We start from the raw sequence: 144179 nt of genomic DNA, 5'->3' as shown, positions 1-144179 counted from the left end.
GTGGCACGTGTAACAGCGAACAGTGGGTCTGGCCAAATTGCATTAACAGTGAGAGGGGCTTAAAGGAACATGGTTAAATAAAACAAAAGCATTCCTGTAACCATAAAATATGCTTAGATTACTGTGCGCAAGTATGAGTCCCACAAACTCAGCACAAAAAATGTTGCATTTCTTCATGCGCAAAAGCTAGACATCCTGCCACACAGGACTGGGCCGGCTGCTGCAAGATGAGCTGCGCATGTACAGGTGGGTGTATTTAATTGCAGAAGAGAAATTGCATGTCCCTTCTGCAATAAAAAGCCTGCCTGCTCACAGTATGTAATGACAGAACTTTAGTTCCACTTTAAGATGCACGAAATTTGGGACAAACTATAATTATAAAAACAAATTGCAGCATACTTTTCTGCACCTCAAAAGCTAATTTGCATTTGTAAGAGAAGGGGAAGGCAGGTCAGCACATGACATTTAAGCTGAAAGTCAGTTTTAATATACAACAAGCTTTTTTGCAAGTAGTGCAAACTCACAAAGCCAGACTGTAGGAACAGACCCTCTCCTACTCCTTCAATGTGCTTCTTACCAAAACTATGTAAAGTGAGGACACACCTAAGCAATATTTAGCATTTATATAAAATATGCAGGCCCTTACACTATACAGTTCTTGGCAGATCTAAAGCGGATTATACAAGAAAATTGTGTAGTGTATGGTCAGCTTAAGTCCTGACCTGTGAGCTTGAAACACTTGCATTACAGTTTGTTGGCCTTTGCAGTGCGTTTGTACCTACATTAAGCCCAGTGACTGTTGTCAGAGTAAAATATGTCATAGGTTTGCCATCAATAACTAAGAAAAAACATCATTGCTGTCACTAAAGTAAGCCCTATTGTTGGTGTCAGATCCTCCTCTCCCTGCAGTCTTCCATTTCCAAGCTGACCACATTGATGGGACTAATGCCGCGTCCAGCGGACCAGAGTCCGCCGCACAATCCGATGGTGTATAGGCTCCCGCTGACTTTTTTTTCCCAAAAGTCCGCTGGACCTAGATTTGAAGCATGTTTCAAATCTTTCCGTCATAAGTCGTAACTCAGTTCCTGATGGAAAGCCCGTTCGTCTGTATGCTGGTGTGATGGACCAGATACGACGCAAGGGCAGGGTACTGCATCTCGCGCTTGCTGCAATAGGAAAAACAAATTTTCCTATTGCGGCGAGCTCGGGGCATACCAGGCCTTTTAGGTCTGGTTTGGATTTTAAGGGGAACCCCCTACTCCGAAAAAAACGGCGTGGGGTCCCCCCTAAAATCCATACCAGACCCCGATCCGAGCATGCAGCCCGGCCGGTCAGGAAAGGGGGTGGGAACGAGCGAGCGCCCCCCTCCTGAACCGTACCAGGCCGCATGCCCTCACCATGGGGGGGTGGGTGCTTTGGGGGAGGGGGCGCCCTTCGGGGCCCCCCCACCACTAAGCACCTTGTCCCTATGTTGATGAGGACATGGGCCTCTTCCCGACAACCCTGGCCATTGGTTGTCGGGGTCTGCGGGCGGGGGGGGTCATCGGAATCCGGGAGCCCCCTATAATAAGAGGGCACCCAGATCCCGGCCCCCCACCCTATGTGAATGAGTATGGGGTACATAGTACCCATACCCATTTACCTAGGGAAAAAGTGTCAATAATAAAACACCCTACACAGGTTTTTAAAGTAATTTATTAGACAGCTCCAGGGGGGTCTTCTTCCGGCTTCGGGGGTCTTCTTCCGACTTCGGGGGTTCCTCCGGTTCCTCTTCTCCCGGCGTAAGTTTGGTTCTTCTCCGCTCTCTCTGGCCTCTTCTCCCGGTGTTCCAGTTCTTCTGCCGTCTCCTCCGCTATCTTCATGCCTCTCTTTTGTTAGTGGGGGCCCAAACTTCTGGCTTCTGGGCTTCTTGGCTTCTTCTCTTTTTCCGATGTTGACACGATGGTCTCTCCAGCTGGAATGCTCTCTGAGCGCTCTGATGTGACTTATATAGGCGGAGACCCCGCCCCTTATGCCGTCACAGTCCCTGGGCATGCTGGGACTGTGACGTTTTAGGGGTTCGTGGTCACAGGGTGATGTTGACCACACCCCCCTAAAACATCACAGTCCCAGCATGCCTAGGGACTGTGACGGCATAAGGGGGCGGGGTCTCCACCTATATAAGTCACATCGGAGCGCTCAGAGCGCATTCCAGCCGGAGAGACTGTCGTGTCAACATTGGAAGAAGAGAAGAAGCCAAGAAGCCAAGAAGCCCAGAAGCCAGAAGTCCGGGCCCCCGTTAACAAAAGAGCGGCATGAAGATAGCGGAGGAGCCGGCAGAAGAACTGGAACACCGGGAGAAGAGGCCAGAGAGAGCGGAGAAGAACCAACCGGGTGCCGGGAGAAGAGGAACCGGAGGGACCCCCGAAGTCGGAAGAAGACCCCCCCGGAGCAGTCTAATAAATTACTTTAAAAACCTGTGTAGTGTGTTTTATTATTGACACTTTTTCCCTAGGTAAATGGGTAGGGGTACCATGTACCCCATACTCATTCGCATAGAGTGGGGGGCCGGGATCTGGGGGACCTCTTATTATAAGGGGCTCCCGGATTCCGATAAGCCCCCCCGCCCGCAGACCCCGACAACCAACGGTCAGGGTTGTCGGGAAGAGGCCCTTGTCCTCATCAACATGGGGACAAGGTGCTTTGTGGTGGGGGGCCCCCCATGTTGAGGGCATGCGGCCTGGTACGGTTCAGGAGGGGGGCGCTCACTTGTCCCCACCCCCTTTCCTGACCGGCCGGGCTGCGTGCTCGGATCGGGGTCTGGTATGGATTTTAGGGGGGACCCCACGCCGTTTTTCGGCGTAGGGGGCTCCCCATAAAATCCATACCAGACCTAAGGGCCTGGTATGCCCCGCGACAGGGCTCGCAAGGTGTCAATCTCGCCGATAAAAGCGGCGAGATTCACTTCCTTTTCTAGTCCCGTCGTACCCAAGTAAAGTTCAAATTGAACGGACTTGTCCGTGTGGGGGCAAGTCCGTTCATTCATGAAAGTCCGGCGAAAGTCCGGCGAAAGTCCGTCGGAAAGACGGGCGGACCTAGCCTGCCGGAAAGTCCGGTCGTGTGTAGGCAAGTCCGTCCGTTCAGAAATTCCGGCGGTAGTCAGCTGTTGGCTAATTTCCAGCTCCTATCTCTCCACAGTTACTCAGTTGTTGATGATATCCTGCTCGTCAGTCCTGCCTACTTAAGCTGTTCAATATACTTAGAAAACTGAACAGGAAGGTGGGACTTTAGATGAGGCGCGAGGTGTGTAGAGCCAAGCGCCTCCATCCCCAATAGTTTGGACAAACAAAAGAAGACAAAAAGTGGGACTTTAAATGAAACATGCACTCCAGGAGACAACACCACAAACATGAACATGGCAGGTACCAGAAAAAATATATAGAGCAGAACCAAAAACGTTAAGTAAAAGCATCACATGACAAAAATTGGCATTAAATGGTTTAATGATATATGATTATTACAAAAGTAGAAATTGTAATATGATCCATATTGGTACTATAGAAGCCCAGATCTATGAAAACCAAATCTTGCATTATACATAAAATGTAACAAGAATACAGTGTAAAGGCAAAATTAGTTTATATTATAAACATTGTAAAAAACAGTTTCATAGACAGCAGGTCACCATAACAATCCATTGTAATCTTAGTTGATAGGTAAAATCCAATTAGATAAAAAAATATGAATAAAAATAAAATCTGATGCAATTATAGACAAAGGGGGGCAAATGTTGGCTCATATTCCCATAGTAGAATAACCTAGTTGGTTCATGCCATACATAATGTAGATAGCCAAATTCACTGTAGTGTGTCTCCATGGTAAATTATTATAGTCATAGTTGATTGGTATAGTCCAATTAGTATATGTAGTAGCAAAATGATAATATTATGGTATAAGCGTGGGGGCATCTATTGGCTCGACGCGTTTCGTGGCGAACGCCACTCTTCAGGAGAAAGTATGAGGTAGGTGTCTATAAATATTAAAAAAACATCTATATTAGAAAACATCTATATTAGGGAAATTGTATATTGAGTCTGTGTGAATGTGGAGGAGGGGAGAAAAGGAGAAAAGGGGGGGTAGAGCCCAATTCTAAAAGCTACTTACAGATGCTCCTATGAGGTTGGACATAGGCATGGAGGGCTGGGGGCCAACCGGCAAAACATCAGCCTGTTGGGAGCTGAGGTGGACTGGCCCAGAGTACACAGGTGGAAGTCCGATAACAGGCAGCAGTCCCCGAAGAGACATCCCCATGAATATAGAATTGGGTGTGATCCACGTGATGGCCATCTGAAAAAAAGGGGGGGGGGAATGTATGGTGAGTATATGTATGTGTGTATATATGTGGGAAAGTGACTAGTGTGAGTAGTGAGCAAGGTTTATTGATGCACGTGTCAGTCAGGAACCAAGAAAAAATGACAAAAAGTGGGAACAGTGTAAGGTCAAGGGAGGATTAATTACCAAAGAGGAAGAAAAGAGAAAAAGAAGGACAAAAAATAAGGGAAGGAGCCAGGAGGATTACCTAGAGAAAGAAGTGTGAGTCATGTTATTCGGGAGTGCTTAACACGCTGGTCATCCCCATGGCCGTTAAGCACTCCCGAATAACATGACTCACACTTCTTTCTCTAGGTAATCCTCCTGGCTTCTTCCCTTATTTTTTGTCCTTCTTTTTCTCTTTTCTTCCTCTTTGGTAATTAATCCTCCCTTGACCTTATACTGTTCCCACTTTTTGTCATTTTTTCTTGGTTCTTGACTGACACCTGCATCAATAAACCTTGCTCACTACTCACACTAGTCACTTTCCCACATATATACACACATACATATACTCACCATACATTCCCCCCCCCCTTTTTTTTCAGATGGCCATCACGTGGATCACACCCAATTCTATATTCATGGGGATGTCTCTTCGGGGACTGCTGCCTGTTATCGGACTTCCACCTGTGTACTCTGGGCCAGTCCACCTCAGCTCCCAACAGGCTGATGTTTTGCCGGTTGGCCCCCAGCCCTCCATGCCTATGTCCAACCTCATAGGAGCATCTGTAAGTAGCTTTTAGAATTGGGCTCTACCCCCCCCTTTTCTCCTTTTCTCCCCTCCTCCACATTCACACAGACTCAATATACAATTTCCCTAATATAGATGTTTTCTAATATAGATGTTTTTTAATATTTATAGACACCTACCTCATACTTGCTCCTGAAGAGTGGCGTTCGCCACGAAACGCGTCGAGCCAATAGATGCCCCCACGCTTATACCATAATATTATCATTTTGCTACTACATATACTAATTGGACTATACCAATCAACTAAAACTATAATAATTTACCATGGAGACACACTACAGTGAATTTGGCTATCTACATTATGTATGGCATGAACCAACTAGGTTATTCTACTATGGGAATATGAGCCAACATTTGCCCCCCTTTGTCTATAATTGCATCAGATTTTATTTTTATTCATATTTTTTTATCTAATTGGATTTTACCTATCAACTAAGATTACAATGGATTGTTATGGTGACCTGCTGTCTATGAAACTGTTTTTTACAATGTTTATAATATAAACTAATTTTGCCTTTACACTGTATTCTTGTTACATTTTATGTATAATGCAAGATTTGGTTTTCATAGATCTGGGCTTCTATAGTACCAATATGGATCATATTACAATTTCTACTTTTGTAATAATCATATATCATTAAACCATTTAATGCCAATTTTTGTCATGTGATGCTTTTACTTAACGTTTTTGGTTCTGCTCTTTATATTTTTTCTGGTACCTGCCATGTTCATGTTTGTGGTGTTGTCTCCTGGAGTGCATGTTTCATTTAAAGTCCCACTTTTTGTCTTCTTTTGTTTTTACTTAAGCTGTTCAGCTCAATGGATCTCTGCCTTCGCCTTGGTCAACAGCACAGAGACATTCTCCTGCGTTCCTGTTTAAAGACTTGCTTTGCTGACATCCCTTCTGGCTCCAGATCCTGCTTGCTGTTCCACTACATTGATCCCTGACTTCTGGCTTGGCTCACTATCCGTTCCGGTTACTTAACTTAGGCTATGTTTTGACTACGTTTGTTCTTTTTACTTTTATTATTACACAAGTGTGATTTAACTGTACTTCTGTCTCGGTCTGATTTCTTGGTTTCTGAAAGTAGGTGAAGGCCATGAATTCAGAAGATACAGTCAATCCACTTGTTGGTAATATTTTTTCCCAGACTGGATGAACTGGATCACTGCATGGATCAGTTTGCCATGGCGTTAAAAACGCTCCTGAGTCACACGGCTCACCTGGAATCTCCCACTGTGGCCGCCCTGGTGCAACCTATATTGCAGGCTGTCCCTGCTGCTGCTCCAGTCTCTGTGCAGGCACCTTCCTCGAGCATTACCTCTATAAGAAGTATGTCTGGTTCTGCTTCCCCAGCGATTCTGGGTGATCCAGTCCAATGCAGAGGGTTTCTCAACCAGGTTGAGATATACTTTGAGATGCTGCCCCAGACGTTTCCCATGGACAGAAGCAAAGTAGGATTTGTGATATTCACAAACTTTCTGAGAGCCTTGGCCTGGGCAAACCCTCTATAGGAATCGCATAAACCTGTTGTCTTGAGCTACCCTGAGTTTGTGGCTTTGTTTAAAAAGGTATTTGATGTTCCCGCACGCTCCGCTTCTACTGCCAAGTGCCTCATGTCCATTGAACAGAGTACGAGAACTGTTGCCGACTACGCCATTTAATTACGTACTCTGGCAGCAAAAGGCCCTCATGGCTGCTTTTTCTCATGGTCTCTCGGATACCATCAAGGATGAGATAGCAGCCCGAGATATACCCACTGAGCTGGAGAAGTTGATTACGTTTGCTATCCTCATTGACTTCAGACTCAGAAAAAGACTCTCTTTAAAGGAGCGCTTGCGAAAGCCTCCTGTACGTTTGTCTCCGAGCTTTGCAGCCTGTAGCCAGGGTCCTGTGCACCTCTTCACTCTCCTCCCTGCCGGAGGAGCACCGCGATTTTAGCGATGTCTTTGACAAAGGTCAAGCTGGTAGTTTGCCTCCACACCGGCCATAAGATTGCGCATTTGACCTTCAACCTGGTGCCATACCCCCTCGTGGCCGGGTTTACCCTTTGTCGGTCTTGGAGGATAAGGCCATGGAGGAGTATGTTGCAGATGCACTTTCTCAAGGTTTCTCAACGTCCTACTTCTGAGAGCGCTATGCATCCTTGTGGCTACTTTTCCAAGAAATTGTCACCTGCGGAATGCAATTACGAGCTTGGTGACAGAGAGTTGTTGGCGACCATTTTAGCCCTGAAAGAATTAAGACATCTCCTCGAAGGTACCACTGTGTCGGTTCTCAGTCTTACTGACCATAAGGATCTCACATTCTTTTCTGAGGCTAAATGCCTCTCTCCCAGAAGGGCACGATGGGCTCTATTCTTGTCAGGTTTCAATTACATTCTCTCATTCTTATGTGGTACGAAGAATGTAAGGGCTGACGCTTTGTCACAACAATTTTCCTCCAGTTCCAAGATGGAGTCGGTTCCGGTTCCGGTCCCTGTGATTCCTCCTGATCATATTCTGGCTACGGTTTGCACCAGTCTAACTTCTCCTTTGGGTGACAAAATTCTTCCTGCTCAGGTCCATGCTCCTCCTGAGAAACCTTGTGACCGTTGCTTTGTTCCAGAGAGTCTCCGTACTGACGTGCTCCAGACTTACTATTCTACCAAGGCTGCTTGCCCTGGGAAGAATCAACTTTTTTGGGCCATTTCTTAATAATTCTGGTGGCCTAGTCTATGTGCTGATGTAACCGCCTTCGTAGCTGCCTGTTCCATGTGTGCTCAGAGTAAGACTCCACGACATCTTCCAGTGGGCCTTCTACAATCCATACCCAATTGAGAGAGGCCCTGGACCCACCTGTCTATGGATCTAATTGTGGAGTTCCCCGACTCCCAGGGCAACACAGTTATCCTTATGGTGATTGATCAGTTCTCAAAAAAGGTCTCATTGTATCCCACTTAAGAAGTTGCCCTCTTCTAAGGAACTGTCTTCCATTTTTGCTCGGGAGATCTTTCGCTTACATGGGCTACCCAAGGTGATTGTGCACAGTTGGGAATTCAGCTTGTCTTTTCCTTTGCGTATCACCCGCAGTCTAATGGGGCCACAGAACGGCCAATCAGTCCTTGTAGCAATTCCTAAGTTGCTATATTTCTGGCCATCATAACAACTGGTCGGACCTATTACCATGGGCAGAGTTTGCTCACAATAGTGCCTTGAATTCTGCTTCCCGAATGTCTTAGTTTATGGCGAACTATGGTTTTCAACCTTCCATGTTGCCTGACTCATTTGTTTCGCAGAGTATTCCTGCATTAGAGAAACATCTCCGTGGTCTTCTTTCCACTTGGGCACAAATCCAGGAGGCTTTGCGACATGATCATGATAGGAACAGACTCCATGCTGACCGCAGATGCCTGCCTGCACCTTCCTACCAGGTTGGGGACAGGGTCTGGCTGTCATCTCGCAACCTCCGACTTCGTGTTCCCTCACTAAAGTTCGCACCTTGGTTTATTGGGCCTTTCCGTATAATTTATTATTATTATTATTATTATACAGGATTTATATAGCGCCAACAGTTTACGAAGCGCTTTACAACTTGAGGGTAGACAGTACAAATACAATACACTTTGATACAGTAGGAATCAGAGGGCCCTGCTCCTTAGAGCTTACAATCTAAGAGGGAAGGTCAAGAGATACAAGAGGTAATAAATGTGGGTGATGTGCTGATTGAGAAGATAAATGTACAGTTGTTAGGTGGGGGCCAGATAGGCTTCTCTGAAGAGATGAGTTTTCGGGGATCGTCTGAAAGTGGATAAAGTAGGAGAAAATCGGACGGATTGGGGTAGAGCATTCCAGAGGATGGGGGAGGCTCTGGAGAAGTCCTGAAGGCGAGCATGGGATGAGGTGACAAGGGAGTTTGAGAGCAGGAGGTCTTGGGAGGAGCGAAGAGAACAATTAGGTTGGTATTTTGAGACTAGGTTAAAGATGTAGCTGGGGGCCAGGTTGTGGATGGCTTTGTAAGTTTTAGTTAGTATCTTGAATTTAATTCGGTGACTGAGTGGCAGCCAATGGAGGGATTGGCAGAGGGGTGTAGCAGACGCTGAGCGGTTTGTGAGGTGGATGAGCCTGGCAGCAGCGTTCATGACGGACTGAAGTGGGGATAGCCTATTTAGAGGTAAACCAATGAGGAGGGAGTTGCAATAGTCGAGGCGGGAGATGACCAGGGAGTGGATTAGAAGCTTTGTGGTGACATTGGTTAGGAAGGGGCGTATCTTAGAGATGTTGCGGAGATTGAGGTGGCAAGTTTTGGATAGTGATAGAATGTGGGGTCGAAAGGTTAGTTTAGAGTCCAGGATTACACCTAGGACCTTGGCATGGGGAGATGGGTTGATAGTTGAGCCATTGATATTGACAAGGAAATCAGGGGAAGTGGCACCTGAGGGAGGAAATATCATGAGCTCGGTTTTGGATAGGTTGAGTTTGAGGAAGTGATGTGACATCCAGGCTGATATGTCTGCTAGTACGTTGGTAATGCGTGAGGAGACAGATGGAGAGAGCTGGGGGGGTGGAGAGATAGATTTGGGTGTCATCAGCGTAGAGATGATATTTAAAGCCGTGGGAGGCAATCAACTGACCCAGGCAGGTGGTGTAGATTGAGAAAAGGAGAGGTCCAAGAACAGAGCCTTGGGGGACCCCAACGGAGAAAGGAAGAGGAGAGGAGGAAGTAGAGTTGTAAGTGACACTGAAGGAGCGGTGGGATAGGTAGGATGAGAACCAGCGAAGAGTACAGTCACGGAGACCAAAGGAGTGGAGCTTTTTGAGGGGGTGGTCCACTGTGTCAAAGGCAGCAGAGAGATCCAGGAGAAGTAGTACAGAATAGTGTCCATTGGCTTTAGCCATTAGTAGGTCATTTGAGAGTTTAAGGAGAGCAGTTTCCGTGGAGTGTTGAGGGCGAAAACCGGACTGAAGGGGATCAAGAAGTTTATTCATGGTCAGATGGTCGCTTAGTCGGTTGTAGACCAGTCTTTCAAGAAGTTTGGAGGAGAAGGAGAGTAAGGAGATGGGAGGTAAGTTGTTGAGATTGGTGGGGTCCAGTGAGGGCTTTTTAAGTATGGGGGTGACTAGCGCATGTTTTAGAGCGTTTGGGAAGATGCCACAAGAGAGGGAGAGGTTGAAAATGTGAGTTAGAGAGTGTAGAATCGAGTCAGAGGGTGAGCGTAGCATTTGCGAGGGAACAGGATCCAGGGGGCAGGTGGTTAGATGAGTGTTAGATAAAAGTTTAGCAACCTCAGTAATAGTAGCAGGGCTGAATGAGGGAAGTAATGATTGTATCTGTGGACATGGGGTGTTGCATGGGGGAGGTTTTTGCGCATTGGTGATCTCCTCCTGAATTGTATCAATCTTAGTTTTGAAGTGATTGGCAATCTCCTGGGCAGTGATTGAGTTGGTGGGTGGAGGCAGTGGAGGACAGAGTAGAATGTTGAAGGTAGAGAAGAGTTGACATGGACTGGATGAGAAGGTGTTAATGAGTGTTATAAAGTAGGTCTGTTTGGCAGTGTGAAGGCAGGAGTAGTATTTTAGGAGGGCAGATTTATATTGTGTGAAGTCTTCCTGGGTCTTAGTCTTATGCCACAGGCGCTCAAGAGCGCGGCTACGTTTTCTGAGACTTCTGGTGTCATCTGTTTGCCAGGGTTGTAGCAGTCGGGGCCTAATTCTGCGTGTAGTGAGGGGGGCAAGCTGTCTAGGGAGGAAGACAGTGAGCTGTTGTAGATGAAAGTAGCTTGTAATTTGCAGGATTAACACAGTGGCAACCGATTTACCACCTCGGTACCATGTCCTCTCTGTACAGGTTGAGAACCATGAGGAGTATGAAGTACAGTCCATTGTTACTCCCGTAGGTTCCATGGGAGCATACAGTACCTGGTGCATTGGAGGGGGTACGGTCCGGAGGAACGCTCTTGTGTCTCATCCTTGGACGTACATGCCCCTGTCCTCCTCCGTGATTTCTGTAGACGTTTTCCCCTTGAGCCTGGTGGTCCTCAGAGTTGGAGGGGTCGTTGAGGAGGGGGTACTGTCAGGGCTGGGCTCCGCTGTCGGCTAATTGCCAGCTCCTATCTCTCCACAGTTACTCAGCTGTTGATGATATCCTGCTCGTCAGTCCTGCCTACTTAAGCCGTTCAGCCCAGTGGATCTCTGCCTTCGCCTTGGTCAACATCACAGAGACATTCTCCTGCGTTCCTGTTTAAAGACTTACTTTACTGACATCCCTTCTGGCTCCAAATCCTGCTTGCTGTTCCACTACATTGATCCCTGACTTCTGGCTTGGCTCACTATCCGTTACTGAACTTAGGCTATGTTTTGACTACGTTTGTTCTTTTTTACTTTTATTATTAAACAAGTGTGATTTAACTGTACTTCTGTCTCGGTCTGATTTCATGGTTTCTGAAAGCAGCTCCACAGGCTCCAGCAATCACTTGCCATTTACGGGCTGCCGCTGGGACGGGGAGAGGAAGCGCCGCCCCTGGTCCATGTAGAATAACGTGTCTGGGTAAGTTGAAATCCGGACAGATTATTGAACTCCAGACTGTCCGGGTGAATACCGGACAGGTGGCAACCCTAACTGGGACTTGTAGTTTTATTCACGTGGAGAAATGTGTTGCACAGTTATCGGTGCTGCTGTATACGTCTTTGTAGAGCATGTCTGACCTTGTCTTTTATGTGTAATTATTCTATCTTGTTTTCTGTCTATTAAACCTCACATAACAGACAATGAAATTGATTTGTCTCTCTTCTGCATTTGTAGTCTCATCATTCCCACCAAAATACATTCTCTAATACTCTCTAATACTACAAGTTCCAGTATGTCCCACTGGTCTCTACCCTCTCAGTAGAACTAAAAGCTCTAGCAACTACTCGCTGCCCTTTCTCCTATGTAAAACTAGAATTCCGAAATAATTGTCAGTTCAGAGAGTGTGTTATTAGACACGGGGAAATCTAGATTTACATGAAGGCAAACAACCAACAGTGCAGACAAAAATTAACATTATATAAAACAATTAACACAAACTACTATTGAAACTTCATAGAGGTAAAAGAATACAGCTGTTACGGCAATACTCACCTCCTCTCAGCGCTGTCCCCCAAAGACTTAATGCTCTTCAATCTAACACTGGTCCTCTTCTTGGTTGAATAATGCCCAGGTCATGCAACCATCTTCCTGTAAACGTACATCATCATGCCAGCCTGTGCTCACAGTACAGGTTCACAGATCTGTGCTCGCACATTGTTACATAAGTGCTGCTCTGTGCAGGAGTAAGGAATGCTGGGGAAGAAGAGGAGGGACCCCTAGGTTTTGATTTACTAATACTGGAGAGTGCAAAATCCGATGCAGCTGTGTATGGTAGCCAATCAGCTTCTAACTTCACCTTACTCAATTAAGCTTTGACAGTAAAACCTGGAAGCTTATTGGTTTCTATGCAGAGCTGCACCATATTTTGCACTCTCCAATTTCAGTAAACCAACCCCATAATGTCAGATGACCCTACAAAAGACTGCAGGGTTTACGTTAAAATCTGTAGTTGGGTTTTACATTTTTTTTAAGTCTCAACCTCAGAAACTACCAGCTCTAGAATCAAAGGAATCTTTCCCAGCTAGGGTTCTGTGGAACCACAGGGTTCGTCCAGAAATTCCTAGGGGTTGCTTGAGCAATAAGCAAATTCAACCTTTCAGATAAGCAACCTCTGACACAATGGGGTTGATTTACTAAAGCCAAATCCACTTTGCGCTACAAGTGCGTTGAAAGTGCACTTGGAAGTGCAGTCGCTGTAGATCGCTGTAGATCTGAGGAAAAGCTATGAAATGAGGTGAAGCTCTGCTGATTTTATCATCCAATCATGTGCTAGCTAAAATGCGTTTTTTATTTCCCTTGAATGTCCCCCTCGGATCTACAGCAACTTTACTTCCAAGTGCACTTGCAGTGTACTTGTAGTGCAAAGTGGATTTGCCTTTAGTAAATAACCCCCAATTATATTTTTAGCTATCTGTAAAGATGCACTCTTTTAACTGACCACCAATGTACCTGATTGGAGACTGAAATGACAAGGTTGGCCTCTCTTGTATCTCCAGCCAGAGTCCTGCTGAGGAGGAAACAGAGGGTACAGAGGGACAGGAGGAACAGGAGTGCCAGCAAGTGTTGATAGGAGTGCTTGCAGCAGGCGATGCAGTCCCAGGCAGGCTGTCAAAACATTAGGGCAGGAACAGGAGTGTTTAGAGATCCAGCTGAAGTTAAAGGAGCACTCCATCTGGGCTGCAGGGTCTGGATGCGAGGCTTATCAGAGCTCCCAGCAGACTTGAGAGAGGAACTCACTGTGCTGAGCAGAGCTGGTACAGATGACAGCCAGGTAAGCACTCGACCAGGATGTGGGAACCGAGCCAGCAACAGAAGCGTGGTCATGGTGGTGGAATATCCAAGGTCAGCAGTGAGCGGGCAGCGAGCTACAGAATCATAAGGCAGAAATGCAATCAGGAACAGAGTCGGGGTCAGGAACTGGCAACAAGGCAGAATCAGGATCCAAGTTCAGGTCAGAGGCAACCCGGGTAAGCAACAAGGGAACCAGTAGAGTAGTAGCGGGATGCAGGAAATAGCCAAAATAACAGTCAGCACTTAAGCATGAGCAGAAGCATCTTTAAATAGTGCATCTGGTGCCAACATGCACTTAGTAAGCACCCATGTGCACTCCTGCATGCATGCCTACCTGGCCACTCTATTGCTAAGAATGTTGTGCATTTCTGTGAGCCAAATGTCTTATTGGCATTCTCTGACAGTCCTTCTCTACTGACTACCAAAGTAAAGGGCTTTCTTCACTGACCACTAATGTATAGGGGTTACTACATTTACCATCAATATTAGAAGGCACTGTACCAACCACAAATATGAGGGGGCACATCACTACTGACCACCAATGTGCCAAAACACTCCTATATAGCAGCCCTAGGTGTCAAATACTAAATACTAAGAATGCCACATTCCTTATTCTTTCATTTGTTCTTATATCTCAGGTTACTGTTCATGCTAATGTACAGTAAACTGAAGATAGAGTAATTACTAGCAGGGGTTCCCTAAAATCTGAAAGTTATTTCAAGGGTTCCTTCGTGTTAAAAATGTTGAGAAAAGCTGCTCTAGGCAACAAGTTGAAATTTATAGAGGAAAAGGGCATTCTATTGCAACCTGATTCCTGTGCCTGTTCTACATCTAGTATAATGAGTCAAATGGAAACAAATTAAATACATATTAAACTGATTGCTGACTGCAGCACTATTGTGCATTAATGCTTTAGTCCTTATTCATTTCATACCAAACCATGGGCTCCCTCCTCCTCAGATTAGCACTAGAGTGCAGAAGTTTTTATTTTCCAACTGCTGGATACTCATTAGCATCTCGCGTAATGCAATGAGTCTGCCTTTCAAACGTTTATTATATACATTTTTATATGCAATTTTAAATTTTGATGGATTGTATTTCACTTTTTGATTTTATTAGAAAGCCACGTAAATTGGCTGTGTTTGCAAAGCAAGAGCTTCAAAACCTTCCTTGATGTTCACTGAGAGATCACACTTTTCACCGTCAACAAACACTGCTGCCTGGCAACATGGAGTGTGCTGGCAGACTTTTAACTCCAGGCTAAATCCTCCTACTGGCCTAGATGTCTAATTAACTGGCCCCTTTCTCTGTAGTTGTGAATGTCTGCATATACACTAAACGCTTCAGAATACATGCAACATTGGTTCACTTTACTGTTAAAGCCTTACCCCAGCCATTGTTTTATTTCTTTAGTAATGCAGAAAGCAAAGAAGAGTTAGTGCCTATTTAATTCATATTGGTGATCTTACTTTCTATTCCATTGACATCAAGTTACACAGTTTGTTGTCAGAGTAGGATAGGATTGCCACCTTTTCTTCAAGTCAAACCCGAATACTTTAGCAGCGCACAGCGATTCTTTTAATAGTATAAACTATACATATATTTTGCAATTAAATAACATTTAAAATCATTGAAGTTATTATTTGACGTTAATCACAAGAGTTTTTTTACATCAGAGTCCACAGAGTTCCCCTTTTACATCTGAATCCTCAGAGTTTCCCTTTACATCACAATCCGCAGAGTTACCCTTTTACATCAGAATCCGCAGAGTTCCCTTTTACATCCGAATCCACAGAGTTTCCCTTTACATCAGAGTCCACAGAGTTCCCCTTTTAAATCAGAATCCGCAGAGTTTCCCTTTTACATGAGAATCCACAGAGTTCCCTTTACATCAGAATCTACAGAGTTCCCCTTTACATCAGAATCCACAGAGTTCCCCTTTTACATCTGAATCTGCAGAGTTCCCTTTTACACCTGAATCTGCAGAGTCCCCCTTTTGCATCTGAACTGGCAGAGTTCCCTTACACTGTAAAGGGGGACTCTGAAGACTCTGATGTAAGGGAGAACTCTGGGGACTCTGACATAAGGGATGCTCTGGGAACCCTGATTTAAGGGGGATACTAAGAACTCTGATGCAAGGAGAGGACTCTGATGTAAGGGGGAACACTGCGACCTCTGGTGTAAGGGGAAACTCTGATGTAAGGGTGTCCCTGGTAACCATAGTCCCAATTACATCAGAGTTTCCTGCATTCCCCTTTAATAAGGGTTCCTAGAGCCCCCTTTACATCAGAGTGCACAGAGTCCCCCTTTACATCTAAACTCGCAGAGTTTCCTCTTACATCTTAACTGGCAGAGTTCTCTTACACTGTAATTGGGGACTCTGCAGACTCTGATGTAAGGGAGAACTCTGACATAAGGGATGCTCTGGGAACCCTGATTTAGGGGGGAACACTGAGAACTCTGATGCATGGAGAGGACTCTGATGTAAGAGTGTCCCTGGTAACCAGAGTCCCAATTACATCAGAGTTCCCTGCATTCCCCTTTAATAAGGGTTCCTAGAGCCCCATTTACATCAGAGTCCAAAGTCCCCCTTTACATCTGAACTTGCAGAGTTCCCCCTTTTACATCTGAACTTGCTGTAAGGGGAGACTCTGCAGACTCTGATGTAAGGGAGAACTCTGAGGACTCTTACATAAAGCATGCTCTGGGAACACTGAGAACTCTGGTGTACGGAGATAACTCTGATGTAAGGGGGAACACTGCGGCCTCTGGTATAAAGGGGCACTCAGATGTAAGGGATGCTCTGAGAACCCTGATTTACCTTAGTGTACTCACCCTGACCTGCTGGGAAATCATAGTCCGGTCTGAATAATGTGTCCGGGTTTCAGACAGTCTGAAAGCCGGACACATGATTCAAAACCTGAACTGTCCGGGTGAATCCCGGACAGGTGGCAACCCTAGGGTAGGAAGACATGGGAATCACCAGCAAGGACATGGATAGCAATAAAGACCTGCTGAGGGGCTAACCATTCTCCATGCTACTTAAAGGGGTTGTAAAGGTTCACGTTTTTTCACCTTAATGCATCCTATGCATTAAGGTGAAAAAACATCTGATAATACCGGCCCCCCAGCCCCCCCATTTTACTTACCTGAGCCCGTTAACCTGCTGCGCTCGCCCCCGATTTCCTATTTGCCACTCAGCCTGGCCGTTGATTGGCTATAGTGGATGGATTGAAAGCAGCGCAGCCATTGGCTTGCGCTGCTGTCAATCACATCCAATGACGTGGCGCGCTGGGGGGCGGGGCCGAGTGATACGGTCAGCGGCTATAGCCGCCGGCTGTATCATGGGAGCGCGACCGCAAGAACTAAACACCATGTGAGATAGGAGCTGAGACAGCCGCCGAGGAACCCCAGAAGACCAGGTTCGGGGCCACTCTGTGCAAAACGAGCTGCACAGTGGAGGTAAGTATAACATGTTTGTTATTTAAAAAACAAAAAAAAATTATCTTTACAACCCCTTTAAAGTAGAGTTCCAGTGTATATATATATATATATTTTATATATACTTTTTGGTATGTTTTCTTTGGGACTTCTGTCCCATGTCGCCGTGGCAAAGTAAGTCCCTTCCGCGTTTTTTTTTTGTCCCCTTCTCTTTCCCCTCCGTTGCCTTCTGGGACCTGTGTGTGTCCCAAAAGACGGTGGGACCATTCAGAAAGTGTCGTGTGACTCATGCATGCACAGTAGGAAACAGGCTGGGAACCTGCAAGGCTTCACTTCCTGTTTCCCTTAGTAAGGATGCCGGCACCTGCATCTGGAGCTGATGGATGGGTTGGCTTCAGGTGCCGACATCGCAGGCTCCCAGGTAAGTGTCTATATATTAAAAGTCAGCAGCTACAGTATTTTTTTTTTTTTTCAACCAGGCTGGAACTCCACTTTAAAAAAAGTTAGAGTCCTTGTAAATCTCAGACATGAGTTAGAACAAAGCATAAGCTTCTTTAGTGTGCACTTGTCTCAATTCAGAGCACTAAGTTTCATTTCTGTCAGCTGCTTGTCTTCTCAGCTGACACCAAGAGAAAAAGGGTGACAGGTAAGGGAGCTCCAGCACACAGCCTGTGATGAACAGCCTAAGCTCTGTTCTGTGTGCTGTGTGAAGGGGGGTGTGTCTATTCCCTCCAATCAGCTGTCAGCGCTTTCCTCACTCAGCTCTGCAGAGTGTAACTTCAGCTCTCCGCCCCATTTTCTGAATGCTCAGACGAGCTTTATAAATTCTGAACTTTGAACGGATGTAGGGAAGAGAGTATTGCAGATAAACAGCTACAACTTTTGTAGGAGGATTTGTTTAACTGCATGCTGGCCAGTCGCAGTTATACAGCAGCAACATGGCTCAGCTGTGCGAATTGCCATCATGGCACGTCGGTACCATTGACAACCACTAGGGGGCGCGTGCGCGCGCCCCCCACTCACCCTCCGAGCCGATGCGAGTGCCTGGCGTTCTCGATCACCGCTGGGCTCCCGCGATCGCTCAGGGCACACGGAGAACCCTGAACTGTGTGTGTAAACACACAGTTTCCGGTTCTCTGAGGGGAGAAGAGACAGATCCTCTGTTCATACAGAGTATGAACAGAGGATCTGTAAGTTTCCCTGCACTGTCCACATCCCCCTTCAGTTAGAACACTTCCTAGGACACACATTAACCCCTTCACTGCCCCCTAGTGTTAACACCTTCACCTACAGTGACATTTTTACAGTAATCAATGCAATTTTAATCTCACTGATCGCTGCATTAATACCAATGGTCCCAAAAATGTGTCAAAATTGTCCGACGTGTCCACCATAATGTCGCAGTCATGATAAAAATCACTGATCGCCGCCATTACTAGTAAAAAAAAAAATTAATAAAAATGCCATAAAACTATCCCCTATTTTGTAGACGCTATAACTTTTGCGCAAACCAATCAATATACGCTTATTGCTATTTTTTTACCAAAAATATGTAGAAGAATACGTATCACTTAAACTGAGGAAAAAAAAGTTTTTCTATATATTTTTGGGGGATATTTATTATAGCAAAAAGTAAAAAATGATGCATTTTTTTCAAAATTCTCTCTATTTTTTGTTTATAGGGCAAAAAATAAAAACCACAGAGGTGATCAAATACCACCAAAAGAAAGCTCTATTTGTGGGGAAAAAAGGATGTCGATTTTGTTTGGGAGCCACATCGCATGACCGCGCAATCGTCAGTTTAAAGCAACGCAGTGCCGAATCGCAAAAAGTGCTCTGGTCTTTGGCCATCCAAATGGTCCGGGGCTGAAGTGGTTAATTTCTGAGTACCATATGTGAGGGTTTACAACCACTTTAATATTTTTTGGGCCTCTGCTAGACATGTTTGCTCTCATTTACTAACTACCCGGAAATTGACTGGAGTAATGGCAATGCAGGAACAGTTAAAGAGGAAAAATGTATAAACCTATTATAAAAACATATTATAAACCTGTTATAAAACAATTTTATGGTGCAATTAATTGAGGTACCAACTAGGAATGATGCTCTGCTGGACCTGGTAATCTCAAACCATGTTTATTACCAATCTTCATATAAAAGAACTAACTGTTCTGGTCTAACTGGTAACTGGTCTAAGGATTAACTGTGGGTATAGGATTGTGTATATAGGATTGTACATTTTTTTTTTTTTTTTTATTTATTGATTGAACTATATGGACTTGTGTATTCTATCAACCAAACTAACTATGTTACTATGTACTGCCCTGGTGTTGGGGGACACACACAAGGGGAAATATACCTAATGGAAACAAAGCAAGATTGAGCTTCTAACCATCCCTAGTTAAAGCCCGTCCACACTCTAAGAAAATCAGGCGAACATTTTCGTCCAAAGGATTTTCGTACGATTTTTGTATAGTGTGAACACAACTTTCGAACAGCCAATTTGGAATTTGCATACGAAAATTCCCGAAGGAACAAACTCCAAATTTTTTCTCGTACGGTAACAGAACGAATGATTTTCATTTAATGTGTACCGTTTTTGTATGATTTTCGTACAAGAGAAATCAGAACAGAAAGACTGGGCATGATCAGAAACAAACAACAAAAAAAGCCTCTGTCTTATGAGAATATTCGTAAGAATTTTCGTAAGATTTTCTTTCATCTGTTCTGATTTGCTGTGAAACATCGAGAAAATCGGATGAACTTTTGCCCGATTTTCTTATAGTGTGCACCCAACTTTAGGCTATTATTTGTACTATAATCTGTACAAAGTAAAATATCAGGCAGCCAATAGACTCCAACCTTTGTTTTAGAATGGCAGGAGTAAGGGCTCACGCACACAGGACATTTTAAAAATGCCAGCGCAACAGCAGTGTTAAAATGCCTGTTTAGCTGCATTTTTACATTAGCATCATTGTGCGTTTCCCCGCGTTTTCACGCATTTATTGGTATTAGCGGTTTTGGGCATTTTTCCATTAGGGGTGTTTTTCATTTTTACAGCTCATTTTTACTGCTCCTGAAAGCACAGGCTGTCGTTTTCTTTCTACTGCCCCTAACTGCTTAAGCCTCCAAACGCCTCTGAAAGTTTGTGTGCAAGGAGACATTGGTTAACATGGAGGAGCGTTTAGAGGCAAAAAAATGTCAGACGCCCCTAACAGTAGCTGTAAAAATGTCCTGTGAGCATGAGCCCTAAGTCCAAAAAAATGAAGGGCTCTAATGTAAATCAGTACAACATGTGAGCTTTGAAGCTCTGCTTTTTGACTTGGAAACAATCGTCAATACTAAGAACTGTGATAGCCTACTATGATCCAGGAAAATGATGAGGAAGAACTCTACCCTCTTGGTTGTTGGATGCCACTCCAAGACACCTTGACAGGGGGTCCTGCTTCTTCTTCCTGATCCAGACATCCCTGAATGTTTTCTCAGCGTTAAGCCCCATAGCTGGCCATGGCAAGTGGGTTCCTGCTTCCTTCCAGAGGCCTGTTCTCAGGCCACACAGAGTTGCTGTTCATTCCTGAAGGACAGCGATCACAGAGCATGCCCAGGGGCGCACAGGGGGCGGGGTTCTGGGAGGATGTCAATAGGCGCGCTCCCACAACTGAACAGCCACGCTGTAGCCATCTTTCGGCTATAGAGTGGTTAAACCCTATTTTTGACGACAAACGTGCCGCAACTGCTTACATTGCATGTATTTGCGAAGCGTTTACAGTTTTGCAGTGCTTCTCCATTTACCTAAATGTGTCGCTGCAAGTCGAGTGAACTTTGTCACAGGCACGAAGTGCAGCAGCGATCCCATGACATGAAAACACCCCTATCCACTGCCTATTGCAGCTGGGGGGGGTGGGGGGGGGGTGGCAGGTGTCAAAAACACTGAACTGCACATTTTTGCCCCCCAACCACAAGTCTAAACAAGGCCCTAAATTCAAACATATTCCACATCAGTGATATATTTAGTCACTCCTTCAATAACAGTATATAACTTGTTTTTACAAATCAGAGTTTTCACTTGTAAAACAAATTGGCAATTGTATTACAAAAATAAAGAGTGGGGTATGAAAAAAAAGGTTGCAATTGTTTACAAAATGCTCAAACATTCAGCATGCAACAATGAAAAACTGTAACTAAAAATGGACATACTAAAGTCCGAAAGCTGTAATACTTGTTTGATGTCTTTACATGTTTTGTATGATACATTCAGTTGCACTAAATATGTTTTTGTTTTTTTTCAGTATTCTTGGCTAATCCTTCTTTTCTTGGCTGACCAAGTAGATTATCTGCTAAGGCTTCTGCAACCTACTTTTTTTCCACAACGCAATACTAAATTATTTATTACCATAAAGAAAAATCAAACTGCAGAATTATGTAACCATTAAATAAGAGTAAAACAAATATGTTTAACAAGTTTTAAAGGGTAATTCAAAGATAATCCAAAAGTTTCAGAACTGCAAATTACAGTTTACCCAAATTATTCAAATATATTTTGGAAGAATGAGGGTTCTTATGGAGAATCCAATGCATTTTGTCCCTTCATTGGGGCTTAAAGGGTGAGTTCATTTTTACCAAACAACTTGCCTACGCAGGTAAGGGGTGCCTGTAAACAAAAAACAGTACAGTAATAATGAACAGAAAGTTCATGTGACTAGTACAAGGCTGTCTCCCAGGGGCCATACATCATTGTCTAAATATTAAAATTTTGCTACACATTGTGGACAATCTCTCAGTCTTATATTTGGACTATTTTTCTGGTGGGTGTCCTCATTGCTTGGTGGGCTTTGAAGCCCATAGCTGGCTCCCCTCCCTCTTTGGTACTGAGTCCACTCTTTCTGCATTATTTTGCCCCTGTCCCTGGAACCATCTGGCTCTTCTCTTACTAGCAGATTAGGCTGGCCTGACCTATCTGTGCATAGATCCTGATGGTGGTGTAGTAGAACCTGCTTCCAGTGGCATGGTACCCTCTGAACCAGTTTCTGGATACTTATAATTGAGACTTATCTCTCTGCAAGACAGTGAAGTCCGCTCTCTTTATTTGCTATGTGTAGAACCTTGACTGTATCCTGAAAAAGCCTAATGGTGAAACGCGTAGATACACAAGGGCTCACTGCACATTATGTATCAGTTTACGTAATTTTAAATTTTTCTGTACTGTTCTATTCATGTTGTGTATTTTTCAATAAATAGTGTTTATTCTCATACCTCTTCGTTGTTTCCTATGCCTTTAAAGTCCGACCTAGGTTTACTGTTATAGTACACCTTTTTTTCCTTTCTTGTTCATTTCCTCTAAAAAACAGTACAGCTTGACTAAAGATGAATAATGCCCATGCTATAAGTGTAGGGCATCCACATACCCCCCAAAGCCTGCTAAAAAAAAAAGTTCCCCCATCCTGTTGCTAGGATGTTGGTCTTGCATTGATGCCCTCTGCCATAGCAAGAGCGGACGAGTTCAAATTCAAATTCTGCACATTCTCTCCCCTGTTGTCATGAAGCGGAGCTCAGCGCTGTGGCACCTGGTTAGATGGTGCACTGTGCATGTGTGGCGTGAATCCTAGTATGTTCTTGTGATGGTGGAGGCAAGCATCAATGGCTGGAGCACCAAAGCAATGTCCTAGCAACAGGATTAGAAAATGCCGGCTATGGGCGTTTTTCAGGGAGGCTTTTATAGCCATCACAAGAGCGCAGCTGCAGCTCCAAAAACCTGCCTGAACCCCCCCTCCTCCCTACAGCTGGCGTTCCCTAATTCTATGATTTATTTATTTAATACACTTGAACTTCTCTCTCTGGGCAGGGGTCTGGAGATGTTTGAATGGGGAACTGTTCTCTCAGATGGAGGGGCGCCAAACTGAGTTTGCCCCATGTAAAAGAATGTCTAGCTTCACCACTTACTACCACGGTTGCAAAGTTTGCACTTTCACCTGGGCCCTGGTGTTCCGCCACTGTGGGGGGGCCCACTGACCGAAGAGAAGAACTAGTTTTGCTTGGGTCAGGACTCAGGAGATAGTACACCCTCATCTTAGTAACTGCACAGGAGACTGCCACCAAGGGGCATGCCATCTGGGAGCAGCAAGGAGCCAGATGACCCTGGTCGGTACAATGAAGAGGGAGAGTTGAAGGAGGTCTCCATTGTGTGAGGAGACCCATCTTGGAGAGTGAGGGAGACACGTGGAGGGAGCCGAGAGCTGGGAACCGAATGGAAACTGACTGACAGGTGACAGCAGATGAGTGTCACTGACCCCATCCTCACCCAGGACTGCCATTGATTCCATTCCCTGACAAGCACCGCCACTGAGCCAAACCCCCCACCAGCACTGCCACTCCTCCCATCCACCCCAAGCACTACCACTGATCCCATCTCCCCACCACCTTTGCCACTCCTCCCATCCACCTCAAGCACTGCCACTCAAACCATCCCCTCACCAGCACTAACACTCATCCCGTCCCCCCTAGCACTGCCACACATCCCACCCCCCCCTAGCACTGCAAATGGTCACCCCCCCAGCCCCAGAAACCAATGGGTGAGTGGTAATGATGTGCAGTCTAATGCTGCGTACACACGGTCTGACTTTTCAGCTACAAAAGTCCGACAGCCCGTCCGACAGACTTTTGACAGACTTTCAACGGACTTTTGGCGGACTTTCAACAGACTTTCTAACGACCGGACTTGCCTACACATGATCACACCAAAGTCCGACGGATTCGTACGTGATGACATACGCCGGACTAAAATAAGGAAGATGATAGCCAGTAGCCAATAGCTGCCCTAGCGTGGGTTTTTGTCTGTCGGACTAGCATACAGACGAGCGGAATTCTGGGTCCAGCGGAGTTACGACGTAAAGATTTGAAGCATTTTCCAAATCTAAAGTCCGTCAGATTTGCGACTGGAAAAGTCCGCTGAAGCGCACACACGATCGGATTGTCCGCCGGATTCGGTCCGTTGGACAAGTCTGGTCGAAAAGTCTGACCGTTTGTACGCGGCATAAAAACCAATCAGTGAGCAGTAATGTGTGTTGTAACCTCTAGCAACCAATTGCAATCATTGCCTGATCTGCTGTAGTAAAGAGATTTTGAGTCTACCTGATATTTATTGTATGTCATAGAGCAGGTGGAGAGCGAAATTGGGCGGGGGGGGGCAAGGAAATGTTTGCCCATGTGCAATCAATATTAAAGACGGCCTTGACACTGGCCCTGGCTACATGTAATGTACAGTATGTTGGGAGAACAAGCAAGGGGTTGTGTGACGGCCTAAGGGACCATATATATGATATTGTCAAACATTATGATACAAGTGTGGAATGTCAATAAACACTATATGGGGGGGACACAATGGCTATTCATGTCCAGGCTGTAGAAAAGGTGGTCACTCCCAGACATGGTAGTGATAGGTTCAGGTCTCTCTGTAAACACGGTTTATTGGATCTTTCATTTGCACACTAGAGTTCCAGAAAGGTTAAATTATGAGTGGCACCTTACATATTTTTATGAATAGACAGGGGGGCTGTTAGTGCCGTCTGGTGGAGGTGTTGGATTGTATCCTTGTATGGTGGTTTGATACATACAAGATCACAGTAGCTTTTCAGTTTGAATAATTTTGTCAACAGCAAATTTTGGTTCTGATGTTCGTTTATATCATACCACACCTGAATTAGTAAGTAGGTTTCTTATTACATCTGATTTTTGTACATACAAGCATTGCTTCTTCTTTATCCAACTGTAATTGTTGTACAGGGCTCCCAGGGGTCAGTTTTTGTTGGATCTTTTATCCTTATTTTGCTTTTATATTTTTTTGCTTGTCTTTGAATTTTTGGGTATTTTTTTTTTTTAAATAACAAACATGTTATACTTACCTGCTCTGTGCAAGGGTTTTGCACAGAGCAGTCCCAATCCTATTTTTCTGGGGTGCCCCGGTGGCGCTCCTGGCTCCTCCTTTTCATTGGGTGCCCCCATGGACAGACAGCAGGACTTGGCCCCACCCCCCGCTCCTGTGTCACTGGATTTGATTGACAGCAGTGGGAGCCAATGGCTCCTGCTGCTATCAATCTATTAAATGAGGACAGAGACAGTGGCTGGAGTCGCTGGGTATCATGCATATTGATGGAACGGACGGGCTCAGGTAAAAAAAAAGAGGGGGCCCTGGGGGCAGCTGCAGCATAGGTTTTTCACCTTAATACATAGAATGCATTAAGGTGAAGAACCTGGAGACTTTACAACCCCTTTAAGTTGTTATAGATCATCATTGATCGTTTGGAACACTGTGGATGGCTTGTCAGCTACATAGTCTGTCAGAGGAGGAAACGGCATAATGTGTATCATTGATATTTTGACATTATGTGCACTTAGGCCCCTTTCACAGACTTCATAATGTGCATCCATCTGCTCAGCAGCAGATCTCTCCGCTGAACAGGCAGATGACAGTTCCGTGTCTGCTCCACTATGCAGAGTGGACACGGACACAGCCCCGCACTTCTCTATGAGGCGGTTGGATGGAAATAGAATGCCTGTTATTCAAGCTGATCCGCCGGATAGATGGGGAATGGATCACCCATCTGTCTGTTTTTGTCGGAAAGGATCAGATGGCGGCGGGTGTCAGCGGAAACGTGTCCACTGACATAGGCCGCTCCATAGAGAACAGTGGTTGGTTTGAACAGGCCCGCCTGAAAAACTGATAGGGGGACCTGATCGGACCACCCATGTGAAACCAGCCTTAGATTGTGTGGGTGTCCTGCTATAGTTTGTCGACTGTCTCCTTTCCCGTGCTCTCCTGCACGGTTATCCAGCAATTGCTGCTGGATCTGTGTTGGCTGGCGACGGGTTGGAGATTTGTGTTGTTTGTTTTGTTTATGATCAAGAGATTTTTTGTTTTTTGATTCATGTGCTATATGAGATGTTAGCATTAGAAGGCAAAGAGTGTAGGCTTTCATTAGTGTAGTGGGAGTGCATTTCTAAATAATGTATTTGTTATTACTATTTTTATTATTATTATACAGGGTTTATATAGTGCCAACAGTTTACAAAGCGCTTTACAACTTGAGGGTAGACAGTACAAATACAAATACACATTAATACAGTAGGAATCAGAGGGCCGTGCTCCTTAGAGCTTACAATCTAAGAGGGAAGGTCAAGAGATACAAGAGGTAAAAACTGTGGGTAATGTGCTGATTGAGAAGATCAATGTACAGTTGTTAGGTAGGGGCCAGATAGGATTCTCTGAAGAGATGAGTTTTTTAGGGATCGTCTGAAAGTGGATAAAGAAGGAGAAAATCGGACGGCTTGGGGTAGAGCATTCCAGAGGATGGGAGAGGCTCTGGAGAAGTCCTGAAGGTGAGCATGGGATGAGGTGACAAGGGAGTTTAAGAGCAGGAGGTCTTGGGAGGAGCAAGGGGAACGATTAGGTTGGTATTCTGAGACTAGGTTAGAGATGTAGCTGGGGTCCAGGTTGTGGATGGCTTTGTAAGTTATAGTTAGTATCTTGAATTTGTTAACTGTTTAATTGTTCAGAACATACAGTGAGGGAAAAAAGTATTTGATCCCCTGCTGATGTACATTTGCCCACTGACAAAGAAACGATCAGTCTATAATTTTAATGGTAGGTTTATTTTAGCAGTGAGAGACAGAATAACAACAAGAATATCCAGAAAAACACATTTAAAAAAAGTTATATATTGATTTGCATTTTAATGAGTGAAATAAGTATTTCACCCCTTCACAAAACTTGACTTAGTACTAGGTGGCAAAACCCTTGTTGGCAATCACAGAGGTCAGACGTTTCTTGCAGTTGGCCACCAGGTTTGCACACATCTCAGGAGGGATTTTGTCCCACTTCTCTTTGCAGATCCTCTCCAAGTCATTAGGATTTCAAGGCTGACATTTGGTAACCGGAACCTTCAGCTCTCTCCACATATTTTCTAAGGGACTAAGGTCTGAAAGACTGGCTAGGCCACACCAGGACCTTAAAGGAGAAGTCCAGCCTGAGCTCATGCAGCTGGGCTTCTCCTATGGGTCACAGGAGTGCAATTCGTTTTGCACTCCTGTGACCCGTTTTCAGCAAACTGCGATCTGAAGTCCGCTCTCTGCTGACGTCACCAAGATCAGTCCAGGCACCGCGTCATCATCTGGAAGTCTGGATCTGCCAGGTACCTGGACTGATGGAAGTCACAGCGAGCCGCTGAGACGGCCGCTCCCCGCCCCTCCACAGCTCAGCACTCCAGTGAGCGTGGAGGAGCAGAGCAGGAGAGCTGCTGATTGACAGTCAGCAGCTCTCTGCTTGGGGAACAGTGAGAACCAAGCCATCGGCGGTGTTTGGTGGCTCGGTTCTCAGTGAAGAGACGCCGGTGGACACCTAGGTAAGTATTAATCTGCAAAGAACAGGATTCCCATACTTCTCCTTTAATGTGCTTCTTCTTGAGCCACTCCTTTGTTGACTTGGCCGTGTGTTTTGGATCATTGTCATGCTGGATTCCCCATCCACGACCCATTTTTAATGCCCTGGCTGAGGAAAGGAGGTTCTCACCCAAGATTTGACGGCACACAGCCCTGTCTATCGTCCCTTTGATGCGGTGAAATTGTCCTGTCCCCTTAGCAGAAAAACACTCCCAAAGCATTATGTTTCCACCTCCATGTTTAATGGTGAGGATGGTGTTCTTGGGGTCAAAAGCAGCATTCCTCCTCCTCCAAACACGGCGAGTTGAGTTGATGCCAAAGAGCTTGATTTTGATCCCATCTAACCACAACACTTTCACCCAGTTCTCCTCTGAATCATTCCGATGTTCATCTCACTTGTTTAATAATAATAAAAAAAGGTAAACCAAGTAAAAGTAGTCAAAACATAGCTAGAGTTCAGGAACCGGAATGGATAGTCAGACTAGCCAAAACATCAGGGAGCCAGAGATGAGCGTAGTAGAACAGCAGGATCTGGAGCCAGAAGAAATGTCAGCCAAGCAAGTCTTTAACAGAAACACAGGAGATGTCTCTAGAGATGTGACCAAGGCGAAGGCAGAGATCATCTGGGTTGGACGGCTTAAGTAGGCAGGATTGACGAGCAGGAAATCATCAACAGGTGAGTCACTGTGGAGAGATAGGAGCTGGCAATTAGCCGACAGCTGAGCGGCCAGCTCAGAGAAGGAAGGGCTAAGCCCAGCCCTGATAATGTGCTTTCTTGAACAGGGGGACCTTGCGGGTGCTGCAGGATTTCAGTCCTTCACGGCGTAGTGTATTACCAATTGTTTTCTTGGTGACTATGGTCCCAGCTGCCTTGAGATCATTGACAAGATTTTCCCGTGTAGTTCTGGGCTGATTCCTCACTGTTCCCATGATCATTGTAAGTCCACGAGGTGAGATCTTGCACGGAGCCCCAGACCGAGGGAGATTGACAGTTACTTTGTTTCTTCAATTTGCAAATAATGCATCAACTGTTGTCACCCTCTCACCAAGCTGCTCGGCGATGGTCTTGTAGCCCATTCCAGCCTTGTGTAGGTCTACAATCTTGTCACTGACATCCTTGGACAGCTCTTTGGTCTTGGCCATGGTGGAGAGATTGGCATCTGACTGATTACTTCTGTGGAAAAATTGCCGGAAAAAAAAAAAATCGCGGAAAAAAACGGCTTGGGTTCCCCCCGAGGTGTAGTATGGATTCAAATGAACCCCCCATGCCAAATTAAAAAAAAAAATGCCGTGGGGTCCCCCACAAAATCCATACCAGACCCTTATCCAAGCATGCAGCCTGGCAGGTAAGGAAAGGGAGGGGACAAGCGCGTGCCCTGCCTCCCCCCTCTTGAACCATACCAGGCCACATGCCCTCAACATGGGGGGATGGGTGCTTTGGGGGGTGCCCTGGGCTGTGGTTGTCGGGGTCTGCAGGCAGGGGGCTTATCATGTGACGTCACAAGGGGCGGGCTCTCCCTGGGTGATGTCATTGGGTGGCCACACCCCATGGCTATATAACATATATATATAACAGAGGAAGACAGCCTTAGAAGAAGAGTGGCCTTTTTTTGTTTTTAGCGGGTAACCAGGGGCGAGGAAGAAGACAGCTCGGGGGGAAAACAGCTCAGAGAGAAGACAGCACAAGAAGACAGCTCCAGGAGAAGGCACATTCAGTGCCATCTTAATAGCATCATGGGCCCCTGGGCAAAGTAATGCTATGGGGCCCCTACAAGCTTGCCCCAATTTACGCACCTACTCTCATGAATGAAAGTACAATATTTCTACTTTTACAGCGTGTCATTTACCACCTGTCCCCTGTCACCAGATTAAGAGTGTCACTTGCCACCGGTTCCTTGTCAGTCAGGCCATGCTGGCAGTTGTAGTCCCCTGTCACTCAGGCCATGCTGGCAGTTGTAGTCCCCTATCAGTCAGGGCATGCTGGCAGTTGTAGTCCCCTATCAGTCAGGGCATGCTGGCAGTTGTAGTCCCCTATCAGTCAGGTCATGCTGGCAGTTGTAGTCCCCTATCAGTCAGGTCATGCTGGCAGTTGTAGTCCCCTATCAGTCAGGTCATGCTGGCAGTTGTAGTCCCCTATCAGTCAGGCCATGCTGGCAGTTGTAGTCCCCTGTCACTCAGGGCATGCTGGCAGTTGTAGTCCCCTGTCAGTCAGGCCATGCTGGCAGTTGTAGTCCCCTGTCACTCAGGCCATGCTGGCAGTTGTAGTCCCCTATCAGTCAGGCCATGCTGGCAGTTGTAGTCCCCTATCAGTCAGGCCATGCTGGCAGTTGTAGTCCCCTGTCACTCAGGCCATGCTGGCAGTTGCAGTCCCCTGTCACTCAGGCCATGATGCTGGCAGTTTTAGCTACCCACCTCTGCAGCTCTCTATCGTTCTCCCAAGTCTTGGTGACGATGGGCTTCCTCACAGCGTTCCCTAATGCCCGCACCTGGAGTTCATGGTCTGCAGGGTGAGGATCCGGCTCGGCACCGCGGGGGTCACCACACTACTCTTGGCCCTCCTTGGGACCCCCAAATCCACCCTCCTCAGTCCACCGCGGAGCACCAATCTCCCCTGACCCCTCATGTCACTACAATACTGCCGCTCTCTCATGGCCGGAGTCAGGAGGAGGGGCCGGGTGCTGCTCTGTGGTGGGCGGAGTCAGGAGGAGAGACAGGGTGTCGCTCTCTAGTGGCTGGATTTAGGAGGAGGGACCGGGTGCCGCTCTGTGGTGGGTGGAGTCATGAGGAGGAGCAGGGTGTCACCCCCTGGTGGCCTGAAGTCAGGTGGAGGAGCAGGGTTGTGCTTTGTGGTGGGCGGAGTCAGGAGGAAAGATAGGTTGACACTCTCTATTGGCCGGAGTCAGGAGGAGGGGCCGGGTGCCGCTCTGTGGTGGGCAGAGTCAGGAGGAGGGGCAGGGTGCCAGTCTCTAGTGGCTGGAGTCAGGTGGAGGAGCTGGTGTGGTAGGCGGTGTCAGGGAGGGGCAGGGTGGCGCTCTGTTTGTGGGACAGAGTAAGGAGGCTGAAAGCGAATATTGCCCCGCCCATCCCCAACATCAGAGAGTGAATCTGACATCTGCACTTATTAGTCCGGCTCTGATGGGGCCCCACGGCCCATACCTAGGGGTGCCCGCTCAGTAAGATGGCCCTTCCTGGCTGGGGTCGCTGGGCAGGTGGGGCCCCCCAGGCGAGTGGGGCCCCCGGGCAACTGCCCAGCGAGCCCATGTGAAAACACGGCCCTGGGCACATTCGGGAGAAGACATCAGGAGAAGACAGCAACGGGAGAAGACAGCACAAGGAGAAGACAGCACAAGGAGAAGACAGCACCGTGAGAAAACAGCACTGGGAAAAGACAGCTCCGGGAGAAGACAGCTCGGGGCTTCCTTTTTAATAAAGGACTTGTCAAAAACCGGCTCTTGTTTTTTTTAATATTTCACTGCTTTTTGGGGTGAATGTGCAGGGGTACGTTGTACCCGATACTCATTCACATAGGAGGAGGGGCCGGGATCTGGGGGCTTCCAGATTCTGAAAAGCCTCATGCCTGCAGACCCTGACAACCACAGCCCAGGGTTGCCGGCAAGAGGCCCTTGTTCCCATCAACATAGAGGCAAGGTACTTTGGGGGGGCTCTGCCACCTATCCCCCCATTTTGAGAGCATGCAGCCTGGTATGGTTCAGGAGGGGGGGGGGGACGCTCGCTTGTCCCCTCCCTTTCCTGCATGCTCGGATAAGAGTCTGGTATGGATATTGGGGGGGACCCCACACCATTTTTTTTTTAATGTTGGCGTGGGGGGGGGTCCCCTCTGAATCCATACTAGACCCGAAGGGCCTGGTGTGGACCTCACACTGTTTTTTTGTTTTTGCCGGCAATTTTTTTTTTTTTTTTTTTACATTCAGCTGTCAGCGGGGAAAACCCGCTGACAGCTGATGACTCATCGGTTGTTAAAGAGGAACTGCAGTCTGCTCACATAATTTGTAATAAAAACTACTTTGCCATTCTGAAGCTTCCCTCCAACCACTTTGCATATTATTTTATATATACTGTGATTCTGTAATTGCCAAATATTCTGGAGAAATCTCCCTCCACTAAGCCTGGCTTCAATAATTTTAACTGTGGGCAGCTGAAGCTGCTGCCTGTTCACTTTCTGGATTTACACAGATACACAGAGGCACACCTCCAGCTCTGCAGCTCTCACTGGTCCTCTTATGACTCATCCCCCCTCCTTTCCTAACAAACTCTCACAAGAGTGAGAAAAAGAGCTGTTCATGATTTCATAAGCCTAGGCTTTTTTCCAGACCAGAAACAGGAAGTGGGCTTTATAAGGTATTTACTGGCAGAAAAAAATGTTTTACTATCCAAAGTTAAAACAAGGGCAGAAGATAGATGGAAAGATGAAAAAATGACTGAAGTTCCACTTTAAGGATGCGGCGGCTGGCTTCCTGGCCCCCTCCTTAGCAACCAGCTATATACAGTGTTTTAAACAAAAAAATAAAAACCGCAAAACACCCCCACCGCACAGGTCCGTGTTAATGGACTCCTATCGACTGCCTTCTCCATGTCAAACGGGACACGTCAGGGATGCCCGCTTTCCCCGTTAATATTCATCCTTACCTTAGAACCACTCCTTCAACGCCTCCGATCTAATCCGGACATTAAAGGTGTCTCCATATCAGGGACTACACACAAGCTATCTGCTTTTGCAGACAACATTCTCTTGTTTCTGACTGAACCCCACATTACACTACCCAACTTACTTAAGGACCTTAATATGTTCAACCTCCTGAACAACCTACAAATAAACTTCACAAAATCCGAAGCTCTGAACGTTTCCTTACAGAAAGAGACACTAGAAGCATGTCAATCTAACTTCCCCTTCAAGTGGACTCGTGATGCGATTACCTACCTAGGGATCCGCATACCAACCCACCTTTCTGACCTTTATCTCAAAAACTACATACCGATTCTCCAACAAATTCAAAAAGACCTTAAGTCCTGGTCAACGGGACTCTTTTCCTGGTTTGGGAGAACATCAATAATTAAAATGAACATTCTCCCAAGAATACTATATGTTTTGCAAGCAGTCCCCATAAGATTACCGCAAGCCTTCTTTGCATCATACCGCAGGGCATGCAGCGAATTTATATGGGGGAAAAACCATCCTAGGCTTAGTTTTGAAAGACTTTCTCTGCCCAAATTAAAAGGAGGAATAGCTCTCCCAGACATTGCAAAATACCACCAGGCATGCCAACTGTCCAGAATAGTTGACTGGACTGTCCACTCACACACTAAAGTCTGGACGCAAATTGAAAATGAATTCTCAACGATCCCTGTTAAATTACTACCTTGGACGCCCACAAGACAGATTCCTCCGGCATGCTCACAACATCCATTGATCTCCTCCACACTTCACTCATTCAAGTCAATGTGCCAAAAACACCACATTTCCTCCATCCCAAGCCCCTTAACACCAATCCGAAACAATGCAGACTTCCCACCGGGTTTATCCATTACATTCCTTAAGGGATACTGGCCCCAGGACGATATACGCGCAAAACACTTCTTTTCAGGAAAAACCTTCCAAGCCATTACAAATTTGCCCACACACATGTCTGGAAAACCTTTTCCGCCTTGGATATGTAATCAAATACGACACTTTCTTGACCATCCCCCCAAAAATACAGACTACTCCAGGCAACTTACCCCTTTTGAAGTTCTGTGCTCCAAGACAGAACCGCAGAGACATGTGATCTCAGAAATATATACTCTCCTTTTCTCGGAACACACCCCCAAATCCAACATAGCCACTCGCGCTTGGGAAAGAGACTTAGATTTAGATCTATCAGACCAAGAATGGGAAAACATATACTCCTATATACACAAAGGTACGATTAACGTGTCAGCACAGGAAAACGGATTTAAGATCTTTTCTAAGTGGTACAAAACCCCTCTGAAACTCCACAAAATGTCCCCCTCTATACCTACCACCTGCTGGAGATGTTCAGAGGCAGAGGGTTCCATGGTCCATTTATGGTGGTCGTGCCCACTTATTCAACCCTTTTGGAAAGAAGTCCAACGCATTACCACTAATATTACCACCTATCAGATTGAATTCACCCCTGCCCAAATGTTGTTACACCACTCCTCTATACCAAAAAAAGACTACCACCGCTCTCTCGCACTACATATGATAAATGCAGCAAAAATGTGCATCCCGACTCTCTGGAAATCTTCTAAACCTCCGACTATAGCAGATTGGCTCAAACGTATATATAGAATAGCCGAAATGGAGGAACTGATCCACCAAGCCAAAGATACATCCTCCAAATTCAGAACTACTTGGTCTTGCTGGCAACATTTCCAAACGACAGCCGAATATAAGGATCTCTTGTCCTAAGATCTTATACTAGTATCTGGGACCCTGTCGGAGGAGGACCCACTATACTCATACTCAATATACTCACGATACTCTTTTTCTTTTCTTACCCTTCTTACACCTATACTCTTCCCCCCCTCTTATGTTCCTCCCTACTTTTTGACTCCCCTTTACATACTTAAGACTCTTCTTACAAACAACTAAGTCATAATAAGTACCCCAAACTCGCTCGAATCCTTCCTCGCCTACCTAATACTTCTAACCTCCCAATCACCCCATCCCCTCACGATAGGAATTTCCAACCTCCCTACCCAACTAACAATAGGATTGCTTGTGGTCCGGTGACCGCAATCCTATCACACGTTAACACGCCCAGAGGCAACTTACACTAAAAAGTAGCACTTCACACGAAGATACCCCCAGGACCCCACTCTAATAATTGACAATTGAACGCAAGACGGAGCGGACCTATAAATATCTTCGCTCACACCTGACGGCCATGCACCTTTATCCGCGTCCTTCATTGGGTTCCAACCTGAGATAATCGAAAACTTACAATCCCCCCGATGGATTTTATTACACAATGCTCGGGGCCAACACACGAATCATATAATGACCTTTCAAGGTACCCAAAATAACACATATTCACTGAATAGCCTCTAGGCACAGACCCTCCTGTTCCAACGTTTACGACTGGAGTATAGTTATTCAAGGTTATATCATACTTTATACTTTTTGTTTCTGATAGCACAGTTGAACTTGCTGTATAGTATTGAATGAGATGTTCATTGTATCACATTTTATACAACAATACAATCGTATGTACCTTTATTATGTTATGCTTCTGTATAACTTGACTTTTACGGACAATAAACATGATTCTGTTATAAAAAAAAAAAAACAAAAACAAAAAAAACCCCGCAAAACACATAAAAAAAATTGCATCACAAACACAACACTTGCGATTCTATTGAAGTCTAATACACGCAAAACGTGGAAAAAAGGTCCCTGACCATTTCCAAAAACGCCCCGGCCGCAAAACGCATAGATGTGAACGTGTACCATAGGAAACCATGTTAAATGGACTGTAGTGGGTTTCTGCAAACGTCAAAATGCACTAAAAATCACATAGGTGTGAACCTAGGCTAAGAGAGTGCTCCTAATCTCAGCTTGTTACCTGTATAGAAGACACCTGGGGGCCAGAAATCTTGCTGATTGATAGGGGATCAAGGTGGGTGTGGGTGGCACAGTGGTGTAGTGGGTAGCACTCTCACCTAGCAGTAAAAAGGGTCACTGGTTCGTATCCCAACCACAACACTACCTGCCTGGAGTTTGCATGTTCTCCCTGTGCCTGCGTGGGTTTCCTCCGGTTACTCCCACACTCCAAAGACATTCTGGTAAGTTAATTGGCTTCTGTCCAAAACTGGCCCTAGTATATGAATGGGGACCTTGGATTGGGGGGAGGGACTGATGTGATTGTGCGATGTACAAGCTTAGGGACAATTGTAGACATGCACCCACACTCACTCAGGTTGAACTGGATGGACTGGTGTCTTTATTCAACCTTACTAACTATGTGTAACTTATTTCACTCATGAACCACTTGCCGTACCAACCGCCGCATTTTTACTGCGGCAGAATGGCGCGGCTTGGCAAAACGACGTTATGTAACGTCGCTTCACCCTGTGGCCACTAGGGGCGTGCACGTGTCTCCTGCTTGCCCCCGGGGCCGATGCGAGTGCCTGGTGGTCGCGATCACCGCCGGGCTCCCGCGATCGCTGGTGACACACTGAGAACCGGGAGCTGTGTGTGTAAACACACAGCTTCCGGTCCTCTTAGGGAGAAGAGACTGACTGTCTGTTCATACAAAGTATGAACAGCGATCTGTCATCTCCCCTAGACAGTCCCCTCCCCCTTCAGTTAGAACACAGTGAGGGAACACAGTTAGTCCCTTGATCGCCCCCTAGTGGTTAACCCCTTCCCTGCCAGTGACATTTTTACAGTAATCAGTGCATTTTTATAGCACTGATCGCTGTATAAATGCCAATGGTCCCAAAAATGTGTCAAAAGTGTCCGGTGTGTCTGCCATAATGTTGCAGTCCCGATAAAAACCGCAGATCGCCGTCATTACTAGTACTGTAAAAAAAAAAAAATAAAAAATAAAAATGCCATAAAACTATCCCCTATTTTGTAGACGCTATAACTGCAATATACGTTTATTGCAATTTTTTTTACCAAAAATACGTAGAATAATACATATTGGCCTAAACTGAGGAAAAAAATATTATTTTTGGGGGATATGTATTATAGCAAAAAGTAAAAAATATTGCGTTTTTTTTTCAAAATTGTCGCTCTTATTTTGTTTATAGCGCAAAAAAAAAAAAAAAACGCAGAGGTGATCAAATACCACCAAAAGAAAGCTCTATTTGTGGGGAAAAAAGGACATCAATTTTGTTTGGGTGTAACGTCGCAAGACCATGCAATTGTCAGTTGAAGCGACGCAGTGCTGAATCGCAAAAAGTGCTCTGGTCAGGAAGGGGGTAAAATCTTCCAGGGCTGAAACCAATTTATAACTTTTTTGAAATGCGTATTTCTGGATATTTTTGTTGGTCTTCTGTCTCTCACTGTTAAAATAAACCTACCGTTAAAATTCGAGACTGATCATTTCTTTGTCAGTGGGCAATTGTACAAAATCATCAGGGGATCACATACTTTTCCCCCTCACTGTATGTACATCACATAAGAGGTGGAGGAGGGGGGTCTCCACTAGTACCATGCTATGTCCTGCATGTCACACATGAGCACCCCAGGCCTGTCATTCAGAAACAGGTCACCAGGCAGCTCTTCAGAGAGCAGAGCTCTGGGGAGTGAGGCATCATGGGAGATCTGTAGCCCAGGAACACAGGGAGCCTCCCTCCATTATAGGGTGAGCTGACAAGCCTGCCATTCATGACAGACCTTTGACTGAGGTGAGCAGAGTAATCAGTGTGAGTTTCCTGCTCTCCCCGGGGCCGCGCTCAATGAGCCCAGAGGGAAGGCAGCGAACACGCACCGTGGGCTCATTGACAACACTGTCAACCTGTCCAACCACCATTTACAGCGTGACGTCACCCGCGTCCCCAGCCAGCCCCCGCCCCATCCCCCCTCTCCGCTTTCCTCCTCAGTACATCCGGGAACCTTCGCGTGCTGTAGAGGAGAACTGGGCGGGAAGGAGAGAAGCTTGATGACGCAGCTGCGGCGCGCGCGCCCGGCACACAAGCTCGTGCACGGAGCGCGCTCAGGATCCTCTGAGGTCCCTGGCTGACACTTACCGGCCGCCCCCCCCCCCACTCTGACACCACCTCCTCCCCCTCCCGGAGAGTCGAGTCTAACCGTCACACCCGGGCCCGTTCTGCTCCCACCGAGTCCCCCGCGGGGGTGGGGGAAGGGGAATGAAGACGAGCCCGTCTTGCCAGGGCCGAGAGACGCTTCTCGTCGCCTGAATGGTGTGAGGCGGCGGCGGCGGCTTCTTCTCCTCGACAGACAGCACAGCGGCGGCTTCTTCTCCCGGCAGGTGAGCTGGATATCCAAGTGCGCAACGCGGGGAGGAGGGAAGGCCGTGTGTGTATGGTGGGAGGTGAAGGCCTGCTCTCCTCCCCGGGTACACAGGGCCTCAGCCTGGGCAGCGGTGGGCGGATAGCGAGCCGCGACAAATCCCACTGCGCAACCAGAGGCCTGCCTAATCCTTACCGCCTGAGCGCCCGGGACCAGGCTCTGCACCGGGGCATGCTGGGAGTTGTAGTACCACAGCATCAGCAAGGCCCAGGCTCACCTCAGGCTGTCATCCAGTGGGCGTGCACCTAGCACAGGAGGCCAATACACACATTACAGGGACACCCCATTACAGGGACACCACTCTGCATGCTGGACATTGCCCAGTTCTGCATGTTTATCCGCTGGATGTATGTCTTCCCTCTGTGCCCTGGGGGCACCCTGCTCATCACCCAATGCCTGCGAGCACCCTAAAGTAAACACTTATCATTGCAGCTTACCAATCCTTATATGGGGTGGCTGCGTTTACTTTCTTAGTGTTAATAAACCCACAACAGTAAAATCAGTCTATATATGCAGTAAAACAGTGGTCATCAACCCTGTCCTCAGGGCCCTCTAACAGGCCAGGTTTTATGTATTACCTTTGGGGAGATGCAGACTAGAATACTGCAATTACTGAGCAGCAAGTTATATCACCTGTGATGTATTTCAGTTATCTTGCAAACCTGACCTGTTAGACCCCTTTCACACTGGGGCGTTAAAAAAAGCGCCGGAAAGAAGCCTCATCTGCAATCCCAATGTGAAAGCCCGAGTGCTTTCACACTGGGGTGCTGCGCTGGCAGGACATCAAAAAAAGTGGCACAGTGGTGTAGTGGGTAGCACTTGCGTAGCAGTAAAAAGGGTCACTGGTTCGAATCCCAACCATGACACCATCTGCCTGGAGTTTGCATGTTCTCCCTGTGCCTGCGTGGGTTTCCTCCGGGTACTCTGGTTTCCTCCCACACTCCAAAGACATGCTGGTAGGTTAATTGGCTTCTGTCCAAAATTGGCCCTAGTATATGAATGTGAGTTGGCAACCTTGGATTGTGGGCTCCTTGAGGGTCGGGACCAATGTGAGTGTGCGATGTATGTGTGGAGGGCTACGTAAATTGACAGCACTTATGGGTACCTTAAATAAAAATAGGGATCATTGTAGACACGCACCCACACTCAGGTTGAACTGGATGGACTGGTGTCTTTATTCAACCTTACTATGTATGTAACTAGCTTCTTTGCCGCGCTTTCGTGTTTTTGCCACCGGGCTGGTTTCACACTGACAGCCGCCGAAAAACGCCCCAGTGTGAAAAGGGTCTTAAGCGGCGCTTTACCAGCGTTTTTTGGGCGCTGTCAGTGTGAAAGGGCTCGGACTTTCACATTGGGATTGCAGATGAGGCTTCTTTCAGGCGCTTTACAGGCGCTTTTTTTTAACGCTAAAGCGCCTGAAAAACTCCTGAAAAACGCCCCAGTGTGAAAGGGGTCTTAGTGGGCCCTAAGGACAGGGTTGATGACCACTGCAGTAAATCATGCTTGTTATACTCACTGTGGAACCCTAAGGGGTTAATCCTCCCCATTGTATAAAAAGGCTGTTTGATCCTGTCTTCTCTGATCCTCCCCTTCTTCCACTGTCCCCAATGCATCTCCTGCATCAGAGCCTTGGATGCACTCTACACATGCTCGGTTTGGTGTGTATTGCTAGAGTGTTTTTTTTTTTCTTGGGAGAGTGGATGTGATCAGCACAGGGCCAATCAGCACTGTCCAGACAGAGGGTCAGGGGTTCTGCATCCTCCTAGGACAATCGGGGTAGAATGAAAACTCCTCCAAGCTTTAAAGCGGTATTAAACCCCTGAAAAAAATCGCATACTAGCACATTATGAAATTCTTGCATTAGAACGAAGCGCCTGGTCACCACTGAGGGGGTTGACATGTTCCCTCTGCGTTTCTTCCGGGTTCACGGGCTCCGACGCTATGAATGGCCGGAGCCCTGATGACGTCGCTCATGTGTATGAGCCCTCTGTTCTGGCAACGAGCTCTGGCATGATATGCCGGACCTTCAGAGCGCATGTGCTACTGATGGTGCCTGCATGCAGGGTGAATATCTTCTAAACTGTTTAGGAGATATTCATTTTACCTACAGGTAAGCCTTGTTATAGGCTTACCTATAGGTAAAAATCACTAAGCGGGCAATACATCCACTTTAACCAGACACTGATAGAAGTCACAAGACTGGTATATATTGCTGCAGAAAAAAAATATATTTAGCAGTTTATATTTAGTCTGCATTCACATCTCTGCGTTTTTAAATGGGGGGTGCAGATTTGTTGTGTCTCTGCCTGCAATTTCAAATCGCCGACATGTGAATGACAAATTGCAGAAAGCAGATTTGAGCTGCCATTCAGTTGAACGCACGGTGCGGTTCTGCCACGCTGCAATTGCGGTAACATGCATTGCGTGCTTGTCACCCCCAAAAAAAATCAGGAGCTACTTTTGGGTGACTTGCGTCATGCTATGTGGGTTGCTGCGATTGCAGCACGATTTATCGTGGCAGAACTGCACCATGATTTTAGGTGACATTCGAATGAAATGTGCTTTCTGCGATTTGTCATTCACACCTCGGTGCAGTCCTTATGGAAAACCAGAGTTCAGTCAGCACTTGCAGCCAATGGCTGCAGAGCTGAGCTGTGTATTCTGATTTGCTGTCAATACAGTGGGCAGTGGGGGGAGATGCCTACATCAACATCACTTGTGTTGATGCCGGGATGCGTCAGTTTTTCTTCGTTCAACCTACTGGTTGAAAGAAAAAAATCTGTGTTTGCCCTGCTTAACACTCACCTCCCCCCAGATTACCATTTAACGCCAAATCGCATGACTGTCATTTGGCTTTAAGTGGTTGTACCGGTATGATGCCTGCATCATCCCAGTATCGTTTTTTTAAAGCCAGCGGCTAGCTTTTTTTGTCTAATTAGCCACTGGGTTGCTTTTACAGGTGGGGGAGGGGTCGCCCTCGCCTGCCGGTGCTTCTCCAGGATCTCCCATCCAGGCGTCAAGCCGGTTTACCACAGATTGTGGAGGACCAGAAGGTCCTTGATGATCTCTGTTGTATAGGAAACAAGAAGCAACATCCCTTCTAATTTCCCAGGCGTAAACGGCACCAGTTAGCACCTGAACTCACCGATATTGTGATCAGATGCTTTTAGTTAAGAGGAGGCATCTGAGGTCTAATAGACCCCAGATCTCTCCATAAAGAGTACCTGTCACTGCCTTTTGCTGTCACAAGGGATGTTTACATTCCTTGTAACTGCAATAAAAGTCATCTAAAAGTTTTTTTTTTTTAAAAGAAACAGTGTAGATTAAAATTTAAAGCACCCCCTGTGCTCACACGTAAAGGTGAACACACGGGTTGGTCCCACAGGCATATGTTAACGGCGATCTCGCTACATATCAGGTATTGCCACGAACATTAGTGTGAGAGCAAATTTGGCACCAGAACGCCTCTGTAACTCTAAACTGGTAACCTGTAAAGGCCTTTAAAGTAGCGCATCTTGTTGCCTTTACACGAGCGTGTGCAATTTTAAAGCATGACATGTTGTTTGGTATCTATTTACTTGGGGTAACATCTTTCAAATTGTTTCCTAAAAATTGGTTGTTCTATGGTGTTTATTAAAATTCATGAAAGTGTATTTTTTCCCAAAAATTTGCGTTTGAAAAAAATGCTGCGCAAATACCATGTGACATAAACAATGCAAAACCCACCATTTTGTTCTCTAGGGCCTTAGCTAAAAATGTGTATGTTTGTGGGTTCTAAGTAATTTTCTAGCAAAAATACAGATTTTTACACTTGTCCTGAAAAAGGCCTGGTTTTCAAGTGGTTAACAATGCTGCTGTTCAGAGGTGTCTTTTTGTTCTTTCATCCAGGAAAACTGGGGCACTCTAATACAGGGGGTGTGTTACTAGCCAGATCACCAGGTGAAAAAATGAGTAAAAAAAACAAATGCAACCACCACATCTAATGATTGGTAGGCTGCAATATATTACATTTTTGGGTTTACCCACTTAAGGACTGAGCCTCTTTCTGAGATTTGGTGTTTACAAGTTGACCACTTATCGGCTCCTGTACATATACGTCGGCACTTTAAAAAAGGATATGTCGGTAACGGCAGCAGCTCCTGCCACAACCGAGGTATCCATCTTTTCAGGAGCTGGTCGTGTTTACGATAATGGTGGTCTCTGCAGCGGATTTGCTGCGAGATTACTGTTATTGGCAGCGGGAGAGGTGCCACCCCCCCTCCCGTGCCCTCCACTGCTTACCAGAGCCGTTGGTCGCGGCGGAGGCAATCGGGACCTGTCATGTCTGTGGTATGGAGACGAGTGAGGGGAAGATGGCCCCCACCCGTCTCCATACCATATGAGGGCGGAAGCGACGTCATAACGTCAGCTCTGCCCATATGTCTTAACCCATTCCCTTGAGCATACGCAGATGTGCGTACTCGGCTTTCCGGGGTTATACCGGGATGATGCCCGCAGCTGCAGGCATCATCCCGGTACCGTTGTTTAGAGCCGGCGATCGGCTATCCGAGTATAACAACCGAAAGCCGCTTGGCTGTTATACCGGAGGAGCGGGAGGGGACACCCCCCCCCCCGCCGCTCTTACCAGGCCTCCCTTGGGAGGCCCGGTGACCAATCGGCTGCCTTCGGCGGCTGGGGGCGGGCTGGAACGAAGCCACGGGCGGCTTTGTTCCAGCCTCCTAATCGTAGACATGGAAGCGACATCATGACGTCACTTCCCGTTTACTTGGCTGCCAATGGCCCCGGTTTAAAAAAAATACACAGTATTCAGAATCGCTGTTTTCGGCGATCTGAATATTTTGAAGTGCAAAGGAGGGATCAGGGGTCTTTTAGACCCCCGTTCGCTCCATAAAGAGTACCTGTCACCACCTATTACTGTCACAAGGGATGTTTATATTCCTTGTGACAGCAATAAAAGTTTAAAAACATTTTTTTTAAACACAATTTAAAAATATAAAAATAAGAAAAAAAAAAAATATATTTTTTAAAGTGCCCCCGTCCCCGCGAGCTCGCGCAGCAAAGAAAACGCATACGGAAGTTGCGCCTGCATATGTAAATGGTGTTCAAATCACACATGTGAGGTATCGCCGCGATCGTCAGAGCGAGAGCAATAATTTTAGCATTAGACCTCCTCTGTAACTCTAACCTGGTAACCGTAAAAAAAAAATTTAAAGCGTCGCCTATGGAAATTCTTAGGTACTGTAGTTTCTAGCCATTCCACGAGTGCGTGCAATTATAAAGCGTGACATGTTTGGTATCTATTTACTCGGGGTAACTTTACTGATTGAATTTTTTAAAATTCATGAAAGTTTCCCTTTTCCCAAAATTTTGCGTTTAAAACACCGCTGCACAAATACCGTGTGATAAAAAATATTGCAACAATCTCCATTTTATTCTCTAGATTCTCTGCTAAAAAATATGTTTGGGGGTTCTAAGTAATTTTCTAGCAAAAAATACGGATTTTAACTTGTAAACACCAAATTTCAAAAATAGGCTTGGTCATGAAAGGGTTAAAGGGCCGTTTTTTTTTTTTTTGTTGTCATTTTTTCAAATGACAATTTTTTTTTTTTTTTTTTTTTACATTTAAGTCCAAATATGAGATCTGAGCACTTTTTGACCCCAGATCTCATATTTAAGAGGACCTGACATGCTTTTTTCTATTACAAGGGATGTCTACATTCCTTGTAATAGGAATAAAAGTGATCCAATTTCTTTTTAAAAAACAGTGAAAAAATAAATTAAAACATTTTTTTTAAAGAATTTTTTTATTCTCTAGGCCAGGGATATGCAATTAGCGGACCTCCAGCTGTTGCAGAACTACAAGTCCCATGAGGCATAGCAAGACTCTGACAGCCAAAAGCATGACACTCAAAGGCATGATGGGACTGGAGGTCCGCTAATTGCATATCCCTGCTCTAGGTTGTTAGAAAAAAAAATATATATTTATATATATTTTTTTTTTCTAACAGCCTAGAGAATAAAATGGCGGTCGTTGCAATACTTTCTGTCACACCGTATTTGCGCAGCGGTCTTACAAGCGCACTCTTTTAGGAAAAAAATACACTATATACTAACAATAACAATATATATTAATACTAACAATATACTAAATTAAAAAATAAGACAACAGTAAAGTTAGCCCAACTTTTTTTTTTTTTTTTATATTGTGAAAGATAATGTTAGGCCAAGTAAATTGATACCCAACATGTCACGCTTTAAAATTGCGCCTGCTCGTGGAATGGCAACAAACATTTACCCTTAATCTCCATAGGCGACATTTAAAAAAATTCTACAGGTTGCATGTTTTGAGTTGGAGGTCTAGGGCTACAATTATTGCTCTAACGATCGCGGCGATACCTCACATGTGTGGTTTGAACACAGTTTTCATATGCGGGCGCTGCTCACGTATGTGTTCGTGAGGTCGACGGGGCGTGTTTAAAATGATAATTTTTGTTTTCTTATTTAACTTTATTTTTCCCTTGTTCTTTTAAAAAAAAAAATTGTCACTTTTATTCTTATTACAAGGAATGTAAACATCCCTTGAAATAGATAAAAAGCATTACAGGACCTCTTAATGAGATCTGGGGTCAAAAAGACCTCAGATCTCATATTTACACTAAAATGCAATACAAAAATAATTGTCATTTGAAAAAAATAAAAATGTCTCTTCAAGAGCTATGGGCGGAAATTACATTTTGACATCGCTTCCGCCCTGCATTGGTATGGAGACGGTTGGGGGCCATCTTCCCCTCAGTTGTTTCCATACCTAACAGGACCCGATCGCCTCCGCCGCTTCCGACGGCTTCGGTAAGCAGTGGAGGGCATCGGGGCGCGGCAGGAGGGGGAGGGGCCCTCTCACTGCTGATAAAAGTGGTCTTGCGGCAAATCTGCCGCAGAGACCACTTTTATCTGAAAGCGAACCGCCCGCTGAAGTAGAGGATACTGGGGTTATGGCAGCTAGCTGCTGCCATAACGATACACCTCTTCAAAGTACCGACGTATAACAACGGCGGGCAGTCCCTAAGTGGTTAATAATGTTTATTTGGAAACTTCAGTGTCCTAACAGCAAGTGCAAAATATTGATCACCAGTGTAATGATTATTTAAAAGTTTGTGTTGCTTTTCTACTTTTTTCCTGGTGGTACTGTGTTCTCATAATGCCATTTCATATTTGTCTCCCCTCTAGTAGTGGATCAGTCAGCATCCTCGCTGGACATGGCTGTGACTAGGAATAGGACATTTTTTCTGGACCAGAGTGGTGTTTATGAAGTTTAGGCTGGACCTATGCAAATAAGACCATCTTCGGGGATTGTTGGTAGTGAATGGCTTCTGGGGTGTTGACATCGCTGTCTGCATCTCTGGCGCAAGTGTGAGGCCTGCTTTTCCTAAAGATGGAATGATGTGGACGTTAGTCTCTTCTGGGTATTCAAGGGGTATGTTTTGCTCCCAAAAGAAATTTGGTGTTCCATAGGTTATTGGAAAATAAACATCCTCTTTAAGGGTCTATTCACACCCAAGTATGGTGGACTGAATTGTCTCCTATGTGCCCAGTTCACACCCGTGCATTGTGCTGGTGTTTGGGCCTTGTGCACTGAAAAAAGCATGGCCGGCTGTATTTTTTTTTGTGTGCAATACGATCCACTGCTTCGCACCCCATGGCAGCCAATAGAACTTAACCCTTTCATGACTAAGCCTATTTTTGAAATTTGGTGTTTACAAGTTAAAATCCGTATTTTTTGCTAGAAAATTACTTAGAACCCCCAAACATTATATATATTTTTTTAGCAGAGAATCTAGAGAATAAAATGGCGATTGTTGCAATATTTTTTATCACACGGTATTTGTGCAGCGGTGTTTTAAACGCAAATTTTTGGAAAAGTGACACTTTCATGAATTAAAAAAAATCCAAACAGTAAAGTTACCCCAATTTTTTTGTATAATGTGAAAGATGATGTTACGCCGAGTAAATAGATACCAAACATGTCACCCTTTATAATTGCACGCACTCGTGGAATGGCGACGAACTACAGTACCTTTGAATTTCCATAGGCGACGCTTTAAAAATTTTTTACGGTTACCAGGTTTGAGCTACAGAGGAGGTCTAGGGCTAGAATTATTGCTCTCGCTCTGACGATCGCGGCGATACCTCACATGTGTGGTTTGAACACCGTTTACATATGCGGGCGCGACTTCCGTATGCGTTTTTTTCGCTGCGCGAGCTCGCGGGGACAGGGGCACTTTAAAAAAATTTTTTTTTTTTTTTAATTTATTTTATTTATTTTTGTAATTTATAAATTGTGTTTAAAATTTTTTTTTTTTTTTTTCTTTTTTTTTTTACTTTTATTGCTGTCACAAGCAATGTAAACATCCCTTGTGACAGTAATATGTGGTGACAGGTATGCTTTATGCAGGGATCGGGGGTCTAAAAGACCCCCATCCCTCCTTTACACTTCAAAGTATTCAGATCGCCGAAAACGGCGATTCTGAATACTGTGTACTTTTTAAATTCGGCGCCATTGGCAGCCGAGTAAACGGGAAGTGACGTCATGACGTCGCTTCCGCGTTTACAACAAGAAGGCTGGAACGAAGCCGCTCGCAGCTTCGTTCCAGCCCGCCCCCAGCCGCCGAAGGCAGCCGAACGGACACCGGGCCTCCCGATCGCACGGGAGGCCCGGTAACAGTGGCGGGAGGGGGGGGGGGATGTCCCCTCCCGCTTCTCCAGTATAACAGCCGAGCGGCTTTTAGCCGCATCGGTTGTTATACACGGGTAGCCGATCGCCCGCTGTAAACAACGGTACCGGGATGATGCCTGCAGCTGCGGGCATCATCCCGGTATAACCCCGGAAAGCCGAGTACGCATATCTGCGTAGGTCGGCGGGAAGGGGTTAATGAAATGGCAAAATGACACTGGGGTTTATTTACTAAAGGCAAATCCACTTTGCACTACAAGTGCACTTGGAAGTGCAGTCACTGTAGATCTGAGGGGGACATGGAAGGAAAATAAAAAACTGCATTTTTGCTTGTACATGATTGGATGATAAAATCAGCAGAGCTTACTCTCATTTCAGATCTTCCCCCTCAGATCTAAAGCAACTGCACTTCCAAGTGCACTTGCATTGCAAAGTGGATTTGCCTTTAGTAAGTCGACCCCAATGTGACATTTTAGTAAAGTTTGTTTTAAAAAAAAGTTAACAGTATTATGCGCCGTGATCGGCACTGCAGTTATCCAGCCATATTGCATCCCATACAGCGCAGCGGATGGTGTGAATGGACCCTTAGGCTAGGTTCACACTGCTGCGATCTGATTTTGATCCAATTGTCAGTGTGTTTATGCTGAGTTGCATTGATGTGAACGGGCACCATTAAAAACAATGTGATTTCCATTGTCATGCTATTCTGTGCAAGTTGAGTTGCATCTGAAATCATACTAGTGCGAACGAAGCCTTAAGCTAGGTTCACACCTATGCAGGTTGCGATTGATGCATTTTGCATTTATTGGCACTTTTTTTTTTATTTAATTTTATTTATTTATTTTTTAATACATTTTGTGTTTTTGGAGGTGTCTGTTATGTGTGAGAAACCTTCAAAAATGCAGCGGAAACGCATAAAATAAAACAGTTCTATGCGCTGCAGTGCAGTTCAGATGCAAATCCCAAGGGAACACGTCTGAAACGCGATGAGCGAGCGCCCCCTTCCTTCTGAACTATACCAGGCCACATGCCCTGAACTGGGGGAGGAGGGGAGAGAGAAGATAAGGGCCTCTTCCCCCACAACCCTGGCCGGTGGATGTGGGGGTCTGCAGGCAGGGGGCTTATGAGAGCAGATGAGTCATTCATTAAGGATGCAGCGCCTGCTCCTCAACCAGTAAATGTAACAGACGCCGGTGGCTGCCGACTCCAAAAATTCACATGTGAACCGCATCTAAATAGCTATACAGCTGCTTATGAAATTTCGCAGTGAAAACTGAGGGGAAATTTACACTGGACGTTTGTGAACCTAGCCTAATACTTTATAAGCAGTTAATGCGAGCACTTTTCCTTCCTTTTGGAATAAATGTTTTTTTTTTTTAACAAGAAGTAAGTTTATTGCAAGCCAAATGTTCACATGTCAATTCACAGCATAATGTATAGGTACATAAAATTAGCACGATTACATACATAGGGCTGCAACTAACGATTATTTTCATGATCGATTAGTTGGCCGATTATTGTTTCGATTAATCGGTTAATAACCTTAAAAAAAAAAAAAAGTGTGGTGTATAATTTAGTTAATATGTAAAGTTTTTAAAAAAGGCAATTTATTCTTAAATATTTCTATGCAGTGGTAAATATAAATAACCAACTATATGGTTAGGGAGCAAAATATCGAATCCACTCTAAGAAAAATAGGAGGAGATATACTGTATATACTATCAAAGGGTGAATCTGGTAAATATCAGACTCGGATCACATTTTTTTTATTTAAAAAAAACAAATGTCTTCCTTCAAAAAAAAAAAAAATTGTAATTTTAAGAATGTTCGTTCAATTTTCTAATCGTTAGTGGGGTAAAATCGACTTTCATTTTCAACCATAGTGACGGGAAAATTTGGAAATAATAGAAAGTTTCTTGGTGAAAGGAATTTTCAGACAGTGTGTGTGGTTTTCGTTCAGAAATTTACATTCGTTTTAAAAACAGAATGTTAAAAAAAGTGAAAATTTCAACATTTAAGAACATTCTTTCATTCAGCGAAGAAAGTTTTTTTTGTCTGAATATTCTCGTCTGAAAATTGATCAGTGTGGCCAGCACAAGGCTCGGTACACACCTATGCAGTTTGCTTTTGATCTGTTTCTGCAGTGCTTTTTGCTGTGCGTTGTGATTTTGCTGCGATTTGCATTTTTTTGGGGGACAATTTGTCGTTGAGCAGATTAAAAAAAACACAAATTGCTGCAAAAACACATTACATGCTCTTCTGCAGCTTCTCCGTTGAAGTATGTTAAACCATAAAAGCACCGTTTTGCGGTAAAGTCCTTGACCCTTTCCAAATACGCAGCGGCTGAAAAAAGCATAGATGTGAACGTGTCCCATAGGAAACCATGTAAATGAACTGTAGTGCATTTCTGCACCAAAAAACACATAGATGTGAACCAGGTCTAAGATGTTTAGTAATATAATGAGGTCAAAAAAACTAAAATGAGCCCTTTATAGTACAAAAAAAAAAGCAGATAATCACTAATGTAAGGGGTTCCTTTTTTTTTTTTTTTTTTTTTTTTTACTGTAGAACTGTGAAAGTAATATTTACAGTAGCGATTTGCTCTTTTTGTACTATAAAGGACTCATTTTAGCTTTTTTTTTTTAACCACATTATGTTACCGGCCGATTATTCGATTATGAAAATAGTAATCGATTAATTTCATAATCGATAAGTTGTCGATTAATCGATTAGTTGTTTCAGCCCTATACATACACGTTATCTACAGGTGACTGTATTGCCAATAACTACCAATCTACAGCGGATTCAGATATTCCATTCAGTAGAACATTACCAGGAGAACTCTCTCACCCGAACCAGTGAGTTCTAAATAGTCATATTGAAAGGGTTGTTCCCAGGGAAAGGGGAAACAGAAGGGAGGCAGGGGAGGGAGGGGATGTGAACCAGTCTAAACTGGGTATAGAGGATATTGGAGGGGGGGGTGGAAGAAAAGGGAAAAGAAGGGATCAACCCTGAACACCGCAGGTCTTTAGCCCACCTAGCCTAGGATCCAAACTAAGGGTCAGCTTCTGGGCTAGGTGGAGAGGTGTCCAACGGCAGGGATCCCCAGGAGTCTATCCATGAGGACCATATTTTCTCGAATATACTCAGACAGTTCCTGTTAATATGTTATCTTATATAATGGTAGTACCGTGTTCAGAGTGGATCTCCATTTGGTGATGGTGGGCGGTGTGCTTGATTTCCATTTCTGCATAATTTCCCTACGGGCATAATAGGTAGAATATGCTATAAACAGTTTCATATATTTCCCAATACCAGGGTCTGCAATCACATTTAATAGCATGGCGGCCCAATGGAACAGAAGTTCCAGCCGCCTGATTAACATCCGCCAGGAATTGTTCCCAAAACTCTTGCAATAGGGGACACGACCATGTCATGTGTATGAGAATAAATGTTTTACATAAACGCTGAACATTGTAAGCATTTTTACATAAACGCTGAACATTGTAAGCATTTTTACATAAACACTGAACATTGTAAGCATTTTTACATAAACACTGAACATTGTAACCATTTAACATTGTAAGTGTTAAATGGTTTTTCTCAGTCCTTAACTACTACATCTGCAGGGCACAACATCTAGGAATTGAGAAGCTGCAATATAATGTGTGCTTTTAGGTTTAATACTGCTTCAGTTATATATTTTTTTTATTATAGAGGGAGATAACAATGAGATCACTTTACAAACAACAATACAAATATATTTTATAAACAAAAACTATAAATTCAAATTACATAGAATAATCTGCAAACAATAATAAACATTAATGAAAATAATAAATTGATCTATCAAATTATTATAATCTTCGGATAACTACAACCATAGATATATGTATGGTTGGGGGTGTAGTGGTTGGACTCTAGGGGGTGCTAGACATCTCTGACGTGATGGGTCCCAGGATATTGTCAGTGCTGTTAGAGATGGGCGGGGTGGCCATGGAGAAGGAGTTGGAAGCCGGTAGGTAGGCTGGCGGAGGTGTTGTAGTATGGCAGGGTGACCCAGCCCTCTACTTCCAGCCACTCCCCAGAAGAACCACCTTTGGGCTGAGCGGCCATGCGGAGAACACCACTCTGACTGGTGGCACTCTCCGCCAGTGGGCAGCGGGGACTGGACGAGGAGAGCGCCTCCGCCAAGCAGGGGGAGATGACATAGGCCTCAGGACAGGCCACGGAAGGAAGGGGGGGAACGTTCCCTCTTGCTGCCTGTAAAAGCGATCCAGTAGTGGCTACTTTGCCACTCTGATAGCTTTTACCAGAGAGCAAACCGTTGGCTCTAAACCCTGCTGCTTGCCTGCAGCAGGGCTAAGTGTAAAAAAAAAAAACACATCTAGCTTGGCGCCCGGAACTGCATGTCCCAGGCGTCGGGCGATAGGAAATGAACATCCCTGTAGTATAATCGCATCTGGGTACAGAGTTTGACAAACTGCACTACTTATCAAACTCCCCTGTTGCTTTCAGTGAGAAAGCTGACAGGCTTGGTGAGGCATACTGACAGTAGAGCCATCGCGGGCCAGACAAGGGCAACCAAAGGGCCGCAATTTGCCCAGGTCTAATTTAGTGTTGTGTTTTTTTTTTTTTTTTGTTTTTGTTTTTTTTACTGAAAATATGAGTTTGATAAACGTTCTAATGTGTGAACTTAAAAATTGCAACTATCGCCATTCTTTTCTCTGGGCTCTCTACTTTCATAAAACTTTTTTAAACCTGTTCAAAGAAAATGTAGAAACAGCTCTGGCAGTGAAAGGGGTGAAGCTTAGGTTAGGCTATTCTTTACATAGTTACATTGATCCAGCTTGGACCAATGTAAGTATGTACAGTGGGTATATAAAAGAATTGCCCTCTTTTAAAATTACATTTTGTTGCTTGCAGCCTGAAATTAAAATTGTTTGTTTTATCCAGCTGTATTTATTCAACTTATAACATGCAAATGAAAGAGAGAACACCAAAAACAGAATCACTAAGTTGGAAAAGGATCACCCCCCTCCTAAACATGACTTGTAAACTAAGGCAGGTGTAGCTACAGGCAGTCCCCGAGTTACGAACGACTCCTACTTACGAACAGACCTCAGTGCTGGTCGCTTGTGCTCCACGCTGGACTTGGATACCTCCAAGCAGCTATCTTGTAGTGCCGGACACATCCCACGCTGCAGTACTACGTGTACTGCATGGCCAGAAGAGCCCCAGATAACATAAATGCATGCCCGGAACATCCCTGCACAGGCTGAAGTTACACTTAAAAATGCACTGTTCCGACTTACACACAAATTCCACTTAAGAACAAACCTACAGTCCCTATTGTGTTTGTAACTCGGGGACTGCCTGTAATCACCTTCTCAACGGCACCAAAAGCATTTGACTTTAAACTGTGGAATTTTGATTAGCTCAGCATGAAAAGAGCTTTCCTGGAGCATTTTAGTCCCTTGTAGTGCAACAGAAGCAAATAACTATGGGTGGCAAGGCACTATCAAAAGATCTCCGGGATAAAGTTGTGGACAGGCACAAGTCAGGAGATGGATGCAGAAAAATTCAAAGGCTTTATCAATGCCCAAAAGCACAGTGCAGTCTATTACGAAGTGGAAGGTATTTGGTACTACATAGACCCTCCCTGGATCAGGACGTCACTCCAAACTGGATGAAAGAGCCAGGAGGACACTGGTCAGAGAGGCTTCCAAGAGGCCTACAGCAACTCTGAAGCAGTTGCATAGTCTGGTTGAAAAAGACACAAGTCTGTCTAGCTCAACCAATAAAAGGGAGGGGAAGAAAAAAATACAATTATATATTCACAATCCTTATACCCACAGTTGATCCAGAGGAAGGCAAAAAAAAACAAAACAAAACTGCAAAGCATGACCCAATTTGCTCCAGCAAGGGAAAAAATTCCTTCCTGATCCCCCGAGAGGTGCAATGGGTCAACTTTACCTATAAATGTTAGTGCCCAGTTATATTATGTACATTTAGGAAAGAATCCAGGCCTTTTGCTTTAAAAAAAAAAAAAAAAAAAAAAAATCTACTGAGCTGGCCAGGACCAGCTCTTGAGGGAGTCTATTGCACATTTTCACAGCTCTTACTGTGAAAAAACCCTTCAATATATGGAGATTAAATCTCTCTTCTTCTAGAGTGCCCCCTTGTCCTCCTGTGATGACCCTAAAGTGAATAACTCGACACCAATTTCACTATATGGACCACTCATGTATTTATACACGTTGATCATATCCCCTCTTATTCTCTTCTCCAGAGAAAATAAATTCAGTTCTCATCTTTCCTCATGGCTGCACTCCTCAATGCCTCTCATCAGTTTGGTTTTCGTCATGTGCACTTTTTCCAGTTCACTGATATCCTTTTTGTGAACTGGTGCCCAAAACTGAACTGCAGGAATTTGACAGAGTGGTCATTGTGTGCATGTGACAACAATATCACAAATTCTCCACAAATAAGGCTTGTATGAAAGGGTTGCAAGAAAAAAGCCACTCCAAGAAAGGCCACATGCAGTCGCAACTGAGCTTTGCCCGAATGCACCTTGAAGATTCCTAGGCCACATGGGAAAAAAGGTGTTATGATCAGATGAAACGAAAATAATTTGGCCTCAACATCAAACGATTGGTGGAAATTCACTACAGCTCACCATCCAAAATACATCCTTCCTACATTAAAGCATGATGGTGGTAATATCCTGCTATGGGGGTGTTTCTCTGCAGCAGGGACTGGAGCACTTGTCAGGATAGAAGGAAAAGTGGATGGGGCAAAATACCGTCAAATTCTTGGGGAAAATCTGCTGCCCTCTGCCAGGAAGTTGTCAATAGGAATAAGGTTTACCTTCCAATGGGACAATGACCCAAAGCACACAGCAAAAATGACCACACAGTGGTTGAAGGAGAAATAGGGGGAATGCCCATGCATGCCCTATTCAGAGCACAGACTTGAACCCCATTAAAATTCTGTAGAATGACTTGAAGACTGCAGTCCACAAACTGTTGCAATTAAATTTAACTAAACTGGAGCAGTTCTGCAAAGAAGAGTGGGCAAATCTTTTTAAGTCTAGATGTGCAAAGTTAGTAGAGACATCCCAACAGACTAAATTCTGTAATTAAAGTAAAAGGTGATTCAATAAAATACTGACACAAGGGGGTGATCCCTTTTCCAACTCAGTGATTCTGTTGAATGTTTTAAAAAAATATTCTTGTACAAAGGTTTTTATTAAGCATAAAAATCGTCAAGAAAAATACAAAAAACAATGGTGAGCACACCAAGTAAACACATCTGCAATAAGATTGCGAATATATAACAAGCATAACAATATTAGACATAACAAATCTTACACGGTCTTGAGGTTCAGGAGCGTTTGCATGAGGTCTGCGGATTTTATGACTATATCAACCTCTTGAATCGTTGCAAGGGGTGCTTAAGATTAGAAAAATACCTATTACAGATTGGATAGACTATGGATGTTTAGTGTCTTAATGAAAAAGACCATATGGCGCTGAGTAACAATTTTTCATGTCTTTAGAACGGTTGCTCATCAGTTGTCCAACCTGACAATGGTTGGTCTGTAAATCAGAGAAATCGCGAGAAAAAATATAAGAAGGGAAATTCAAAAGAGGAAAGGCCAAGGAGAGAGGAAAGAAGATAGTGTAGCAGAGGAGAGAGAAGAAAAAGAGGGTGGAGAGAGAGGGGGGAGGGGGGGGGGGTCCCCGTTAAAAAAAATATTCTGACATGTTAGTTTTTATATCTTTCATTTGGATGTTTTAAGTTTCACTGAGTAAATGCAGCTGGATGAAACAAAAGCTGTGTCTGTCTTCATTTCAGGCTGCAAAGCAACAAAATGTGATTACTTTAAAGGGGGGTGATTCTTTTCTATACCCACTGTATGTGTCAAACCTGTGGGTTACCTGTGGAATCTGGAAATAACTGTAGTAGGCACCACTACTACGGTGCTTGCCACTCGCTTCCCATTCCTATGACGTCACTGCCTCTCTGCCTTGTCCAATCAGAGAATGCTTTGCGTTCAATGAGAGAATGCAGTGTTCTCTTAATGGTGCCCTTACCATGTGAGTTGCCTCCAGTGTTCAAAATGCAGCTGTTCAGCACAGGACTCAGAAACTAGTGGAGATTACAGCAGTAACCCTGCCTACTACAGTGATTTCCCACTTTGTAAAGTCTTGTTTAAAAAAAAAAAAAAAAAAAAAATGTTATACTTACCTCTTCTGTGCAGTTGGTTTTGCACAGAGCAGCCTGGATTCTCCTTTTCTCAGAAGCCTCTTTGCTGCTCCTCTCATTGAGTGCCCCCATAGAGCTTCCTATGGGGGCATCCAAGCCAAGTCACAGCTCTGTGTCCATTCAGATACGGAGCCCTGGCCCCGCCCCCTACCCTGATTGGCTGACTGACTTTGGATGACAACCGCAGGAGCCAGTGGTGTCGCTGCTATGTCTCAGCAAATCAGGAGAGTCCCGGATGGTTTAGACATTTGTGGACATCGCTGGAGAGAGATGGGGCTCAGGTAAGTGTTTAGGGGGTGCTGGGGAGGCTGCTACACACAAGGTTTTTTTTTTTTTTTAATCTTAATGCATAGAATGCATTAAGATAAACCTGCCTTTACAACATTTTTAAACTGGCTGTATCACCAGGAAAAAAAAAAAGAGCCTGACCAAGAAGACTAGTGCAGCCACCACATCTAAGAATTGGTAGTTTGCAATATGATTGTGATGGGGTTTTATACTGTGTTAAGGTGGGAAAAATAGGCTTAACCTCTTGTCTATAAATGTCCTGGTAGGTCAAGGGGTTAAAGCAAGCACACTGCTGTTGCTTTGCTGCAGCCATGATCTCGGTTTTCTTTTTTCAGTTATCCTGTAAAAGTGATCCAGGAGGGTATAAGAGCCGTCCAATCACTTTTACAGTGCATTGAGGAGGAATTTCAAACAAAAGGTACGATTTTCAGGGTAATTGTCATTACTACTTTTTTTTCTATAATCCAGTAGTTTTTCTTTGAGTTCAGTTACACCTTAGTGATTATAAAGCTTCAGGTTTATTTATGAAAAAACACGCTATAGTTACCTGCTCTGTGCAATGGCTTTGAACAGAGCAACCTGGCTCCTTATCTTCTCCATGTGCCACCATAGAAAGCCACTTCCTATGGTGGCACACATGCAGGCTTGATGCCGCTCGTTTATCACTGGATTTTTTTTTTTTTTTGGCAGGAGCCAATGAATGGCTCCCTCGGCTCTTACTGAGTCCAGTGAGGAGGGAGAGAGAACAGGCTGCTGTTGGGCGTAGCATTGGATCAAAATCAGGCTCAGGTAAGTAAGCCGCACGTGAGGTTTTTTTTAGCTTAAACGGGAGTCCGGCGACCAATCTTCTTTTTTTTTTTTTTTTTTTTTTGTCATTGAGACACTTTGCTGACCCCAAAATAATACTCAGTTTGGGTGTAATATTTTCGCCTCTGTCTGGTTTTGTATTGAAGAATAACTTAAAAAATGTGATGCTGGCTGTTTCCATCTTGCTTGTGGGCATGTGAAGCCCACAAGCATTGATTTCCTGGATGTGGTGAATGCTGTTCATTCACAGCTTGTTCACACGTATGATCATTGTTTCCCGCACTGAATCTTGGGAATCCTGACACTAAGCTCCCAGGAGACAGTGCGGCGCCGGGGAAAGGCAATAAACACGCCTACTCCCATGGGAGGAGAGACAGGAAGTGCCACAATAAAGTACAATATAAAGGTAATTACAGTGATAAAAAAATTTTCGTGCGGCATTTGAACATCTATGCAATTAACTGAAGGGGGTAAGAATAAGTTAAAAATTTGAGTGGAACCCCGCTTTAATGCAGAGAATGCATTAAAGGGGTTGTAAAATCTCATGGTTTTTCACCGTAGTGTATTCTATGCATTACGGTAAAAAACCTTCTGTGCTTTCATTGGCTCCCACTGCTGTCAATCAAATCCAGTGACACAATAGCCGTGGGTGGGGCCTGCTGTCTGAGTCAATGGACGCAGCAGCGGGACACGTGAGAGCGCCCGCACTGGTGCCCCATAGAAAGTGGCTCTCCGTGGGGACACCCGATGAGGAGCCAAGAGCGTGCTGCCATGGCATCCCAGAAGAGGAGGATCGGGGCTACTCTGTGCGAAATCCTTGCACAGAGCAGGTAATCGCTTTAAAGTGGATGTAAACCCAATTCATGAAATTTGAGCTGGGCACATATATCTGCAGAGTTTTCTTATCTCTCTTCAAAGCACTGTCCAGTAGCAGTCTCCTGCTTAGTTTGTTTATCAGCATAACTCCTGACAAGTTGTCCGAGATGGGAGCCTAAAGTTTGTGTCGGGGAGGGAGCTATAAATTAGCACAAAGCTGAACTAGTCACAGGCAAGCTCTGCATGTGTGGGGAGGGGGTATGTGAAAATCCTAACAGGACGTGCACTTTCTAAACAGTATATAAAGATGAAGACAGCAGATATACATGTAAAACTTGTGTAGGGAGATTTGTTTAATCTCTGTGTATCATCTGAGGCTGTTCACTTCATTGGGTATATGTGAGGGTTAACATCCACTTTAAGGTAAAAAAAAAAATCTTTAGTCTTTATAACCACTTTAAGAAATTATTGCTTGTATGATAATTAAACAGAAAATTCCAGTTTTACAGATTGATATTAAAGCCAGTGTGTCTCTATAAAAGGTATTTCATAAAATTAAGATATATAAATGAACATTCATTTTGTAGGACTGGTGTCTATATCTAAGCTCTGCATTTGTACTTCTTGGTATTGTTCTGATCCTCTTGATGGAAAAAGCAGGCCCCCCATGATGTAAGCATTGAGGTGCTTCATGGTGGCAAGAACTTGCTACTTCAGCTCAGGGGTTTGGGGGCAAAAGGGTAATGAAAGTGAAGGCTGATTACCTTTTTGAGGTGCATCAACATACAGTAACTCACTTTAACTTGCGTTAAGGCAGCCCATTTGTTAGACTGCGGTTGCACCACAACAGATAAAAACGCATGTGTTTTTAAGCAAAGCAGTGCACTGTGTCCTGGTGCAGTGTGTCAAACGGCTCTGCTATGCATTGTTGGTGATGCCATTCCCAATGATTGGGATACAATGAATGTAATGCTTATATGGCAGATGTGTTGTGGGAATGCGCGTTCCTACAAGTGTGACTGCGCCCTATTCTTTAATCCTTTTACTGCTTATGTTGGCAGCTGCGGGGTATATATACACTAGGCTGCTACAGCTGGCAGTGTGCATATCTTTCACAATCCAACTGCTTTCTGATGAAAGTGATTAGGAGGCTGTACAGACTCTCAATTTCTTTCTCTGACCCCTGAAAGTGGGGCCCCCACCATCCTTCCCTGGCTCTGCTGTCTTACCTGCATAAAACCCCCAAAGTGACATGTAAAATACCACTTCTGGTTTCAGATGTTTCTTTCCATGGATGCTGTCGCCAGGAAAATAGGCTAATGGAGTGTATCTGAAGAACAGATGAGACATCAGACCCCTGATGTCTCATTAAAAATAATCCATCACAAAGACCTTGTCCCCTTCATGATGTATAGTTGTTTTGTGGAAAATGGTTAAAAAAATAAATTACCAGTTGGGACATCAACAGACTAAAATGGTGCTTGTGCTATACATTACATATCGTTGCACCTTCTGAAGTGAGAGCAATAATTCTAGGCCCGTTATTCACTGTTAACGCTAAAGTGATGACCTGTAGGGGCTTTTTGTCGCCTATGGAATATTTAGGGTACCAAAATTCTGTTGTTTTTTTCCGGGTACACGCAATGTTAAAGCTTGACATGTGTAATTGTATCTATTTACCTGGTGCAGCCTCATCTTTTGTATTTTACCAAAATGGGTAATAATTGCACTTGTGTGCCATGAAGGAGTGTATTGTTACTGAACATTTGCGATTTTATTAACCCACTGCGCTAATATTGTGTTGTGTAATAAAAAAAAAAAAAGCTGGAACTACAGCCATTTTATTCTCCAGGGTACCTGCTTTCAGAAAATGTTTGGGTTGGGGGTTAACTAATCTTAAATGGGCTCCTGCTGGATTTTGCTTCTAATCCCCTTGTGGATGGACATGTTATGGTTACACAACCTATCACATTGCTAAAAATCTTTTTATATGGACTATCAACTGAAGGACTTGTGAATAAGATTGTGGAACAAATCATTTGAGTTTCCATTATTTCTTATGGGGAAATTCGTTTTGATATACAAGTGCTTTGGATTACAAGCATGCTTCCGGAACGAATTATGCTCACAATCCAATTTTTTACTGTAGTTTGGACCAGCTTGGTCCAATTAACTATTTTAAAGCTCACTGAAACCCGAAGTTCTGCTTTGAAGTGAAGCATTTGGCAATTTGAAACAAATGTACTGCCTAAGGACTCATTTACACGTACAGTTGTGCTCATAAGTTTACATTGCCTGGCAGAATTTGATTTCTTAGCCATTTTCAGAGAATATGAATAACAAACTTTTCTTTCAGTCATGGTTAGTGTTTGGCTGAAGCCATTTTATTATCAATCAACTGTGCTTACTCGTTTTAAATCATGGCAACAAACTACCCAAATGACCCTGATCAAAAGTTTACATACCCCAGTTCTTAAAACCGTGTATTACCCCTTTAACATTAATGACAGCTTGAAGTCTTTTGTGGATTAGGCTCTTTATCTTCTCAGATGGTAAAGCTGCCCATTCCTCTTGGCAAAAACCCTCCAGTTCCTGTAAATTCTTGGGCTGTCTTGCATGAACTGCATGTTTGAGATCTCCCCAGAGTGGCTCAATGATATAGAGGTCAAGAGACTGAGATGGCCACTCCAGAACCTTCACCTTATTCTGCTGTAGCCAATGACAGGTCGACTTGGCCTTGTGTTTGGGATCATTGTCATGTTGGAATGTCCAAGTATGTCCCATGCGCAGCTTCCTGGCTGATGAATGCAAATGTTCCTCCAGTATTTTTTGATAACATACTACATTCATCTTGCCAACAATTTTGACCAAATTTCCTGTGCCTTTTGTAGCTCACACATCCCCAGAACATCAGCGATCCACCTCCGTACCTTTCATCATAGACCTTGTTAACTCCTCTCCAAATGTAGCGTTTATGGTTGTGGCCAAAAAGCTCAATTTTGGTCTTGTCACTCCAAATGACTGTGCCAGAAGATTTGAGGCTTGTCTCTGTGTTGTTTGGCGTATTGTAAGTGGGATACTTTGTGGCATTTGCGTAGTAATGGCTTTCTTCTGCCGACAAGACCATGCAGCCCATCTTTTTTTTTTTTAAGTGCCTCCTTATTGTGCATCTTGAAAGAGCCACACCGTGTTTTCAGAGTCCTGTATTTCACCTAAAGTTATTTGTGGGTTTTTCTTTGCATCCCGAACAATTTTCCTGGCAGTTGTGGCTGAAATTTTAGTTGGTCTACCTGACCGTGGTATGGTTTCAGCAGAACCCCTCATTTTCCACTTCTGCTGATTGGCATTCTCAATTCCTTGGATATCTTTTTGTATACCTTTCCTGTTTTATACAGTTCAACTACCTTTTTCCCGCAGATCCTTTGACAATTCTTTTGCTTTCCCCGTCAATCAGAATCCAGAAAAGTCAGTGCAAGATGCAAGGGTCTGTCAGGAGTCAAACTCATTGACCTTTTATAGACACGCACACTAATTACAAGCAAACCGATCACAGGTGTGGATGGTTACCTTTTTAATAGCCATTCAAACCCCTTTTTGTCAACTTGCGTGCATGTTATCAGGCCAAAATCACCAGGATATGTAAACGTTTGAGCAGGGTCACTTGGGTAGTTTCTGTTGCCATTATGATTTAAAAAGAGTAAACCCAGTTCTTTGATAATATATGGCTTCAGCCAAACACTAACCATGTGTGAAAAATGTTTGTTTTTCATATCCTCTGAAAAATGGCCAAGAACTCTAAATTCTGCCAGGGTATGTAAACTTATGAGCACAACCTCGTCACAAGTTGAGCCTCTTCCTTCCCCTGCTGTCGGGCCAGTAAGAGCAATTTGCGCATGTGCAGTGGGGACCCGGCTGTGAAGCCGCAAGGCTTCACTTGCAGGGTTCACTTATCGGCAACAGCACCCGACAGCCGATGTGAACATCGGCTGGGGTGCTGACATCGCTGTACTCCAGGACCGGTAAGTGTCCTAATCTTAAAAGTCAGCGGTTACAGTATGTGTAGCTGCTGACTTTGAATTTTTGAAAGGGGAGGCGGAAAACGTCACTTTTAAAACGGTTGTATACCCACACATCAAGAAAAAAACAAAACCCTGCAAGGCAAAGGCATAATGAGCTAGTATGCACCGCATACTAGCTCATTATAAAATACCTTAGATCGAAGCCCTCATATCGCAGCCCGGTCCACGCCGAGGGAGCTGACATCTTGCTCTCTGCGTTTCTAGGTTCGCGGCTCCAGCGCTGTGAGTGGCCGGGCCCGCCATGTAACTCCCGCACATGCGCGCGGAAGTCTTCTTCCTGGCAAGGTCCGGCAGCTTCTGCCGGACCTTCAGCCGGGCATTTAGAGCGCATGCGCCGCTGACATCAGCTGCTTCATGCAAAGGGAATATCTCCTAAACCATACAGGTTTAGGAGAGAATAATTTTTACCTACAGGTAAGCCTTATAGGCTTACCTGTAGGTAAAAATCACAAATTGGGGTATACAACTACTTTAACCACTTGCCATCCAGGCCAATTCTGACATTTATCTCCAACATGTAAAATGCATAATTTTTCTGATACATGCTTTAAAAAAAAAAAAAAAAAAAATGAGTTAGCCCAATTTTTTTGCATAATGTGCAAAAAAAATGTTGACTATATTTTTGGTAGAGAATGCATACGAAAAGCAGTCAGAGTGGGTAAGGCTCATTCAAATGGCGAATAATCCCATCCACCACACAGCCGCTGGCAGATGCGAGTGCATCCACCTCAGAGCTGTGTGCAGACAGCCCACAGAAGTAGATTTACACACAGTGGCTGCATGGACACAGTTGCATTTCAAAGTTTGACTGGCAGGCAGGAGCAGGTGCGTGGATTTGAATGCAGAGATTGTGCGTTCAGACATGTGCTCCTGCCCGCGTGTCAAACTTTGATATGCAATTGTGCATCCATTTCTGTGGGCCGTCTGCATGCCGTTCCAAGGTGGATGCATATGCACGCATCTTCCAGCAGCTCTGCATGATGGACGGGATTGTTCACCTGTCTGAAAGCCCTTAGAAAGGTACACTGTGTTTTACATGATTACATTGATGGGCTGTAGCTCACAGAATACTCATTTGCACATAGATATAGCTATCTATATCTATCGGGTAAAATAAGTATTGAACACGTCACCTTTTTTCTAGGTAAATACATTTTTAAAGGTGCTATTGACTTTAAAATGAACCACTTCCCGCCTGGCCTATAGCAGATTGACGGCCGGAAAGTTTTTCTGTTATCCTGACTGGGTGTCATGATGTACAGCAGGATAACATGCCGGTGCGCACCCACGGCGTGTCAGTCTGACATGCCGCATCTCCGATCATGGTAAGGAGCCTCTGACAGAGGCTTCTTACCATGTGATCAGCTGTGATCATCTCGTGAACCAGGAAGTGCCAGTAAACGGCATTCCTCGGTTCGCTCTCCCTGTCAGAGGGGGGTCTGTGCTGATAATCAGCACAGCCCCCATCGGATGTGCCAGTCAGTAAACGGCATTCCTCGGTTCGCTCTCCCTGTCAGAGGGGGGTCTGTGCTGATAATCAGCACAGCCCCCATCGGATGTGCCAGTCAGTGCCCCCTCAAAGTCTCAGAGCCCACCACAGTGCCAATCAGTACCCAGCAGTAACACCTGTCAATACCTCATCAGTGCCATCTATTTGTGTCCATCGGTGCCGCCTATCGGTGCCGATCAATTCTACATATCGGTGCCCATCGGTGAAGGAGAAAACAAAATTTTATGACAAACCCCAGAGGTGATCAAATACCACCAAAAGAAAGCTCCATATGTGGGAAGAAAATGATAAAAATTCAGTTTGGGTACAGTGTTGTATGACCGCATAATTGTCATTCAAAGTGCGACAGCGCTGAAAATTGTCCGGGGGGGGAGATTGCCTGGTATTGAAGTGGTTAAACCACATGTTGGTAACAACCTATTCAATCCATACATACAAAGAAACCAAAACAAATCGTTTCAGAAATTAAATTATATGTAAAAAAAAAAAAGAATGACAGAAAAAGTATTGAACACATGAAGAAAGGGAGGTGCAAAAAGGCATAGAAAGCCAGGACACTAGCTGAAATCTAGCAGTATTTAGCAATCTGCCCCTTGTCCGTGCAAATTTAATATCAGCTGGTTCAGTCTCAACTGATGGCCTATAAAAAGGTGTCTCGTTACAAAGGTGTCGCATAAGAAACCTCTCATGGTGGGCAAAAGCAAAGAGCTCTCAAGACCTTTGCAACCTTATTGTTGCAAAACATACTGATGGCATTGGTTACAGAAGGATTTTTAAACTTCGGAACGTTCCAGTGAGCACTGTGGGGTCATTATCCGGAAGTGGAAAGAAACATAATTTCAGAAACCGACCACAGCCAGGTACTCCTTGCAAGATTTCTGACAGAGGAGTGAAATTATCAGAAGTTAGTTGTCCAAGAGCCAAGGACCACTTGAGAGCTTCAGAAACCAGACCTGAATTAGCAGGTACAATTGTTTCAAAGAAAATAGGAAATGCACTCAACCACCATGGCTTGTACGCACACCCAAGAAAAAAACATGTTGAAGCTCATTTACAGTTTGCTGCCAAACATTTAGACAAGCCTGTGAAATACTGGGTGAATATAGTCTGGTCAGATGAGACCAAAATTGAACTCTTTGGATGCCAAAATACACCATGTTTGGAGGTCAAATGGCACTGCACATCACCCCAAAAACGCCCCCATACCAACAGTGAAGTTTGGAGGCTGAATGGAAAAATGTACCAAGACATTCTTTATAAAAATCTGCCATCTACCAGGTTGATTAAGATGAAACAAGGGTGTAGATTTCAGCAAGACCATGATCCCAAACAAAGCCTATAAAACTCTCAATTGGTTTCAAAGAGAGAATAAAGCTGCTAGAATTGCCCAGCCAACCACCTGACTTGAATCTAATAGAAAATTTAAGGAAAGAACTAAAGATCAGAGTTCATAGAAGAGGCCCACAGAACCTTCAAGATTTTAAGACTCTGGAGGAATGGGCCAAAATCACACCTGAGCAATGCGTGCGACTAGTTTCTCCATACAGGAAGGCGTCTTGAAGCTGTCATTGCCAACAAAGGCCATTCCATTTTATTACACCTATCTTCATTTCTGGACATATTTATTTTGGTTTCTTTGTATGAATTGCATGGGTTGTTACTAGCGTGGTAAAAATTTCATGTTAATAGCACCTTTTAAGGCCCCTTTCACACAGGCGCCTCTGTTCTGCTGGAGCCGCTTGCTCAGCGGGGGATTGCTCCGCTGAGCAGGTGAATGACAGATCCGTCTCCGCTTACTGAGCGGAGATGGACAGCGTCCCGCTCTCCTCTATGGGGAGATTGGATGAAAATAGACCGCTTGTCCATTTTTTTTTCATTCGATCAGCCAGACAGAAATTGGGACCACCATCCATCTGGTTTTGGTGGAGAGGATCGGATAGCAGCGGGTGTCAGTGGACATGTCACCTCTGACATCTGCCACTTCATAGAGGTAAATGGAGTGTCCGATCAGGTCGGCCTGAAAAACTGACAGGTGGACCTGATCGGGACAGCCCATGTGAAAGGGGCCTTAGAAATATATATTTACCTAGAACAATAGTGACATGTTCAATACTTATTTTGCTTGCTGTGTGTGGATGGATAGAGATGGTCTCAAAAAAATGAACACTTTTTAATCAGAGTATAGCATCAAGTCAATTAATCTCCTGGGATATTGATATGGTCAGCTAAGTAGCAGAGGGGGTTTGGTAATCAGTTTCTGCTTTTGGTGTTTATGAAATGAACAGGCGCACTAGATGGGCAACAATGAGACTACCTCCAAAACTGGAATGGTTTTACAGGTAGAGGCCACTGACTTTTTTTTCTCTACTCATCTTTTCTGACTGTTTTTCACTAGTTTAGCAATTTTAGTCAGTGTCACTACTGGAAGCATTAGGTGATACCTGGACCCTATAGAGCAGTGATGGGAACCTTGGCACCCCAGATGTTTTGGAACTACATTTCCCATGAAGCTCAACTACACTGCAGAGTGCATGAGCATCATGGGAAATGAGAACATCAGAATTGGCAGGTCCACCACTGGTGCCCCTTGTTTTTCAGATGCGAGTAGGGTCACCCTGAGCACATGTGACAGATGTGAAAGGATCTGGCAAAGCCGTGGAGAACGTTATGCTGCCTGTAACATTGTTCAGCATGACTGGTTGGGTGGTGGGTTAGTGATGGTCTGGGGAAGCATATCCATGGAAGGGATGCATAGACCTCTACAGGCTGGACAATGGCTGGTTCAGCGGGTCCTGGGTTCCTCCTGGTGCACCACAATGCCCATGCTCATGTGGCAAGCGTATGCAGCCAGTTCATTGAGGATGACGAAATTGATCCCGTTGAATGGCCCCCACACTCGCCTGACCTAAATCCAATAGAACATCTCTGGGACGTTGTTTCGATCCATCTGACGCCGCCAGTTTGCACCTCAGTCTGTTCAGGAGCTCAGTGATGCCCTGGTCCAGATCTGGGAGAAAATGCTCCAAGACACCATCTGTCATCTCATTAGGAGCATACCCTGATGTTGTCAGGCATGCATACAAGCACGTAGGGGCCATACAAACTGAGTACTGTTTTTGAGTTGCTGCATTGAGATTTTAGCAAAATGGACTAGCCTGCTGCATCATTTTTTCACTTTGATTTTCAGGGTGTCTTTGAATTCAGCCCTCTGTAGGTTGAATTTCATTTCCATCAAACAATGTGTTGTCCTTTTTATACCTAACACATTACCCAGTCCATATCCGTATAGATATCAAGCATATTTTTTTTCCATTTGAGATCTGATGTGTTTTCAAAGTGTTCCTTTATTTTTTTTTGAGCGCTGTGTTTGTATGTGTGTGTAAAAAATATAAATATATATATCTCACACACACACACATACCCCCCCCCATTCTTTCTATGCAGAGAAGCTGAAGCCGACAGCTGTCAAGAAAAACAGGCAGTCTGCCAAGTATCACAACATTCCTCAGCAGTGGAACTAACTACAAACGTTTTGTCCTTTAGATCAAAGGAATGAACTTCTGTGTGTAAATGAGGGAAGTTTAACCACTTAAAGACTAAACCTTTTTCTGACATTTGTTGGTTTCAAATTTGAAATCCTTATTTTTTTGCTAGAAAATTACTTGGTACCCTCAAACATTGCTTTTAATGCCAGTGTGAACAGGTCCGTAAACACGTTTGATGTCTCCCCTGTGCTGTGATGAATCTAGTGCAGATCACAGTGCATTAAGATTGTTTCCCGACCATGCTGGCCGGGGAAAGTGAAAATGTGACCTAGAAGTGATATCCTACATGTCACTTTTGGGTTAGCAATAAGGAGGAGAGAGCAGATGCATGTCAACTCGGCTCCCTCCCTTCTACCCGGTGGGACCCGGTGGTCCTGGGCCCGCAGATGGGTAAGCAGAACCCAGGGTACATAGTGGGGGAGGGAGTTGAAGCAATTCAGCACAGAGGTGCCCGGACTGTTTCCATCTGACAGGCAGAATTTGGCTTGTCAAATACACACACTCCCAGTCGCTGCAGCCGCCATCGGCAACAAAAGGATTATTGTTCTGGTAATGTGTCAGAAGGCAGTATATATGGGACTTAAACGAGGACCTGCAGTCTGCTCACATTTGTAATAAAAACATCTTTGCCATTCTGAAGCTTCCCTCTACCCACTTTGCATATTTTATATATGCTGATTCTGTACTTGCCAAATATGCTGCAGAAATCTCCCTCCACTAAGTCTGGTGCAGCCATTTTAACTGTGGGCAGCTGAAGCGGCTGCCTGTTTACTTCCTGGATTTACACACACACAGGCACACCTCCAGCCCTGCAGCTCTCCTTGGCCCTCTTATGACTCATCCTCCCTCCCTTCCTGGAGAGAGCACTGTGCATGATGTCATAAGCCCAGACTTTTTAGCAGACAAACAGGAAGTGGGCTGAATAAGGTATTTACTGGCAAAAAAAGTTTTACTATCCAAAGTTATAACAACAAGGGCAGAAGATTTAATAGATGGAAAGTTGAAAAAATGACTGAAGGTCCGCTTTAACAGACTTAAGACCTGTCAATTAAAATATACCTATTAGGATTTACATTTAAATCGCAAACCTATTTTCCCAGTTTGAGGGACAAAGAATCTTAAAGCTTTTGGTTTTACTGCAGCTTACAGAAAGCTTGGACACTGGCAAACAGTAGGAGGCATTATATCCTGAGCTATCCGTATGCCGCATTCTTTTTGCTAGGAGTGTGGACAACATCAAAGGTCAGGTCTCTGCTTTATTTTTGTATTTATTTTTTTTTTTCTCTTTCAGAGACTATTGACTTCCCACTCTGATTAGGATCTTTGTGTGGGGGTTCTTGCATGTGGTCCTCCCAGTCCAATTCTTTTTTGACATCATTGGATTCAAATCTCATTCTTTTGGCACTTTGGAAGCTTGATTAGGATAGTTTCTGGCCTGCAGCATTTGAATGAGCAGTCAAGATCTACAGTTCACCAACAGAAAACTTTCCTCCATTGGTTGGGTGTAAGCTATCTTTAAGCCACTACTTCCTTCAGTACATTTTGATTCCTTTTTGTCATCCCAGATGGGCCTAGAAAGGGCGTACTGGCTTCTCATTTCAACATCTCATAGGTAGCATCAACAGATCTTCGTTCAGGCTTATGGTCTTAGGTCTGATTCACGCCTATGCAGGTTGCAATTGATGCATATTCCAGGTGCATTTTACATTTTTCAATACACGTTTTTGATCCATTGACTTCTGTGGAACCAAAAACACAACCTGTTGGTCCCTGGCCCTTTCCATAAAATGCACAGATGTGAACATGACCCATAGGAAACATGAGAAATTAGGTATGGAGACAGTTCCCCCACACTGGTCTCCAAAAAGCAAGAGGATGGACTATCTCTGTACCAATTGGACAAGATACACATTAAGGGCCCTTTCACACTGGGGCGGTTTGCAGGCGCAATTGCGCTAATAGCGCCTGCAAACTGACCCGAAACAGCCGCTGCTGTCTCTCCAGTGTGAAAGCCCCACTGGAGCGGTGCGCTAGCAGGACGGGAAAAAGTCCTGCTAGCAGCATCTTCGGAGCGGAGTATACACTGCTCCTGCCCATTGAAATCAATGGGACAGTGCGGCTATACCGCCGGCAAAGCGCCTCTGCAGAGGTGCTTTGCGGTGGTTTTTAACCCTTTCTCTTTCTCGGCCACTAGCGGGGGGTAAAACCGACGGTAAAGCGCCGCTTACAATAGCGGTGCTTTACCGCCGACGCCGCCCCAGTGTGAAAGGGCCCTAAGTAAAATGAAAATATTTTACTTGTACAAAGAAAAAAGCAAGATGTCCAAATATAAATGGGTACAAAATTTCCAGTGTTCATGGCACAACAGTGCTTAAAATACAAAGGTGTCTATACATGTGTGTTTCTAATACTTAAAGTGGATGTAAACCTGAATTTTTTTTTTTTTTATGTCATATTGTAGAGTATAAGATTTCCTATCATTTGAGCCCAGTCTTGCCACAAAGAGTTAATCCAGCTCTGAGCAATCCTTTTATTCAGTAAGATAAAACTTGACAGAGAAAAACTTTGTCAAATCCTCCCCCTTGCTGTGAGTGACAGGTGATTTACATCTCGTGCACATAAGACATGCATTATTTTTTAATTCCCACCCCCACTCCATTCTTTAGCAGCTCTGCAAGGATTGGCTGTTCCACACCTCAGCATGATTTGGCATGCTGAAGTCATGTGGTTACTTTCCTGTTTTTTCACTGGATGTTAGAGATCATAGCAGAAGTTCAGTGTAAGAAATACACAGGAGAAAATGCATATTGACAAGGGGAGTGTAGAGGTGGGCTGGGAGTCTACTGACATCACGACTCCACCCACCGAGCTCCAGACAACAGACCCACCCACAGAATCTGCATTTTTTCGGGTCTCATAACAGACAGAGGGGAGACATTTGACAGGTAAAGATACATGCAGGAGGCATGTATATCCTTATAGATAACCCCTATGGCAGTAGATTAGAAAGGATGACATTGGGTTTACATCCACTTTAATGTGCTCCAAGAATGGAGATGAGGTATATTAGGTCCTCACAGGACATGTGCTCCACCTTTGTATTTTAAAGTGGTTGTAAACCCACTTTTTGGACCTCTACCTATAGGTAAGCCTAGAATAAGGCTTACCTATAGGTAGTGGAATTATCTCCTAAACGTGCGCCGTTTAGGAGATATTTCACTTGTAGTCCGCAAAAATTTCCAACGGCGCATGCGCGGGGAAGAAACAAAAGTGCCGTTTTAATCGCGGCTCCCGTGCGCTTGCGCGGGAGTGACGTCACACGGCTCTGGCGAATCGGAGCCGGAGTCTGCGGCCCCGAAGGAAGAGGGGCCAGAAGATGGACGCGCTGCCTACATAGGGGACATGGCTGGATTCTTTTGCAGGTAAGCGGCACATAATGGGCTAGCATGCGATGCATGCTAGCCTATTATGCTTTTCATTTGCAGGCTTTGCAGCGAGCAAAAGAGAAAGTAAAACCCATCAGGGTTTACTTCCTCTTTAACCACTTACAGATCGGAAGATTTGGCTGCCTAACCACTTAAATACAGGACATTTTCACCCCCTTCCTGCCTAGGCCAATTTTCAGCTTTCAGCACTAAAACCTTGAATGACAATCATGCAACGCTGTACCCAAATGAAATATTTATCTTTTCCCCCCCACAAATGGAGCTTTCTTATGGTGGTGTTGGATCACCTCTGAGGTTTATTTTTTGCGCTATAAACAAAAAAAGTCAATTTTGAAAAAAAACACTATTTTGTACTTTTTGCTATAAGAAATATCACCATTTTTTTTTCTCGGTTCAGGGCCGATATGTATTCTTCTACATATTTTTGGTAAAAAAAATTTGCAATACGTGTATATTGATTGGTTTGTGCAAAGGTTATAGTGCCTACAAAATAGGTTATTGATTTATGGCTTTTATTATTTATTTTTTTTACTAGTAATGGCGGTGATCTGCGATTTTTATCATGACTGTGACATTGCGGCAGACCGGACATTTTTTACACTATTTTGGGACCATTGATATTTATACAGCGATTGGTGCTATAAATATGCACTAATTACTGTATAAATGTCACTGGCAGGGAAGGAGTTAACTCTAGGAGGCGATCAAGGGGTTAAATGTGTTACCTAGGGAGTGATTCTAACTGGGGGGGGGGAATGGGACTAACTAGGGGAGGAGACCAATCGGTGTTCCTATATACTAGGAACACATGATCTGTCTCTTCTCCCTTGACAGGACTTGGATCTGTGTGTTTACACACACAGATCCACGTTCCTGCTCTGTCACGAGCGATCGTGGCCGCCTCCCTATACTGCCGGGAAGCCAAGGACGTCATATGACACCCCCCCAGGATGAGAGATCCCATCTGCGGATGTCTTATGACTATGGGCGGGGAAGGAAGTGGTTAATAACCAGGCCATTTTTTGCAATACGGCACTGCGTCGCTTTAACTGACAATTGCGCGGTCGTGCCACGCTGTACCCAAACAAAATTTATGTCCTTTATCCCCACAAATAGAGCCTTCTTTTGGTGGTATTTGATCACCTCTGTGGTTTTTATTGTTTGCGGTATAAACAAAAAAGAGCGACAATTTTGAAGAAAAACTATTTTTTTACTATAATATCCCCAAAATCTTTTTAAAAAACAAATTTCTTTCTCAGTTTAGGCCAATATATATTCTACATATTTTTGGTAAAAAAAAAAAATCGCAATAAGCGTAATATTGATTGGTTTGCGCAAAAGTTATAGTGTCTACAAACTATGGGAAATATTTATGGCTTTTTTAAAAATTTTTACAAGTAATGGCGGTGATCTGCGTTTTTTAGCGGTGCTACGGCAGACAGATCAGTTACTTTTGACACGTTTTTGGGACCATTGGCATTTATACAACGATCAGTGCTATAAAATGCACTGATTACTGTATAAATGACTCTGTCAGGGAAGGGGTTAACACTAGGATGATCAAGGGGTTAAATGTGTTCCCTAGTTAGTGTTTCTAACTGTATGGGGATAGGACTGACTGGGGGAGGAGACATATCGTTGTTTACACATACAAATCCCTGTTCCTGCTCTCGTGCACGCGATCTTGCCCATTGGCCATGTGCATTGGGTTCCCCGCCGTGCAGCAGTTGCGCCTGCAATCGCACTTAAAGGTACAGACGTACCCATACGGTGATTCCTGGGAACGAACCACTTTGCCGACGTATATCGGCATGAGCCGGTCGGCCAGTGATTAAGCACTGTTGTGGCATGAACATTGGAAATTATGTTCCCATTTATATTTGTAAATCTTGCTTTTATCTCTTTGTACAAATAAAATATTTTCATTTTTACTTTTAATGTGCATCTTGTCCAATTGGTACCGAGATAAGCCATCCTCTTGCTTTTTGGAGACCAATGTGGGGAACTGTCTCCATTCCCAATTTCTCATCGAACTTGGACAATGGTACCCCCCCCTTTCTGAACTTTGAATTTGGTTGCATCAAAGGCCATTATTTGTTCCATAGGAATCCAGATGTGAACCAGACCTTTGTATCATTTCCCCCATCTTTTCAGTTAAGGCTCACGCCTGATCGTGCAATGGGTTATACCTAGGTATACCCATAACTTGCCTAGTTTTTATCTTTATTTGTTAGAAATACACACTCCTCCTTGATGGTGTGTGGCACTCTGTGTCTGGGTGCACGAGCCTAAACTGGAGATCACGCCAGTAGCAAAACTTTTTTTTTTGCAAGCAAATACTAAGCCACTACCTCATGGCTGCAGCGCTCACAACTGTACTCCTTCAGTGGACTGACAATGCTGCTGTTTGTGAGGCGGTGGTTTAGTGTTTTCAGCCTTCTGTTAGGAAGTGGTTACTAGCAGAATCTCCTAGTAAGAAACTGCAGAAATTGATTTTCTTAAACTATATACAGTAAAGCATGATGGCAAAGATGCTGAATTTGTTTTTGGTTTTTTTGGTTTAAAATACACCTTTAACATGAATAAATGGTTGTACCTTTTGATAAGATGAGGATCAGTGACATACAGTTAAAGTATGTTTAAAAAAAAAAGTAAAAAATTTTTAGCCCATGCTTAATTACAACATATACACAGTAGAGCTTCACAATTAATCGTGAAGAATCGTTATTGTGATCGTCAAGAATCGTTATCGCGATCTTGACTAAAGTGTTTCACAATTCTTTCTATGCAAAGAATTCTCTCTGCTCTTCTGAAGCCACAGCCCTCAAAAGAAAGGAAGAGAAAAACCAAAACATTCTTTATCAGTTGAACTTAAGTATAAACATTGTAACATGTCAATGGAATAGAGAGCGCGTGTGTGTGTGTGTGTGTGTGTGTGTAAAAAGTTTAACCACTTAAACACTAAACCTTTTTCTGACATTTGTTGGTTTCAAGTTAAAATCATTTTTTTAACTTTACTTTAACTTGACTATCACTTGGAACCCCCAAACATATTTTTTAGTAGACACCCTAGAGAATAAAATGGTGGTTGCAATATTTTATGTCACACTGTATTTGCACAGCGGTCCTTTCAAATGCATTTTTTTTTGAAAAAATTACTTATTAATTAATGAATTGAAAAAAAAAAATATATCTAATCAGTAAAGTTAACCCTTTTTTTTTTTTTTTTTTTTTTTTTGTATAATGTGAAAGATTTTTATGTTGCGAGAATCGTAAGAATCGTGATCTTTTTATTCTAAGCAAAAAAAATTGTGATTCTCATTTTGGCCAGAATCGTGCAGCTCTAATACACAGAAAACAAAGCTTTAACCCTTTTCCCTGCCAGGCTCTGCGCTCCACTTTTAAACTCCGGTGGCCAGACTGTTCTTACAGTTTTTCCCATTGTTTTATTTTTCTCTTGCAGCTTTCAGAGTTTGTGAAAGACCCCATTATCAAATTGCTATTTTCACTAAAACATAACATGATTTATAATAATCTAGCTAAATTGCTACTAAGGCCTTGTTCACATGGGGTGTACTAAAGTGTATGACCATGGATGCCCCAGTGTCCCATCCCCGTGCAGGCAGTCATATTCATGTCAATTGGGATGCAGCAGCTGCACCTCCTAACCTGACATTTTTGACAGTTGAGCTCAGGGACATGCACCTGGACCCCCATGGATGTCAAATTTGGAACAGTGGCTGGGTCCGTGCATCTGCTGCATTCCAGTTTACATCAATGGAATTGCCTGTATGGGGATGCACGGAAAACACAGGCATCCCCATGCAGGTAAACTTGGCCTCACAGGGGTGTACGCTTTAGTATGCCCTGTGTGAACAAGGCTTTACTATGTGTTATTTAATATTGTACTTTTGGGGGGGGGGGGGCACTTTGGCAAGATATCAGAGATCTAAACCCCTGATGAGACAGAGAAAGGGACTGAACTATGCCTTCAGTCCCTTTCTCTGTAGCCTCAGCTGCAATGCACATGAATGAATAAAGATCTCTGCATAGAAACTCCTATTCATTCACAAATTGACAGCCAGTATACTGTGTCAGTGATCAATGAACACATAAGCAATCAGTACGGATCGCTGTCTGTTTTCATTAGGGGAAGGAAGTGGGCTGGTAAAAACATGCTTACCAGCTCTCCATTCTGACCCCGGTCCCCCTTCCAAGCTGCAGGAGGGGGGGAGGGAAGGCTGGCTGCACTGCAGGGAGGGTTGCCAGTGGATGGCGGTGGGCGGCAGCAGCACCCCTGCAGCACATAAAGCCAGTCAAACTGCAGAGGTGGATCGGTGGGCGGGGGGGTTTGAGAGAATTGGTGCTGCAGGGTTTAGTGAGGTGGAGAAAAGATTAGCAAGGATGAATTGTAGGTGACTGTGTGTGGGGGGGGGGGGGGGGGGGGGAGGGGAGTGGTCAGAAATTCCAGGTTATTAGCGGTGGCAGCGGGGTGCTGTGCTACATTTTAGGTGATTAGTTCTGATTATCGCATTGTCATCCGCTGAACAGTGCTAATATTTTGTTCAGAAGTGTCTGCTGAACAGTTTTGCTATAGTGAGCATGAGCTTATAGCCGAAGGGAGAATGCAGGTCAGCTGGAAGCAATGCTGTAGGTCTGTTTACTCTGTACGGATCTGACAGCAAAAGGGTTAAAGTGGTTGTAAAGGCAGAAGGCTTTTTCTTAATGAATTCTATGCCTTAAGATAATAAGCCTTCTGTGTGCAGAAGCCCCCCTAACACTTACCTGAGGTCCCTCTCTGTCCAGAAATGTCCACGAGTGTCTCAGCCGACTGCGATTCTCCCTCCTGATTGGCTAGCTGACTGACAGCAGCGGCAGCCAATGGTGCCATTGCTGTGCACCAGCCAATCTGGGGAAAGGGCGGGTCCAGGTCAGGGCTCTGTGTCTGAATGGACACAGGGAGCTGTGACTCAGCTCAGGTGCCCCCATATCAAGCTGCTGTGGGGGCACTCCACAGGAGGGAGGGCCCAGGAGCACAGAAGTGGGACCCAAGAAGAGGAGGATTGGGGATGATCTGCAAATCCACTGCAACCGAGCAGGTAAGTAATAACATGTTTGTTTTTATAGGGGGGAAAAAATGAGACTTTATAATCACTTTAATCCAACCCGAGTTTTGTCATCAGCCAGAATAGACACCCATACATGGCTGTAGGGAATCTGGCTGCGTGTGTTTAAAATTTAAATTGATACTTAAGGTAAAATTAAAAGCCTAAACTTGTTATACTTGCCTGCTCTACAATGATTTTGCATAGAGCAGTTTGGATCCTCTCTGATCCCTCATTGGCACTCTGGGCTCCTCCTCCCTGTTGAGTCGCTATGTATGCCTGCTCGCTCACAAGCCCTGCTCTGTGTCCTTAAGACCAATGGCTCCCCCTGCTGTCTCTGAGCCAAGAGAGGCAGGAGAACATCTACTCTCGTTCACATTTCTGGATTGATATTGGGCTTGGGTAAGTATTTGGGGGGGCTGCATACTGAAGGTAAAAAAATCCTCAGCCTTTAGAATGACTTTACTTCAATACAGGGCACTTTCACCCCCTTCCTGCCCAGGCCATTTTTCAGATTTCAGCGCTGTTGCACAATTGTGCGGTCATGCAACACTGTACCCAAATACATTTTCTCGAATCGTCTTCCAGGGCAGCATCTGAGAAATAGGCTCCTCCTCCCTGAAACAGGAAACACATTAGTTCACCATTATAAATTTCACAGTCTTACCTGCGTGCCTCAGTTGTTTGTGTTTCCTCCGGACCCACAGGAGCTGCAAAAGAAACATTTGTTATTTTACTTCAGTCTCTGTGCTAGTTGCAGGAGACTCCCTGCCAGCATCCCATCCAGCCCAGCGGGCCTTGGGAGGGCGAGCAGGGGCAGCATATTTGAGCAGTATTGCTCTGCCTGAGATTTCACCCCTACAGAGGGGTCTGCAATCATCCCCCCAAGCTGCAATAATGCACTGACATTTCCCCCATGCCGCTGCTTAAGGGACCTATTGCAGTTTTTTCACCAGGGAACTCCATGTGCAAGCTCTGGCAACATACTCCCAGACATGAAGAGCGTACAGTGGTGTGGGTGCATGGATGCCTTACCCCCTGATTACAGCTGCTGCCACGTCGGACCGGTAGGTGCCTCACGGCTTATTTTTTGTTCCTCTCCTACCCCCGTGATGTCCGCACCCGCCGCCCACTTGATTGCCGTTTTTTTTTTTGCCGTGATCGGCGTCCTCTACACACCGCAAAACAAGCCTCTCCTCATGGAGGCTTGGTGGGGTGTACCAAGATGGCGCCAGAGACACTCCGGGTTAGCGGCCATTTTCCTGGAGCCTGCTTCCAGGGATACAGAATGGGCTACGGTTACATCACTTCCGGGGGCGGGAATTTAAAAAAAAAAAAAAAAAGATTTTTAATAGCAAATATATCAATATACATGCATACTGCAGCAGAATCCCCCTCCCTATTGGGACATTTATGGCGACAATAGACCTATAGGATGCCTACCTACATGTCCCCATAAAGGAGGGTCATCCAAAAATTCCTGAGGTTCGCAGTACAAGGGCCAGCAACTACGCCGCACCCTCAATACACAGCTCTCCTTTTCGGCATCTCCTCTGCACCAAAAATCTTCACAAAGATAATGACAGAAGCGTTAAAAGGTCTAAGACAACTAGGTATTGGCATAATACCATATTTAGACGATTTACTGTTCTTTGCGGACTCAGCAGAGGCCCTAGAAAGCAACCTGTGCACAAGTATGGCCTATCTGCAAAACCGGGGATGGATAATTAAATGCAGAAAAATCACAGATGACCCCAAGCCAGTGAGTGGTATATTTGGGCTATATACACTGGACTCCAGAATAACGAAAACCTTCCTAATGGAAGAAAAGAACGAAAAAAATCACACAGGCAGTAACTTTCCTAATAAGGACCAACGCCATAACATTCAGACAAGGTATGACCGTACTAGGACTGAAGACGTCTTCTATTCCAGCTATCACCTGGGCACAGATTCACATGAGACCTCTACAGAACTACATTCTGTCCCAGTGGGATGGCAGCCACTCATCCCTAGACAGGTCCTTTCCTGTTCCAACCACAGTCAAACTAACACTACAATGGTGGCTCAATCTACTTCGATACATCGAAGGATGCAAATGGGCCCAATCCAAGCCAATCGGGATCACCACCGATGCCAGTGCCCTAAGCTGGGGGGCACACTTTGAGGGCCTCAGCTCACAGGGAAAATTGACCTCCAAATGGTCCCAAGCCTCCTCAAGCATGAGAGAGCTAAAAGCCATTGGGGAAGCATTACAGGGGAGAAACGTAAAGTTACAATCGGACAACGTCACGACTGTGGTATACCTAAACAGGCAAGGTGGGACAAAGTCCCGAAGCTTGATGAAGCTGATGGAGAAAATCCTACTATGGGCAGAATCAAACAAAGTCAATATCAGGTATCTATCTGAAAGGCACAGACAATACGCTGGCAAACTTCCTGAGCCGGAAGACCATAAAACAGACGGAGTGGTCTCTGAACCAAGCGACCTTCGCACAAGTCACTCAAAAGTGGGGAGTACCCGAGGTAGATCTATACGCCTCCAAAGCGATTGCAAAATCACCAACACTCTTCTCTCTGGACCCCATAGATGGCAACAGCGGCGTAGACGCCTTCAACCAGAGCTGGGTATGGCAACTATGCTATGCATTCCCTCCAACTGCCATAATACCAAGGGTGATTCAAAATATAAAGGCAGAGAGTGATCAATGGTGATACTAATACCACCGCACTGGCCACAAAGGGCATGGTTCAGCCACTTGAAAAACCTCAGCATCCAGCCTCAGCTGACACTGACGGACCAGCCAGATCTCCTATCGCAGGACCCAGTCAACCACCCGAACCACAGAAGCCTGAAGCTTTCGGCCTGGGTACTGAAGGGGTGAGACTTCAGAACAAAGGATTGTCAGACAATGGGATCGATACCACCCTAAACAGCAGGAGGCCCGGAACTAGGGCGATCTACGAGGAAGTGAGGGAAAAAAGTTTGTCTCCTGGAACAGAAACAAACCATATTCCAAAAGATGAATAATCTCAACAATCCTGGATTTTCTACAAGATGGAGCAGACAAAAATATTTCCCCAAGTACGCTGAAGGTACATGTTGCAGCACTCTCCTCGTTCATGGACACAAGACTAGCAGAGGACCCGCTGATAAAGCGATTCCTGATGTCACTCAAAAGAGCTAGACCAGCCAAAATGAATAGAACTCCAACTTGGGACATGCCCACAGTACTTAGAGGATTTCTTTCCCCTCCATTTGTACCGATGGAAGATAGCTCAGACAAAAACCTCTCCTTAAAGACTGTACTTTTTGTGGCCCTAGTATCAGCCAGAAGCGTGAGCGAAATCCAAGCACGGTCTATAATGGAACCATACTGCCTAATACATTTAGACAAAATAATTCTCTCTCCAGACCCGGCCTTTCTGCCCAAGGTCCCCTCAACATTCCATAGAACCCAAAATATCATCATACTTTTGCTTCCAAAAACTATGGCTAGCGAAAAGAGACACACTCACAACAAACGCGATGTAGGAAACATACTTTGAAAGAACGAAGGATTGGCGAAGAACGATCTCCCTTTTTTGTCCTTTTATGCAGGAGTCAGCAAAGGGAAACAGGCTTCCAAGAATACCATCAGCAGATGGATAAGAATGGCCATACAGACGACCTATGAGGCACAAAGCCTCACTCCGCCAAGCGGGATCAGGGCACACACTACCAGAGCCTGGGCTACCTCGGTCGCAGAGAAAGCAGGGGCAACTCCGGAGCAGATCTGCAGGGCAGCAACATGGTCGAGCTTCAGTACCTTCGCAAGGCACTACCGCATAGACCAGCTGTCTGACCAAGACCAGGCACTTGGTCGCAAGGTGCTCCAGCTTCTATCCCCACCCTAGTAAGTATTGCTTGATACATCCTCTCAGATGCTGCCCTGGAAGACGATTAGAGAAAATAGTTAGGTACCCGGTAACTCTTTTTCTAAGAAGTCTTCCAGGGCAGCACTAGTTCCCACCCTTAAAGACAAATACCAGGTACAACGGGGGGAGCTTTTAAGATTTACTGAGATTTCCTTCGGTGCTTTAATACAACTGAGGCACGCAGGTAAGACTGTGAAATTTATAATGGTGGACTAATGTGTTTCCTGTTTCAGGGAGGAGGAGCCTATCTCTCAGATGCTGCCCTGGAAGACTTCTTAGAAAAAGAGTTACCAGGTACCTAACTCTATTTTTAATCATTTTTTTCACACAAAGAGCTTTCTCTTGGTAGTATTTTTCTCGAATCGTCTTCCAGGGCAACATCTCAGATAGGCTCCTCCTCCCTGAGGAAACACATTAGTCCACCATTATAGATTTCAGTCTTACCTGCATGCCTCAGTTGTTTGTTTCCTCTGGACCCACAGGAGCTGCAAGAAACATTTTATTATTTTACTTGTCTCTGTGCTAGTTGCAGGAGTCCCCCTGCCAGCATCCCATTAAGCCCAGCGGGCCTTGGGAGGGCGAGTGGGAGCAGCAAATTTTGAGCAAAAAAACTTGCTCTGCCTGAGATTTCACCCCTACAGAGGGGTCTGCAATCATCCCCCCAATCTGAAACAAATGCACTGGCATTTTTCCCCATACCGCATGCTGGAGGGACCTGCTGGTGTCTCAATCTGGATGGCTGGTGATCTGTTTTGCCCCTGACCTCATGCCGCACTGGATCCCACAGATGATGCTGCGTGGGTAGGTGTCAGTTTTTTACTCTGTTTACCTACTGATCGTTCGCCCGTCCGCTTGCCTCCACCGTTTTACCGCCGCCATCGCATTCCACCGCATCCAGCAGAGCCAGCTCCTTTCCTCGTGGAGGCTCTGTGGGGTGTACCAAGATGACGCCGAAAAAAATATTTCTGGTCGGCAGCCATTTTCCCGGAGTCTGGAGACTTCTAGGTGGTAATACAGAGCGGGCACTTGTGGTGACATCACTTCCGGGAGGCAGAAGTGTGGATATAGAGATATAGATAGATATCTAGAGATATAGATATAGATAGAGATCTAGATAGAGAGAGATATATAAAATAAATATATATATATATATATATATATATATATATATATATATATATATATATATATTTTCTCTATATCTATCTATCTCTATATATAGCGTGTGCAGGTACATCCACCAACCTGCACGGGGTCAGCTGGGGGCGGGGCCAGAGCTTAAGCAGCAAGCAGTTAAAAAGGCTCCTCTAAGCAGAGGATCCTGGTGGCTGACCATGTCTGATGCTTCTCCGCCCTGCAGATCCTGCAAGCCAGGACAGCTCCAAGGTAAGCCAGAATACTCCAGGGTCACCTCTGTCTTAACCTCACTGAAAAAACTGCCGTCTTTAACCACCTTCGTCACAGGGACCTTTTTGTGCTTGATTTCAGGCAAGGACCCCAGAGGAAAGGAAAACGAAAAGCAACAAAACGTGCTTTGTTTAGCCACCGGTTTTCACCTGAATGGGGAAAAAACCCCTATGCCAAAAATGCATAGATAAAATGATGGCCAAAGAGTGGCAAGGTTACCTGAGGGATCTGCTCAGCTCTTTTAAAAAAGAGATAAAGAGCACCATGGCACCGCTACGCTCAGTAATTGAGAAGTTAGAAATGCTAACAAATGCCAGTCAGGCCAGTACCCCATATACCAGTGGGACATGTCTTCCTTCAGGGAACAGGCAGAAGGACAGGAACAAGAGGACCATTTGGACAAATCCGAACAGTCTGAATCAGAGGATGGACTTTGCTCTGACTCTGAGGAGGAAGATTCGGCTTCAGAGGGCAACTTATTTCTCTCACAAGACACGGATAACCTTCTCAAAGCTATAGCAGACACGCTAGGTGTTAAAGAGCAAAAAAACGCAGAGCTCACACTACATGACAAGATGTATGAAGGGCTTCAACCTAGGAAACCTAGAACATTTCCTGTACACCAAACTCTTAAAGATATCGTCAAAGTGTTGGAAGACCCAGAGAGAAAACTCTTTATACCAGCTGCAGTCAAGTGCAGATATCCATTTGAGGAGACAGACACCAAAACCTGGGCTAAATGCCCCAAAGTGGAATGCCGCTCTGGCAAAAGTCACAAATAAATCTCGTCTGGCCTTTGACGACGCGTGTACCTTATGGACAAGAAAATAGAAGAACTTTTAAAGAGGGCCTGGGAAGCAGGGGCTGCGAATCTGAATCCGGCAATAGCTTCCACATGCACAGCCCGCACCTTGCTAATCTGGTTAACCCAGCTTCAGGAACTACTGGAAAGTGACACACATAGGGAAGAATGAATAAATAAATAAAACCATCCATACACTAACCAGAGTGGCAGCTTTTCTAGCAGATGCCTCAGCTGAAACCGTCAGAATATCTTCAAGGGCCACAGCGCTACTCAACTTAGGCCAAAGAGCCCTGTGGTTGAAATCTTGGGGAGGTGATATCCCTTCTAAGAACAGACTGTGCAGAATTCCATTCACTGGAGAACTACTGTTCGGGCCTGAACTAGAAATGGTACTAGACGGGGCCGCAGCAAAGAACAAGGGGTTTACCCAAACCAAAAAAAAAAAAACAAGGGAAGGCGCCCTTTCGGCAATTCAAAAAATTCAACAAGCCGGGAGCAAAGAAGCGCTGGGGACAACAAAACAAAAAAGGCAAGGGTGAATTTATCCTCAAGCCTCCTAACCCAAAGAACAAAAAACAATGACTGTCATCAGGTGGGGGGGGCAGACTTGCAGCTTTTTCCCATCAATGGATGGAAGCAACAAAAACAAATGTATCATACGCACCATAACGGATGTCTACGCGATAGAATTTTCCACCCGCCCCCCCCCCCCACAAGTACTTAGTAACCATGCTTAGTAACCTCGGCACCTGCAATATACAGCTCTCCCTTTCGGCATCTCTTTGGCACCCAGAATCTTCTCCAAGATAATGGCAGAAGCGCTAAAATGTCTAAGACAGCAAGGCATTGGCATAATACCATACCTAGACGATCTACTGTTCTTTGCAGATTCAGCAGAGACCCTAGAGAACAACCTGCGCACAAGTATGTCCTATCTGCAAAACCTGGGATGGATAGTGAATGCAGAAAAATCAGATGACCCTTAAGCCAGAGTGGTAGATTTGGGCTATGTACTGGACTCCAAACTAACGAAAACCTTTCTAACTGAAGAAAAAAACGAAAAAAAATCACGCGGGCAGTAACCTCTCTAAGAGGGACCAATGCCATTACAATCAGGAAGGAATGGCAGTACTAGGACTGACGTCTTCAATCCCAGCCATCACCTGGGCGCAGATTCACATGAGACCTCTACAGAATTACATTCTGTCCCAGTGGGATGTCAGCCACTCATCCCTAGACAAGATTCCTGTTACAATCAAACCTCACACTCCAATGGTGGCTCAATCTGTTTCAATACATCGAAGGGCGCAAATGGACTCAATCTGACCATCAGGATCACCACCAATGCCAGCGCCCTAGGCTGGGGGGCACACATGGAGGGCCTCTGTGCACGGGGAAAATGGAGTTCCAGATGGTCCCAAGCCTCCTCAAACATGAGAGAGCTAAGAGCTGTGGGGGAAGCATTAAAAGCATTCAAACCAGCAATACAGGGGAGAGACGTAAAAGTACAATCGGACAACGCCACTACTGTGGCATACCTAAACAGGCAAGGAGGGACAAAGTCCCAAAGCTTAATGAGGCTGACAAACAATCCTACTATGGGCAGAATCAAACATAAGGTCAATATCAGGAATCCACCTGAACTGAACAGATAATACGCTGGCAGACTTCCTGAGCCGGAAGACCATAAAACAGAGTGGTCACTGAACCAAACGACCTTCGCACATATCACTCAAAATTGGGGGGTACCTGAGGTAGATCTGTTCGCCTCCAAAGCGAACGAAAATCGCCAACATTCTTCTCACTGGATCCCACAGATGGCAACAGAGGAATATATGCCTTCAGCCAAAGCTGGGGATGGCAACTGTGTTATGTATTCCCTCCAACTGCCATAATACCAAGAGTGATTCAAAAAATAAAGGCAGAGAGAGCAACGGTGATACTAATAGCACCGCACTGGCCCCCAAAGGGCATGGTTCAGCCACTTGAAGAACCTCAGCATCCAACCTCAACTGACACTGAGGGACCGGCCAGATCTCTTATCACAGGGCCCAATCAACCACTCGAACCACAGAATCTTGAAGCTTTCGGCTTGGTTACTGAAAGGGTAAGACTTCAGAACAAAGGGTTGTCAGACAAGGTGATCAATACCATCCTAGACAGCAGGAACCCGTGACTAGGGCAATCTACGAGAAAGTGAGGAAAAAGTTTATCTCCTGGAACAAAAACAAACCGATTCCCAACAGCGGGATCATCACAACAATTCTGGATTTCCTGCAAGATGGAGCAGACAAAAATATCTCCCAAGGCACGCTGAAGAGTACAATTGGCAGCAACCTCCTCGTTCATAGACACCAGACTCGCAGAGGATCTGCTGATAAAATGATTCCTAATGTCACTTAAAAGAGCTACACTGGCTAAAATGAATAGAACTCCAACTTGGGACATGTCCACGGTGCTTAGAGGGTTTCTCTTCCCTCCATTCAAACCGATGGAAGATGGCTCAGACAAAAACCTCACTCTAAAAACTGCACTTCTTGTGGCCCTGTATCGGCCAGAAGAGTGAGCGAAATTCAAGCCCTGTCTATAATGGAACCATACTGCCCTAATACATTTAGACAAAATAATTCTCTCACCAGACCCAGCCTTTCTACCCAAGGTCTCTTCAACGTTCCATAGAACCCAAAATATCATCTCTTTGCTTCAAAAACTATGGACAGCAAAAAGAGACACAACATACTCGATGTAAGAAACACACTCACATACCTCGAAAGAACAAAGGATTGGCGAAGAACGACCTCTTTTTGTCCTCTATGCGGGAGTTAACAAAGGGAAGCAGGCATCCAAAAATACCATCAGCAGATGGATAAGATAGGCCATACAGATGACCTGTGAGGCACAAAACCTCACTCCTCCAAGCGGGATCAGAGCACACACAACCAGGAGCAACTCCGGAGCAGATCTGCAGGGCAGCGACATGGTCGATCTTCAGTACCTTCTCAAGGCACTATCGTATAGACTAGCTGTCTGACCAAGACCAGGCATTTGGTCGCAAGGTGCTCCAGTCTCTACCCCCACCTAGTAAGTATTGCTTGATACATCCTCTCAGATGCTGCCCTGGAAGACGATTCGAGAAAATAGTTAGCTACCTAGTAACTCTTTTTCTAAGAAGTCTTCCAGGGCAGCACTAGTTCCCACCCTTAAACGACAAATACCAGGTACAATGGGGGAGCTTCAAGCTTACTGAGATTTCCTTCAGTGCTTTAATACAACTGAGGCATGCAGGTAAGACACTGTAATTTTATAATGGTGGACTAGTGTGTTTCAGGGAGGAGGAGCCTATCTCTCGGATGCTGCCCTGGAAGACTTCTTTTTTTTTTTTTTTAACAGTAGAACTGGAAGACTTCTTAGAGTTACCAGGTACCTAACTCTATTTTCTCCACTGATTGGGGGCACAGACTGGCATCACTGATGGGCACTGCTGGGGCTGCATTGTTATTAGGCACTGATCAGTGCCCTGAGTACCTTTTCACATCTTCCTGTGAGGAGATGCCGCTGATTTTCTCCTCACACTGTCAGTGTGAGGAGAACCAATAAATGCACTTCCTTGTTTACATGTGATCGGCTGTGATTGGACACAGCCGATCACATGGGCAAAGAGCGATTCCCGAGCGCCCCCGTGGGCGCGGCTAAACTGGGCGCTGTCAATTGATGGTGGGAGGGCAGCAAGTAGTTAAAGGTTATATTTGATGTCCCAGTCCCCTAGGGTACAAAGTACATATAGCACTTTGTCTCATCTTTCTAGGAACTATAAAAGCAGAGTCAGTGTATGACAGCGTGCCCCAAGCTCCACCCACTGATCTCTCGACAATTGTATGAATAACCATATTTGTGTTGTCTTTCGTGCATTTTCTCAATACAAGTGTCGTCACTCTGAATGCAAGGGAGGAAACATGTCATTTTAACACTAAACACAGGCATGCATACAGCAGCACTTTCTTGTGCTTCTCCTCCATATCCTGTGTCTTTACAAGTTTGGAGTGGCAGTGCTGTTAGAAAAAGGCCCGCTTCAGTTGTGTGCAGGATTTTCATAAATGGCGAGTTAAAATCATTCATGAAAGCCTCTTTCTGACATGGCTGCCACTCACTGTTTCCCCTTTTTTGGGTAGAAATTGGTGGGTGGAGCTTGTAGTGTGCTGTCACATACTGCATCTCAACTTCTAGAAAGATGGGAGAAAAAGTGCAGTGTACACACTTTTTTTTTTTTTTTTTTTCCCACCCTAGGGGACTGGAGCATCTAATATATGAAGTGAGAGTTCTTCTTTAATACTAAAAATAAATTAGTGATGTTATTGTACCTAATTCAAAACACTAGCTTGAAATTCACTTCCCACAACTTCCCGTACACCAGGGCCTAGGATTGGAGCATAATGGAGTTTTGTGAGCCTTTCTACTAAAATTACACAAAGTGCAACACTGGGGGCTTTCTTACAAGATGGGAAAGCACATGTAAAACATTGTAGAGTGCTGCAGCTTGTTCCAGCCTGGGGGTAGTGGTGTTAAAGGACATCTATCCTTGGTTGAAAACTGCTGCCAATCCCCCTACAGATTGGACTTGGTGTACAGAATGTGAACTGTCTCCCAGTACTCCAGCTCACCTGCGCCTCTACCGAAGCAGTGAACACACTACACTGGGAGAGCCTGCATATAGCCAGGAAAGGTTCATTTTCCCGCTAATATGCCTGACTGTTAAAGGGGAACTTTACTCTACCTAGCCAAAATGACATTTTAAATCCTAATTGCTTTCCCTTTATGAAAATAAAAAAATACCCACTTACTAGTCCTTGTAGTTCAGCATGGTCTACTTGTTCCACAGTTCTACTTCTGTATATGAGCTAATATGCATAAAATTACTTGTACAGTGTATGCAGGTTCTCATGCAGTTAGTGCAGGTGATTGTTGGCTCTGTGTAACAGTATATTCAAGTAAAACTGTAGGTTGGTTAGTTCATTTTTGTCGGAACATCCGTAGTGTTATCCTCTCCAGCTTGACGTTGTTAAACCTTTGGATTTTTTTTATAAAGTAAATGCTGTAAACTAATTTACTAGTGGGAAATTAACATCCTGCACTCTCGTGCCTCAGATCGGCTCCAATTCCTGCAACTCCACACTTCAGGTGAGCCCCAATTGATGCACCTTTACACCTCAGATCACTGTCCCCCCCTGATTGGGGTTTTCTCAATCGTGGTGAAATCCCTTTCTTAAATTGGTAGTGGCAACTAAGCGAGTCATCTTCCTCCAGATGGTGGACAGGGTTAGCAGGACTGTGATTTGGCTTTAGCAGTGGCCAAGGTAGTCCTTCTCCTGGAAACCCCCCACCCCCCTAGCATAACTGCACCCAATCTCTTCCCCATCACAAAAGCTGACGATCGCAGCTACAGCAAAGTTAGAGAACCAAACAATGTTTCCCATCTTTTACGATGTGTGGGGGACACAGTGCCTCCCCATCAGTGCAGGTGCGGTGTGGGGAATTCTGAAATTGTAATGTAATAAAGAGCCATTCACGACGAAACATATGTCGGAGAGGAGGATCTGTCATTTCCGGGTCTTTATTTGTTACCCCTCACCAGGCTTTGCGACTTCGGAGCAAGAAGTGGAACGCACGCTACCCCCAGGGATCAGTTGACTCACACAAGCTGTTTACACCTAGTGCCAGGCTGTATTTTACAATATTAAAAATTACTACACTGAGACTTTCATCCGTGTCTCCTGTGGAGTGATTTTTTACATTCTAACTCTGAGTGGCCATTGGAGTGGATTTATGCCATTAGTGGAACCAATCTGGTGCTCCCAAAGCGTTTCTTGACCGTCCTGTAAAAAGGGGTCAAACAGCTCTGGTGAGTGGCCATCCTTATATTGAGCACTCGTGGTGGAAGATCTAGAAGTTTTAACTCGGAGTATTCCATTTTGGTGTTGGGATTCATTCACTTATGGAGTTTTTTTATGAACATGTATAGCGTCTTTTTCTTTTATAATTTTATACTGTAATGCATTAGTGTCTCACGGACACTTCCCTGCGCTGAGTGCTGGTAAAAGAGGCTTTGCATGCTGGGGGTTGCCTAATCCTGTCCTAAATGGTCTACAAAATATGCAGTCTGACCAAATTTGTTATTTCTTGTGTTCTTGAGTGCTCAGGCCTAGAGTATTCAGAATTGGGAACCAATAGGTTTAAGTGGAAAGGAACATGTGGTTTCTGTTCAAATAAAAGCTTTTTATACTATACGTGGAAACTTGTGGCTGAAGATTTTTTTTTTTTTTTCCTCCCTACAGGTTTAAAAGAATTGAGAAACAATGGGGGCGTTTTTAGACAAGCCAAAGATGGAAAAGCATAATGCCCAGGGGCATGGTAATGCACTGCGTTATGGGCTTAGTAGCATGCAAGGTTGGCGGGTTGAGATGGAAGATGCACATACGGCTGTAATTGGTTTGCCAAATGGACTTGATGGGTGGTCGTTCTTTGCTGTATATGATGGTCATGCTGGTTCCCAGGTTGCCAAATACTGCTGTGAGCATTTGCTGGACCACATCACAAGCAACCAGGATTTCAAAGGGACTGATGGACAGCCGTCTGTGGAAAGTGTAAAAAATGGAATCAGAACAGGTTTTCTCCAAATTGATGAACATATGAGAGTCATTTCTGAGAAGAAACATGGTGCCGATAGAAGCGGGTCTACAGCCGTGGGTGTTATGATTTCCCCTCATCACATTTATTTTATCAACTGTGGCGACTCAAGAGGATTACTTTGTAGAAGCAAGAAAGTTCATTTCTTTACACAGGATCACAAACCAAGCAATCCACTTGAAAAAGAGCGTATACAAAATGCTGGTGGATCTGTGATGATTCAGCGTGTAAATGGATCACTTGCAGTTTCAAGGGCTCTAGGTGACTTTGATTACAAATGTGTTCACGGAAAAGGCCCCACAGAGCAGCTTGTATCGCCAGAGCCTGAAGTTTATGAAATTGAGCGGTCAGAAGAGGATGACCAGTTTATAATTCTGGCCTGTGATGGTATTTGGGATGTCATGGGAAATGAGGAGCTGTGCGACTTTGTAAGGTCCAGACTAGAAGTTACCGATGACCTTGAAAAAGTTTGTAATGAAATTGTAGACACCTGTCTATACAAGGTACAGTACATTTTGTCTAGATTATAAATGGTTTTTCTAGTACATTGGCTTGAAAGGCTAAGTTCACCTTTTTTTCTAAATTACAGCTCCCCAATATAGCATTAATGTACTACTTTTGCAGAAATAACAAAGCTTTCCATTTATTCTACACATTCGCCTCACTGTCCTCATAGCTGATTAAAAAACGTCTCCATTACTTCTGCCTTACTTCCTGGACGGTCTATAGGTCAAGACACAGGAAGGAGTTGACCAGCTGACCTCATAAGCACACGCTCTGCATCTAGCTTCCTACCTACCACTCACCTCCAGGTGCACCCTTCTTTTTTTTTTTTTTTTTTTAAATGAAATGCAATCATGATTAGCTATGAGGACAGTGAGGTGAGTGTGTAGAATAAATAGAAAGCTGTTTTTTTTTCTGCAAAAGTAGTACATTAATGCTATATTGGTACATAGGGGAGCTGAAATTTAGAAAAAAAAGTGAACGGGATATTTTTATTTGTCAAAATGTTCATCTTCCCATTGGGGAGATAATACTCTTCACTTGTGGACACAAGTAGTAGAAGAAATCTCTCCAGAGGGGGATGCCCTTTTAGTCTTTTGTCACCAGAACAGGTGTCCCCATTGACAATGTTTTCTCTCTTCCTGTTCTGGTGACACCTCAAAACTTTGAATTTGTCTTCACTTTCAGTCCTATGAAAATAGCCACCTCAAAAAAAAAAAAAACCCTGACCAACATTCTAAACCCTTACTGCTCTGCTAAAAAGAAGAGGTTTGGATCCACTTTATCTTTTCTTTAAGGAGAAAGCATAATGGGTGACATTTATCAAGCAAATTAACACAATTCGTTCCAAATCCGATTGTCTCCTTCAGTTTGACAGGTTTATAGTCCTGTGCATCTGTATTCCTGGGCAGCTAAGTGTGACCATTGCAAAGTTCAAAGTCAAATGTATTAATGAAGAGAAGACAAATTAACACTCTAAATACACCTAATTAAGTGGTTAGGGTTCATTCAGTCACAAGTGTGACTCAGTCAAGTTAGGAATTTATGACTCGGGCTCTCACTTTGTAATTCGGTGATAAATATTACCCTAGTGCTCCCCCAACATATTTGCAGTGAGTACCTATTGAGTTTTCAGCTTATTTTGCAAGCATGCGCTTCGAAAGTTTTATTAACTATAAGGGATTAGTCATTAGATATCTTGCTGGTTCGGTGCAACCACCTCAGTTGAGATAAGATACTAACTACATAGTGTGCTGACTCAGACTTGCATTGTGAGGAGGAGCAGTAAAACACCACCATGTAGCACTGCAAAGGTGGAAGCAAGGTCTGCATATGTAATGAAAAAAATAATGTACTCTGTGTTGTCTGGTGTAAGCCACCACTCCATTCAGGACCTCTGGGACCTGTGGCTCCATCTTATATGGTGTCACCACATGAACTAACCCACCCCCCATGCATCTTCAGTACAGGGAAGATTATTAAGGTGCATGTGCAGTGCTACAGATATTTTTCTGGAGCATGCACAATGAGGCTGAGATTGCCAGATGTTTCCTGCAAATGTGAGACACAACTATCCCAAAAGGATTTGGGTGTGGGGGGGTTCATTCTCACCTAACTGAGAAAGTAGAAAGTGTGGCTCTGCATCTCATACAAAAAGCACGTGAACCCCCCTGGTTTTTAATGTCCAATGGTAGCATCAGGGTAGGAAAATAAAAATTAGGCCAAGTGACAGAGGGCAAAGATTCACTTTAATATAGCCCACGTTTGTGGGATTAGCCACTCCAGGCACCCTGAGACGAAGCTGTGAAGTGGAGAACAGTCCTTGCTAATAGGAGGAACCCCACACCCTGGATTTATGAACTGTGTGTTCAGCTTTTATTTTAAACTTGCCCAAATAATATTGTAATGGGATATGTAGTCAAATCTACAATTCCCCCCCCCCCCCCAATGTTTGGACTTGCAAGGTGCAGTCAGAATATGATATGGAACATGGTGTCTGGTGTCTCCCCCTAAGCCCGGGTTCAAACTACAATGGGCTACTGATCGCACAGGAGCGCTGTGCGTCCCTGTTCCCCATTTCAGGGACGATTCTATGCCTGAATTCGGCCCTGAAAACGGAGCCAAAGACGCACAGCGTTTTTGTGCAGTGCGCTCCGCAGCTGCCCCGGAGATATGTGAACCGGCTCCATAGGGAGCCGGTCACATTCTCCTGCTATGCAAATTAGATGTGCGGAAACGCACATCTAATTCGCATAGGTGTGAACCCGGGCTAAAAGTTTTTTGGGGAGGGTGAGCAATGGGACCTACTTGCAAGCTTTTGCAGGTGTGATAATTTGAGAAAGGGGATTCAAATATTTCCCCTATGAGGGTTTGACAGTTGATGGGGCGGGGATACATTTGTACTTTTCCCTCAAGCCCCTAAAAGTGCAAAGCAATAGCTTACCACTCCTCATTGAACTAAACTATAAAAATTTGCCAGTAGCAGCCAGGAAATGGCTGTAGGCAGTATTGCTGGGAACCAGGACCAGAAAAGGCAACCAATCATGTTTTCCATAAACTCTTGAAAAGTACAAATGTACAGTCCAGTGCATTTCACTTCACTTCAGCCCCAGAGGGTTTTACCCCCTTAATAATGACCTGGTTTATTTATTTATTTTTTTTTGATACAGCACTGCTTTACTTTGACAACTGTGTGGCCGTGTGACGCTGTACCCAAATGATATATGTCCTTTTTTGTTTGTGCTATAAACAAAAAGCGATAATTTTGAAGAAAAAAATTTTTTTTTTTACTTTCTGCTATAATACATATCCAATAAAACAAAATTAAAAAAACAATTTTCTTTATCAATTTAGGCCAATATGTATTCAGCTACATATTTTTGGTAAAAAAAAAAAAAAAATCCCAATAAGCATATATTGATTTGTTTGCGCAAAAGTTATAGCATCTGCAAACGACGGGATATTTTTATAAAAAAAAAAAAAAATATATATATATATATATATATATATATATATATATATATATATATATATATATATATATTTTCTAGTGATGGCGGCTATCATTGTGGCAGACAAATCGGACACCTAACTGACACTTTTTTGGGGGACCAGTGACACTAATACAGTGATCAGTGTTAAAAATATGCATGGTTACTGTACTAATGACCCTGGCAGGGAAGGGGTTAACATCGACAATCAAAAGGGTTAAATGTGTCCCTAGAGGGTGCTTGCTAACTGTGTGGCGGTTGCTCTGACCAGGTGAAGACAGAGATCCGTGTTCCTGCTTAGCAAGATCTCCATCTTCTCGCCTGTCAGAACAGTGATCTGTTTTGCCTCTCCCAGGAATGATCGCTGGTGGCCGGTGGACATCGGGTCCGCCAGACCTGCTGATTGGTATCCCCTGTGTCCAATCGGCACGCGATCATGCCTCCCCGCTGCGCATGCACGCTTCCCAGTGGCTATTGCTTGATATGACATACAGGTACATCATCTTGTGCAATAGAGCCGACCTGCCGCAGTACAGCTGTGTGGTAGGCGGTCGGCAAGTGGTTAATCAGATTTAAATGAAGACCAAGCCTATGATAGATAAACGTGTAAGTACGGATTGCCTTCAGTGAAAACTGCATGCTAAAACAACCAGTATGTTGAGATGTAGGGAACTGAAGTTCTATGCAGTTCTCAACTTTTTATAGGAAAAGTTTGACACTTTTGTAGAATTTCAGCTGCGAGTACTAAATCTACTAATTATTTTGTCTTGCCATTTTCAAAGGATGTGCTCTGCTCAATTTTTTTTTTTTTTTTCTTGGTGCATGCTTTCAATTTCCTGGGTTTGTGACTGCTTTAATGCGCCAGTTGATTTTTAGCGGCAGCAATATTTTAGTAGAACGGACCAAGAGCTCATTTTATGTTGTGTGTTTTTAGTAGTAGTTGAAGTAGACCAATACATTTATAGCCACATCTAATGCTTACTCAATCTGTTAATTGTTTACTTTTTAAAATGTCTGTTCACAGTATTCTGGTATAAAGGATGTTTAAACAATTATTATTTATTTTTTTTTCTAGGGAAGCCGAGACAACATGAGTGTCGTGGTGATCTGTTTTCCAAGCGCTCCAAAAGTGTCACCAGAGGCAGTGAAGAGAGAAGCGGAATTGGACAAATACCTGGAAAGCAGAGTAGAAGGTGGATCATTTAACCAAAATAAGTAACCTATTGCATAGTGTTTTTGCTTCTGTTTTTATGCCTTCAAGTGCCATTTTAAATGTGGAGTTCAAAGGGGGACTGTCTATTTGGTATGATCTTTGTCTCCTGACAATGTTAAATCACATATCACTATGTAATTTCTACCTAAGGAATTAAAGGCTAGCTAGTTAGTAGCACATGCTGATCTGCAATCATGTCAGGGTAGTTAGGCCAAAGACATTTTTATAGACACTATTGTAACAAAGTTTGAACAGAATATTCACAGCTGTATTGTGATCTTCAGTATGATTAATAATCATTTTGGTATAGTATAAATATGGCGTGAGATTCCTTATGTTGTGTTTTAATAACCAAACCTTTTTTTGAATAATGTCTCCTACTTTTAAGCAATCTCTATTCATTTCAATAGAGACTTAAAATTCCAACCTTATCAGACAACTATTTTTAGCACTTAGAGCTGAGAAGTTATACTGCATAGTTTTTTCTTTGTTTTTTTTTTTTTGTTTTTTTTTCCTGGGGCGCCAGTGTTCAGATTTCCCCACCTGAATTTGCAGTTCTTCCAACTGCCTCAGATGGTTACAAAGCCAAACCATGCATACCTGAGGTGCGTTTTTCATAATGTATAATAGACAAGTAAAGGCCAGACACATTAAAGCTGGCCGTATTCTACTGGACCAGCTGAATTTTACTGTATGTGCTCCACCGTTTGAGTCGATTGTTTACTTGACTTCTGTGAAGGGATATTTTGGAAACTTTTCTGTCGGTCTGCAGCCTGATCTGATCAGTGTATTCTGATAGCAGCTGGTGCAGCAGGCCTCCATCCACCTCAGTTGTGTGGATGGTGGATTTTGTTTTTGTGTTTTTTTTTTTCTACAGCCGGCTGACTGAACAAACAAAAACTCATGATATAGCCAACTTAAGTAAGATTACCTTCACAACAAATCAGCTTGGTTGTGGAGCAGTATTTCTCACATTTGGGTATTGTCCATTAATTTAGAATAGGCTAATGTAACAAAAATCCTGCCACTGCTTTCATTGTTTGCCACTCGAAATAAATGAATTGCAAAGCAGTGCAGTGTATTTTGCAAAATGCATTTTAGTTCAATGCTTAATTGTGAATGGGCTGAACTTCAGGCAAATATTACCACTGGAGTTTGAGTGACAACAGAGTGGCAGGTGATTCAACACATGGCCCACCTGAAATGAACTTTTTTTTTGTAGAGATGACCTTTGATACAGTATCTCTCAAAAGTAAGTACACCCTTCACATTTTTCTAGATATTTTATTATATCTTTTCATGTGAAAACACTGAATAAATTACACTTTGCTACAATGTAAAGTAGTGTACAGCTTGTATAATGGTGTAAATTTGCTGTCCCCTCAAAATAACTCAACACGGCCATTAATGTCTAAACAGCTGGCAACAAAAGTGAGTACACCCCTAAGTGAAAATTGTCCAAATTGGACCCAAAGTGTTAATATTTTGTGTGGCCACCATTATTTCCCAGCACTGCCTTAAGCTACTTTGGCATGGAGTTAACCAGAGCTTCACAGGTTGCCACTGGAGTCCTCTTCCACTCCTCCATGACAATATCACAGAGCTGGTGGATGTTGGAGACCTTGCGCTCCTCCATCTACCGTTTGAGGATGCCCCACAGATTCTCAATAGGGTTTAGATCTGGAGACATGCTTGGTCAGTCCATCACATTTACCCTCAGCTTCTTTAGCAGGGCAGTGGTCGTCTTGGAGCTGTGTTTGGGGTCATTATGTTTTAACACTTCCCTGCTACCCACTCTGAAGGGAGGGGATCATGCTCTGCTTCAGTATGTCACCGTACATGTTGGCATTCATGGTTCCCTCAATGAACTGTAGCTCCCCAGTGCCGGCAGCACTCGTGCATCCCTAGACAATAACACTCCCACCACCATGCTTGACTGAGCAAGACACACTTGTCTTTGTACTCCACACCTGGTTGCTGCCGCCACACATGCTTGACATCATCTCAACCAAATAAGTTTATCTTGGTCTCATCAGACCACAGGACATGGTTCCAGTAATCCATGTCCTTAGTCTGCTTGTCTTCAGCAAACTATTTGCGGGCTTTCTTGTGCATCTTTTTTAGAAGAGGCTTCCTTTTGAGACTACTGCCATGCAGACCAATTTGATGCGGTGTATGGTCTGAGCACTGGCAGGTTGACCCCCAGCACTTCATCCTTTGCAGCAATGCTGGCAGCACTCATACGTCTATTTCCCAAAGTCAACCTCTGGATATGATGCTGAGCGTGTATACTCAACTTCTTTGGTTGACCATGATGAAGGCCTGTTCTTAGTAGAACCTGTCCTGTTAAATCGCTTTATGGTCACTGTGTTGCAGCTCAGTTTCAGGGTCTTGGCAATCTTCTTATAGTCTAGGCCATCTTTATGTAGAGCAACAATTCTTTTTTTCAGATCCTCAGAGTTCTTTGCCATGAGGTGCCATGTTGAACTTCCAGTGACCAGTATGAGTGTGAGAGTGATAACGCCTAATTTAACACACCTGGTCCCCATTCCCATCCGGAGACCTTGTAACTCTGAGTCACATGACACCGGGGAGGCTAATTGGGCCCAATTTTGGACATTTTCACTTAGGGGTGTACTCACTTTTGTTGCCAGCTGTTTAGACATTAATGGCTGTGTGTTGAGTTATTTTGAAGGGACAGCAAATTTACACTGTTATACAAGCTGTACACTCACTACACTCACTACTTTATAATTGCAGCAAAGTGTAATTTCTTCAGGGTTGGCACATGGAAAGATAAAATATTTAGAAAAATGTGAGGGGTGTACTCACTCTTGAGAGATACTGTATATCATGGTGGAAAACACTGTTTTTCACTGTTACTGTCTTAAACAAATCGGTGTTTACATAAATCTTTTTCTCATCTAAAGTGATTGTCATGAATGCTATTAATTTAGAAATACATTTTTTGACTTTGGAACTGATTGAGAATAGTTTTACTGGTAGATGACTAATTTATAATCCAACATGTACTGTTGCTTCTGGCTGGAAGACTATGGAAATAAGGGTAAATAAGGGGAAAGATCAGCACTTAAAGACAGTAGGGATCCAAAAGTCCCCCCCCCCAGCTAAACCTGCTGTGTCTTGGGTGCTGGCTTGCTGTCCCGTGAGGGGAAAAAACACATTTTCAAAACTGACTTATGTAGACTTCCATATGTACCCCTCCTTATTATTTTTTCATTTTTTTATTATTTTTTTTAGCTGCTTGCTTCTGAGCAGTTGTCCTTCACTACTTGTTAGTGCCCAGAACAAGCATATACATAACCTAACATGAGAGGTCTTTTTTTTCGGATTCAGTAACTTGGTAAGAAAGGATCAGGATGACGACCCTGGAGTCAAGCACTTTAAAAAACATGTTGGAGTGGCAATTCTCATTGTCCTAATAGGCTCCTTTTAAGGGTTACTGTGCACAGGATTTTTGAATCTCTAAGCTTTAAAATAATGATTAGTTTTGCACATAGAGGTAATCGCTACAACTGGTAATTCAGCTAGTGAAGTTCCTTTGCCGCTTGGGACATGTTGGTACACCGCATACAAACTTTGTAGATCATTGATCCTTAAAATGCTGCTGTGTTCTGTCAATGTTTTCAGTTGGTGTATCTAAACCCCAAAACAAAAATATAATCTATTGCAGTTTTTTTTCTTCTACTTGGTGATCCTGCAAAAAACAAATTTCCTGTCCCTGGGTTACTACACTTTTACACCACTTTATCTGTGCAGGGGCCTAAGGCTTGTCTCTAGGTTGCTTATCTGATTTTGGATTACAAATATGTCTTCCTCTCTTTATCACTGTTAACATGGGGGTTGGGTGAGTTGGTTTACAGAAGATGGCTTGGACAGAAGCCAACTAGGTTTGTGCTTTCAGTTCAATTTACAGGAAGTGACGATTTTTTTCTGGCAAGATCACAGGTCTTTACTGAACTTGCTGAATATGTTCTTTAGCCTGAAAAATGAAAACTAATGCAACCACCACAACTAAGGACTGGTTAGCTGTAATATATGCTCTTGTTCTTGGGGGATTTAGATGTCCTTTAATGAAAGTAAGTAAAACCTGCACACAGACATTACATGATGCTGTAAGCTCTATGGGTAAGTTTAGCTTTGGTCATTGCAGTGCTCGGTTAAGTATATAAAGGATAATTCCAGCTATAAAATACTTGCCTGCCTTGAAGCACGATGTTCTGGGCTCCCCTTTGTGGCCTGTCTTGTGACTATTGCAGTGCCACTGGTCACATGGCTTTTATTAAAGGGGCTGGCATACTCTGGCAGAAATTGCGAATTAGTGCTGTACCCGCTGACCATCTCTGTTCTGGCAGAAACAATCTGAACAGTTTTTACATTGTTTATATACCTGCTATGTGGAAAGAAATGGAGAACAGTTTCTCTTTCAGAAACTGAGTATTTCCCAGTTGCAAGTATTTTTTGTGTGTTTAAGGGATCACGTCTATCGCCATTAATATCACTCGTATGCTTATGCCGCGTACACACGCTCAGAATTTCTGACAACAAATGTTTGATGAGAGCTTGTTGTCGGAAATTCTGATTGTGTGTAGGCTCCATCGAACATTTGGAGCTGGAGCTCAAATTTTCCAACAACAAAATCCGTTGTCGGAAATTCCGAGCGTGTGTAGACAATTTACCGTGTGTATGCAAGACAAGTTTGAGCCAACATCCGTCGGAAGAAATCCAGGATTTTGTTGTCAGAATGTCCCAGCGTGTGTACGCAGCGTTAGAGTTCATGTCCTTTTTAAAGGGCAAGTCTGCAGAGGCTCAAATATTCATCTCCTGAAATATTCTACCAGGTTTTACAGTTTTGCACTTTTCTACCTTGGTTTGGCGTTCAGTTTTTCCCAATATATCCTCCATATTTAAAAAGTACTCCCATTTGGAAATATTGAGACCCTCTGTATAACCCACGGGAGCCCTGAGAAAAATAAAGTTAATGACTGAGTCAACTCTGATACATGTGCTAATCCTGAATTATTTTTTAGGTCGATGGTGTCCTTTAAAATGGCATTAAACCCAAAAGTAAACATTTATTACAGCTTACCAATTCCTAGATGTGTTGGCTGCATTTGTTTTTTTTCTTTTTTTAGGCTTTCCTTTATTTTCATCTCTTCACCCAGAGTAGGGGGCACTCTAATACAGGAGTTGTTACTGGCCAGATCACTAGGTGAAAAAAGACTAAAAAAAAAACCAAATGCAGCCACCACATCTAAGGATTGGTAAGCTGCAATATATTAAATTTTTTGTTTTAAGCCTGCTTTTAATCTAAAATTGATACCTGGGTCAAGACAATTGGCTGAAATTGCAACTCTTTGAGTCTGGTAAAAGTATGACAATGAACATGCCACGTAGTGGAAACGCTACTGCTGCTGCCCTTGGCAGGCCAGGGAATAAGAACATGGGTTACATCTAGATTTTATAAAATGAGGAGAGGGATATGGAGGCTGCCATTGCTGGCTGCCTTCCATAAATGCAGTTTGCCTGGTTGTTGGTACTCTTAGAGTTAAGTCGGCCATAGATGATTCGAACCTCGGCTGGTTCAGCAGGGACCGACTGAGATTCAAACTATCTTTGGGCAGCCTGATTGTACCCAAGTTGATCCATCGATCGACTTTGGTACAAGCAGCATGTCAGATTTTTACATTTGATTTTTGCCAGAGGCTATAGCCACTAGCAGTAATCGCTGTGTTTTCCTGGCAGAGAAGACTCCATGCACCTCCCTGCCAGGAGAACACAATAGCTCTGCTATTAATAGGGGAATCTAGTGATTTTCCTGTAACCGCTGCAAATCGCATCATCTATGGCCAGCATTTGTGACCGGGGACAAGCATACAAGAAAGTATTCAGATCTAGTTAGAATACTTTATCTGAGTCAGTGACACAAAGCTATTCAAGCTATTAAATTAGTCAAGACACCACACAATAGAAGAAATTGGTGTTGTCAGTCAACAATCTAAAAAAATTTAATCTGATTATGTATCTTGGTTGTTGCCTTAACCCCTTCCCGCCGACCGTACGCACATCTGCGTACTCGGCTTTCCAGGGTTATACCGGGATGATGCCCGCAGCTGCAGGCATCATCCTGGTACCGTTGTTTCGAGCCGGCGATCGGCCAACCATATATAACAACCGATGTGGCTAAAAGCCGCTCAGCTGTTATACCGGAGGAGCGGAAGGGGACATCCCCCCCCCCCCCTCCCGCCGCTCTTACCGGGCCTCCTGTGCGATCGGGAAGCCCGGTGTCCAATCGGCGCCTTCAGCGGCTGGGGGCGGGCTGGAACGAAGCTGTGGGCGGTTTCGTTCCAGCCTTCTCAATGTAAACGTGGAAGCGACGTCATGACGTCAATTCCCGTTTACTCGGCTGCCAATGGCGCCGGTTTTAAAAAAATATTCAGTGTTCAGAATCGCCGTTTTTGGCGATCTGAATACTGTGAAGTGCAAAGGAGGGATCGGGGGTCTTTTAGACCCCCGATCCCTCCATAAAGAGTACCTGTCACCACCTATTACTGTCACAAGGGATGTTTACATTCTTTGTGACAGCAATAAAATTTAAAAAAAAAAAAAAAAGTTTTTTTTAAACAATTTACAAGTATAAAAAAAAAAAAATTAAAAAAAAATTTTTTTTTTTTAAAGCGCCCGTGTCCCCGCGAGCTCGCGCAGCGAAGAAAACGCATACGGAAGTCGCACCCGCATATGTAAACGGTGTTCAAATCACACATGTGAGATATCGCCGCGATCGTCAGAGCGAGAGCAATAATTCTAGCCCTAGACCTCCTCTGTAACTCAAACCTGGTAACCGTAAAAAAAATTTAAAGCGTCGCCTATGGAAATTCATAGGTACCGTAGTTGTCGCCATTCCACGAGTGCGTGCAATTATAAAGGGTGACATGTTTGGTATCCATTTACTCGGCGTAACATCTCACATTATACAAAAAAATTGGGGTATCTTTACTGTTTGGATTTTTTAAAATTCATGAAAGTGTCACTTTTCCAAAAATTTGCGTTTAAAACACCTCTGCACAAATACCGTGTGATAAAAAATATTGCAACAATCTCCATTTTTATTCTCTAGATTCTCTGCTAAAAAATATATATGTTTGGGAACTCTAAGTAATTTTCTAGCAAAAAATACGGATTTTAACTTGTAAACACCACATTTCAAAAATAGGCTTAGTCATAAAAGGGTTAAAGCGCATTTCCACTTTTGCAGTCAACTTTGAGAAAACACTTTTGTGTTCCCATTAGCGCAGCATGACTAAAAGATTTTCATAATAATGCTTAACTTTTTTTTAGATTTTTCTCAGGTGTCATGGCTGACTGCAAAGTTTTCTGAACAGTGTCAGTATCCCAAGTCTGTCCTAAGTGACATACAACTCAAGCCTAGCCTCTAAAGCATGGTACACGCTTTTGGTCTGTGTTACTGGTATCTGTTGATCGGAAGCTGCTTACCGGGGGGGGGATTATACAATTGATAATCTGTCTGCACCGTGCAGATAATGTTTCTGTAAACACAGCTTTCCTATCCCCTCATAACAAAAAGAACTAAGTAGAATTTTTGATTGCTGGTCGTTCTAGAATGGTGCATGTAAAATGGGTAAGATATGCTATGTAAATGGAGACTTGTACCAAATCCAAAGTAGGTGTTATCCTGACTTGGCTGCAAAAGCAGCAGTACACTTTAATTCTTGACACTTTTTTAATTTTGACATTGAATTACTTAGTGATGTTTATAAGTAATGGAAAAAAAAAGGAAGAATGGTGGTTAATGACTTTTGTTTTCCACTATTACCTTCCTTTGCCACTTTCAGAGGTCCTTTTTAGTGTGAGTTCATAACATGACAAATTTGCAACACATGGCTAGTATTGGACATGTCTACAAGTATGTTTGCTAAATAAACGCCTTTTTTCTATACTGCTTTTCACAGAAACTGACACGTTTGCACACTACTAATGGCACTACATTTTTACAAACATGTTGATGTATGGATGAACTTATAGGTAATATATCATACTGTATGTTGTCCATTAAAAGAAGCTAAATCACTTTAGTATGATTGTTAAATGGAAAGAAAAATCCAAACCTTTGCTAAGCAGGCAATTTTGCGCAGTTTACTTCCTGGGCCAGGTCACATTAAAATGTGTTTTTTTTTTTTGTTTGTTTGTTTTTTGTTTTTTTTTCCAATCAGCCGTGCGCAATTAATCTTGAATTCTTGCTACAGCAGTCCTCCAAATTAATATAGCTAGTTGAGACCCACATTCCATTTTCCTACTTTGTGCTTTCAGCGAAATGTAAAGTTGACTTTTTGTAAATAAAATTCGATAAAAAAAGAAAAATTTGAGAACAAAAATACAGCAGCCTCTCAAGCGCCTTCTGTCATTGCAAACTCCTGGGCCTTCTGACAGACAAAGCTTTGGCACCTTCTAACTGTGAAGCTTGCCTGTGCCTTTTTGCCTTATGCTGTCCATCATAGTGATGGGCCAGTAGGAATGTGTGTGTGTGTGTGTGTTGACTGTCATGTGTGACAGAAACGTTTGAAAGGCTGTTGCATGCGTTTCAATGATCTAGTGTGTATATATACTGTATATATCATTTCTAGCAAATGCATGAGGATTTCCACACAAGTTATATCCATAAAATAGTGCTGCGTTTTGGCTGGTGGTGTGTTATAAGGAATTCAAAATTTGTGAGATTTTCAAGTGTTACATTTCTGTTCCATTTAAAATCCAAACCTATGCAATTTTTTTTTTTTTTTTTTTTTTTTTTGAAGAGAAAATTTAAATATATAACGGATTCAGTTTAGTGACTTGAATCCACAGGCAAGCTGCATTTAAGATGGCAAAGTCTTTTAAAGTCCTTTTTGATGATTTTTATATCTGGAAATTTGCAGTAGCAGCGGTTTCATTTTGTTTTATATGGATCGCATTGTTTTGCAAATGCGTGCTTAGGACTAGGTTTGTGAGCACCAGCTAGCAGGCTAACTTTATTTTGCTAGTGTGTGTTCAACCAATTTAAGTCTTTCAGATTTTTTTTTTTTATACATATACAAACATTGAAGGCCCCTTCAGACCTATGTGTTGTGACAATGCTCATTAATGCAAATTGTGTGGTACAGTGCAATAGTATTCATGTATGAAAGCACACAATTACAGTAGTTGGCAATGTGCATGCCTTTTAATTGTGGTGTACGGTTAAAAAAAGGTGTGTGTGTTTGTTTTTTTGTTTTGTTTTTTTCAATTTAAGGTGAATGTTAACTCCTGTTATAACATGTAGTAACACACCAATGGTTTGAGGGAGGCCTTAAAAGTTTATACAGTTTACAATCCCACCACCACACATGTTTCATGAGTAAAATAGCATGGATTTTATTTTTACTTGGCATGGCTATTTTTTTTGTGGTGCTGTCTGCCATTGCTTATTCCATATCATAGTCTATCTTTCCTTGTGCTAATTATCTTCATTCCATTGGAGAAACCTCTTGACTAAAAGGTAGAAACCTAGAAAGTTCTGTGTAATTTTAAGAGGAGAATCAAATAAAAAGTGGACTGGCTCAGTGAAGTAGTTTTAAGTGCTTTCCTCAAACTTACTGCCACTCCATTTGATTGTATACACATACATTGGAGACCTGCCATGGACCTTCTGTTTAGCATTCTGTTCTCTACCCTGGAGCTCCATTGTCGGTATCGGCATGACCTATATGTCGCTTGCAATCCAGCAAGGTGCCAAGTCAAGCTAAACAAAGTAATAGTGTTCATAGGTAATTCCACAGTGTTCATAGGACATACAGTTTATATCAAAGATGGGCCTAAATAGAAGTTCATCTGAAATATTGCAGCATTGTTTGGTATAAGAGTTGGTACGTTCATTGTGTATAACAGACAATGTTACAGTTGACAAACTTGAAGATTAAAAGTGTGGCATTAGAGGCAATAGTATAGACACACAATGCAGTATTTAACTTTTATTCCCCACACATGACTGTTCAGAATGGCTTTTTTATTTTGACCTAGTCAAGCTAATGCCTCCCTCTGAATTAGTCTTGGCTAAAATGTTTTGAGTGTAAAAAATTTTCAATGCAAGTATGGCTGTTAGCCCTTACACTGTAAGAATAATCATTAATGATGAAAGGTAGGTGGCAGTTATGACAATTTTTATTTGGAATTCTTATTTTAATTGTACTCTGTAAAATGCAGATTGTATCCTTAGCTTACTTCACTAATGTAATTGTCTGGTGGAGACTTATGTGATTTGTAATCCACTTTAAGGATGTAAATTGTCTAGATGAGATTTATTTTTATTTTTGTTTAGCTTAATCTCGGCAAGAAAACCTTGTAGACTTGATTTAGATGTTATAATTCTACAATAAAATAATTTGGCAAACCAAATCTGAGATCTTTGCATTTTATTCAAAAACAAACACCACTAAGTTAATGTGTAAAATCTAGGCATGTTTTGGTGTGCTTATTGGGTACGATTTTCAAATATTTAGGTGTGCGTTGTCTGAATTCTAAATTCTTTAGAAGTAGAATGGTATGCAACACAAATTCAAACCTTTTTGAAGCATTTTATTGTGGTAAAGTGAATGCTTTCAATTCTAACATACACACTCTTGAATTTGTACAAATTAAATTGTGATTTGTAATGTGATTTCAAAATATACTTTGTTTTTTTTTTTTTTTTTTTTTTTTTGAAACATTCCATTGTGCTTGCTAAAATATTGGTGAAGCTATACACTGTTGGCTGAATTTGAATAGCACTTACAAAACAAGTACTTCTAATTCCTAGAGATCATAAAGAAGCAGGGTGAAGATGGTGTGCCAGACTTAGTCCATGTGATGCGTACATTAGCCACTGAGACCATCCCTAACCTCCCACCTGGGGGTGAATTGGCAAGCAAGTGAGTTAATGAGTGTTTTGTGACCCATTTTTATTGCAATAGTAGTAATTATGCCACATAAAAAAATTAAAAAAAAAAAAAAAACCGCTCTTGGATTTTTGAGTTTCCAAAAATCCGTGTTCCATGGCATTGATAGTGCTGGGCTGAACGTTGTGTTTTTTTTTTTTTTTTTTTTGGCAACTCATTTCTGAGCCATTCCCTTCTCTTGTGGGTCCATTAGCCTTTTGACCAGGGGTTTCATACTGATTAAAATTATGCCAAATAGTTTTTCTCTTTACTGAGGAGGCTGACTGTTGATTATAGGACTCCTGCCCCTCTAAGCAAAGTTGTGAAACTTTTTTTATTTTTTTTTTTGTGGCATTTGTATGTAGCATGTGTTGTGCATATTGGTTTGCCTGTTTATTCTTTTAAGCTTGTTTTTAAATTTGAGGTTTCTCCAGCTAATGAATCTTGCATTTTGGTGTCTTTTTTTTTTTGTATGCTTTTTAGCAATTCTATTTAACGCTACTCTAGCTGCCACCAATATGGTTTGTAAATTTTCCTGACCTTGTACACCACCTTGTTGCTTGTTAAATGCACATTTAAGCTAAACGCCACTTTATTCATGTTTTGCTTTTGTCTGAATGCAGTCAATGAATAATCTCCTGCTGTGCAGATCTCAACATACAAATTCTAGAAGCTGAATGCTTTATGTACCTAAGTTTATTTTTGACATCTTAACCACTTAAGGACTGGGCCTATTTTTCAGACTTAGAACCCCCAAACATTATATATTTGTTTTCTAATACCCTAGAGAACAAAATGGCGGTCATTGTAATGCTTTCTGCCACACCGTATTTGCGCAGCGGTTTTACAAGCACTTTTTTTGTGAAAAATGTTACGCCTAGTAAATTGATACCCAACATGTCATGCTTCAAAATTGCGCCTGCTCGTGGAATGGCGACAAACTTTTACCCTTAATCTCCATAGGCGACATTTAAAAATTTCTGCAGGTTACCAGTTTTGAGTTAGAGGAGTTCTAGTACTAGAATTATTGCTCTCGCTCTAACGATCACGGCGATACCGCACGTGTGGTTTGAACATAGTTTTCATATGCGGGCGCTACTCACGTATGCGTTCGCTTCTGCGTACAAACTCATCGGCATGGGGCGCTTTACTTTTTTGACCCTGTCCTCCTTTTTTTTTTTTTTTTTTTTTTTTTTTTTTTTTTTTGTTAAATTTTGGGGTCACTTTTATTTTTATTACGAGGAATGTAAACATCCCTTGTAATAGGAAAAAAAGCATGACAGGACCTCTTAAATATAAGATCTGGGGTCAAAAAGGCCTCAGATCTCATATTAAGCAAAATGCAATAGAATCATTTGAAGAAAAATTCTCCTTTTTAAGACCATTGGGGAAAGTGCCACCGTATAATTACAGCGGGCGGTCCGAAAGTGGTTAACATAATGAGGCTATAGTTTAATCTAATTTTAGGCATTTTGTTTGAGATACATATTTAATTCATTATTTATAAAGTATTTGGACACTTTCATACAGAAGTAGGGTCAAAGCACACAAACTAAAGCCGTACACACGGGAACAATGCTGGGCGGCGACAGCCGGTTCAATAACCACCTCAGCCCCGGAAGATTTGGCTGCTCAATGGCCTGGCCATTTTTTGCGATTTGGCACTGCGTCGATTTAACTGACAATTGCGCGATAGTGCGACGTTGTACCCAAACAAAATTGACGTATTTTTTTCCCCACAAATAGAGCTTTCTTTTGGTGGTATTTGATAATTTCTGCGTTTCTTTTATTTTTTGCGCTATAAGCAAAAAAAAGCGACAATTTTGGAAAAAACCCCACTATTTTGTACTTTTTTTTTTTTTTGCTATAATAAATATCCCCAATTTTTTTTTTTCAAAAAGCAACTTTTTTTCTCAGTTTTAGGTCGATGTGTATCCTACATATTTTATTTTTAAAAATCGCAGTAAGCGTCTATTGGTTTGCGCAAAAGTTTTATAGCGTCTACAAAATAGGATATATATCTAATGGCATTTTTATTTTATTTTTTACTAGTAATGGCGGCAACCTGCATTTTTTTTCTTTTTTTTTATCGGGATTGCTACATTATGGCGGACACTTTTGACACATTTTTGAAACCATTGACAATTATACAGCTATCGGTGCTATAAAAATGCACTGATTACTGTGTAAATGTCACTGGCAGGGAAAGGGTTAACACTAGGGGGCGTTCAAGGAGTTAACTGTGTTCCCTGACTGTATGTTCTAACTGTAGGGGGATGGGATTGACTATAGGAGATGACAGATCGTGGTTCCTAGCATTTGTGTGTTTATACACGTCCCTGTTCTGCCTCTCGTGCCCGCAATCGCGCGTGGCAGGCGGACATCAGCACCCCCGCAATGCAGGGCTCGCCTACTAGCCCGCTTAAAGGAGCCGACTTACAGCTATGACGATTCGCAGGATCGTGCCGACCTGCCACTGTATGATGGCAGCTGGTCGCAAAGTGATTCAAATTGGCCCTTGTGTATGGCAGCTGGCCAGCTTCTGTCGGATGAGCATGCTGGAAAACAGCAGCCGACCGGCTCCCAATCAGCACTCTCAGCCAATGGCTAACCAGATTGTTCTGGCGGAGGGCTGTCCCCCTGTCAGAACATAGCTCAGCGGGGGAGATCACAGAAAAAAAACTGATAGTGTGTATTAGGCTTTAGTTAGGATCATCACAAGTAAAATTTAACATAAATGAGCTTCAGCAGTAAGATCAGTGGGCAATATACATATTGGTATTCATTTGAGAAGGGGGTTTGACAGAGACCTTCTTACAAATAGTAAGTGGTGTTAGAAATATAAATCAAATGGGCATCGTGGAAATAATCTCGGTATTTGAGTTTGTATATAAGATGGAGACCATTTTGTGGGGAAGGAGTTCTTGGGGAGCCCAAGAGGATGCGACTAGGACATTCTTGGGGGGGGGGGGCAGCCACGGGAGAGGTAGAGGCTTGTATAAATGTAGGGGACTGATGTAATTAGAGGTGGGTTAGAAAGGAAATTCTAGGATGGGTAAGGAAATGTGAAGCAGAGGAAAGGCTGGGAAGGTGAAGTTCCCTTTTGCCTTTCGTGCCTTTGGGCCTGTCGGTGCCGCCTCATTGGTGCCTGCCGGTGCCGCCTCATTGCTGCCCATTAGTGAAGGAGAAAACTTATTTACAAATTTTTATAACCAATGAAGACCTTTTTTCAAAATATTACCTTTTTTTATTTTTAAATTTGTTTAGCAAAAAACAAAACAAACCCAGACATGATCAAATACCACCAAAAAGTTCTATTTGTGTGAACAAAATGATAAAAATTGTTTGGGTACAGTGTAGCATGACCACGCAATTGTCATTTAAAAAGCAACATCGCTGAAAGCTGAAAATTGGCCTGGGCGGAAGGGGGGCAAAATGCCATTGCTCTACCCAGACTTTTTTTTTTCTTTAGGGATGCCTCCAATACAGGAAAGAATTCCAAACTGGAAAATTTTGCATGAATTGTCATGATCTGCTTTCGAAAGCTGTGTACTAACAATCAGATTAACGTGCAATCGCTTGAAAAGCGGTACTTTTTTTGATTATATGGGCCTTAAGCCCTGTGGGTGGGGTGAAATGTGTCAGGGGCATAGCCTGGGAGGAGCCAGGCTAAAGCTGCTTTTACTTTCTCTACACTTGAACTTTTTTCTCAGAGTGCAACATTCTATCAATGTTTGTTTATATGAACTATTGACTTTTTTTTTTCTGGGCTGCATCAGTATAGCAAAGTGCAACCAAATCATTAATTGTCCTCTAGTTCAGGGGCCTACAAATGTTCTAAACAAAAGGACCATATAACTGTCCTTCAGTCTTAAGGGGGCTAGAGTGGGCCCAGTTGGAGTAGAAAACAATACCTTCAAGTTTGTCAGCAAGGAGTAACAAAAGTATGCAGTGTTTGTAGTCAGGAGGAGGAATAGTATCAAATCTTTGGATATGGTGGGAGGAATAATGCCAGTTGCTCATCAGTGGGAGGAATAGTGCTTTATCGTTGGTATCTGTGGGAGGAATGTGCTCTCATTGTTTGTCAGTGCAAGGAATAGTGTCCATATTTGGTGTTACTGGGAGAAGTAAGGCTGGAAAAAGATAAGCAAAGGTCTGTATTCAGGCCACACCTTGAAGACCATTGCACTAGTTCATTGATGCCTTGTGGTTGTTCTCCTAAAAAGCTTTTGTAGCATTTACTTCAGATAATGTGCATACACCGATGTTTGTAAGCTCTAGAGAAGCCACAGACTGGCGAGGGCTTGATTATCTTTAGATTTGTTTTAGGGTTATGGAAAAAAGGCAAGTCATGTCAATCCAAAAGGGCACCAGTTTTGTACAGTGGTTGCATAATGGTGAATGCTAAATTTTGAGATGTTCCAGATAGCACTGAATAATTGTACTGTAACTACAGTCTTAAACATTATATACATGTCTCGTGGAATGGCTTTTAAATCAACCTCATCTCTAGTAGAAATTTGTTGAAGCAGTGGCCTGACACGTCCTTCTCTGAGCCAGAGCTAGTATGCTGCAGTTGGCATAGTACACTAGCATACTAAGCAGATATCCAACCCGCACGTGCGCCCTCATAGGAAACAACAGAAGGAGGGGTCAGGAGTTCTGGCGGGGACACCAGAAAAGGTTTGGGGCTGCTCTGTGTAATACATTTGCACAGAGCAGATAAGTATAAACCTGTTTATTTTAATTAAAGGGGTTGTGAATGTTTTTTTTTTTTTGTTTTTGTTTTTTTAGCCCAAGATTTGCTGAATTTTTGATGTGATCCCACTTCTGGATCATGCATAGTAAAAACATGTAAAATTCTAAACCTAAATGTAGAAGAACCTAGCACATACAATCACTGGTATTGTGTAGGCCGTAAAACTTGAGCACAAAGATCTTGCAAATAAAAAATTTAATTGTGAAACCTGCAGTGCTTTTTACATTCACAGATACTCCTAGGTTCATTTGTATAAACAGTGTCCATACAGGATTGTTTACTGTTCACCTGAAACACCTTAGACCCAGTAAGATAGATACTGCTATCATTAAGTTCTATGACATTTGTATGATTAGTGCCCCATTAGTGAAAGTGCCTCCGCTGCTCCTAATGGGAAGCAGGAGATTTAGGTCAGTCTTAGTTGTACTGGACAGACTTATGTGACCACTATTTTAAAATATTTTGCCATGATTTATGATTTTTTTTTTTTTTTTTTTTTTTTTTTTTTTTTCTTCAATTTGATTTAGGCGGAGTGTGATTGAAGCAGTTTACAACAGGCTGAATCCATATAGAAATGATGACACTGTAAGTATTTCAGCATCTGACTTTTCTAAAGCTGCTGGTGGGAAAGCTTCCATTTTAAATTGGCTTCTCTTTAGTGATTGTAATTTTATACATAGTAAAACATCAGGGGCATCTTAAATTCTTAAAAAAAGGCATATCTGGACAGAAATATGGAAGTTTCTATTGGCAATTTCCTTTGGTACATGTAAACTTCTGGGCTGTCTTCATCTGGTGAGTCCCTGATACAGGATAAGCATTTGTCTATCAAGTGTACCATACAGTAATGGAGGAAAAAAGGGGTGACCACCTCATAGCACACGCACCTTCAAAAACCAAAAAGATGGGTTCCATATTTTTCTCCTGACAGGTCATTATTTTTAAATTCCTTATTGGTATGTCTTAAAATAGCATATGACAAGACAATATGAATGGATACAAATAGGCCATGAACAGCTGTCAACAAAACAAAATTATGAAACCATAAAACAAGGGTATACAGAAGTCTTCACTAGAGGTCGACCGATATACGATATATCGGCCGATATTTGGTGTTTTTTTCTTAATCGGCATCGGCTGATTGTGCTGATAAAAAAGGCAGATATAACTCAGCGCGACTTGCAAATGACTTCTGAAGTCAATACAAGTTGCCTGTAGTCTTCTGTGAAGCACTTCTCTCCCCTCTCTGGGCAGCCTGCCAAATCTGATAAAAAGAACCTGAATTGATACAATGTTTACACTTCTGAATGAGCTGAACTCTGTGTGTAGAAGTTCTCAGTTTAACCATTTAAAGACTAAATCTTTTCTGACATTTGTTGCTTACAAGTAAAAATCCTGTATTTTCTGCTAGAAAATCACTTAGAACCCCCAAACATTATATATTTTTTTTTTTAGCAGAGACCCTAGGGAATAAAATAGCTGTTGTTGCAATATTTTATGTCACACGGTATTTGCGCAGCGGTCTTTCAAACGCAATTTTTAAAAAAAAAATACACTAATAAATTTTAAAAAAAAATAAGCAGTAAAGTTAGCCCATATTTTTTCGTCCAAAAGTTTTGATTACCTGTTTTTGTGTATTTATTTTTAAGATATAGTTTTTTTTATATATTTTTTTTTTTTAATCTAAATTATACATACAAGTGAACTGATTGGAGGTTTGTTTTGTTTAATAAATGTTTAAATGTAAAAAATTTTCTGTATCACTTTAGGTTGCTTTCACACTGCAGCGGGCATGCGTTGACGGTAAAAAGCTGCTAGTTTTAGCGGCGCTTTACCGTCATTTTAGCGGCGCTATTCGGCTGCTAGCGGAGAGCTTATAACCCAGCTAGCAGCCGAGGAAGGTGTTAAATGCGCCCCTGAAGCGCCGCTGCCGAAACGCTTTGCAGGCGCTTTGGCAGCGGTGCGCATTCATTTCAATAGGCAGGAGTGGTGGTATACACCGCTCCAAAGATGCTGCTTGCAGGACTTTTTTTAACATCCTGCCAGCGCATCGCCTCAGTGTGAAAGCACTCAGGCTTTCACACTGAGACTGCAGGGGAGCCGTTTTACAGGCACTTTACAGGCGCTATTTTTATCCCAAAAGCGCCTGAAAAACGCCCCAGTGTGAAAGGGGTCTAACTGTTAAATTTGATGAGATGAAGGAAAAAAGAAAAAAAAAAAAATCGGCCTAATATATCGGCCCAAAAAAATCGGCATCACATATCGGCCACCGAGATTTCTAAATATCGGCATCGGCCAGATTAAAACCCATATCGGTCGACCTCTAGTCTTCACCGCAATAATGACAGGTTTTTTAATGTAGTCTTGTCTGTATAAAAAATGTAGTTTATTGAATTCTGGAATGCCAGCTTAGTTTAAGAAATTAACAGATGCTATAAACGTCACCGCCTCCCCAAAAGTCTTTTCTGAACTGTTGGGTTCAAATTGTATAAAGTAACCTATTCAACTACTGTGTATTGCATTCTTTATAACCTTATGTAAACTATGCTAAATGCCAACCTTGCATGTGTCTTAATGAGCATATAAACCCCAAAACAAAACCACAACTCAACCACTTGCTTTACTGCCCTCCACATCCACCTGTGTGAACAAGCCCCTAGGGTGGCTCCACTTAATGGAGGAGCAGCAAACCACACATAAACGGCAGCATTTTCAACCTCTGGGGAGAGTAGTATAGATATTCTACCAAATTTAGATACTTGACTAACAAAGCTGAACTCCAGCTAACATTTTTTCAGCCCACTCTGCAACTATTTCGGGATAAGGGTTTTAAATGACAAAAAGCTGACCTGTGTTCCTGTTAATGGGTTGTCTCAACCCTCTTCCACTTTTGCAAAGGAAGGTGAAAAATTCTGATTAATCTGTAGCTGTCCCCACTCGACAGAAGTCAAACACTGGGAAAACTTTTGTTGATCAGCGGCTGCAGGAACTAACCATGTATACCCAGTCTTATTGGCTGGATCACCAGATGAAAAATTCTAAATAAGAAAACTAACATAGCCACCACATTTAAGGATCATAAAGTTTTAATATATTTTGGCTTGAGGCTTGTGCTTTAAGACTGCTATGGGTATTGCACTAAGATAGGGCAGCTTTGCATCCTTTACAAACATATGCAGTCATTTTTAGAAGTTGGTCTATGGATGTGTAGAAAAATTACCCAGATGTTGTGTCACACTCATCCTGATGATTTTACAACTTTACATTTAAAGAGAACCGTGAGTACAGCCAACATTAAGGCTGGGTAAACATATGCTGCAGCCATGGCTCACAGCATGGGGTCTGGTGCCTCCTTGTTAACTGGTTCAGGTGGAAATCCTGTCTGAATTCCCACCTGAATCAGAACCAAAGATGCACAGGACCCTTTTTAAATGTGGACCGCGGCCATCCTTGAGCTGTGTGAGCCAGGCGCACTCTCCTGTCATGCGAATTGGATGCAGGGAAACCAAAGGTCCAGCACTGTCCTCACCTGTGCCAGTTCTTCATTGGTCTTCAGGTTCACAACACTGGCATGTTACCTGTGGGAAGCCTCTCCACCCTCAGCTAAACTAAAGATGAATACCACAAGAAATGTTTACATTCCTTGTAACAGCAATAACAGTGATAAAGTGTAATTTTTTTTTTTAAATGTACAGAATATTGGCACACTATCAGCCATCGCTCTGAGAGGTGGCCGAAATATCGGTATCAGCACAGGAAAAAAAACAATATTGGTCGATCCCCAAGTCGGGGGTGATCGGTGCAGCGGCGGGTGGAGGTACAAGCACTGATCTCCCTGTATAGCTTTTAATAAACACAACTGACAGCTGTGGGAGGGAGAGGAGGAGAAGCGGCTGTCGGCTGCTTTATTGAAAGCTATACGGGAGATCGGTGCTTGTACCTCCCCCCCCACCAATGCACCGATCATCTGTGAGGCTGGCCGCCCCCCTGCTACGCTGAGGATACCTGGCCTGATGCAACAGGTATCAGATTAGTCAGAGCATTTATAAGAGTACCAGTACTGATGCAAATGCTTGGTATTGGTACCGATACTAGTATCAGTGCAACGCTATAAATTATGTTGCTCAGAGCTTCTCTTCAAATAGTTGCAGTTCAGCCTTTAAAAAAAAAACCAAAACAGGTAAATGTGTCGATACAAAGCATACTGATCTGGTTGTTTAGGCTCTAAATGATCTCTGGCCACAAAATGGTTAATTCTGTCATGGCCAGAGGTCATTGAAGCCTAGACACCTAGGACAGTTTTAGCAGCCTACATTTATGTACTGTTTTCCTAAACACTGTTCTATTTTTTTTTTATTATTATTATAGGTTAACAAGTAAACCTTTTCAATACTATATCAGTTACAGTATCAAACAGACACACTGCCATCTAAAGGCTGCAGTGGCCTCTGATGGCTAAAATATGTGTTTTAAGTTGTGTGTGATTACTATCATAGTGAACTCTGATCAAGAACCACTGAAGTTCCTAATCATTAGTTTAGCATGAAACGGACAGCCATAGACAACCTAGTTGTCGCTAGCAGCCTTGCAAAGATTTGAAAAGTAGTATGTTAGTGGGAAGAGCTTAAAGCATATGTTTAGAAATTTCAAAAAAGTAAACAAAATAAGTAATGTACAGCTCTAAAGGTGACTGGAAGAATGATTACACAAGAACAGAATTTTGAACTTTTATTTCAGTAGAACTATGGCTGTTTAATTTGTATATTGGAAAAACAGGTTCTAAGTTAATGGTCAAAAGCAATCTAGAGCCCTGGGTGTGTTGGGTAGTGTTTCTGCTGGGCCCTGTGGTTCCTTTTGCCATCACTTGTCACTGTTTTTTCTTTTATATATGCAGTTAGTAGCGCATTTGTATTCTTCTAGGTTCATATGTATGTAAGAAAACCTTTCTTTAGAGAGCGATGGGTGCTGACCTCTTACTGAAAATGTTGGTTGCCTGACTTATGCTGACCCTCTGGTTTCACTACTTTGTCCCAGATCTGAAAAGCTTATCAGAAACGTGGCAACCTCCAATTTTCTCCCAGGAAAGGTTTCCTTAAACTTTTAAATTGACTGAAAACATTCTAATGAATATTTACTCTTGCTCCTTATCTTTTAAAGGATTCTGCATCAACAGATGACATGTGGTAAATATATCCGTTTAGAAATGGAGTTTATATCCATCCTCAATGAACATACAGCCCAACCTCAGTGATCCTTCTTAGCATCCATCCTCAACCTTTTTCATTTAAAGAAGGGAATTTGATGTGGATGAGCTTGATGAAAACAATAAAACGCAGTACGAATGGCCCCTGACTATTGTACTGTTTTTTTTTTTCCCCTAATACTTTCTCTACACATATATTTTCTTTTTGTAAAACTGAAATTTTATGTTAAAGTACTTTCAAACAATACATGTTGTAAATCAGACTCCAGCAAATTCTGTTGTATGACTTTTTTTTTTTCTTTTTGTAAAGTGCAATTGTCCTTGTACAAATTGTCATATTTAATTATGGACTGCAAATTTCTCTAAAGGTTATAGGAAGTCTAGCTTGTTATGTGATGCAACCAATAATCTAACCCGATACATTCATGTGGTGGTTTTAGATTGGACATAAAGCAGCAACATAACCAGCTTGGGGTCCCTATTAAATTGTTTATAGAATTGTAACATTAGTGTACAGTGGATTTTTTTTTCTTTTGGACAAAACAGCTTTCAGTTCTGTCAAAATTAATTTTGGATGGCAACAAGATAATTATTGGAATTTTTTAATATAACCTTTGACTGATAAACGCAGTCTTTAAGAACAAATCTACACCAAGATTTAAACACACATCCATTCACTATTAATCACTTTGTGTTGTAATTTTTTGTTTTGTTTATAACTACACTGGCTGGGTCTGTTGCTGCTACAGAGAGTTCTGAATTCCATTTTATCAATAAAGCTTGATTTGACAAACACTCATTAAGGAGCAATTTTTCTTGTCTGCCTTTTTGGTCTCTGCCACTTATCCAAATTTTTGGTTATCTCAATATTTATTGAAGCCCCACAGTTGAAGCACACATCCATGCACAAGGATCATGCATTTACACCTTTTCTCCTGTGTTTTTGCTCAAGAGGTTTTGTAGGATTGTTTTTTTCCTTTAGGAAGTTTGAAGCTACTATGTCTTAAGCTTTTATATTCTGCTTGTAAGAAGAAAAAAAAATCCTGAAAGTCTAACACTTAATAAATGTTTATATTTTTTCCACTTTACCAATTCAGAAATTAGGGCAAGGTAGTGATTAAACTGTATTTGTGATTTGCAACTATTAAGCATGTGTATGTTTAACTATTAGTTGTCAATAATGCAGTTTACAACTATGATTGTCAAAGTATCATTTACCAACCAATATGTTTCCATATGAACACCAATTACTAAATTGTGTACCCTTTGTTCCTATATGTATAAAGTTGTGTTTATGTGAATTTTCATTGAATAGTATCCTTTCAGGTACACTGTATAGTACAAGTACCAGAATGTGATGTCCTTTTAGAGTCACAAAATCAATGGCCTTAAACTGAAAAGTTTAAAGGATCAGTCTACATTTAGAGCTGTTAGTTTTGGTAGATGTTGGTGAGCTGTATCACTGGCATCTTATAACTCTAGAAGACACTGGTGGTGGTATGCACACACATCACTTATCAGATCATTCTACCTAAACTTTCTGGAACCCTATCCCTTAATGCACTGGGCCCTAAATGCCAGTACCATTCAGTACAGCGTTCATCCCTGTCCAGCCGCAGTCTGCCATAGTCTTTGGCAGGCTGCCTGCAGCATCTTATCCCTCCAGGGCACACTGCAGCTGGATGACCCCAAATGGGCCTAACTTGGATATTTCTTGCTTTCCCTTTTGAGTTTATCCATTATTTAATTTGACTGCAGCATTGCTTCAAGTGTTTGTAAACACAATTTATTGTTCTGTATGTCTAGCATCCTACCTCACTGTATAAAGTTATAACAATTTGTTCATATATTGCAAAGATTATTACATGAAGATCCTGCCCCTATTGCCTGTTCTGTTTTAGGCTGACAGTGCTCAGCCATTGCATTTCTGTTAGCAGCATTGTCAGACTGTTTGTGCGCCACTTCACTTGGGCTGGCTTTCAGATCTGCAGGAGGAATGTGCACCCTAATGGCCAGCTGAGGGAACATGCCTTGCATGCTGAAAATGTTGCTAATTGAGAGACCAGGCTTAAAGTTGTCAGTGTTGTAAAGTGAGGCATGATGCCAAATCTACTTGAAAATAGAATTTGGGTTTACCTACATCATGGGTGCTCAACATGTTGCCCTCCAGCTGTCGCAGAACTACATGTCCCATCATGCATCTGCCTTTGGGTGTCAGTGACTTGCAGTGCCTCGTGGGACTTGTAGCTCTGCAACAGCTGGAGGGTCGAAGGTTGAGCACCCATGACCTACATTTTCATTTAATGCAGCTCCAGGATAAACAGGGGTTCCATGGTTAGTGGATGATCTGTATACCAGTGTCCACCTATAGTTGAATCAGTTTTGAGAGGGCTGACTCTTTAAAACTCACCAATACTAGTTTTGAGCATTGGAATGCTATATTTTCATATTGGTTGTGTAAACACATTCTGCTTTTTAGGATCCTGTTCAGTAAAACGCTATGGCAACGCACTGAGCAAGATTCAGCAAGCTTCTTTCACTCTGATGACCACTTGCATAGCACTAGCTCACAGCTCTTGAATTTTATTATCAACGTTGCTAGGATGCCAGTACATAATTTACTGCAGTATGTGATCTTTGCAATGTTCTTTCAAGTGTTGTGAACCACTCTTCACTGTTTAATTCTGGAGATGGAGCACTCGTGTGAAATATTAAATGCCACTTTTTTGTTTGTCTTGGTGACGGCTGGATTCAAGAGGGATTGGGGAAATCTTTAAGTTGAGCAATTAATATGTTCACAATTTTTGTGTTGTACTTATTTTCTGTATTAACCTTTTTAATCATTGAGGTGCTGGTATTGTAATTGTTTCCCGTTTGTTTACTATCTAGTCATGAAGTACATAAAACCACATGCAGTGTAAAAAAAAAAAAAAAAAATCTTGGTTTAAAAGTTAATTTCTCTAAATCCCAATAAAGACTGCAAAATGTGTAATTGTTGTACAATGCAAGATCGTGTAACCCTGTTTTATAGCCAGTGAAGTTTGTGCACTTCATTTTAAAAACTGTCCTTTTGAGTAATGCTTCTGCTGATAAATTAGTAAATTATTAGACTGAGACAGTGCCTTCTTTTTGCCCCGAAGATATAGTATGAGACTGAATTCCAGTGTATACCTATACTGTGTTATAGCATTGATTGAGGAATTATGTATATTTTATATTCAAGTGTAGATATGTTTCACTTATAATTTCAATTTCCTGCAAAGTTGTTTCAAGGAAGAATGTCTGAATTGAAGTGAGGTTTTTTTTTTTGTTTTTTTTGAGACGCATTTGCCTCTTAATTATGCTGTCCAGGTCCGGCTTTAACAATTGGAGTTATTTTGGATTAAAACAGGCCTAATCAGGTCCATAAAGCATAAAGTGAACCTGTATACATGATAAAATTAGAAAGCTGGCAGAAGTAGCAGCTTTACTGCAGATCACCAATCCAGCTTGAAGCATTCCGAAATCTACTATGCGCAGGTACAGTCCAACAGTGCAATGCAAAAGAAAATTCAATCCTATGTGGCAACATAAATCATAACACAACTGTACTGCCCCAACAATAGGTTAATCTCAGATGCTACAGAACTTCCATTCACTCTGTGCAGTATCTCCAGTGATTCACACCACTCCTCCACCGCAAGTGTAGATGTGCGCTCACCTTAAATGGATGGCCTGTATGTTAGAGTTCCTATAAAGCTGTTTTCCCCTTCCTGGGGTCCAGGCTCTGTAGGCACCAATATTCTCCACTGGTGGGGGGGGGGGGGGGGGGGGGGCGGCTTTAAATGACCTCTTATAGTCATCTTTTTAAGGTGACCTCTACACTTGCTGTGGAGGAGTGGTGTAAATCACTGAAGATACTGCAATTCTGTGACACCTGGGGTTGATTTATTGTTTGGAGAGCACAGTTGGATTAGAATTTATGGACACATGGGATTGAACTTTTTTTGGATTACACTATTGTACTTTATTCTTTTATACTTTTTCACAACACATTTTATTTAATTTATTGCATTGTGTTTAAATTAGAGTAGCGCTGCAATGTCATACTTGTTTTTTTATGTATGAAGCACATATTGGTGTTTGGCTACTGGTGATTATAGAGGTTTTATATAAAAGTAGCTGTGCTGGAATTTCCCACTAAATACAGGCACACCACTCTTTTGTAATGCCCAGGCCTGCTGACATTGCCACCGAGGCACTGTGCATGGGATGAGGGCTGTCCCGATCTCTACCAGGTAGGGCAAAAACCACTAAAGCTGCTGAAGATTCTGGACCCAATGTAGAACTGCAGCAAACTTACCTGGGCCAACGTGGCTTAAAACTATGCAGATGCCACCTTTTTGTGACCAATAGCTAATTAGCAGTTTACTGCTGTAATCAATGCTACAAACAGGAATCTGTGTCCTCTTCTGTTGGGTACTCCTGCTTACACTGTTCTAAATAGTCGTGTTCTCTGGAACCTCCACCCTGCAGGAGAAGCCTTGTGTTTTTATTTTATTTTTTCCTGTGGTTGGTCAAGTGTTCGCCCACCTCCACCTCAGCCACTCAGATGAAACCCTGTATTCATTTTGGGGGGGGGGGGGGGGTGCTTCTACAGAGTGGTGAAAGTGCTATAGTAAACAGCACTCTTTATTTAGCACACAGAGCAAAGTTGCAGGAGCACCTGCCGGAAAAGAACGTAGCATCAACCGTAAATCACCAGTTTTCTGGTAAAATAGAGTTGGTATTGCATAAGTCATTTAAGCGAACTGGCCCAAAGTAGTTTTTTTTTAAGTATTTAAATTACTGAAGTTCTTGCCGGTCTGTACTTTTGAAAAGGCTGGCTGCCATGCAACTTTTTTCCTAATGCATTGAGACTGCGACCTGGAACAGGTAAAATTGACTTTCCTGATTTTTACTTGTTCTGGGTCAGTGGCTCTGCAACTATTGGCGCAAATCGGTTTGGCATTTTCATGTCAGCAATGGCAGCCCCTTTTTTTCTGTTATGACAGGTTTACGTCAGTTTTTACACTGAAAGATATTAAATGCAGAGAGATAAAGAGGTTGTGTCTTGTAATATAGGGAATGTCTCATCCCTCTGGCATTTGATCTATTAACCATGGTCTCCTATTGACTGTCTTGGCCTGAACATCCTTCCTCCTAGCTTTTATGGCATATACCACCAATGCCTAAGTGTTTTACGTGGAAATGGTAGTGCTGAGGGTTTTCCTAAGATACAAAATAGAGGGCTTTATGATATCTATAAAGAACTACTTTTCTACACAAATAACTGGCAATGAACTTCATGTTTGGTGGCTCATGTTTTTAAGACTGTCCGTCATCTTGAAAACTGTGCTTCCTAGAACCGTGGTTTGCACAGTCTTTATTTTCAGGCCCTGAAGTAACATGCCAGGATCTAGAGGGGAGTATACATGACAAAAGATCAGTTGCCTGTAAGCTGTGTAAAAAAGCCTGCTCAACCTGGCAACAATGGAGAACTTTTTGCTTTACACTTTATCAATTCTTAATGTAGTCTCCTCTTTAAGCAGAGGTGATTTCTGTGTTTACACTGTTGATGGTAAATCCTCTAATTCTTTTCCTGCTATATATGTTGCTGGGAATTTACTAGCTGCTGTGACATGCTTAAAGTGGTTCTAAAGGTAGGTTGTTTTTTTGTTTTTTTTTTTAACCATAATGCATTGTGTATGCATTAAGGTAAACAACGTTCTGTGTGCAGCTTCCCCCAGCCCTTCCTTTATACTGATCTGAGCTTGATGTCAATCCAGCACTGTGCATGAGAACAGCATAGTTGCTCTCTCTCTCCTCATTGGCAGCAACGGGAGTGATTGGCTCTTGCTGTCAATCACAGCCAGCGAGGAGGCAGCAGGGGTTAGGACTGATACACAATCTGTGTATCAATGAATACACAGAGTGCAGCTTGGGAGCAAGTCTGCATGAGTGCCCCCATAGTAGGCTGCTTGCTATGGGGGTACTCAGCAGGGGAAGGAGCGTTGGCAGGGGACCTGAGAAGAGGCAGATCAGGGCACCTCTGTGCAAAACCACTGCACAGAGCAAGTAAGTATAGTTTTTTGTTTGTTTTTATATATTTTCCCTTTTACAATCATTTTAACAAAAGACAACCTTTACAATCATTTTAATTTACTAAACTTGTGAAGTAAAAATTCCGGTGCTCGTCACCTTTTTGGTACCAAAGTCAGAAGTTGAGGACCTTTGTGATCAGAGAGGGGGGGGCACATTCGTTTGTAGTTACCCAAAAGTATTTTTAGAAAAAAAAAAATTTGGCCTAAAACCATTAAAAGGTTTTTTTCTTCAAAATATGCAAAGACCCAGAGGTGCAGACATTATCAGTAAATTGAATACAATCCTGTGCAGCATAAACATTCATTGCAACCTCCTCAGCCATTGTAGGACTGGATCAGATGGTGGTTATGGCAGTATCATCAAGTATGCCTGTGTTTTGTTTTTTGTTTTTTTCTGGTGAATGGATTTCTTTAGTTCCCCTCTGCAACCCAAAGTAGTAGCTGTTCAGCCCACTACCTTTGGGTGAATATTTTTGCCACAGTTTTGTAAGAAGAAAACAAAATTTATTCTGTCGGGTCTTGCAATATTAAATTTAAAGAAGATCCTCTTATTGGTTACCAAGCTCCTGTTTCAAAGTATTTTTGGCAGTAGAAAAGCAGATTTAAGAGCCATGATAAGGAATAGATCGTACCAAATTAAAAATGCAGGGAGGAGCAAAATTGCCAATCCATTTTCAATCCCACATTTATCTGATGGAGTGTTTTATAATCCACTCTTATTCTCCATAAAGTCATTGGGACTGCTGATATGAGTACAATTGCTCTTTGAAATCATACCTGCACCCAGCCCCCAAGGCTTAAATGTACTCCATGCCCCTGGACTTCAAAGCTACATCTGCCCTGTCTATTAACCTGTTTAAATAAAAAAAAAAAAAAAACATCATCCAGGCCCATCATACATTATTTTTTTGTTATTCCTTGGGTGTTACACAATAGAGAGGATTTACTAAAACTGGTGCAGCTGTGCATGGTAGCCAATCGGCTTCTAACTTCAGCTTGTTTAATTTAAGCTTTAACAATAGAAACCAATCGGCTTCCAGGTTTCATGTAGAAGTGCACCAGATTTTGCACTCTCTAGCTTTAGTAAATCGCCCCAAATGTGTGTTCCAAAAATAAGTCCTAAGATTTGGTGGTGGTTTTGGGAGTCTTGTCCCTGTGTCTTAATGTTTGTAAGTCCCTGCTACAGTTGTACAGTGTAGTTTATGATAAATGAAGACAAGGCTTTTTTTTTTTTTTTTCACATATGAAAAAATAAACTTGCCTGAGTAAAATATGCAACGTCTTATCTGGCTATTTTTTTTTTTTTTTTTTTTTTTTTTTTTTTTTTTTCATTTTAATTTACCATTTAAAAAAAAACGCAACATACTCAGAGTATGGGTTGCTTGTACCTTCAGGTGATTGGACACTGACAAGCTTTTGAGGACATGGCCTCTCTGGGGAGCTTTCCCTATAACCCTGCCGTACTCCATTAGTCCCCAGTGTTTTGCTAGTGTCTAAAGATGAAGGACCTCTTCTCCTCTGCAGAGAAATCGGCTTTACTAGTTTTATTATTTTATCTTCCAATTCTTCAATCAACCCTTACTGTTTTCCAATGCCTGTATGGAAGTAGTGCGTCCGAGTTGGTGCAATCTTGATGGAACCTTTGGAACTGTATCTGGACCCCATGCTTTGGGAATGGTCTAATGTTGCTTCGGTACTGGATCCTGTGTGGGGTGCTCAACTTGGCACTCGGAGTTATGCATTTTTAGCCACTGGTTGCTATACAGGTCCATAACTATGGAGGAAAGCCTGGGCTATATACAGTTAGGTCCACACATATTTGGACACGGGCACAATTTTCAGACTTTTGGCTCTGTATGCAACCAGACTAAAACTAAATGAAACGATCCAAATAAATTTGAAGTACAGACTTTCAGCTTTAATTCAAGGTGTTGAACTAAAATATCAAGTACAAATTTTAGGAACTGCAACCATTTTTATACACCGTCCACACATTTTCAGGGGCCCAAATGTTATTGGTCAAATTAATATCATGTTTGTTGGTCTTTCTGCCTTTTAGTTTTGCATTCAACAAGTGAAATGCATGCTCAGTTGGATTGAGATCAGGTGATTGACTTGGCCATTGCAGAATATAACACTTCTTTTCCTTCAAAATCTCCTGGGTTGCTGTTGCAGTGTGTTTTGGATAATTGTCTATCTGTACTGTGGAGCGCCAGCCAATTAACTTTGCTGTATTTGGCCAGGGCTCAGAAACTCTTTACCTTTTCTGCTTCTGTTTCTCAACTGGAGTCGGTATGATATGTCAGCCCTACAGGATGCTGAATCAGAGGAAAGTTAAGATATTGAGGCAGTATTGGAGGAAGCTGCAGAAGATTTCTTTTCCCCCATTTTGTGGCTATGTTGAAGAGGAAGCTTTGTGCAATATGCTACAGAAATTTGTAAAACATTCCCTATTCATGAACTGATTGAATGAGCAGTCTAGACTGGGTCAGTCCTGACCTTTGCTGAATTCTCATCAGTGGAAAAAGTTTGCAGAAAAGTGGGCTACTCCAGTGGTTGATCCTGCCATCTGCCCCAAGCAAACCCCTCTGTACCTATTGAAGATGTTTGTTCCTTCAAGGATTCTGCAGATAGAAAATTTGAGACCATCCTTAAAGCTCTCTTTAACTCATTTAGAACAATCAACATGACCCTGTTTTTCACAGTTGTGCTGTTACAGAACAAGTACAACAATTGCCATCTGCTCTTATGTTTTGCAGTCCCTGGAACATGTCACGAGACAAATATCCAGAGTGCCACTTCTCTCCATTCTTATGCGTGGATTCTTATGCTTGAGCTGCGAAAGCTGCCTGTAAAACACACCTCACACGTATGTGCTTCCAAGTAAGTTGTCTGATGAGACGCTTGACCAATTCAAAAAAGAGATTCTAGGTGGGAAAGTTTTACTGCCTCAAAAGAAGGTACCAAGACCACCCTCCTCAGGAGCTCCCAGCTCCTCAAAATGCAGAGCATTTACACACTCTAACCAGGCTTCAACTTCAAAGCCTAAGTTAAGCCCTTCCTTTGGGCACAAGCCATGGCCCACCAAGCCTTCTCCACAGCCCTCTTCAAAATGAAGGGGCGCCTTTTCTCCTAAGAGTGGAGGGACGTCTGTTAACGTTTGCTTTTACTCTGGATCACAGAGCTGCAAATTGCAAATGGTGGTTTCCAAAGGGTACAAGATAGATTTTTTTTTTTTATTTTTTTTTTTTTAACTATCACCCTCAGTTTCCTCTTTCAAATCAGAATCTGTCCAATTCGAGATTTGCAAAATGTCCTGTACTTTCTCGTGCTCACAGGAGTTCAGTCCTGCCACAAGACAGGTTTAGGAAATGTTATTCAAACTTGTTCATAGTACCAAAATCCAATGCAGGAATTCATCCTATCCTGGACTTAAAGTCCCTGAAAAAAAAAAATCCTTCAAATTCCAAACTTTTTTTCCTAGACTCTGCAAGGTCGATAATTGCCTCCTTGAGACAAGGAGAATATATGGCATCTGTGGACATCCAAAATGCCCATCTGCATTTTCCCATTCACTAACCTAGGTATTCAGTTTTAAAAAAAGCATAAAATTATTCATACATACATTCCAAGCAAAAATCTTTCTTCCATTCAAAGTTCTGTTTCTAAGAGCTCATGCTCAACAACCTAAGGTTCAAGAGAAATCCCACACTGAGATCTGCTATGAGAGTTCTGGGTCTCCTAGCTGCCTCCTTTAAGGCAGTACCTTTCGCCAAATTCCTTTGAAGAACTCTCCAACAAAACTTCCTTGTCCTGGCGGATCACCACTCCAACTCTAACATAGGGAAAAGCCATCCTTCCTTACAGTTGGAAGGTGCTTACATCAGATGCAGCTCTGTTAGGCTGGGGATGGGTTTCTTGCAATTTTTGACAGTTTGGGAGTGGAGGCCAAATTTATCATCAACAATTTGGAGCTCAGAGCATTCAAGCTTTCTGTCCAGCACTAGACTTTCCTTCTATGGCAGGGGTATGTAATTAGCATAACCTCCAACTGTTGCAGAACTACAAGTCCAATGATGCGTAGCAAGACTCAAGCATGACACCCAGAGGCATGATGGTAGTTTTGCAACAGCTGGATGTCTGCTAATTTGCATATCCCTGTTCTATGGAGACACCCAATTTGGGTGCTGTCAATGCTCTACAGTGGCATATATCAGCCATCAAAGGAGCACAAGGAGCTTGGCTGCCTTGAAAGAGGCAAATCAAATTCTCTTATTAACAGAAACTTGCTGTCCAGCAATCTCTGTGGTCCAAAAACAAAACCTACCTCCAGACATTTTTTTTTTAGCTCTGGCCATGGGTGCTCTAGTTATCCCCTGCCCTCAGTTCAGGCTAATTTATGCCTTCCTTCCACTGCAGATACTAACTTGCCTGCTTCACAAAATAGGGCAAAAGAGCAAACCGGTGATTCATCTGGCTCCAAAGTAACCCAGAAGAACCTGGTATAGACATACTCGAACTTCAAGCAGTCCAGATCTCCTGTTTCAAAGCCCTCTATTCCACCCTGCTTTTACAGTCTCTGGCTTTAACGACATGGCTTTTGAAACCCAGGTGTTAAGGGATAGGGGAATTTTTTAGTCTGATTCCCCTACCCTTGCTGAAAGCAAGAAAGACAACACCCAGGAAGATTTATAGTACCTGAAAATCTTAATCTGCCTGATGCGAGCAAAGTCAATTCAGTCCCAGATATTCCTCTGTACCTCACATTATGGCCTTCCTGCAAACAGATCTTGACCAACATCTACTTTTAGTACCCTAGTATTACCCAAGTATTATTCATACTTTTCCAAAGGTCTTTGGCTTTGCACTCCCTTGTGAAAGCCTTTCATCCAAGGTGTTTCCCATATTAGGAATCCATTGCAGCAACCTATGCTTCCCTGGGGCCTTAATCTGGTTCTCTCTGCCCTGCAGAAACCACCCTTTGAACCTATCAGGGATATTCCGTTTAAGATTCTTTCCAGCAAAGTAGCCTCTTTGGTTGCCATCATGTGTGTCAGGTGTGTAATAGTGTCCCATTCCTGTAAAGTGCCTTTCCTCATATTTCACAACAATGAACTTGGGTCTTTGACCCTTGTTGGGCCTGTTGGTTTAGTTTGCCTAGTTGCCCACCCTTAATTGCTTTGGGATGTCCCATGGAATATGAATAAGTTGCCAGTGTCCTGTACAGTGTGTTTAAGGCCCCTTTCACACGATCAGACCGTTCAGGTCCGCCTGTCAGTTTTGACGGCGGACCAGAACGGGCGATCCATGTTAGTCTATGGAGCGTCGGATGTCAGCGGAGACATGTCCTCTGACATCTGACCCCGTCCGATCCGCTAAAAGCAGACAGATGGCCCTACGTCCAGGTCCGTCGCTATCGGATCGGGTGAGATCTGACGAAAACGGACATGCTGTCCGTTTTCGTCTGATCCCTCCATAGGCGGCAGCAGCGCCTGACAAGCCCCTCCCCGCTCAGTGAGCAGAGGGACCTGTCATCCGCCGGCTTAGCGGAGATCAACGGACAGATCTCCCGCTGAGCCAGCGGACCGAGACGGGCTCCGTAGAAACGGAGTCCGCCTCGTGTGAAAGGGGGCTAAGATAAGAGGAATTTGTGTTCTGTACATGAAAATTTCATACCTGGAGTAAAATACAGGACACGCTCCCTAAACTCTCCTTGTTACTTTGCAGTGTTGCTACAAAACTGAAGACTCATGGAGTGGGCCAGGGTTATATGGGATGCGCCTCAAGGAGGAGTGTCCTCAAAAGCTTCACAGTGTCCAATCACCTGAAGTTATGAGCCTATATCCCAAGGTCTATTAGTAAGTTCTTTGTCCCGTGCTGTGCTCCAAGATACGGAATTTACAGGTAAATCAAAAGCCCTCTCTCTGTCATTAAGGGACATAGTGTGATAGTAAGAAACCTAGCCCTACAGGCAACTTCGACACTGCACTGTGGGCCTGCCCATTTTTAAGGGTATACGCTCTCTCCTACCTTGCACCTGTTCAGTTTCACTTTAAGCAGAACCTTACCTAAAAAGGGAAGTTCTGCTTTTGCTCCTCCTTCTAACACTTTAAGAAGATGCGTTTTTTTTTTTTTTCTTGTTTTTTTTTCCCCTAGGCGATCTGAGCAGAAAATATGCCGCCGCCTCAGCTGGGAAGCCGAGAGCATTTAAAATTTTTTTTTTTTTTTTTATTTCAGGCTTCCCAGCCTAGAGACGAGATCTGGGGACTTATAGACACCAGATCTTGCTGTAAAGAGGACCTATCCTGCCCTATTCCTATTACAAGGGAAGTTGACAAAAAAAAAAAAATTTTAAAGTGAAAATAGAAAAATAAAAGTCAAATAAACCACAAAATTTTTAAAGCGCCCCTGTCCCTGTGTGCTCGCTTGCAGAAGCGAACGCATATGTAGGTCGCGCCCACATATGTGAGGTATTGCCACGGTCGTTAGTGAGAGCAATATTCTAGTGCTAGACCTCCTCTGTAACTCTAAAGGTAAGGTAATCTAAAAATTTGGGGATTTTTAAGTGCCAAAGTTTGGTGCCATTCCACGAGTGCACGCAATTTTAAAGCGTGACATGTTGGGTATCTATTTGCTCGGCGTAACATTATCTTTCACATTATGCAAAAAAATTAGGCTAACTTTAGTTTTTTTTTTTTTTAATGCATGAAACGCATTTAAGAAATTGCTGTGCAAATACCGTGCAAGATAAAAGTTGCAACAACCACCTTTTCTAGCAAAAAAAATGATGATTTTTTTTCATTTAAGAGGGAAGTGGTTAAATATCACCAAAAGAAAGCTGTAATAAAACGTATATATGGGTACAGTGTTGCGTTAGCGTGAAATTGTCATTCAAAGTGTGACAAAGTGAAAGCTGAAAATTGGCCTGGCCAGGAAGGGGGTAAAGGTGCCCAGTATTGAAGCAGTTAATGTTGATAATGTCAAAAAACTTTTAGGTGGACCGCTTAGCAAACACAGTATACAGGGATATGGGAAGTGGTAGAGACATAATACATACACACGCCCACTCAGGATGGATTGGTGCTTTTATTCAGTCTTACCAATTATGTAACTATGTAATGTCCTTGGATCACCCTTTTTCAACCAGGGTGCCTAGGCAAAATGCCTAAAAATTGATAAATTGTATATAAGACAGTGGGTGGATGAAGCCTGCCTTTTAGTTACACAAAACCACGGGTTTTCACTATGCACATTACGATTTTGATAAGGAGGATGTCTCTCGCCTCCACAGCATCCTTGTTTGACCATCCTCTGCCTTTCTCCCTCAGCGCTAGGGTCACATTAGCTGATTGATGGGGAGAAATTGAGGGAGAAGAGATAAATTGGAATACTAGTCAGCACCAGTGTGCAAAAGTAAATTTGCTTTGAAAGAAAAAAAAAATTATCTCTAACGTTGGGTGTCCTATGTTTGGCTGTTGCTGCATTATGTAAAACTATTACATTTTTTTTTTTTAGGATGGGGTGCCTCGAGACTGTCCATAATTTTAAAGGGTACCTTGAATGAAAAATAGTTGAGAAACACTGCCTTAGATGAGTGACATATTTTCTTCAGCTCTGCTATTTTTAGGATTTTTTACTACCATCAACAGCAGCTGGTAGATTCGGGCCACATAATGAAATTCTGAAAGTCAAGGAGTACAGATTTTCCTAGTCCACAAACCTTGCTGGTGTTTTCTCTGTGATGTGTCAGTGTCCTGGTTACATAGGTTTCTATTTGTTGCTAATCACTGCCACAGCAGTACAGTGTCCCTGATCACCACCCCACCAATCATATTGACACCATAAGGACTTGTTCACATGTGCTATGCTATCTAAAGAGCCATCTATCTGTGTGTGGATCGCTCTTCAGAGAGCATATGACAGGCAGTGAGAATCCATTGTATCACCTCCTCACCACCTGCTTTGACTCCTTGGACCCATTTGTGTGACAGCGGGCCTACATTATGTATAATTCCTGCTAAGGATGTATACACCCATGTCTGCTGCCTCCTCAGCTTAAGGGGGCTGATTGTCACCAGTGCAGCAAGCAACAGTTTTCCTGGTCACCAGGCCAGCGTATGCCAGCAACACTGTTCCTTAACAGCGTCACACCAGTATAACTCAGCAATGGTATTCATGATTGTTGCCACACCAAGCCCAGTGTCATCAGATCTAGTGTAAGCCAGCAACAGTGTTCCTGATCGCTGCTACACAATCCCCACTGTCACCAGACCAGTCCAACCAGCAACAGTGTTCCTGATCATCTCCACACAAGCAAAGTGTTGCCTCTGCCTGCATGTATTAGCCCCAGCCTGTTTATTGACCACATTTCTGCCTGCTGCCTAGACCAATTCTTTGCCTATTTTTTATTCGTGGCTCTGCCTGCCGCCTGAACTGACCAATCTGCATGTCCGACAATGTTCCTGCAAGACACCATTGTCAGACATCCCCTGCAGACAACTGCCCTCCTGAAACCACAGGAACTCCTTTGTTCTTCCTTTCTTCAGCCTGTTGCAGGTCTTGGTTTGTGAACATGGCATTCCTGTAGGCAGCAATGTACCAGTAGCCTAGGCTTGCTTGGCTTATAGGAACGGGGACTGCTATAGGTGACAGTACACTAAGTGATATTCCACTCGTACTGAGGTGACCATTACAGTACATTGCAAGATGCAATGTCTGGTACATAATCAGTCAAAAGGTCTCACACGTGGCATTGCCATACTCAGAATGTGTTTTGGGTTGTAATTCTAAGTACACCGGTGTTTGTAACAAATATCTTATTAAATTGTAAAAAAAAAAAAATTTCATTCCACATTTCCAAAAACTTGTGACAAAAAAGGAAGTCTTCAAAAGACTTGATATGCTTTTTAGAAAATACCCCGTGTGTTTGCTTTCCAAACATCTTTGACAACTTTCCAGGGCATCCAAAAATGTGATGGGTAGTCAGGAAACTTGATGTGTAATTTATGTATGGACCCCTCTTTGTGGCTCATGCATTTGATCGCCATAAGCGAAAGGAGTAGCAGAATGTGTTTTGGGGTGTAATTCCAAGTATGCCTATGATGTGCATTGCAAATATCTTATTATTTGACAACTTTGTGTAAAAAAAAAAAAAATACATGTTAATTTTCTTTTCTGCATTTTCCAAAAAATGTCATTTTTAAAAGACTCAATATGCCTTTCAGAAAATACCTTGAAGTAGCTTTCCAAAATGTGGTCATTTTGTGATCCTCTAGAAGACTCCATGTTAAATGCAAAGTCTTTCCCTTTCACAGAGCTGGGGCAGATCTCGCCAGCATTTATCCGCAATGTCAAATGGACCCCCTTTCATCATATCAGGAAATGGTTGACTCAGGGGGAGGGGTTATTCCCCCAAACAAACAGTTGTATTCAAACCTGCAGTTCCAAAACTCAAAGGAGTCTTTTTTCCAGTTTTGGCCTCAAAGGCCCTCAACACTTTTGTTCGTCCTTGATGTAAACAGTTTGGTCAGTTGTTGCTTTCCTTCATGGCTGAGACTTCTTGGCTTCCGATGACATTAGGGATGTGTATCTTCACATGCTTATCTTTCCAGATCATCAGTAATTACTTTACTTTCCTGTGTGTGACAACATCAGTTTGTTGCTTTTCTCTTAACCCTCACACCAGTTCTTAAAGCGGGGGTCCACCTATCTATCGTTTTTTTTTTTGAGTTCATTCACAAACTTTTCTTCTCAGCATTACATATTCACATATTGTGTGTAATATGTCCGCCTGTGTCAGATTTCGTCGGAAAGAATAACTTATATTATTCACTGCAGGCGGTTTCCATCTTCATTGTGGGCATTTGAAGCCCACAAGCATTTTTTCCTGGATGTGGTGAATGCTGTGCTCCCAGCATTCACCGCTCATTCCCGCACATGCTCAGTGGCATCCTGGGAAGCCTGAGACTAGCTCCCAGGAGTCTGGGAGAGGCTAGAAACATGCCTACTCCCACGGGAGGAGAACCAGGAAGTGCAAAGAAGAATAGAAAAATAAAAGGTAATTACGACGATTTAAATTTTTTTTAAACGGTATGTCAGCATCTAGGCAAGGAAGAGAATACATACAGATATTGTTCAAAATTTGGGTGGAACCCCGCTTTAACCTTCTTTATCTCATAAGTATTCAGATTGTCAGATACTTGTAGAATCTGTTGCTGCCCTTAAACTCCTGTTTGTCAATCACACTTTGGATCTTGGGCATGAGTGCCTGACTGGTCTTCCATTGCAGGATATTGATGAGCAGGCTGTGCATTCCAGTGTGGCAGAAAGAAAGGCTGGAATCTGTACTGACAGATAGACCAGAGCAGGAGACAGGTATATATCAGCAGACTTAGATCCTAGGAAGAAATCTGTAATCGGGGTCAGGCAGTCTGGATCAGCAACTGATAGGCAGATCTAGTACAAAGCAGCAGGCAGAAGAGTAGTCAGAGGTCGGACTAGGATCAGTAACAGCCGGAAGATGGGTGGATAGGCAGAAGGAGCAGGCAGAGACCAAATCCAAAGACAAGCGAGGGGTCAGTTCAGTCAGAAACGGATCAAGTCGGTAACAGAAAGTCAACACAGGAAAAAGTAGCAGTTACTCAGGAAACGTAGTAGATCAAACGGCAAAGACCCAAGGCCATTGTGCAGCTTAAATAGCCCACCTGGCGTTGGTGCGCGCCCTCGCACCTGTTTGTACTTGTGCGAATTGGCCACAGACTGAGCTTCTCGGCATTCTGTGCCTGCACACAGGAATGTGCCTTTCCTGACACAACCAGTAGATTATTCCAGGCCTTCTGTCACATAATTCCCTCCATGTTTCAATCTTGGGGTTGTAACACCAGTTGCCAGGCGTGCATGAACCTGAGACAAGGCAACTACATTCCCCTGCCTAACACTTGGGCAGTGTTTCATTGTAAGGCTAAATTCTTGAAGGGCCAGAAACCTCCTATTAACCCTCCTATTGGTCTGTTTGTTTTGTGCCAGCTACTTTTTTTTTTAAAGGTAACTTTATTAAGTACAGGAATAAGTTAACAATGGGAAGAGTCAACCTCGCTCACATCATGTCCAAATACAGTAAAATTAAAAGAAAAAATTAACTGCAACAAAAAAATGTCCATACGATGCATGTTAGCAAGCAGAAAGGATACATGTAAAAAAAACAGTTACAGACAAAATCAGTACATGTAATCTGTAAAAGAACAAACAACAGATATAGGAAAAGCCGTGGGCAAAATTCTACTAAATGCTGAATACTGTCATATTGAGCAAATTAAATCGCTGTAGCTCCTCTAGAGTTACCATGGGCTTCTTGGCTGCTTCTCTGATTAATGCTCTCCTTGCCTGGCCTGTCAGTTTAGGTGAACGGCCATGTCTTGGTAGGTTTGCAGTTGTACCATACACTTTCCATTTTCGGATGATGGATTGAACGGTGCTCCGTGAGATGTTCAAAGCTTGGGATATTTTTTATAACCTAGCCCTGCTTTAAACTTTTCCACGACATGTCTGGTGTGTTCCTTGGCCTTCATAATGCTGTTTGTTCACTAAGGTTCTCTAACAAACCTCTGAGGGCTTCACAGAACAGCTGTATTTATACTGAGATTAAATTACACACAGATAGACTCTATTTACTAATTAGGTGATTTCTCAAGGCAACTGGTTTCACTATCAGAGTATCAGAGTAAAGGGGGCTGAATACAAATGCACGCCCCACTTTTCAGATATTTATTTGTAACAAATTTGGAAAACCATTTATCATTTTCCTTCCACTTCACAATTATGTGCCACTTTGTGTTGTTGGTCTATCACATAAAATTCCAATAAAATACATTTACGTTTTTGGTTGTGACAAAATGTGGAAAACTTCAAGGGGTATGAATACTTTTTCAAGGCACTGTACTTTAACCACTTGCCGACCGGGCCATAGCTGAAAGAAGGCTACAGCGCAGTCGGATTATTCTGGGTGGATGTCCGTGGGACATCATTCCAGAATGTTGCTCCCGCGCGCCCCCTGGGGCGCGCACCCGGGAACATCCGTGACCAGGACCCGGCGCATCACGGATCACAGTAAATAGCTGCTGATCGCGGCCGTTTACCAAGTGATCGTTCCGTCAAATGACGGAGCGATCACTTGTACACAAACCAGCGTCACGTCATGACGCCGGTTCCTCCCTCCCCTCTGTGTACCGATCTGTACAGTGCGAGGGGAGAGATGGCAGCAGTGCTGTGGGCTGGATGTTTAGTGCCCACAGCGCTGCTCACTGACAATAAACTGCAATACTCTGCAACACTGCAAAACTCTGCCAATACTCTACCAATACTTGCCAAATACTCTGCAATAAATTTTAACAGAAACAAAGAATTTTTTTTTTCTTTTTTCGAATTTTCAGTTTTTTTGATTTATAGCGCAAAAAATAAAAAACCCAGCGGTGATCAAATACCACCAAAAGAAAGCTCTATTTGTGTGAAAAAAGGACAAACATTTCATATGGGTACAGTGTTGCATGACTGAGTAATTATCATTCAAAATGTGAGAGCACAGAAATGCTGAAAATTGGTCTGGTTAGGAAGGGGGTTTAAGTGCCCAGTTGTCAAGTTTTTAATCAGCTCAAAATACAAAGAAACTTGACTTGCCTGTGGGACTTTAGATGAGGCGCAACACACTCCATAATAGATTTCAATTAAGTAAAGTAAATACAATTTCCAACAGATCAACTGTGACATAATTGCAATATAGTCAAGCAGATAGGTCAATATATACATATTTATTCCATAGCCAGATAAAGTGTTTCAAAGATCAATCCATAATAGGTGTGAATTTGCATCTATGTTTTGTGACAGCGTCACTTCCTCAGGGATGCATGCACACTCAATTGTCTATAAAGTAGAAATAGTTTAGGAATATATGACACATAATACAATGTAGTCTGTTATTGCAAACATTTGGTATCAACCAAAAGGAGACCCATACTTACACATGCTCATGACCTAATGGTAGTTGCCTGGAAATGTCTGACCCAGAAACTGGGTATGCGATTCGAAGGGCACAGCAGTGCAAACAGATAGCTGTGAAAGATGTGTCTTAGGAGTTAGTATACATGACACAAAACTACCACTTAGGTGTTGACAAGAATGGAATAATGTGTGTAAAAAATGTGAGATGCAAGTATAGTACATACATGAACATGTGTGCAAAAAATATATATAAAAAAAGAATAACAATAAAAAAGTAAGAAAAATTTAACAAAAAGGAGGGGGAAGGGCAACCAACTATCAAACTCTCATGGCTCCACGGGAAAATAATGAATGTGAGTGGCCTGCTAAATTGGGTGCAAAACCACGTGAGGTATATTGGTAGGTAGAATCCAAGTAAAATATATATATATATATATATATATATATATATATATATATATTTATAGCTTAGTATGACTATACCTAGAGATATAAGTCCTAGAGATATCTCAGCGGTGCAAGATCAATGCAAAAAAAAAAAAGCTGAATAACAACATTCAACTAAGTAAAAATAGGTGAAAAAAGGGAGATGTTGAATGGAAATAACCTACCATGGTAAGACATGCTGACAAGGAGTGAGGAGTAATGCGACTGACCACCGTGGAGAACATGCAGGACTGATGCTTCCCCTGACTGTCCTATTTATATCTGCAGGGCTCCAATCGAACCCCTCCCAACGTCAGGTGAAAACCACCCCTGAAGTAAGGGGGGGAGAGGAAAATCTCCATCATTCTTAACCATCTTGCAAGGCAAACAGCGCTGGTAAGCACAAATCCTCCCGCACTCACACTGGACAAAGCCGCACGGGCCAGCATGATTAAGTCATGGCCAAGCCGCTCACGTGCACCAGTCACCTGACATCGATGCTATTGGAGATCCTGCCTATCAAGGGAGAGACGGGTGGGGAAATCCGATGAAGGAATAGCACCGCAGCTCCTGGGGCAGAAAAAATAGATGAGACCACAGGGAATTGAGCATGTGGCATGACTATGTAAGAAAGCACATATTGCTTAATGGCAGTGTGATATACAAATTTTAGGACCTGCATGAGTAAAAGGGGTACAACTAGGGTTGTCCCGATACCACTTTTTTATGAGCGAGTACAAGTACCGATACTTTTTTTCAAGTACTCACCGATTACTGATACTTTTTTTTAATGTCACGTGACAGTGTTTTTTTGGGGGGTTTTTTACAATTGTTTTTTTTCAATGCTTTCTTTTTTTAGGGAGGGACGGGGCGGATGGTGTCTGTGTGTAATTTATTTTAATTTTTATTATTTTTTACAATGATTTTTTTTATTATTTATTGCAATACTTTTTTTTTTTTTTTAATCAGCCCTGTTGGGGGGCTTTGTGAGATATCAGGGGTCTTAATAGACCCCTGAAATCTCCCCCTTGAGACAGAGAAAGAGACCGAGGATAGAGATTCCCCAGTTCCTTTCTCTGCAGCCTCAGCTGCACTGAAAAGGAATGGAGAAAAGACAGCGGCTCCTCTCCATTCATAAACAGAGACATCGTAATCACAGGCGATTACAATGTTTCAGCTATGTGAATGGACAAAGTCAGTGATCACTGACTCTGTTCATACATCAAAGGAAGGAGGATGACATGGAGAGGGACAGCAGAACGGAGGGGGACACGGAGGAAAACTGGAGGGGGGACAGCAGCAGAAAGGAGATGGACAGCAGCAGAACGGTGGGGGACAGCAGCAGAACAGCGGGGGACACGGAGGAAGAAAGGAGGGGGACAGCAGAACGGAGGGGGACAGCAGCAGAACGGTGGGGGACACAAAGGAAGAAAGGAGGGGGACAACAGAATGGAGGGGGACAGCAGCAGAATGGCAGGGGACACGGAGGAAGAAAGGAGGGGGACAGCAGAACGGAGGGGGACACGGGAGGAAGAAATGAGGGGGCAGCAGGACGGAGGGGGACTGGAGGAGGATGCGGTGACAGTCAGCGGTGATCGTGTGTGGGGGAGTTACAAGCACAGATCACCGCTGTATAGATTTCACTAAAGCAGCTGAAAGGGGGGGGGAGAAGCTTGTAACTCCCCCATTCACCGCTGACTGTCCAGGTATCGGGTGAAGTATCGGGAGCATTTGCCCGAGTACAAGTACTTGGGCAAATGCTTGGTATCGGTGTCGATACCGATACTAGTATCGGTATCGGGACAACCCTAGGTACAACCAACCACTGGGGGGCGAAGGTGTCCTTCACCTATATATTATAACAAAATATTGTTTGATGTGCCCCGTGAAACGCCTCCATCCCTATACAATATACAAAGAAACATGTATTGCCTGTGGAACTTTAGACGAGGTGCAACACACTCCATAATAAAATCAATAAAGTAAAGATTTGTTGATAAATACAATTTCAAACAGATCAACAGTGACATAATTGCTATATAGTCAAGCAGATAGGTCAACATATGCATATTCATTCCATTGCCAGGTACTGTGTTTCAAAGATCAATCAGATTTGATCAGCTCAAAAGGTCTACCTAAGTAATTGTATCAGAGGGAATATAAAGCCCACTTTACTAAACACTCCTAAGCCCCGTACACATTATCGGACTTTCCAACGGGAAATGTTGGATGTAAGGTTGTTGGCGGACAATCCGACCGTGTGTATGCTCCATCGGACAATTGTCGGACTTTCCGCCAACAAATGTTGGCTAGCATGTTCTAAAATTTTCCGCCAACAAATGTGTGTTGTCGGAGACTTCCCGATCGTGTGTACACAAGTCCGTCGGACAAAAGTCCAAAGTACAAACACGCATGATCGGAAGCAGAAGCAGTGGGTCTTGTAAACTAGCGTCCGTAATGGAGAATTAACATTCATGACGTGGCAAATTATGAAATCTCCAAATGCAGCGCACATTCTCTTCTTCTTTAATTGGATAATAATGAAGCTGCTTTGCTGGTGATACCGATGGAGTTATTGCAAACAAATTTTCAAAGGCTTTTTTTTCTTGTGATATCAAGAATAATATTATTATGTTTTTTTGTTTTTGTTTTCATTTGTGCAAGTTACCACAACACCATTATCCCCTAGTTTTTAAGAACAAAGATACAACTATGTTGGTGTCCCTTGTCAATTTTACATTGTATTTTTTAAAATGTAACTGCCTACTCCCAAACTGTCATTTGAAGTAAAACACATAGCCAAGTATTATTCTCCACAATGTTTTTTATTGTGCATTAAAAAAAAAAACTTAGACATGCTATCTGCCAATAGGAAATAACCAAAAAGTGCATTATATGCATACAAAAGATAGAAAATGTACCAAATCAAATCATTATTCAACCAAAAAAATAATGTCAAAGCAATAACTCCAAGGCCAACAATAAATTACACCCTCGAGACGACGTCCTTTGAGTGACGAAACGTGTAGAAAAGAGTGACGTGCTGACGTCAACGCGTGTTACACCAGTCACGGAAGCAACGGGCTGCTATCGAGAGGCGGCCGGCTCGATTATCTTATTGCTGTTTTTATTCTACGTAACTGTAAGTGTCCACTTGTCTTTTAAAGCTTAATAAATTTAAAAAGGTTTTATACTATGCAAGCCTTTTGTTCTAATATGGGGATCCATTAACCGTGTCCATTCGTATGAGGATTATTACCGTTGAGGCTGAGGAGTTCGGTGTACGGCACAGAGACCCCAGGCTGGGTTATAAGCCATAGGCCTTCCTTGGTCCCCTGTAATAAGGGATCATACCAATCTGGTAAGCTGCAGCATGTGCTCAGTTGGAGGCATTTTCCTATTTTTTCACTTTTTCTGGGGTGTCTGGATTATATGTCACCGTGGATGATTCATTAATACATCTTGCATGGACTACTATTTTTGATTTTTATCAGCCAAAGACTCAACAGTCACTACTACCACATTTAGTTATAACCACTGAAAGGTTTTTTTTCATATTTTTTTCTTATATTTTTCATATGGACTCACTTATGATATTATTTAACACTATTTTTGGTTGATGAACAATATTCACTATTGTCACCCAATTAGGTTGTTAATTGTTATTATGTGTTTTCATATTAATTGCCAATTTTTTATTGTCTAGTTTTATTTTAACACTATTGGGATGTTTTCTGAATTGATGCGTTCAGTGCAATTTTCAGATTTATTATCTGTCATATTGGTGTATTTGGTTCACTTTAATCCACTTTTTTTTTTATTTATCCATATATTATTTTCAAGTTTTTTGTGTTCATACTATGGTCACTTATTAGTCATATTATTCTTAGTTTTTCTTACTCATCATTTTGCTTTAGCTGTGAGTGCATTTACTAGCTCATGATTGGTCAGAGCATCACAGGTCAATTTATTTAGCGCAGCTTCCCTTTTTTTGCATTCTTGTTTGGTGTTGTATAACATCTTGAGTTGCAGCTTGGTATATTTAGTTAATAGCGCAGTTTTTTTTTCATTTACAATAATAAATTACAAGTTATCTCCTCCGATTCTGCAACATGTCTGGTTGATGAGCGGCCGCTCAGAAAGGAACCGAAAAGCACGAAATGAAAATCGATTAATGAAAAAAGCGAAAAAAAAAGCGTGAATCAACACTCACCAAATTTCTACTAACACGAAATTAGCAGAAGGAGCCCAAAGGGTGGCGCTAAAGAGCTAAAAAACCATGTAGTGCGTCACTACGTTCGTAATTGTTGGCCAACATTTGTGTGACCGTGTGTATGCAAGACAAGTTTGAGCCAACACCCTTCGGACAAAATTCCACGGTTTTGTTGTCGGAAAGTCCGATCATGTGTACGAGGCTTTTCTCTTACGTTTATTGAAGGACACAGCAGGGGTATTGATCTATGACTATTGGATTATAGCGCCACTTTCAAGAGTAGGACACTAGGCAGAAAAAAAGAAAAACACAGCCTAGGGGTGGCCTCTGACAGTTGCCAAACTCCTCCTTTAGCAAAAGGCAGTTTTTGCCTAGTGTCGAGGAGTAGGGACCTAAGCTCCCTACTGGAAATCTTAGTTTCCTTTTTTGAGTAGAGAAATCTTTTTATTTTTTTCTGTTAATGTTTTCTAAACCTTCTATCAACATCTGAGCTGGGCAAGAGGCTGGATCCTGTCACGGGGAAGGTACCCCACTCTTCTTCTGGGTGGGGTAAGTTGCACAACCCTCTACCCCCCAGTACCTTCCAGGGTGGTGAGGATTTTTTTTTTTCAGTACCTTATTCCCCTGGTTCCTAAGTCGGGTTTTTTATGTGATGTTTGCGGGTAGCCTTGTAATGCGGAGTTTAGCTCACAGGACACAGTGCAGCTGTGGTTGTGAGTATACCGATGCAGTTCATCCCTCATCAGGCCGGGTTCACACTGGTGCGACACGACAGCTGTCCTAATTTGGATCCGACTTTGCCCTGCGACTTGAAGCCGACATACGTCCAACTTTTAATGAACGGGGATCCGACTTGGATCCCCGCTAATACCAGGCACTGTGTTTGGTATGAATCTTGAGGGGGAACTCCACAGCAAATTTTAAATAAAAAACCGGCACGGGTTCCCCCTCCAAGAGCATACCAGGCCCTTCGAAAAAACAGCATGGGGGTCCCTCCAAAATCCATACCAGACCCTTATCTGAGCATGCAGCCCGGCCGGTCAGGAAAGGGGGTGGGGATGAGCGAGTGCCCCCCCTCCTGAACCGTACCAGGCCGCATGCCCTCAACATGGGGGGTGGGTGATTTGGGGCAGGGGGGCGCCCTACGACCCCCCCACCCCAAAGCACCTTGTCCTCATGTTAATGAGAACAAGGGCCTTTTCCCGACAACTCTGGCCGTTGGTTGTCAGGGTCTGCTGGCGGGGGGCTTATCGGAATCCGGAAGCCCCCTTTAATAAGGGGGCCCGGATTCCAGCCCCCCACCCTATGTGAATGAGTATGGGGTACATCGTACCGCTACCCATTCACCTAGGAAAAAAAGTGTCAATAAAAAAAAACACACTAGACAGGTTTTTAAAGTAATTTATTAGGCAGCTCCGAGGGGCTTCTTCCGACTTCGGGTGTCTCTTTCTTCTTCTCCACGGTCTCTTCCTTATTCTCCACGCTCTCTGGCCTCTTCTCCGCATTCTCCGGTTCTTCTCCTGCTCTCTGGTATCTTCTGCCGGGCTCCTCTGCTATCTTCTGCTCTTTTGCCTGCACTTTTGCTAGCGGTGGCCCGGTCTTCTCCGCCGTATTCTTCCCTCTTCTCTTCCTCCGATGTTGACACGACGCTCTCTCCAGCTGTAATGCCGTGTGCGCGGTCCGCAACGACTTATATAGGGATGGGGCGTGGTCACCGGTGATGTCACCAGATGACCCCGCCCCTTCATGATGTCACCGCCCCATCATGCCCCGGGCCAAAGCACCCACCCCCCGTGTTGACGGCATGCGGCCTGGTATGGCTCAGGAGGGGGGGCGCTCGCTTGTCCCCACCCCCTTTCCTGACCAGCCGGGCTGCTTGCTCGGATAAGGGTCTGGTATGGATTTGGGGATGACCCCCACGCCGTTTTTTTGGCGTAGGGGGTTCCTCTTAAAATCCATATCAGACTGAAGGGCCTGGTATGCTCTTGGAGGGGGAACCCATGCCGGTTTTTTATTTAAAATTTGGTTCAAGGGATGGTCAGGACAAGCCGGGTCGGCAACTGGTATCAGATGCAGGTAACAGGTCACAGATCACACAGGAGAAGTAGATAAGATAGCATGGAACTTGAGCACTGGCTCCTTTTAAATAGCCCGACTGGTTTTAACATTAGTGACAGATGCACGTGATTGAGCATGCAGATGTGTGCAAGCATGCTTCTTTTCCATGTGGAAGTGTATGACTCTATATCAGCCTGAATCTGCGCACAGAGATTTGCCTTGAGGGAGCATTTTGCCTGCTGGCATGCCCTTCCTGACACCTATATATATATCCCCATCTTTCCTTACATCAGCGCTTCTTGTGTTTTGCTGTGGAAGACCGACACTTCCAATTCTCCTAGCATTACCATTTTGGCTCTCCTCTGCACTTTGAGTATTCACCAAAGTGCTAGCTTCCCTTCTTGTGCAGACCTATAGTATTAATGCCACAGGGTACTTAGACAACCTTCTGCTGAAGGACTACTCAATGTCTACCAATGTCCAAAGGTCAATTCAGTTCCTTCAAACCTTTGGTTGGGTAATCGTAGTCTGCCCTTCAACTTTCACACTGTCTGGAGTACCTGGGTTTAATTTTGAACAAAGCCAGAGCCAGAATTTATTTTTTTTTCATCCAGAAAAGATTGTCTTTTTAAAGTCCTACACATGGACCTCCAGATCCAAGAGGCACTCCTCAGTTCGCTTCTGCATGAGGATTCTGGGCCTAATGGTAGTCTCCAACAAAGTAGTTCCTTTTGCCCAGTTTCACTCGAGGTCACTTTAACTTAACATCCTCACATGGACAGAAGCATCCTTTGCCTTGCCATCTTTCTCTTGCATGGTAGATTTCCAATGCGTGCCAGGAAAGTAATTCCTTCCCATGCCTTGGCAAGTGGTGGTAATGTATGTCAGCCTTACCAGGTGGAATTTACAACCCCCAAACAGTGGCGGCCTGTCCATAGAGGGCGCACGGGCGCACAAAAAAAGGCAGTCACAAAAAAAAAAAAATTTTAAATACAGATCTTAAAAAAAAAGATAGAAAAAAAGGTCCTTAAGTGCACTGTGTCCGGGCGCCAGATACAGTGCACTATGGGAAGTGCCACGTCTATGCAATCAAGAAATTGCAGACGAGGTGCTTCATTTGCAGGCTTTTGTCATGCCTTGCGGCGCATTCCATCATGCTGAACAGCTTTCGCACGGTGCCCGTAGTATGTATTACTACAGCCGGGTGGTTTGATAGACATCCGAGTTAGATGTCACTTCTGGTTTTCTCTCTCCCATTACGCCCGAGCGGAGGAAGTATGAGGAGTGGACTTCTCCACCGCTGCTGCCAGTGCCCACTGAAGGAGACACAGCAGGAGGAGAGGACACCACAGCAAGGTAAGTGCCGGTCCAGACCTCCCGCAGAGAATGGGGGGGTTTGATGGGACAGTGAGGCTGCATTTGATGGGACAGTGAGGTTGCATTTGATGGGACAGTGAGCCTGAATTTGATGGGACACAGGCTGCATTTGATGGGACAGTGAGGCTGCATTTGATGGGACAGTGAGGCTGCATTTAATGGGACACAGGCTGCATTTGATGGGACACAGGCTGCATTTGATGGGACAGTGAGGCTGCATTTGATGGGACAGTGAGGCTGTATTTGATGGGACACAGGCTGAATTTGATGGGACACAGGCTGCATTTAATGGGACAGTGAGGCTGCATTTGATGGGACTGAGGCTGCATTTGATGAGACACAGTGAGGCTGCATTTGATGGCACACAGTGAGGCTGCATTTGATGGGACAGTGAGGCTGCATTTGATGGGGCACAATGAGGCTGCATTTTATGGGACACAGTGATGCTGCATTTTATGGGACACAGTGAGGCTGCATTTGATGGGACACAGTGAGGCTGCATTTGATGGGGCACAGTGAGGCTGAATTAGATGGGACAGTGAGGCTACATTTGATGGGACACAGTGTGGCTACCTTTGTTGGGACAGTGAGACTGCATTTGATGGGACACAGTGAGGCTGCATTTGATGGGACAGTGAGGCTGCATTTGATGGGACACAGTGAGGCTGCATTTGATGGGACACAGTGAGGCTGCATTTGATGTGACACAGTGAGGCTGCATTTGATGGGGCACAGTGAGGCTGCATTTGATGAGCACAGTGGCTGCATAAGATGGACACAGTGGCTGCGTAAGATGGGCACAGTGGCTGCATAAGATGGGAACAGTAGCTGTATTTGATGGGGCACAGCGGGAGCATTTGATATGGCACAGTGGCGGCAATTGATGGGCACAGTGGCTGCTTTTGATGGGCACAATGGCTGCGATTGATGGGGTTTTTTTTTTCAAAACTTTTCAGTTTGTTTGCGCCCCCCCCCCAAAAAAAAAAAAATTTTGCACACCAGCTGCCATTGCCCCCAAATGTCCAGAGAACCTGGTCCTGAAAGGAGCTAAGACTCTACATCAACATTTTGGAATTGATATCCATCAAATTAACTCTACCTCACCGAACCCTACTTCTGCAAAGTCACCCAGTTAGGGTGCAGTAGGACAATGCCACAGCAGTGGCCTACATAAACTATCAGGGGAGCACCAGAAGTCGAGCTGCCCTAAGAGAGAGTTTTGAACCCTACATGAGCTTAAATTCGCATTCCAGCTCTCCCTGCTGTCCACATTCCTGCCATGGACAATTGGCAGGCGTACTTGCCTCAAGAAAGGATGGAAAATTTAGCCCTAGGGAATACTCTTTTGTTCATATCTTGGCCTTCAATCTGGTCTTGATCAAAATCTGGTGCAGAGTATCCTTAAGGAACAGGTTTCTTCCTTATTTATTCTCTTCCTGAAACCCCTCACTTTGCAAACCTTAATCAGGACTTTTCTTAAGGGAGCTGCACAAAAAAATCCCATATTCAACCCCCCGTGTTTCCTTAGGATGTCTACAGGGTGCTCTCTGTAACTTCAGAGACCGCCCTTTGAGCTGATTAGGGATAACCCCTTGGAGACCTCACATGTAAGTTTGCCTTTCTGGTGCCCATTATGTCTGTTAGGTGTGATTCTGAGTTGGCAGCTCTTACTTGTAAAGAAAGTGTGTTTTTGGCAGGATCGTCAGGTGAAAAATCCTTAAAAAAACAAAAGCAGTTGCCTTGTCTAAGGACTGGTAACTGCAATATATTTATTTTTTGGTTTAGATCAATTTTAGCTTGAAGTAGACAGAAAACAATAGAGAAATGTCTTACAAAGCTTTTAATCTGACCGGTTTTCTGTGAAAATAAATAAGTCTGCCATTAGCAAAATTCTAACAAAGAGGTGGGCAATTAGTACAAACCTGCACTTAACTGATAATTACATTATTTCTAATGTGAAAACGCCTCTTTAACCACTTCCCGCAAAATCAGGTACCTGTATGTCACTTTGCTGAAGTGGTTGATGTTGCAGCTTGGGGTAATGTTGCAGCTGCAGGAATTAACCCGGTACCATTTTTTAGAGCTGATGGTCAGCTTTCTTGTAGTAGCAACTGATATGGCTAAGCAACCGCTCAGCTGTTCTTACAAAGAGTGTCCCCTCCTCCCGCCATGATCGTTAGAGTGAGAGCAATAATTCTAGCGCAAGATCTCCTCTGTAACTCTAAACAGGCAACCGTTAAATTTTTTTAAAGCGTCGCCTATGGAGCTTTTTAAGTACCCTAGTTTGTCACCATTCCACGAGTGTGTGCAACTTTAAAGCGTGATAGGTTAGGTATCTATTTACTCGGCGTAACATCATCTTTCACATTATACAAAAAAATTGGGCTAATACTGTTTATTTTTTTTTTAATTCATTGAAGAGTTTTATTTTTCAAAAAAAATTGCGTTTGAAAGATCGCTGCGCAAATACAGTGTGACTGCAACAACCGCCATTTATTCTCTAGGGTCTCTGCTAAAAAAATATACAGCATCTCACAAAAGTGATTTGCTGGTTGGAAGCTGAAGAGTGGAAACTTTGAGTGGAGAGTGAAAAACAGTTTTTGATTGCTGTGTTTGCATTTTTAGGGTTTTTGGGGTCTTTCCTTGCAGCTTTCTTAATACCTTTTCTGTCACTTTTTTACCACTTCAGCCCCGGAAGGATTTACCCCCTTCCCGACCAAGCCCTATTTTGCTATACGGCACTACATCGCTTTAACTGACAATTGCGCGGTCGTGCAATGTTGTACCCAAACAAAATTGACATCCTTTTTTTCTCACAAATAGAGCTTTCTTTTGGTGGTATTTGATCACCTCTGCGGTTTATTTTTTGTGCTATAAACAAAAATAGCAACAATTTTGAAAAAAGCAATATTTTTTACATTTTGCTATAATAAATATCCTCAAAAAATAGATAAAAAAACTAATTTCTTCCACAGTTTAGGCCAATATGTATTCTTCTACATATTTTTGGTAAAAAAAATGTGCAATAAGCGTATATTGATTGGTTTGCGCAAAAGTTATCGCGCCTACAAAATCGGGGATAGATTTATGGCATTTTTAGTATTTTTTTTTAAATTAGTAATGGCGGCGTTCTGCGATTTTTATCATGACTGCAACATTGCGGTGGACAGATCGGACACTTTTGACACTATTTTGGGACCATTGGCATTTATACAGGGATCAGAGCTATAAATAGTCATTGATTACTGTATAAATGTCACTGGCAGGGAAGGGGTTAACACTAGGGGCCTATCAAGAGGTTAAATGGGTGTCCTAGGGATTCTAACTGTGGGGGGATGGGACTGTCTGGAGGAGGAGACCGATTGTTGTTCCTAAGCAGTAGGAACAACAGATCACTCTCCTCACCCGTGACAGAACCCGAGACATGTATGTTTACATTGACAGATCTCCGCTCTCTCCTTCTCAGGAGCAGTCGCCGGTAGCCGATGGCCATCGCGGCCACCGGCCACGTGCACAGGCTCCTACGTCACGCGGCGCACGCCCTATTCTCCTTAAAGAGCCCGCCATACACCTACAGTGATTCGCGCAGTAGTGCCATTCTGACGCTGTCAATCGACGGCGGGCGGTCGGCAAGTGGTTAAACAGCCTTTTTTTCCTTTCCTTCCATCAGACTACTAACTAAGGGGAGTGGTTAATTGGTCACAGGTGCTTCAGGCCCTATATAACTTTCTGTAGAACTCATTTTGAGCCTGCTCATCTTTGAGCTTGCCACCTTTTTGCTTGCTGGAACTCTGACCAAGTGGAACTTGATTAAGTGGTGATCTAAAAACAGAGTTTAAAACAGGAGGTTATAACAGGAGTCATCAAACCTGTAGGTAACATCAGAAATTTCCTGTTGGTAATATTATTATTGTAACTGAGAAAATGGGGGTTAGCAAGATTGAAGGTTTTGTGCAGTGCACAGTGTGCTACATGTATACAACAATGGACCAACAGCTCAAGGATAGATACCACTGTGACAGATGTGAGCAGGTTGCCCTTCTGGAAGCTCGCATTAGAGATCTGGAGGAGAAAATTGCAACACTGGGCAGAACTGACAACCTTGAAAGGGGTCCTTAGTGGGGTTAATGGGGAGGGTGGAGGGGTAAGTCAGGATTATCAGGTAGGAAGATGGGTTAGTACAGTTAGAGGGAGTGGTAAGGGCTCACAGAAAAGGAAGGCCAGCCCTGGGTTTGAGCACCCTAACAGATTTGCCAAGTTGGGTGAAGATGTATCAAGCTCAGAGGTGGCAGCCCTAGATGTCACTGCTCCCCCTAACAGCGGGGAGATCAGCCCATCTAGTAGGGGTGGTGAGGGGAGTGTAGGTAGGCCTAGACAGTTTGTGGTAATAGGGGATTCTATAATCAGAAGGACTGATAGAATAATTTGTCGCCAGGATCGCCTCAACTTAATGGTTTGCTGTCTCCCTGGTGCCAGGGTTCGGCATGTGGTGGACCGGACTGGCTTGATGAATTACTGGGAGGGACTGGGCATGACCCAGCCGTCTTGGTCCACGTTGGAACCAATGACAG

The 144179-nt window shown here is 43.3% G+C and overlaps 1 protein-coding gene across 3 annotated transcripts; it reads left to right on the top strand.

Annotated features, from left to right (window-relative positions):
- The first annotated feature begins 36727 nt into the window (after window positions 1-36727).
- On the top strand, window positions 36728-113218 carry PPM1A (protein phosphatase, Mg2+/Mn2+ dependent 1A). 3 transcript variants are annotated; one of them, XM_073610546.1, is made up of 6 exons: window positions 36728-36752; window positions 86432-87286; window positions 91353-91470; window positions 102340-102451; window positions 107744-107801; window positions 112374-113218. In XM_073610546.1, the coding sequence occupies exons 2-6, from the start codon at window positions 86453-86455 to the stop codon at window positions 112401-112403; spliced, it is 1152 nt and encodes a 383-aa protein (XP_073466647.1). In that variant the 5' UTR covers window positions 36728-36752; window positions 86432-86452; the 3' UTR covers window positions 112404-113218. The 3 variants fall into 3 exon arrangements, with proteins under 3 accessions (XP_073466647.1, XP_073466646.1, XP_073466648.1); XM_073610545.1 differs by lacking the exon at window positions 36728-36752 and adding an exon at window positions 37091-37336; XM_073610547.1 differs by lacking the exon at window positions 36728-36752 and adding an exon at window positions 55377-55453.
- The last annotated feature ends 30961 nt before the right edge of the window (window positions 113219-144179 follow it).

The sequence above is a fragment of the Aquarana catesbeiana genome, linkage group LG13, assembly GCF_042186555.1.
Source record: "Aquarana catesbeiana isolate 2022-GZ linkage group LG13, ASM4218655v1, whole genome shotgun sequence".
Lineage (NCBI taxonomy): Eukaryota > Metazoa > Chordata > Amphibia > Anura > Ranidae > Aquarana > Aquarana catesbeiana.
The sequence above is the reverse complement of the archived record's forward strand: the minus strand, read 5'-3'. Positions and strand labels throughout refer to the sequence as shown.

What these genes read in the sequence shown, in the direction of transcription:
- PPM1A (XM_073610546.1), top strand. Translation starts at nt 86,453, where the DNA reads ATGGGGGCGTTTTTAGACAAGCCAAAGATGGAAAAGCATAATGCCCAG. An exon ending in TAGACACCTGTCTATACAAG is followed by an intron (nt 87,287 to 91,352) that starts GTACAGTACATT and finishes TTTTTTTTCTAG; the next exon opens with GGAAGCCGAGACAACATGAG. An exon ending in CATATAGAAATGATGACACT is followed by an intron (nt 107,802 to 112,373) that starts GTAAGTATTTCA and finishes TATCTTTTAAAG; the next exon opens with GATTCTGCATCAACAGATGA.